This window comes from Oncorhynchus mykiss, chromosome 11 (genome assembly GCF_013265735.2).
Source record: "Oncorhynchus mykiss isolate Arlee chromosome 11, USDA_OmykA_1.1, whole genome shotgun sequence".
NCBI lineage: Eukaryota > Metazoa > Chordata > Actinopteri > Salmoniformes > Salmonidae > Oncorhynchus > Oncorhynchus mykiss.
Window position 1 is genome coordinate 56094621 of NC_048575.1, and position 144179 is coordinate 56238799.

The following is a 144179-nucleotide window of genomic DNA, read 5'->3' on the forward strand; positions in this document are numbered from 1 at the left end:
AACAAGTTAAACAAAATCTCTTTCTCTGAGCAATTGTGTTAGTATAAAATAAAATAATTTCCCAATATTTTTAGCATATAATGTAGCTCAGTATTTTAATTAGTTATTTTATACAGTCATTATTGCTCGTCTTTATCAAAGGTGTCAATAATTTCGGACCCAGCTGTACTTACACATGCAAATCACTTCAGATCAGTATAATCATATGCACATCCATGTAATTTATAGGCCTACTGGGCGAGAAAATTGGGAAAGAAGATGCAAAAGAGGTTATATGACTATTATACATTGGCAAAACAATGTCATGACCCTTGAGCTGCATGCAATCTGCTTCTTTGAAAGTATCAAGCAGTTTTTGTGTCTCTAGAAGGAAGTACTTAGACTCCCCAGATAAAAAGCCAAGAGTTCTGAATAATACTTTTTTTTACCTTTATTTAACTAGGCAAGTCAGTTAAGAACAAATTCTTATTTTCAATGACGGCCTAGGAACAGTGGGTTGACTACCTGTTCAGGGGCAGAACAACAGATTTGTACCTTGTCAGCTCGGGGATATGAACTTGCAACCTTTCGGTTACTAGTCCAACGCTCTAACCACTAGGCTACCCTGCCGCTTTGTTCAAGTATGTTTTCTGGCTAATATGCTTATATTTTCATCAGGGTGTCGATAGTTTTGCACTGATCCAACTTGATATATCTCTATCTTGTACTCTCTTTTTATTTTATTTTACAGGTGCTCTGTATAAACTGTATGAGATGCAGAATGCTTTTCTCTTTGTTATAAAGCTGTTTTAGTCCCAGCACTTATCCTGTCACTTCATAATATACACACACTATAAACAGTGCAATACATTGTTCCTTATGAAGGGTGTTATGCCTCTTGGTAAGACTGCATCTGCTTCTTCATCAATGTCAGATGTGTAGCTCTTTAACCATGTGTTGCCAGCCACTTGTGACATCAACTCTCTGTTTTGATATTTGTATTATAATTATTTTTTGTTTACATGAATTACTGTTTTGTATGTTTGAGCCTTTTTATGGCATATTGTTATTATCGTTTTGTCGCCAACCCCAGAGCTTGTAAAGTGTGTTGAACTAATAAATTATTTATTTGTTCAAATGTTCTTACCTGGAGCTTGAATACTCGTCATTTGATGTCCTTGATAGAAGATAAGCTCCATAAACTCTGTATGTGACATTTCAATCCCCTTTACAACACTGTAATTTATGTACTATATGAGAAAAATGTTCTGTACAGTACACCACACACATGCCTCTATGATACTAATGACAATGGCACTGAAGAAATTGATCAGATGTGGGTGGTGGGTGAGGGGATTTAAGGTGAGAATAAGGCACTTTGGTGAAAAGTACTTCATAAATGCCATACATTATTATTTCTATATTAAGATAAATCAAGTATCACTTTTCATCTCTCAGTGGTGCTCCTCTTCTTGACATGAAAATAATTAACACAGCAAGGTGTCAGTCAATCAGTGACCAAGCCTTTTCACATGTTCTGCCACGCCCACGCACTAGGTCCCCATAGGGAGGCTGGCCCAGCATGTGAGAATGTCATGCATATAGGTGTTAGTCCCCAAGAGGTCTAGGTTGACCTCACCACTCTGCTGTGCCACTCCCAACCATCTATGCTCTGACATCCAAAAAGTTATGGAGAGTAAATTAAACCACTGAATATCTGAGTATTATACATATCAGCATCAGTTGGTTAAATAGCCTATGCATGCCCATATGCGTAGTGCGTACTTTGACCACAGTCACATACTGTATTTTACCATGAAAAAGATGATGGTATTTGACTTTGTATTATGGCACCTTGCTTGTGTATCATAGTTCAAACTGTGTTATGTTAATTTCATGCTCCTTGTGCAGATAAAGGTCAGTGAGTTGTTCTATCGAGGGTGAGTAAGAACATAGCATGAAGAACAAGTGGGAAACTGTGAGTTGCGCTCTCAAATGTTGACTACCTGTTGCTATGGCAATGAGTTTGGATCCAGCAGGCTTTGGAACTCAGTCTTTGGCTATTCTAAATAAAGCTTTTCTCGCTGATCAGTGGATGAAGCTACAAGTACTCATGTTTGAAACGAATCAAAAGAAACCGTTTCTTATCAGCCTGTGGGCACCAGCCCTGTATAGTGAGTGATTCCTTTCCAGAAAAGAAAAACAGTACAACACTGATCATGATTTCATGTCAAAATATGCTACAACTATTTGATTAGTTTACATGTGTCATTTTTAAATATGGCTTAGGCTAATTAGTTTGGCTTTCAATAACGAGTCAACGGAAGTCTTGAATAGATAATTTCAGTTTGTAACTCTGTCATGGTCATGTTAGCATAGCCTGCTGTATGTGTCAGAACAAAATCTCAATACACAATTGTTTTCTTATTGTTATTTCTAAAAAAGTATATTTAATTTTAGTCAATTGATGTATTTTACCGTGTAAATTCAGTCAATTTATGTATTTTACCGTGTATATTCAGTCAATTGATGTATTTTACCGTGTATATTCAGTCAATTGATGTATTTTACCGTGTATATTCAGTCAATTGATGTATTTTACCGTGTATATTCAGACAATTGTCTCAGCTCTAAAAATGCACATTAAGTTGATATACATTGATTTACTGTTGATCATATTGCACAAAAAATAAAGACATTAAAATGTTATCTTGATTCTAGTTGGTGACGCAACTGAGCATATGCTTTGATGAAATGATCGAAGTAGGCACATACTGTACAGCGGTACTGTTAATTGAAGTATGCATTACACCTGTTGTTTACGAAGCATGTGACAAGTAACATTTGATTTGATTTGGTTTCACTTTTCTAAATAGGAAATTAGAACGTGATATATCGTACTGCACATTAAGCAGCTGATGATCTGCATCCACATAAATCTACTGCACTTATTTCTGACCAACCAAGCTAAACCATTAGCATCTAATCTAACTCTCCCTCTTTCCTCTGTCTCTGTGCCATAATCATATGTATACACTGCCACTATTAAGATACCAGTGCCACGGAGCTCAGGTCAGAGCCATTGGTCCTCCCATCCAGTATTTCTCGTATGTTGACGTTGATTGTCATGAGTCTTGTCCTGGAGGCAGAACTGAGCGATTTCCCCTTAGGTAGGCCAACTGCAAAGTTAAAATTGGCTACATTGTAAAAATTCCTGAAAACAAAAATGTGCTTTTTGGTTTTATTTTAGTTTAGGGTTAGGCATTAGGGTTAGCAGTGTGGTAAAGGTTAGCGTTAAGGTTGTGGTTAGGTTTAAAATCAGATTGTATGACTTTGTGGCTGTTCTAGCTAGTGACCACTCTGCCTCCAGAACAAGATTCATGATGAAAAATGCAAACCTGCATATTTCATAGGCTGCTGATCTGCAATCAGAGGGGTGCCCTGGCCCTGTCAGAGCAGGGTGGTGGAGCCCTCCCCTGATTGTCCTGGGTCCTCTGGTCAATGAAGCATGCAATCAGTGTGTGGGGAAGCAGGGTGGCTACGTGCTGTCTTCTGGCAACTACGTTACTGCGTCAAATGCTAAAAAGATCTACCCCCATGATGAAAAGAATAGTGGTTAAATAATGGTTAAATGGTTAAATAAATATATGGATATAGAAATTCAAGTCAGATTAGGTCATGAGTAAAACATGTCGCCTCAGGCTTTCCTGGTGTAGATATAGTATCATTCTTTGATATCTGAGAGAATAAATGCATTTGGCTAAAACATACACTTAAGATTTATAGTAACTTTAAGCCTTTTGTTTCGCAGTATGACTTTTTCTTTCAACAAGATTATTGAATACATTCATTTTCTCTTTTCTGTTGGCTGGCACAATGAAAATCAAAATGAGGAGGGATCCATGTTGTACACCAAAAAATAGTGTTATTTCTGAATATACATGCATGAATTATATGTCCACTGACATTGGGTGAGAACAGTGTGCTGTCTTTTAGTGTTATACCCTTAATACCCTGTGGGGGGAGCCTGTGTGTATTGAACAGTAGACAAGACAGAACAGGAGAGAATTGAAGCAAAACTTGAAGAGTATGATGGGGACTTCCATCCTCACCTCAAGTGGGTTTTAGCCACTTTCAGAAACAACATATTTACACCTATACCTCCCACACAAGCATGCAGCATTACAACAGTAAGAAACCTGGTTTATTAAGCAAGTATTCATTTAGTGCAATTTGCGGTAAATTGTCTGAACACGTGGTTCTTGAGGATATGGGAGGATAACCAGAAAAATATAGAACATACATGCTTATGTCAATAAATGCTCAGTTCATTTCAGTCTGAATGCACTCCGGTTTCTAGGCAACAAGAAGCTAATATACAATTAATAATATGGGAATTTGCTTTCCTGAAATCCAATCACAGGCTTAATTTGCCTGGGAATTGTCTTAGTATCCAGATATTAAATATTGCAGATCCCAAATGTAGTGTGCATTGACACATTTAAGCCCAGATCTAGTAAAGATAGGAGCCTGGTGAACAATTGAGTCTTAAATCCAGTTTCCTACAAGCTGGGATCTTCAGCCCTCTGGTGACAAATTATGGGCTTCTCACAATCACTCCCTTGGCCCTGCTGTTATAATGTAACCTTACATTCACCAAACCCCTTGTATCACATAGTCTAATGTGTAGTATTACCACCCCCAAGAAACTGACCATATCTCTCTTCCTGAACTCACATGGAAACGGACTGAAGAGAGGGGTTTTAAAGACAGAAAATTGCCTGGTAAGATTTTTTATATTACATTTTGATTGACTTCAAGTAGTCCTAATGTCTACTTATTGTAGAGCCATCATACAGTATGGCTAGCCACTATTGATTACCATATACAGTACTTGTTGTAATGCATTGCTTGTATTTCAAATCAATCCCCATTTACAGTATTATGATGTACAATGCAGAGGCAGTACAGTGGGGGTTCAGCCATGTGATGTTCTCCTAATCAGTAGTCTCTGCGCACCATGGCCTCAGTGTCCAATAAGATCACTTAGGTTAATGATGGGGCACGTAGCGAGCTGATGTGGTTGGTCAACCTGCTCAAGGCTGTCACTTGTCTTATCGTCCCCCCTCTCAACCCCCATCTTCCCCTCACTGGTCACATAGATGTTCACCCAGTCATTCCCTGCAATGCAAAGAAAGGGGGATACCTAGTCAGTTGTACAACTGAATGCCTGAATCAGAGAGATGGGGGGGCTGCCTTAATCAACATCTGTGTCTTCAGCACCCAGAGAACAGTGGGTTAACTGCCTTGCTCAGGGGGCAGAATAACAGATTTTTACATTGTCACCTCTGGGATTCAATCCAGCAACCTTTTAGTTACTGGTCCAACACTCCAACCACTAGGCTACCTAACAGAGCTCAACAGGCAATGCTTCAGACAGTTTCATTGTGAGCTTCAAAGACATGATATTATAGCCCATGGAAAAGAATGAAAGTGAAAGAAAAGGCAAATAATTTGTTGAGTTACTTCGAGCAAATACTTTTTATGCATACTAACAATTATTAAGAATAAAATCAAATCAAAGTTATTCATATAGCCCTTCGTACATCAGCTGATATCTCAAAGTGCTGTACAGAAACCCAGCCTAAAACCCCAAACAGCAAGCAATGCAGGTGTAGAAGCACGGAAGAAGAATGAAATGGGTGATAAATGGGTGATCATATGTCATCGTGTCTTCTATGTCATATTGTCTTCTACGTCATATTTTATCTGTCTTTGTCTATTTTTTTTTTAATCAAAAGTGATTCTTTATTTTCCTTCCCTCCCAACCCCCCAGAAATCTATGGTCTACATCGCTGCTGTTGGAGTAGCCGTCAGACATAACCCTCCCACTCACCAAAGAGGAGAAGTCCTCCCTAGGTAAACACTCCATTCACACTTGTTTTATCCTTCAATACTTCAGCTGCCCACTTTAGTAGTGTAATTCTGTATAATAACAACACTACTGGACAGACTATCAGGGCAATATGCATAACCCTGCCATTGCAGACCTTGTCTCTGTGTTCTCCATTCACTTATACTTTATAACTTCACGTCACTAAATATGTTAGTTCAAGTGACTGTACACCCCTGAGCTCCAAATTCCACCTTAAACATTTTGATCAAAACAACAATAACATTTTCCCTAGCCATTAAATGTTTTATCATGATTCTCTGCTGTTTTCTGCTCTGGGCTGTCTGCTGTCAAGGGTATAATAACTAGCTTCACAAATAAAAGTGAGCGCTCAATCAAAGCATTTTGAGCCAGTTTCCGAAGACTATTTTCTCAAAGTGCTTGAACTTAATAAGGAAAATGCTAATGAGGTTAGTGAGTCATTGTGTTGTAGCTAGTGCTGCTGCGGGGGTCAGGCTGAGTGCTGTGGGATCCCACGCACACCTGCATGCATTGGCTTCTGTCTTCTGCCCAGTCCTCCTCCTGACCAGCTCTCTAGCTATTGCCTCTCTCATCTCTGAGAGAGGCCATGCTGAAATGTTGGTAATACTGGTCATTTTGATAGTAAGGAATCTATAGTTTAGCCTACTCAATAATATGAATAGCTACAGTATTTTTGCAAGTGTAGCCTGTCTCCTTAGTACCATTGCTGTCTCTCAGTAGGCTTGTTGGGGGTAAACACTGCAGTTAATACTAATTATTTATTCAAGTATCTTTCAAAAAAGGCCATGAGTTGCTGCTGCCAGAAGAGCTTTGTTATTTGTATAAATTTTCATTCTTTTCTTATCAAAAAATGATTGCGCTTGGATACATCTCACAGGGGAGGGGGTGTGTCCAGCTGTCTGCTCTGCTCAGGGGCGCGCTGAGTGATTTGAGGAGAGATCAGGGTGGTTTGAGACTTCAAGGATGGCGGCCTGAATGAGCGGAGCATCCAGTCTGCTCTGTTTGAAGTCTTGACAGCTTTGTCAGCAAGCAATCACGACACTTTAGAGTGAAGCTTGTTTGATGTACAGTAGAACAGCAGGAAAAATTCTAAAAGTAGATGCACTTTTGAGCACTTTCTTTATTTAACTTGCATTTGGGGAGGTTGAGTTGAAAATCTTTCATATTATCAAGGTATTCACTGTGTCAATGAATTGTGATGAGTGGTTTGAATAATACTCTACTATTTAGAATATTTCAAGAAAATAACTGCATTTTTGTAACAATATAGTCAATACTAATGGCTAACAAAGGGTCATGGATAAGTGTTCATACGGTGAGAAATGCATAAGTAAAATAATTCCTTATTGTGATAACTAAAGAGTGATGAAGCTGGAGCTCTCTATTGTATTTGTATTTCTTTCAATGGAAGATGGAGCTCTGATTGATTTCTGTGAGTTGGCTCAATGTGATCGGGATAAGGTTTTCGTTACTAGCCAGTTGTAGTAGCTACCATTTCCCATGAACATACAACATTCAGTGATCCAATTCAGCGGTGAGACTGGATCCACCCATCATTAATCCCCATATGATTCTGATTCCCTCCAAGACATTTCCTCTCTGCAACTCTGCTCTCCTTCCAAAGGAAATGAAATTAGCGAATTAATGCTCCACTGTGATATGATCAAATATGTCATCTGAATGCACAGGGAAAACATGGCAGAAATATGAGCACATAATACACAGAGTATAAAAGTCTCATCTTCTAACAGTTGGCTAGAGTTGGCTGAATACTAGACATGGAATCACTATCTGCCTGTCTTTTCTCTAGGAAAGCCTACCTGACCTGTGGTGAGTATTATAGGCCTACAGTATAAACATGGATCATGAGGATGGTACTCCACACACAGACATGAGAAGCAGGGGGAATCCCATCTATCCCCTCCACCCCCGAGAAGTATGTTCTCCGATGATCGTCTGTCCTCACTCCATGTGGTATGACACAGAGAGCATTTCTCATAGCCCATGACATTAATTGATGTGATTTGTGGAGGGAAAACATTCAGCCGTGGGTGGGAGACTCCTAATGATCATTTTCCATTTCCAGTGTCTCAATCCTTGACTCAATTTCATTGCAAATCAGTTGTCATTTTGTTTTAATCTATGACTGCCACTTAAAGTAATAGGGGGCCTGAGTGGTAAAAGGTGAAGCAGATCTGGTCGTGAGGAACCACGGGAGTCTGCTGTGCCGCCTGTGTGTAGGTTAGGAAATGTGGGTCAGTCGATGGATTGAGACAGCTGGTTGTTACACAAGTAGCTGAGGGGGAATCGGCTCCTTGCACTAGACACAGGGGGCGTGATGCTGGGGAATCCCCATCTCTTTGGCTGTTCCTGTCTGAATGTTCCCTCATGCCAGGGGTTTCACAAACCAGGGGCGAGGGCAGGCGTGGGCAGACAGGGCCTGGTGTCACTTTGCAGCCAGTTGGCAAAGCCTCAACATGTTACTGTTCAAGACCAGTCTGTCAGTTTGGGGTGATACTATAACAATGCTGTAGAGGAAACTGGAGTGGACCTTTGAGGGGGGAATCATTGTCCACCGCTCTTTTCACTACCACAGAGACTTTCAACAGGAAAAGTGCTTTATCTTCCTGATTTTGTTTTGTACACTGTACAATTTTAATTTTACCAACACTTTTTCATATTTTATTGGTATTTTGACTTCAAATTCCTTTCAAATTTGATTATTGCCTTTTTTATATTTTTTGCTTACACTGTCTTCCCTCCTCCATCAGCGTTGTTTAATGAAGGAGTTGTGGCGGAGCATCACATTGTGTGAACGAGGGGTTCTCTGGTCTTCACAGAGCTGATGGATGGTGCATGATGGTTCTCATTCTCACTCCTAGTACTCCTCTTACTGCCAGCGCAGCACACTCCACAGTAATTGAAGCCATTTGCAACGTTGTAGTGTAGTAATGGGCAGATCTGTGTCTCCCACCCACCCACAGCCTCTGTCATTAATCAGAGCCCTGCAGTCAGGAGAGCCAGGGAGCTGAAGTTGCACCAGGCCTGAGCTGCTGGAGTCACGAATCTTCCCGTTTTCAGCTGCCTTGAGCTTGAGCATTGCGGTATCCATAGCAAGGTCCTTAACAAAACATAGCATTTAGAGACCATGCAGATGGCTAAGTGGGTGAATAGTTTTGAAACGAGGCCGGTCAGAGGCGCATGTGGATCGGCAATGTTTTGATGAGTAATGGCATTAACCACACAAGAAATCCCCTTTGAAGCTTCCTCTGTTAAATGCTGCGCTGCCTGTTCTCTGATGCAGGGTGCATGCTAGGTCATAGGGTTCAACACTTACTTTAAGAAGTTAACAAGGGCGCACCACCCACACTGCTACCTCTCTCAGTCTCCCTCTGGGCTGTAATTTGTATTTTTGTACTTGTTTCAACTAATTATTATTATTAAGTAACTGGTTCCACAACCTTTATTTAGTTTACTCAACTTTTCAATCAAAGTGTTACCTGAACTTAACAGGTTTAGTTGCCCAAACTTACTTCTAACTCGAGAAAACTTAAAATGATGTTCATTCAACTAGAAGTCATTTTTTGGACTTCAGAAAAAAAGAGCTGTGGAACACACAGTGCTTTTGACATAAAATGTATTAAACTCAGAAAATTGACACACATGATTCTATTGTACAGTAATTATTATTCAACGTTTTCTTACCTTGGATTTGAACTCACAATTTCTTGGTTGTCCGCAGACCGATCTTCCTGCTACGCCAACATGTCTGTGTCAATGACTGATTTCACTTGTATTGCTACACTTTGCACTCTAAAGTAAATCTTCTCATCTCTGTTAAAAGTACACTCAAGTGACAGATAAACATTTACTTGTAGGGAGAGGTGATAAAAAATAGGGGAGGGTTGTCAAACTTTTTTTTGCTTTTGGGGGGTGTCAGTGTTTTTTTCTTGAGCACAGGGGAGGGTTGTGCGTTTTTTCCCTGGTTTATGTTCACTCTTCTGCTCATATTTTCCCTGTAAACAATGGCTTGACAATGGCTTGACTTACTTTACCCTAATAAAGTTTACAAATGTTTGGGAAGGTTTGGTATGGAGTGGCTATAATTCATCTTTAGCTACTGCCTATAATATGAAGGTAGTGCACCCCGACGCGCCAACTGACTCCGACAGTTGAACTTGATGTGAGGAAGTTTGTTTCAGGCCTACCAGAGTTACTCTTGTAATCTAACAATACAATGCTTATCTTTATACACTGAACAAAAATATGAACTCAACATGTAAAGTGTTGGCCCCATGTTTCTTGAGCTGAAATAAAAGATCCCAGCGTATTTCTCTCAAATGTTGTGCACAAATTTGTTTACATCCCTGTTAGTGAGCATTTCTCCTTTTCTAAGATAATCCATCCACCTGACAGGTGTGGCATATCAAGAAGCTGATTAAACAGCATGATCATTACACAGGTGTACCTTGTGCTGGGAACAATAAAAGGCCACTCTCAAATGTGCAGTTTTTTCAAAGAACACAATGCCACAGATGTCTCAAGTTTTTAGGGAGTGTGGATTTGGCATGCTGACTGCAGGAATGTCCACCAGAACTGACTGCAGGAATGTTAATTTGTCTACCATCGTCGTTTTAGATCATTTGGCAGTACGTCCAACTGCAGACCACATGTATGGTGTCATGTAGGCGGGTGGTTTGCTGATGTCAACGTTGTGAACAGAGTGCCCCATGGTGGGGTTATGGTATGGGCAGGCCTAAGCTATGGACAATGAACAAAATTGAATTTTTTCAATGGCAGTATGAATGCATAGAGATACCTTAATGAGATCCTGAGCTCTATTGTCGTGACATTCATTCGCAGCCATCCCCTCATGTTTCAGCATGAAAATGCATGGCCCCATGTACACAATTCCTGGAAGTTAAAATTGTCCATGGCCTGCATACTCACCAGACATGTCACCCACTGAGCATGTTTGGGATGCTCTGGATTGACATGTACGACAGCGTGTTCCAGTTCCCGCCAATATCAAGCAACTTCGCGCAGCCATTGAAGAGGAGCCTGATTAACTCTATGCGAAGAAGCTGTGTTGCGCTGCATGAGGCAAATGGTGGTCACACCAGATACTGACTGGTTTTCTGATCCACACCCCTACCTTTTTTTTAAAGTATCTGTGACCAATCATTTGGTCATGTGAAATCCATAGATTAGGGCCTAATACATTTATTTCAATTGACTGATGTCCTTAAATGAACTGTAACTCAGTAAAATCATTGACATTGTTTCATGTTGCGTTCCAATTTTTGTTGATTATACAAAATATTCGGATTGAGAATTAACAAATTATCTGTATAGCAGACGCAGTAGCCATCTGACATAAAGAAATGCATGTCGGTGTCGTGCATGCCACAGCATATCGCTATCTCTCTCGATCTCTCTGGAGATAGGCTTTAAGCCACAAGCTACATATACAGTTGAAGTCGGAAGTTTACATACACCTTAGCAAAATACATTTAAACTCAGTTTTTCACAATTCCTGACATTTAATCCTAGTAAAAGTTCCCTGTCTTAGGTCAGTTAGGATCACCACTTTATTTTAAGAATGTCAGAATAATAGTAGAGAGAATGATTTATTTCAGCTTTTATTTCTGTCATCCCATTCCCAGTGGGAAGTTTACATACACTCAATTAGTATTTGGTAGTATTGCCTTTAAATGGTTTAACTTGGGTCAAATGTTTTGGGTAGCCTTCCACAAACTTCCCACAATAAATTGGGTGAATTTTGGCCCATTCCTCCTGACAGAGCTGGTGTAACTGAGTCAGGTTTGTAGGACTCCTTGCTCGCACACGCTTTTTCAGTTCTGCCCACACATTTTTCATAGGATTGAGGTCAGGGCTTTGTGATGGCCACTCCAATACCTTGACTTTGTTGTCCTTAAGCCATTTTGCCACAACTTTGGAAGTATGCTTGGGTTCATTGTCGATATGGAAGACCCATTTGCGACCAAGCTTTAACTTCCTGACTGATGTCTTGAGATGTTGCTTTAATATATCCACATCATTTTTCTTCCAAATTATGCCATCTATTTTGTGAAGTGCACCAGTCCCTCCTGCAGCAAAGCACCCCCACAACTTGATGCTGCCACCCCCCTGCTTCACGGTTGGGATGGTGTTCTTCGGCTTGCAAGCATCCCCCTTTCTCCTCCAAACATAACGATGGTCATTATGGCCAAACTGTTCTATTTTTGTTTCATCAGACCAGAGGACATTTCTCCAAAAAGTATGATCTTTGTCCCCATGTGCAGTTGCAAACCGTAGTCTGTTTTTTTATGGAGGGTTTGGAGCAGTGGCTTTTTCCTTGCTGAGCAACCTTTCAGGTTATGTTGATATAGGACTCGTTTTACTGTGGATATAGATACTTTTGTACCCGTTTCCTTCAGCATCTTCACAAGGTCCTTTGCTGTTGTTCTGGGATTGATTTGCACTTTTTGCACCAAAGTATGTTCATCTCTAGGAGAAAGAACGCGTCTCCTTCCTGAGCAGTATGATGGCTGCGTGGTACCCTGGTGTTTATACCTGCATACTATTGTTTGTACAGATTAACGTGGTACCTTCATGCGTTTGGAAATTGCTCCCAAGGATGAACCAGACTTGTGGAGGCCTTCAATTTTTTCCTGAGGTCTTGGCTGATTTCTTTTGATTTTCCCATGATGTCAAGCAAAGAGGCACTGGGTTTGAAGGTAGGCCTTGAAATACATCCACAGGTATACCTCCAATTTACTCAAATTATGTCAATTAACCTATCAGAAGCTTCTAAAACCACATCCACAGGTACACCTCCAATTGACTCAAATTATGTCAATTAGTCTATCAGTAGCTTCTAAAACCATGACATAATTTTCTGGAATTTTCCAAGCTGTTTAAAGGCACAGTCAACTAAGTGTATGTAAACTTCTCACCCACTGGAATTGTGATACAGTGAATTATTATTATTATTGTGATAAAGTGAAATAATCTGTCTGTAAACAATTGCTGGGAAAATGACTTGACAATGTAGATGTCCTAACCGACTTGCCAAAACTAAACTTTGTTAACAAGGGTATATCTACAAAGGCGTACAGCATCCTGGAGTCGCTCCAAAGCCGGAATGACTCTGGCAGCTCCTGACTGACGGGCGGCTCTGGCAGCTCAGGACAGATGGGCGGCTCTGGCAGCTCAGGACAGATGGGCGGCTCTGGCAGCTCAGGACAGACGGGCGGCTCTGGAAGCTCAGGACAGACGGGCGTGTCTGGCCTGGAGAGAGAACCTGGAGGGAGATGGAGAGACAGCCTGGTGTGTGGGGCTGCCACAGGACCCACCAGGCTGGGGAGACCTACAGGAGGCTTGGTGCGTGGAGGAGGCACCGGATGGACCGGGCTGTGGGGGAGCACTGGAGCTCTGGTGCGCAGCCTTGACACTACTCCTCCAGGCTGGATGACCACTTTAGCCCGGACCATCCAGAGTGCAGGCACAGGTTGAACCGAGCTGTGGGTGAGCACTGGAGATCTGGTGCATACTACTCGCACCTCGCCCTTAGGCTCAATGCCCACATTCACCCGGCACGGGCAGAGCACAGGCATAGGACACACTGCACCCTCCAAGCACCCCAGATACCCTGGGCCGAAACGGCGTACCGGAGACCAGACACGCTGAGCCGGCACAACACGCCCTGGCTGGATACCCACTCTCGCATGGTACTTGCGGGGGCTGGCCTATAGCGCCCTGGGCTATGAGCGCGTACCGGCGACACCGTGCGCTCCCCCGCATAACACGGTGCCTGACCAGTACAACGCTGCATTCGGTAAGCACGGGGAGTGGGCTCAGGTCTCCAACCCGACTCTGCCACACTCCCCGTGTGCCTCCTCCCCAAAACAATTTGGGGGCTGCCTCTCGTGCCTGTCGCGCTGCCGTGCTACCTCCTCATATCGCCGCTGCTCAGCTTTCGCTGCCTCCAGTTCTTCCTTGGGGCGGCTATATTCCCCAGCCTGTGCCCAGGGTCCCTTTCCATCCAAAATCTCCTCCCAAGTCCAGAAGTCCAGAACCCTGTGCTCCTGGTTACCACGCTGCTTGGTCCTTCTTTGGTGGGTGATTCTGTAACGCTTCTCGTTGGTGGAAGGAGAGGAGGACCAAGCGTGGTAAGTGTTCGTCATGTTTTAATTGAACAAACAGAACACTACACAAAATAATAACGAAGAGAAAACTAAACAGTTCTGCCAGGTGAACAGACACTAAACAGAAATTAATCACCCACAACCAAAATGGGGAAAACAGGCTACCCAAGTATGATTCTCAATCAGAGACAATGATCGACAGCTACCTGTGATTGAGAACCATACCAGGCCAAACACAGAAATACAACATAAATAAAAGAACATAGACTACCCACCCCAACTCACGCCCCTGACCAAACTAACACAAAGACATAAAAAAGTTTTCTCAAGTTGGAGCCAAGTTTGGGCCAACTAAAAGTTTTATGTTCAGGTAACACTGACTGAAAGTTTGAGTGAACTAAAAAAGGCTGTACTTAATAATAATTCGTTGAAACAACTAGAATGTGGCTAGCTCTCTGAAACCTTCTGCCACCCGACACAGCCCTGCACTTCCTGCATCACACAAACAAGATGGCCAGAAAGAGATTGAAGGGGGAGGGGGAAAACAGAGTAGCGTCACCCACAGGTCCTATCTGTCCTTTCCATGAGCAGGCAGATTGGGGAGGTGGAAAGATGTCGCTGCCCTGAAATGAGCAGAAACAGACACCAAACTATTTAAAGGTCATGTGTAAATTTGGGTGGTTAGCAGGAAGCCAACCCTGCCTGCATGACAACACAAGCTATTGTCATTTGTGTTTCATATCTGTGCCCAATGAAAGAATGAGGCACAGCTGTAGACAGTTCTGGCCTTGTAAAAAGGTAGACTTCACAAGCCCTACTTTATATTGATTCTCAAAATGTGATGTTCACACTGACATACAGTGTTTCTCAAGTCTCACTTCAATATACTCTTAAAACAAGAAAACACTGCCTCACCACATGGGAGCATCCTCTGTTTGACTTAGCAGAAGCGAGTGTGTTTTGTGCACAAAGAAAGGCTATGCCATACTACTAGACTTTGCTGTTAAAGTTACTTTATTCACCCATCACTTCCATCGTAGTATATAAAACCAACAGTTTATTTCTATTGCATATTCACTTTAAGTGTGTGGTTCCGTGGGGTGTGGGTCTGTGGGACTGGGTACAGGTCAGCTAGGCCAGGGTCGGGATCTGCAGAGGCGGCACATTATCTCCAGTGGTGCTTAGGCCATAGGGTCCGCTGGGCCCATGTCACATCATAACTGCAGGTCAGTTAACTCCTATTACCCTCACTCAATTACAGAGGCCCTGTTCCCATGCACAGAGTGGACCTGGAAAGACTCAGGGACTAATCCTGCCTCCAGTTATTATTCACCGTCTCCACCAGCTGAGCTCAGAAACTGTCATCATCCGACAGGGCCTCAGACACAGTGTCAGGCTTCCCTCCCTCAATGCCCGGAGACAGAAGGAACCACATCACAATACAGTAGGTGGATCAGATTTATTCACACCATTCTGTACTTTTACTTGTAGACTTGATAATTGATAATAACAGTTACACTCTATACTGGAGGTGTGTGGTGACCTGACGCAGGAACCAGTCGACAGAGAGAAAGTACAGCTCCAGTGTGAGAGGTCAGCAGGACTGATATTTGTATCTGAGCCCGGTTGTGTTGATCCATCCAGGTACAGTAAGACCCCTCAATGGGTAAAACTCTAAAAGCTTTCTCTCAACCGATTGGGAGAATTTGAATATTTGGCTCTAATTTCAAAAAATTGTTATTTCCCTATTTCTGTTATAGCAGCTGCTTAAGTTGCTATACTGTACAGTGAAATACCAGAGCATGGGAGGAAATGATTCAGCTTAACGATGAGCTGAACTACCTTTCATAGAATGAAGAGGTTGTGGTTGTTCTCAAGCTCTGTCTTTCAAACACACAAAGAAACGTGAGTACACATACAAATACACACATACAATACACACAACGATGCAAGCATGCATACACACACATGCACATCACTGCACATGCACGCACACACACTCTCACACACATACACACACAGCGGCTTTTTCCAGGATGTGGTGAGCTTTGCAACTTTGAAGCTGACAGGGTTTCCCTCCAATTGAAAACGCAGAGCTAGCTATCTCTATCTATTTACTTAGGCCTTATTTCTTCAAGATTATTTTCCTTTGTATCAAATATGTCAGGCCTACACAGATGATAGAAATAGAAATGATACAACTATAGAGTGTGTACTTTACCAGTGAAAGTAAAGGCTTCAATTACAATACACTGTCCATTAGAGCTATCTTATTCAGTTATTATTATAAATTTAGTACCCAGAGCTCTTATTAAAATACAGTTGAAGACGGAAGCTTGCATACACTTAGGTTGGAGTCATTAAAACTCGTTTTTTCAACCACTCCACAAATTTCTTGTTAACAAACTATAGTTTTGGAAAGTCGGTGAGGACATCTACTTTGTGCATGACACAAGTCATTTTTCCAACAATTGTTTACAGACAGATTATTTCACTTATAATTCACTTTATTACAATTCCAGTGGGTGAGAAGTTTACATACACTAAATTGACTGTGCCTTTAAACAGCTTGGAAAATTCCAGAAAATGATGTCATGGTTTTAGAAGCTTCTGATAGACTAATTGACATAATTTGAGTCAATTGGAGGTGTACCTGTGGATGTATTTCAAGGCCTACCTTCAAACTCAGTGCCTCTTTACTTGACATTGGAAAATCAAAAGAAATCAGCCAAGACCTCAGAAAAATATTTGTAGACCTCCACAAGCCTGGGTCATCCATAGGAGCAATTTCCAAACGCATGAAGGTACCACGTTAATCTGTACAAACAATAGTACGCAAGTATAAACCCCAGGGGACCATGCAGCCGTCATAATGCTCAGGAAGGAGACGCGTTCTGTCCCCTGGAGATGAACGTACTTTGGTGCAAAAAGGGCAAATCAATCCCAGAACAACAGCAAAGGACATTGTGAAGATGCTGGAGGATCTATACCACAGTAAAAAAGAGTCCTATATCGACATAACCTGAAAGGCAGCTCAGCCAGGAAGAAGCCACTGCTCCAAAACTGTCATAAAAAATGCCAGACTACGGTTTGCAACTGCACATGGGGACAAAGATCATACTGTTTGGAGAAATGTCCTCTGGTCTGATGAAACAAAAATAGAACTGTTTGGCCATAATGACCATCGTTATGTTTGGATGAGAAAGGGGGAGGCTTGCAAGCCGAAGAACACCATCCCAACCGTGAAGCACAGGGGTAGCAGCATCATGTTGTAGGGGTGCTTTGCTGCAGGAGGGACTGGTGCACTTCACAAAATAGATGGCATCATTTGGAAGAAAAATGATGTGGATATATTGAAGCAACATCTCAAGACATCAGTCAGGAAGTTAAAGCTTGGTCGCAAATGGGTCTTCCATATGGACAATGAACCCAAGCATACTTCCAAAGTTGTGGCAAAATGGCTTAAGGACAACAAAGTCAAGGTATTGGAGTGGTCATCACACAGCCCTGACCTCAATCCTATGGAAAACGTGTGGGCAGAACTGAAAAAGCGTGTGCGAGCAAGGAGGCCTACAAACCTGACTCAGTTACAACAGCTGTGTCAGGAGGAATGGGCCAAAATTCACCCAACTTATTGTGGGAAGCTTGTGGAAGGCTACCCAAAACATTTGACCAAGTTAAACCATTTAAAGACAAGACTACCAATTACTAATTGAGTGTATGTAAACTTCCCACTGGGAATGTGATGAAAGAAATAAAAGCTGAAATAAAGCATTCTCTCTACTATTACTCTGACATTTCACATTCTTAAAATAAAGTGGTGATCCTAACTGACCTAAGACAGGGAATTTTTACTAGTATTAAATGTCAGGAATTGTGAAAAACTGAGTTTAAATGTATTTTGCTAAGGTGTATGTAAACTTCGACTTCAACTGTATATGTAGCTTGTGGCTTAAAGCCTTTCTCCAGAGAGATCGAGAGAGATAGAGATATGCTGTGGCATGCACGACACCGACATGCATTTCTTTATGTCAGATGGCTACTGCGTCTGCTATACAGATAATTCATGCTAGGATTAAATGTCAGGAATTGTGAAAAACTGAGTTTAAATGTATTTGGATAAGGTGTATGTAAACTTCTGACTTCAACTGTAGCTGTCAATACAATCCAATCCCTTCATCAGACCCCAAAGCTTTGTTTGTTTAGAAAAAGTTCAACCAAGACTAAGGTTTAGATTCAGTCAGATCAAGCGTTAACCTGCCATAGCCGACACCCACATAGTTGGTGTTTTGGCGGTGTCGGAGATACAACTGCATTAGATATGTCAAATCGGTGAGCAGCTGCTCATGGTCCTTGTCACAAAACTACAGCCATCCCTGAGTTCTGAAAGGATTTCTCTCAGCCTAATCGAGGTGTAGATTAGGCTAGCCAAACATCCAATCAAACATGGAGGAATGATAGAATACCTTGCTACACTTTGAAATTATGGTGTCTTTTGTTGGGCAAATCAGATGTCAATGTAGCCTACATAAACCCAACCTCACTCTGAATTTACATTCACATACAGCTTGTGTAAGAAAAGTTAGAGAAGTTACTTTCAACTATTCAATGTTATTTACAGTGCCTTGCGAAAGTATTCGGCCCCCTTGAACTTTGCGACCTTTTGCCACATTTCAGGCTTCAAACATAAAGATATAAAACTGTATTTTTTTGTGAAGAATCAACAACAAGTGGGACACAATCATGAAGTGGAACGACATTTATTGGATATTTCAAACTTTTTTAACAAATCAAAAACTGAAAAATTGGGCGTGCAAAATTATTCAGCCCCCTTAAGTTAATACTTTGTAGCGCCACCTTTTGCTGCGATTACAGCTGTAAGTCGCTTGGGGTATGTCTCTATCAGTTTTGCACATCGAGAGACTGACATTTTTTCCCATTCCTCCTTGCAAAACAGCTCGAGCTCAGTGAGGTTGGATGGAGAGCATTTGTGAACAGCAGTTTTCAGTTCTTTCCACAGATTCTCGATTGGATTCAGGTCTGGACTTTGACTTGGCCATTCTAACACCTGGATATGTTTATTTTTGAACCATTCCATTGTAGATTTTGCTTTATGTTTTGGATCATTGTCTTGTTGGAAGACAAATCTCCGTCCCAGTCTCAGGTCTTTTGCAGACTCCATCAGGTTTTCTTCCAGAATGGTCCTGTATTTGGCTCCATCCATCTTCCCATCAATTTTAACCATCTTCCCTGTCCCTGCTGAAGAAAAGCAGGCCCAAACCATGATGCTGCCACCACCATGTTTGACAGTGGGGATGGTGTGATCAGCTGTGTTGCTTTTACGCCAAACATAACGTTTTGCATTGTTGCCAAAAAGTTACATTTTGGTTTCATCTGACCAGAGCACCTTCTTCCACATGTTTGGTGTGTCTCCCAGGTGGCTTGTGGCAAACTTTAAACTACACTTTTTATGGATATCTTTAAGAAATGGCTTTCTTCTTGCCACTCTTCCATAAAGGCCAGATTTGTGCAATATACGACTGATTGTTGTCCTATGGACAGAGTCTCCCACCTCAGCTGTAGATCTCTGCAGTTCATCCAGAGTGATCATGGGCCTCTTGGCTGCATCTCTGATCAGTCTTCTCCTTGTATGAGCTGAAAGTTTAGAGGGACGGCCAGGTCTTGGTAGATTTGCAGTGGTCTGATACTCCTTCCATTTCAATATTATCGCTTGCACAGTGTTCCTTGGGATGTTTAAAGCTTGGGAAATCTTTTTGTATCCAAATCCGGCTTTAAACTTCTTCACAACAGTATCTCGGACCTGCCTGGTGTGTTCCTTGTTCTTCATGATGCTCTCTGCGCTTTTAACGGACCTCTGAGACTATCACAGTGCAGGTGCATTTATACGGAGACATGATTACACACAGGTGGATTGTATTTATCATCATTAGTCATTTAGGTCAACATTGGATCATTCAGAGATCCTCACTGAACTTCTGGAGAGAGTTTGCTGCACTGAAAGTAAAGGGGCTGAATAATTTTGCATGCCCAATTTTTCAGTTTTTGATTTGTTAAAAAAGTTTGAAATATTCAATAAATGTCGTTCCACTTCATGATTGTGTCCCACTTGTTGTTGATTCTTCACAAAAAAATACAGTTTTATATCTTTATGTTTGAAGCCTGAAATGTGGCAAAAGGTCGCAAAGTTCAAGGGGGCCGAATACTTTCGCAAGGCACTGTAGGTAGTCTACACAAACGAGTATGGAAGCTAATCAATGTCCAAATGTGTTGGCGTGATAGCTCTGCTGAAATGAACACAGGACACATAGAGATAGGTATCTGGATTGTAGACTTGAGCTCACTGAAGTGCATTACCCCTCATATACCAGTAGGAGTCACTGTTCAGGCAGAAATCATTGGACTGTGTTTTCACATTTGATTTAAATATACTCTTTATTTATTTATTTAGGTTGATAGCATGACGTTGAAACACGGATGCTGTTCAAACAAACCATTTTACTATCAACACTGAAACAAGGTCATATACACTACAGGGCCAAAAGTATGTCGAAACCTGCTCGTCGAACATCTCATTCCAAAATCATGGGCATTAATATGGAGTTGGTCCCCCTTTTGCTGCTATAACAGCCATCCCTTTTCTGGGAAGGCTTTCCACTAGATGTTGGAACATTGCTGGGGAGACTTGCTTGAATTCAGCAACAAGAGCAGTTGGCGTTCCAATTCATTTGAAAGGTGTTCGATGGGGTTGAGGTCAAGTCTCTGTGCAGGCCAGTCAAGTTCTTCACACCGATCTCGAGAAACGATTCCTGTATAGACCTCACTTTCCACATGGGGGTAATGTCATGCTGAAACAGGAAAGGGCCTTCCCCAAACTGTTGCCACAACGTTGGAATCACAGAATCGTCTAGAATGTCATTGTATGCTGTAGCGTTAAGATTTTCAATCACTGGAGCTAAGGGGCATAGCCCGAACCATGAAAAACAGCCACAGACCATTATTCCGTCTCCACCGAACCTTACAGTTGGCACTATGCGTTCGGCAGGTAGCGTTCTCCTGGCATCTGCCAAACCCAGATTCGTCAGTCGGATTGCCAGATAGTGAAGCGTGATTCATCACTCCAGAGAACGCGTTTCCACTGCTCCAGACTCCAATGGCGGCAAGCTTTACACCAACTCAGCTGATGCTTGGCATTGCACATGATGATCTAAGGCTTGTGTGCTCGGCCATGGAAACCCATTTCATGAAGCTCCCAACGAACAGTTATTGTGCTGACGTTGCTTCCAGAAGCAGTTTGGAACTCAGTAGTGAGTGTTGCAACCAAGGACAAACTCGTTACGCATTTCAGCACTCACTCTGTGAGCTTGTGTGGCCTACCACTTCACGGCTGAGCCATTGTTGCTCCTAGGAGTTTCCACTTCACAATAACAGTGCTTACAGTTGCCCAGGGCAGCTCTTGCAGGGCAGAAATTTGACAAACTGACATGTTGGAAAAGTTGCATCCTATGACGGTGCCACATTGAAAGTCAATGAGCTCTTCCGTACAGGACATTCTGAAGCCAATGTTTGTTTATGGAGATTGCGTGACTGTGCGCTCGATTTTATACAACTGTCAGCAACGGGTGTGACTGAAATAGTAGAATCCACTCATTTGAAGGGTTGTCCACATACTTTTGGCCATGTAGTGTAAATCATGTCTAATCAAATCTACAATTCAGCATAATTTCAACCACCCAACTGAATATAGGATGAAAAATATTTTGTACATTTCTATGTTGAATTTTCAAATTTAACGTTTTCATAGTTCTGATGATTATGTTAAAATTAGATTGATGTAACTTGTTAGTCAGGTTAAGTCAATGTATTTAAATTGAAGTTTTCCCCTAATTTCAATGTTTACAACGCTGATTGAAATGAGATGAGAATAGGTACTGGTTGATGACTTTTTTCAAATCCAGCGTGTTTTACGTCCCAATTCGACGACAAATTACGTTGAAACAACGTTGATTTAACCAGTGTGTGCCCAGTGGGTTGCCCTTAAAGTAGAAACTGAGAGCAGTTCCTTGTCTTGGAATCCCGCTTTGTGTAGGGAGGCGGAGCTGGTGGGAATGAGGTGGTTGTCAAAATCCATGAAGTGATATTGTCATACCAGCCGGACTGCCGTCTGGTGTTTGTTTTAAAGGGGAGGGGAAAAACATATCAATCATATCTTCTTGCCAAAAAGTCCTTGCGTTCCCACCTCCAGCATTACAGCAACATGTTTTATTTTCAGCTGTGTTGTTCTCAGTGACTCACATCCCAGAGACAAGTGCTGCACTGTTAGAAAGTGGCCATTAAGGATGCACATTCTTGGAAACTACTCAAGTCAAGCTTTCGCTCTCTCACTCAGTGTACTAAATAAAGCCTTATTTGGTTGAAAGTACAGTATGTGATAGGTAGGCCATCTAATCAGTAATTAACATTTAATTACTTTACTTTGACAACGTTTACAGTTAATGCCATGAAGATTGTTTTCTATGATTTGATCTTTTGTTGTGGAACATATCTGATATGAAAGTGTTTTTTCTCCTATCATCTCTTGACCCAGGCAAATGGAACCATCCGGCTTTCATCAAACGATCTGGTCTGAGAAAGGGAAAGGGGATACCTAGTCAGTTGTACAACTGAATGGCTTCACCTGAAATGTGTCTTCCGCATTTAACCCAACCCCTCTGAATCAGAGAGGTGCGGAGGGCTGCCTTAGTCGACATCCACCGTGCCCAGGAAACAGTGGGTTAACTGCCTTGCTCAGGGTAAGAAAGACAGATTTTTACCTTGTCAACTCTGGGATTTGATCCAACGCTCTAGGCTACACGCTCTAACCACCACTAGGCTACCTGCCGCCCCAAGGCCTATGACTACAGTTCCTCACCCAAAACCACATGAACTAGAGTTAGACACAACCTGACTTTCCTCACCTTGCATCTTCTTGATCCATAAGGTGCATGTCACATGAAGAGTGGACTGTTTTACTAGAATGATTGATCATGAATTGTCTGCTTATGCATTAAGTACCTTCAAATTGCAATTTGAACGTACTTTATCCACTGACAAAATGCCATTTTATAATGTCAAAATGGCATACTGAATAACCATAGGTATAATTGAACAGTTAATATTGCTTTAAATAGAAATGTAATGTTAAAATTCTTGGAATGTAATAGGTTGCATCATTGATTTATAGGTACAGTAAATCTAATATCAAATTCCCCTTTGTGTGTGTTGCACTATATAAGCAGATGTTGATGCAGTCAGAGTTTTCTGTCACCCGATTTGGGGTTGAAGGAAGTTGGAAATTGAAGGAAATTGACTATCTGATGGGGCGTTTCATATTAGTTTCCAAACCCTGTTGAAAAGAGAGGGAAGACAACCTGATATCAGGACTGAGTGTGAAAACAGTGGAAAGAAAGATTCTAATTCAGGGGAGGAAATACGTCATGGCCAAAAAAGGAAGTGGGAGGTGAAACCGAGACCGCAACACAGCCGGAAGCCACAGTGGAACTTAAACCAAAATACTCTTCAGCACTATTTAGCCATGTAGCAGACATTGACAGAGTGACAGGACAGGGGAGGAGCTGCTGTTTTTTTCTGTTGTTTTGTGGTGAATGGAACATTCTGTTTGTGAATGTGTTTTTCATATTTCCATTGACCACTTATCACTCGTGTGAAAGATGCTGAGATAATATGCAGCAATTACCATCAGCTGGAAGACTATATAAAGGCCATGGTGCATTTTTATGTGTTCTTGAATTTAACTTTAAAATTGTGAACCCATTTTGAACTTTGAACAGGCCCACCTGGCATGTCTTTAGAGGACAGTGTGGATAAACTTTTCAACCCTTTGACTACTGAGCTACACTTTTCAGACTTCCACAGGTCTTTGTAGAGGGTGGGCCAGAGTACCCCCCGTAAGGAATATTGGCATCTGACCAGCACCCCTCCTCCAGGGATAGGGTTGTATTAATACCCCAGATGTCTGAAAAAGGGTGGATTTACATGAGGGACTTTGATGTTCTGATGATCAATGTTTTGTTGGTGGTTTCATTGACCCTATTTTGGTGTCTCATCAGTGGGCTAGGCTGAAGTAGGTAATAGAGGTTTTTGTTCCTTTGGTGGTTAAGCCAGCCTTGGTAAACCTCTATGTGCCCTCTCAATGAACTCTGGGAGATCATTGATCAATTGTCCGGTATTTGCTTTGTTTATCTCTCAGACTTAGTATTCAGAGCAGTCCAGTCCACAAACAACACAGCCAAAACAATGCAAAATGCACAAAGCACAGCACAATTCATTCTATATGATCTCAGTATACCTTGATCAATTGCAACCTTTTTTGTGTGTTATTCATGTTCATTAATACATTCACTGAGTGTACCAAACATTAGGGACACCTTCTTAATATTGAGTTGCACCCCACTCCCCTCCCCCTTTTGCCCTCAGAACAGTCTCAATTTGTCGGGGCATGGACTCTACAAGGTGTCGAAAGCAGTGGCGGTCAGTGCCGTTTAAGATGGGGGAGGACACATTTTTTTTATGAGCATGGCTTTATTTCTATTACAGCATATTGGATGACTCTCATTCATATTCCATTCACCCAGTTCAATGTAACAGCAAAAGGTTTAGACTACTACATGATACTTACATTTCCCCTATACACATCATAAGGTTGCTACAACCTAGCCTATTAATGAAAGTTTACAATATAGGTGCACACAGGTCGAGAGACAAATTTGTAATCAAGGTGACCGCCTTGCACACTCTTGCCTGCATCTAGCTTATATAGGGTGTAATCATTAGTCCAACAGTTGCAAACGAGAGTTTCTATTGGACAAATTCATGTACTGTACGTTTATCCCCGTTTGCCTCTGTTTAAGAAACGTTTTTCAACAGAATTGGCGGAATGAATACACTCCTGATCACACGTAAACAGAGTTCTCTTTCATAGCGGCAACGTTGTATTCCTTGTCTTCCTTTCGCTTGTGGACTTCAATGCACAACACATCAGTTGTACGTTACCAGGCGGAAAACCATTCCAAGCCAAACCATATCATAACCGCTACACACAGCCTGCATCGTTGTCACCATATTAGATCAAGTAACATCATAGTCAGCATAGCTAATTGAACTAACGCGTTAGGAAACCCGCTACAATCATGCAGTAACGTTAGTGTACAGGCAGTAAGCAGTTACACTGGCGGGCCCCGGTGGCAATAAATTAGTAATACCAAAAGCTTCCCTTGACTTGGAAGAGTTCCAGTGCTGTGTTGGAAAGTCATAGCCAGCTAGCTAACATAACATCCTTCTGTTTGAGCAGGGTGTTTTAGTAGGCTAAACTAGCTAGCTGCATTTTCTAGCTAAGTAAGTGAAACTGAAAGTTAAAAAAATGACCATCTCCTTATCTATTTCTCTCTTGCATCTCCTTCATTTTGGAAGAAAATAATTTGTTCAACTATTGTCTTTCTCTCTCTTTGAGTCAACTACTTACCACATGTTATACACTGCAGTGCTAGCTAGCTGTAGCTTATGCTTTCAGTACTAGATACATTCTCTGATCCTTTGATTGGGTGGAAAACATGTCAATTCATGCTGCAAGAGCTCTGATAGGCTGGAGGATGTCCTTTGGAAGTTGTCATAATTACTGTGTAAGGCTATGGAAGGGGGTGAGAATCATGAGCCTAGTAGGCTTTACATTGAAGTCAATGTACCCAGAAGAGGATGGAAGCTAGCTGTCCTCTGGCTACGCCATTGTGCTACCCTACAGAGTGCTGTTGAGGCCACTATAGACCTTATTTGCAAAATAGTGGGTTTTAATCAGTTACATTGGTAACTGATTAAAACATACTTGGCATTGTTGGTGACGTGATTATATTTAGTATAGTTTTATCTAAAAAATCAAACTTTTTAAATGTTTTACTATTTACATTTTTATGAAATTCATTGAGTAGGATGGTCCTCCCCTTCCTCCTCTGGGGAGCCTCGACTGGTTGAAAGCGTTCCACCGGGATGCTTGCCCATGTTGTCTCAAATGCTTCCCACAGTTGTGTCAAGTTGGCTGGATGTCCTTTGGGTGGTGGACCATTCTTGATACACACGGGAAACTGTTGAGCGTGAAAAACCCAGCAGCATCGCAGTTCTTGACACAAACCTGGTGCGCCTGGCACCTATTACCATACCCGGTTCAAAGGCACTTAAATCTTTTGTCTTGCCCATTCACCCTCTGAATGGCACACATACAGAATCCAAGTCTCAATTGTCTCAAGGCTTAAAAATTCTTCTTTAACCTGTCGCTCCCTTTCATCTACACTGATTGAAGTGGATTTAACAAGTGACATCAATAATGGATCATAGCTTTCATCTGGTGTTCTTAAATGTACTCAGTGTATGTGATTAAGCAATACAATATAATTCGCACAGCTCATAGGTTAAATATTCCACATACAGAGTTCTAACTTCTAATCATTATACGTCTAGTCTAGTCCAGTGTAAGGTGCAGTCTGATTACATGGAACAGCCATTTCTTCTACATTCAGCTTACAACTAAAAGCTGGATTCTGACACTCAGCTTCACTGTATGCCAACAAATATGTTTATTCAGCTCCAATTATCAGGAGGGTTAACATATTATGATTAAGAAAAAGTGACAGCTGTAGTTCGGTATCAGGATGTGCAATATATTGCATTTTCAGAAAAAAAAGCTCTCACATCCCTTGATAATATGGGAAAATAATTTAATAACTGCTTAATATATTCAAACTTACATTAATTAAAAGGAATTTGCATAATCAATTCAATTGCCTAACCGTAGCAAGTGATCTAATATGCATAATGATTTGAATGAGTCTCCATTTCTCTCTTCTTTTGGTAAACTGTGAGACCTGCAAAAGATTTCTCACTTGGGATTCTACTCCAGCTCATTACTTTATTGCTAAGGAGGAGTGGTAAGAATGTGAGATGCTGTACCATCTGTTTCACGTATGTCAAGAGTCAAGTCTTCTCAACTCTACACATTGACATGTCACCTTAGCAGGCTGGCCCAGTCCTCCAGCCCCATTGGACTATGAGAGGAGGCTTCTGTCTGTCTGTCTGTCCTCAGACAGATGGTTTGTGCTATTAACCTGGACATCTTCCAACTCATGTTAATTTAGAAGAGGGATTTACAGTGACACGTACTGTAGCCTACATGCTGTCACTGGCCATCTCTGGGATAAGTCAATAGTATTATTATGCTGTAGTCAAAAAAACACATTTAACATGTGACAATCACACATACTTTCTTTCTATGTGGGAAGAATATCATTTTTGACTCATCACAGAAACCTTGGGGCTGTAGGTGTGTGTATTTCAAGGCATGGCATTTCAGACTGCTTGCTGTGGTTATTGGTCATAACTATAAGTGACGAAAGTTTACAATAGATGTCAAACCTCTATCCTCTGATATCATATAGGGTTTCTTGTATCAAATCTAGCCATCCATCCTCACCATGGACTGTGAAATTAGATTAGGCCCAAAGTGGACATTGTTACACAACTTTTGAGGAACCTTGCTGTTTTGTTTTTACAAGGCTGTAGCCTTTTCCCTATGATTTATTTTTTATTTATTTTTATTTCACCTTTATTTAACCAGGTAGGCAAGTTGAGAACAAGTTCTCATTTACAATTGCTACCTGGCCAAGATAAAGCAAAGCAGTTCACCACATACAACAACACAGAGTTACACATAGAGTAAAACAAACATACAGTCAATAATACAGTAGAAAAAAAGTCTATATACGATGTGAGCAAATGAGGTGAGATAAGGGATGTAAAGGCAAAAAGAAGGCCATGGTGGCGAAGTAAATACAATATAGCAAGTAAAACACTGGAATGGTAGATTTGCAGTGGAAGAATGTGCAAAGTAGAAATAAAAATAATGGGGTGCAAAGGAGCAAAATAAATAAATAAATACAGTAGGGGAAGAGGTAGTTGTTTGGGCTAAATTATAGATGGGCAATGTACAGGTGCAGTAATCTGTGAGCTGCTCTGACAGCTGGTGCTTAAAGCTAGTGAGGGAGATGTGTTTCCAGTTTCCGAGATTTTTGTAGTTTGTTCCAGTCATTGGCAGCAGAGAACTGGAAGGAGAGGCGGCCAAAGGAAGAATTGGTTTTGTGGGTGACCAGAGAGATATACCTGCTGGAGCGCGTGCTACAAGTGGGTGCTGCTATAGTGATCAGCGAGCTGAGATAAGGGGGGACTTTACCTAGCAGGGTCTTGTAGATGACCTGGAGCCAGTGGGTTTGGCGACGAGTATGAAGCGAGGGCCAGCCAACGAGAGCGTACAGGTCGCAGTGGTGGGTAGTATATGGGGCTTTGTGATAGTTTATGTGGCACTGTGATAGACTGCATCCAATTTATTGAGTAAGGTATTGGAGGCTATTTTGTAAATGACATCGCCAAAGTCGAGGATCGGTAGGTTGGTCAATTTTAGAGTAGTGATGCTGGATGGGCGGGCAGGTGCAGGCAGCGATCGGTTGAATAGCATGCATTTAGTTTTACTTGGATTTAAGAGCAGTTGGAGGCTACGGAAGGAGAGTTGTAATGGCATTGAAGCTTGTCTTATGATACCAATGTATGCAAATCATATTATTTTAGCAATATGAGCTATCATACCCAGCAACACAATGTATACATGTCACTATTAGAACCCATATGATAAGATAAAGATATGGTATTTGGCAACTTTCATTGTTGTTTCATAACTTGTATAAATCATCTTCTTCTTGTAAGGGATAAGTAAGCTATACTGTTCATTGGATACAACGAGGAACAGACATTTGAATTGGCCCCCATGAAGATGGAAAAAAGTGAACTAATTAGATTATATATCCATAGTGGCACTGTATTCAAATGAGCTAGATAACCATCTTGGACAAGCCGGTGCTTCCACGGAATCCCCATATGCAAACCAGACAGGGAGCTTTGATCCAGGTGATGTAACGAATCACTTCCACCATGCATACTGCTTCCCTTACTGTGACACCTCATGTACCTGGACGTCTAGGAAATACAACAGGCAGCTATTTCCGGCCCAGTTTCCTCTCTCCACCCCATACAAAGGGTTCCCCAGAGGAAAGGCATTGGAGGCGCAAGGAGTCAGGACCTCTTGGTGTTCTAGTTCAAAGGGAATACCCTCACTGGTTTTTATCCATAAAATAACCGTCAAGGGTTAGTAATTAACTAGAGGGAGGTGCAATGACACTGCTTTCCACCTGCGTTATTACTGGACACTCCCACCTTGACTAGTAGACGCATACATCTTTGTGGGCCTCTGCTAAAGGCCTATGAACTATCAGCTGGGAGATTGCCTTTGGTAAATACAGTATTCAATCATATATTCCCATTCACATCTGGATTATAAAACACCTTTTGCCCGATTCATCTCCTTTCACATGAATTTTCAGACTCAGACTTTTTTCTCCAAGTTGAAGGAAAAGGAAATCCAAACACAGATAATAACCATAATATCCCTGATCTTACTGTATTTCCAGTACAGTGAGGACACTCTAAATAATGCACACAGAGCTGGTTCCAGGCATAAGCGACATAAGCGAAAGGAAATAGGAAATCAGTCAGGGTCTCAACTTACTGTTGCGATTTAGAATAGTAGAATATAGAAGGTGCCATTTCGAAATTTGGTTGTGCATCAGCAGTTTTTCCGCTTATGTCAGTCATTGTCAGTCCCTCAATTAACCCATGTCAGCAAAAATAATTATGTATATTGGTGAGTTATCACAGCTACCTAAACTTAGTAGTAATCATGGTCGAATTAGTGACTGGGCACACAGGGCACGTGCCCAGGCGCCCTGACATTCAGGGGACCCACATTGACTTTGTTAGTCACTCTCACTCAGATGTCATATTACAATGGCATAAATCGTGGCAAAATTAGTAGAATTGCATGAAATGAGTCATAAAACCACAACATTTTCTCTACAACACATGGCAAAATGTGTAGAATTGCATGAAATGAACTCTAAAACGTCAAATGTATCTCTCTGCCAACTAGAGGGTGGGCACCAAAATGTTTTGCCCTTAGGGTGGGGGGTCCCCCAACAAAATTTTACTTAGGACCCCCAAAAGGCTAGAGTCAGCCCTGAATCCACAGATGGGACCCACATTGACTTTGTTAGTCACTCTCACTCAGATGTCATATTACAATGGCATAAATCGTGGCAAAATTAGTAGAATTGCATGAAATGAGTCATAAAACCACAACATTTTCTCTACAACACATGGCAAAATGTGTAGAATTGCATGAAATGAACTCTAAAACGTCAAATGTATCTCTCTGCCAACTAGAGGGTGGGCACCAAAATGTTTTGCCCTTAGGGTGGGGGGTCCCCCAACAAAATTTTACTTAGGACCCCCAAAAGGCTAGAGTCAGCCCTGAATCCACAGATGGCAATTTGAACTCATCACCCTCATGGCTCACCTACACACTGACTGTTCCACATAGCCCTTAGAGGGATCAGACACAGGACTTCCTTGTGCGTTCTGTTAGTAAAAGCCCCCCAAACACTGAGTATGATTCAGACTTTCTCCCACACATCCTATTTTCCATTTATTAAGGGAGTCTGTGAGCTAATACTAGACTGTTTAATATCTCATTCTTAAATATTCAAGGCCAGAAATGGCATACTACATTTAAAAAATTCAAACGAATGTGATTATTTCTACCACTCAGAATTGTTTGAAAGTTTAGAATTATTTTCATATGAGCCCCATATTGCCACATATGGCCAGTTATGTTTGTGTGACCATATTGTTATCATCATTAGTGAATAGTGAGTGAGTGGTAGTATAGCGGTAATAGCTTGTAGTAGCTTAGTAATAACCTAACAGTCAGTGTCTTATAGTGGTGAGTTCACAAGCCTGCTAAGCCCACACTGCCATATGGACACTTCCTAAGAATCCTGACAGTTCTTTACAGTAGGCCATACACAACACTGTCGTCAAAGGAAGCACATCACAAACAAGGGAGGGTCTATTAATTGGGTAAGAAACACTTTTAAAAAATTCTCTCAGGTTCCTCAAATTGTTGAATTATGACCCATGACGTTGTGTCATCTGTGGTTCAGATCTCTTTTCCACTTACCAGTGGCTTCACCGGAACATTACTAACCAAATACAGACTTCGAGGGGCGGTGCCGGATCAATGCCTTATTTGGAGTTTCCACTTCAGTCAAAGCAAGCCTGTGGATTCACAGAGCGCTTGCAATATTTACAAGCGATTAACTCTGACAATTACTGTCTTTGTAAACCAATGTTGGTGCATGAAAAGGGTTTTAGAGTGTAGAAGGACAATTAAACCCCATGCGTTATGTTGTGCAAGTTAGTTGTTTCATGATGCACTGTGTGGGGATGATTATTTATTTTTTGCACATAAAGTGAGAACGAGTTCAAGCAGGACTACTCTACTGTATAGGCTACAGCTCAACGTCAAGAAGCCAGTGTGGTGCAACATTATGACAAGAGACACACAAGTTGGGGTCATTGAGCCCACTGTAATCAAAAGTCTGAATTGGAGTGCGCCTCCATAAAACTGTATTTGCCTCGTATGGATTTTGTAGGCTATAAAGCCATTATTTAACTACAATGTGTAATGATGCAATACATGCGTATAATACTGTACATGTACATACATTTAAGATGTGAATATAGTATTCATGACTTAAATCACGCTAAAACATTTTCAAGAGAAGAGTTGACATGCCTTCTTCAAAATGTTACGTACAGTTGTCTCCGGCGGGTATATTGTGTATGGATTCAACTGGTTCAGTAGGTAGGCTATAGCATAGCTTACCTTTACAATGTTCACTAGCCTATATGTTGAAAGCTGAAAACTGTCACCCATGCAAATGTGCAATAACCCGTTGTCTAGCCAAATTTGTATATTTTCATTTTTATATCACAACGAATAATTGCGATGATTTGGCAAAAGCAGCTTTACACATGAATGGATATGATGATTCTAATGGCATTTTGACCAGAATGATTATGATTTGTGGTTCAGTTGTCAGTGTTCCAATATGACAAAGGATAAAAGTGTAATGTGTTCTCAAGGACAACACGAATAGCTCGTATCAAACAACATGCTTCATTACCAAGCTATGCCAATTGGTTGAAAACTTTATAAAATGTGAGTTCGTCTACAGGTAGCACAGTATACCAAAACAGGCTTCGCTCCACGGAACTCATCCGTCGCTTGAAACTGTCTTACTGCAACAGACTCTAATGTTTCCACTATGAGGTGCTTCCATTGGTGACGTGTTATGTACGGTCTGGCTTTGTGTATCCATAAATGGTCATCTACGTCACATGAATGTTCCGTCCCCCTATTTAATACCAGCAAGCGCTGGAGTTCCCTTTACGAGCAATACAGATCAGCGCTACACTTGTGCAACCACCACGGTTTCATTGATTCACAGACTTTAAACTCCCAACAAGCAAAAAAACAGGAATCATTGTAGATTAGATTAATAACAATTGCCTGTGACTATTCAGTTCGACTGTATCTCAACGGAGAGATATCAACGCTGTCTCTGAAAGGAACTTGGATAGCCTACAACATCTAGGATTTTTTCCCTCCTCTCTCTAATCCTTATAGATCATCATCTACTGTGTTTTCTATTTGAAAACACTGTTCGTGATCTATTCGGACACCTGCACCTTGCCATTTATGTCAGACTAAATAACTGCTATGACAGGGAAACTAGCGGACAAGCTCCCTCTTACCATGAGCAGTTTAATAAACACGATTCCTGACAGTCTTTACCCAGAAGAGGACATTCCGACGTCTATGAACATTTTCACCAATACGGATTCTATAAACCACTACTCGCAAATGAATACAGGTAAGAATAGTTTACTTTGTTTGTGATGTGATTGGGTTCTGTTCTATCAAGGCTCTGTTTTAACTACAGCGCGTCTCAGCTGTGGAGAGCACGCAGGCACCGCAACAGTTGTCTTGGAGCTCGCGCGCAGCGAACATCTTCTAGGCACCTGTTTGCGCTTCGGGCTGTTACGCACTGACTCGATCTCATTTGAATCGAGTCTGATCTAGTTTTTGATAGCATATTTCAAAAAGGTTAGATACTACTATTTTGATGACATGTAAAACAAGTGCTGTTAGTGTTAACGATATGAGAGGCAAGCATTTATGCCAGAAATATGATGCGTAGTTTAACGATGTCCAAGCCTATGAGTTAACCGTCACGATTTCACAACCTGCAATTTACATGTAAGGTCAAACAGTAATTAATAGTATCATGAACTTATCTGCTCTGGTGAAAACTTACACAAAATGATTGGCATGCCTTTAAAGTGAAAGTAAGTATACAAACGTCCGAATTGGCGTAAGATTCATAGATAGATAAAGATTCATATATTAAAAAAAATCATACATCTAAGCCTATTCACCAAAACAAAAACATAAATTGACCTGGTATGAAAGGCCTAGATAGTTTTTGTTAAATTAAACTGAAGCCATCGTTTTGTTGATTGATCGACCATAAACAAATGTGCCACTGTAATCAAAACGACAGTTGCATACATTCATTATGTCTAGTCAACATTAAATTACTCAATTCATTAATAATTGTTTGTATATTTGTCGACAATTTAGATATTGTTTTTGGATTGGGCTAAGGTGGCATGGCCATCCCCTATATAGTGGGCGTTCGACCGGCGCTGCATTTCAAGCTTTCCCATGCCTAGCCTCCCGAGTATGCTAGGCTATAAGCCTTATAGCATTCTATACGACCATAATGATTAGGCTACATATACAAATGTATTTCTAGGTTCTCACTGGAATGCAAGTCTCCAGAGGACAGCAGCTTTCATTTTCAGAGATGTGTGACATAACATGATAATGTCTTCTGTTAAAATTGAATGCAAGTGTTTGTCAATTCTAAAGTGAAGTATAGAAGAACATGTTGGCCTACTTTAATGTGATAATTGAAACGAATCTTAATAGCAGCACATACATGTTTTCAGATCAAATATGCTTCAGACACACCAACATATTTTATTCAAATTTAGAGCCAGAAGTACCATATAGCACATTTCAATTGGACCTCGGAACTGTATATCAACACACGAGGAATTTTATGGTACCCTGTTGAAAGTGTGTCCCTCAAAAATGAAGGTATTTGACAATAAATAGGCCTAATTGTTGTTAGAGTTGTGGTTAGCCGCAAGCTAAAGATAAAGGCCTATACAGTCTTTAATAACTTAATTAAATATAATGCGTAGTGTAACTATTTCACTACAGAATTATATAGCCATCTGTAGTGTCAGTATTGTTTATAAGTTCATCAATGAATACTTACAATTGTCCAAATATAATCGATATTGATTATCAAATATCTATGGATATTTGTTATTTGTCAATATGTTAGACCTATTACTTTGCAAAGTAATTGTAGGCAAAATTGTAGATAACCTTTACAAATATATGACTGAAGACACAGCACCAACCACGTCTAATTCTAATATTGATATATGTTCTATCATTACCCGTCCCGGTGCCCTAGTACAGTAGCAAAATGACATTTGCTCTGATATAAGTAGGCTTATCACCTCTCGATACTCAGAGATACAGCATTGTTCTTAGAACTAATCGGAAATAAATACGATTTTTGAAAAGCGTAATGGAGATGAAACCCCTTTGACATGCCTCACACCTTAGGTTAGCCAAGAGTTTGCCAGGTAGCCATCGATGTATGATAATCTAACATGTTCATGTCAGATCATATCCGACTGGATATTTTCATTCAAATCACACACATTGTGATAGCTATTCCCTATGATGAGCAACATTTTGAAATACCTAGATCCAGGTGTTAGGTCCCTTGTGCAAGTGGTGTTCTCTCACAATATTTACCCCAAAGTTATAACACCAGCTCAATTTAGAGCAACATCTGTGACACTGCTTACATTTTATTTTAACTCAAACAAATCAAAATATTGAGGAAGATTACAGCAAGATAGTGTCTGCCTTGTATTCCAATAGCCTTCATGATGAAACACACTCCTAAGCATTGGCTATTTTTTTAGGCTTGTTTTCTTCTACTTCATCTCCACAACAATTCAAATATAACCTCATGTGTTGAATAGTTGTGCGAAATGTATGTAATTTTGGTTTTGTTTGCTTCATCATGCTTTGCCCTTAGCCAAATTCTGGTAAACAGACAGTAATTACTGGGACTGAATATATAAGCACCCCTGTGTATAATTTATTGTGACGTGAATGATTGGCTGATTTATCTCTGTTGATGTATGAATTCTGTTACATTTTCTGCACAAAACTGTGCAAAAACTGCATTCATTTGGATGTTTTCATTGCAAGTGTCTGATTTGATATTATATAATACCTAAGACAGACTACTACAGTACTAGTGAAAAACACACTGACAAAAGAGCAAGAAAGTTAGTGTGGACATAACATTTAGCTAGATGGCCAAATGTGCATTGCTATGACCAGATGTGCATAGCTGACCCAATGATCTGAGTAGGATGTATACTTTACAGTTGAATTTCCTCATTTTGAGTAGATATCTCATTCTGCTAAAACCCACGCAGCTACATTGAACATGCATGCATCTGTGAAAATGCTAGCAGTGGTGTCTGGCTTGCACCCTATTGTGTGGAAATCAGATCTTGCCATTCAGTGTGGCTGTCCTCCTGTGAGACATATAATGACTGGATCAAAGGGGGTGTTTAGGTCTTGATTTATGAGAGCTTGTGGGATCTGAGAGAGAGAACACTGTCTCAGATGCACAAGTCAGTGGATAAACTTGCAGGTCTGACAGCACCGCTCACTTTTTCCTATGAACTGTATTGGGCTGCTTTGTTTTATTATATTTTCTTGGCAGACTATATGCAGAGATATGCAGAGAAGCTGAATTTCGGACTAATCGAGGGCTCTGACTGAAATCAAGCAAGTTCATATTTAGAGTAGACTAGCGTAGTAGCTTCTAGACTTTATAAAAAGTTTTCTGCACTAGTTGTACTGCACAGTTTCATGTATGTTTTTTCTAACAGGTTCTGCTTTTAGTTGTATTTCATTTTCATGTTATAACAGCTGGGTGAACTATTCATTAAAATGTATTTCATTTGTTTCCCTGTCATCCAGATAATATCATGGATCTGGGGATGGGAAGTGATAAGGGAACTGCAGAGATCCAGTATGGCTCCAGCTTCCAGTCAAACCGCAGTGGGCAGACCGTCACCTATCTGGGGAAGTTTGCCTTCGACACTCCTCCGTCGGGTGGAATCGGGGGCTCCGGCTGGTGTTCAGACAACAATATCATTAGTTTAGTAAGTGCTGGCATCCTGGGTGTCTCCCCGTCGCCTGGCAATATCACCACACAGACGTCGTCCTCTGGGGCCAGCATGGGCGGCCAGTCCTCAGACATGGAGCAAGTGTACGGTCCACCACTGCCCGCCTATTCCACCTGCAGCGAGCTGTACCAGGACCAGGTCTCCTTCCACCACAGCCCTGCCACCAGCACTGCCCTCGGCTACCCCGGCAATGACTATCACACCACCTCCAAGCCCTCCATGGACGGGAGCCTTTTCTCCATGATCCCAGATTACAACCTCTTCCATCATCAGGGTGAGGTTGGTGTGATGGAGCACAAGCCCTTCCAGTCCATGGACCCAATTAGAGTCAACCCCCCACCTATCACACCACTTGAGACCATTCGAGCATTCAAAGACAAGCAGCAGATTCATCCAGGTTTCATTGGCGGGCAGCAGCTTGCTCCTCAACACCACCAGCCACCACAGACGCTAACACTCAAACCAATCCGACCACGGAAGTACCCAAACCGACCCAGCAAAACCCCTGTGCATGAGCGGCCACATGCCTGCCCAGCAGAAAACTGTGACAGACGCTTCTCCCGTTCAGATGAACTGACACGCCACCTCCGCATCCACACGGGTCACAAACCCTTCCAGTGCCGCATATGCATGCGCTCCTTCAGCCGAAGTGACCACCTGACCACCCACATCCGCACGCACACGGGCGAGAAGCCCTTCTCCTGTGAGTTCTGTGGACGCAAGTTTGCCCGGAGTGACGAGCGCAAGAGACATGCCAAAGTTCACCTCAAGCAGAAAGACAAGAAGCCGGCTGACAAGGGGAGTGGGGCAGCTGGCAGCCACAGCTCACCCCCCAGTTCCTGTGGTGGCAGTGGAGGGCCCAGCGGTGGCAACATCATGACTGTCACTACCTGTGCTTAGGATGGATCATCACCCTGCTCTAACATAAGACTGAGGAAAGGTCCTATCCACAATGAGACAAATAGATGACTCTTTCTCTCACTTTTTCTCTTACATTCTCCTAATTTTTAATTCCAGGTAATATTTCCCTCCTCTATTTGGAGATGGGCTTGTTTTGTTGTAAGAGTAGGGTAAGGAGAGGACATAGACTGGGCGGCCAACAACTGTGTGAATGCCAGCAAGCAGATGGGCATCATGGCACCGGCTGTCCAAGAGGACATGGCATATCATTGAGAATTCAATTCAAGTTTCTGAAGTCATATCATGTCTTGTGTTTTCTGAGAAATTCACCAAGAATCTTGACTGAGGAGGGATTCAAACATTTTTGTACAATTGGGTTGAGACTGAATTACAACTAGGCGTAGAATAAGGTGAGCTATGTTTGGGATGTATGCATTTATTTCATCTGGTTGTTAAAAGTGCAATTGGTTGTATTTGTGTACTGTTGTTGATACCTTATTTACTGCACTTTCGATTGCCTGTCTTTTTGTTGAAAAAGTATTTAATTATATTGTTTTTTTTATTGTTTCTCAACAGAATGTGCCAAACATATGGGGATAATAATGACAATGTTTGTTTTCTTAATTGTGCCTGTGATTAACCAAACATTACAAAGACATAAACTATGTTTCCGACATTGATTTTAGGCAGATTGGTAGCCGCAAAATACTCAAAAATAGTTTTGATTTTAGTAGCATTTTTTGCAATTATTTGCATCACAGTTACAGTTCAATGGTTCAAAGGTATTTTGCTATAAGCTCACAACATGAGCGTTAAAAAGCCCAGGGATCGTTGGCTTTGTCCATCCAAACATGATCCTGTGGTCAATGGACCAGTATTTGGTGGTAAACTATTGTGGTCTGATGTACACTCAGTGAACTGGATTGCAACATTAATGGTAAATAATCATGAACCAATGTGTCATTGAACCAATTACACATTTTCAACATGTTCACTACAAATTACACACATCCATGAAAGATAGCCTACTAAGATGTCCAAGATAAACATATATATATATATTTCTTTCTTTTTAAGTTAATATATATATTTTAAGTAAGAGTGTTTTATGTAGCTTTCGTCTATCTTCCGAAGACTCCTCTTGGTCATATTTAGAAGTGCATTTAAGACACATTCGACCAATCTTGAAATAAAATGTTGAGAGCGTAGAGAAAAAGACTGAAACATTGAAATGCCTGCCTCTGTAAGCTATTGCAAGCCGACGACACATCTGGATAAAAGCAGAGATGAATTAGAGGGTCTTTTATCTGCGCTTTCACTGACAGAGACCTGCCAGCTACATGCATGTAATTAGAGATATTGTCAAATGAAAGGGACGCAAATGTTTTGCATATTGTTACGATGAGCAACACCTGTAAGAACTACCATAGAATATACATGATATTTCCATGTTTACACCTCCTACTGTTTTGAGAGATTCTGAATTTAGAAATTAGGGATTTTTTTTTTTTCTACAGTGAGAGATGTATACAGGTATATTACTTAAACTTGTGTACTCAGATTGTGGAAACTTCAGTATTAAATTGTGCATTTGTGTGCAATTGTATTTAGATGTACACTATATAAAAATGCACACATTTCTAACTGATTGAATGCTTGTGCAGAAGGTGTCTTAAAATGCTCCCTCTAAAGTAATGATACTGCAGGATGTTCTGTGAAAACAAGTCATTGCTAAAGACTTTGGAGCATTGAGACAGTGCCAAATTGGGTGCCTTATCTTCCATTTCAAAACAATCTAATATTATTTGTACCTACTGTAGGGTTGTAAGTGGGGAGTGGTTTTAGGAAACACTAATGTGTTCTTAATAAGAGAAATAAACAAAAAAACATTTTTGAACAAAAATCGTGTGTATTTCAATTGCAAACAAACCTGTAATGTATTGGATTCCAAAGTTCAGTCAAATATATGAAAAAAGATAAGTATGCAAAACAAATCATCATTTTTATTTGATCAGTAAAGCAATATACAATTTTACAAATGCCAAGTCTGGCATTGACTGAAGGCTATACACTACTTGATTGGCTCTAGATTCAGAAAATGAATTTCTTAGGTCATACTGATTAAAAAATGTGCTCAAATGCGTCAAATCTATAAAAACCATTAAACAAGTAGTTTCACTAATTATAACACTGTATAGGTATAGCTAATAATGGATAATACAAGTCATTGCAGGGATGTGAATCCAAACTGTTTGGTAATTGATCCACTACATTAGATTGTTGTCTTCACTGTGCTCAATGCTCTTGTCAGCTGTGGTCTTGATGTTTTTCTAGGATGTCTTTCTCCTGAAAGGACAGTTATTTCCCCTCCTGTCCCATCAGGCCCTGTGTGAAATCATTTCTGCACCACAGTCGAATGTGTTCTCTGTGTGTTTGATATGGATTACTTATTGTCATAGATGTGCCTGATAGTAAACACTTTCAGAAATCTTGATTGAAAATGTCAACAATGAGAATTTACAAATGCATTGTTCTCAGAGAACACAAAATTCTCCGATGTGCTTCCAAGGCCATATTCCCTCTTTCCTGTACAAACCTGTTTTCATTGCTAGGCTTCCTGGCGAGTGTCCACTTATTTTCCAATTAATTTGGCCCCAGAGAGTCTTTCTCCAGTTCATCTACTGTAAATGGATAAATTAGCAGACTCCTTGCATTGTCTGAAAGTGTTGGCGAGTTCACACATACAGTATCATCTCACTTATTATGTAAATCAATGGCTTTATTGAAGTGCATTTTAGGACACTTGTATTCTTGGTGACAATTATTATTATTTCCTGGACTTTGCTTGAGCTAGTTCGATGTATGGAAGGAATTTAAAAAGGATTGATAACTGTTCATGAATAAAGTGGAAAAATAAAGGATATAGAAGTGGAATGTAGATGATTACAGTCTATCTATAATGACACTCAAATAACACTGATCTCTATTGAATCAAAACTGTATCAATTGAAGTGTGATTTTCCATAAGCTAAGTGAAGTCTAAAAAACTGTATGGATTGGAACCCTTGAATTTCTTCATTCAGTTCTTGCCTTTAATGTTGAAAGTGTGTACACAAGCAAGTGAACCGATCTTAACTTTTCTGGGTGATTGAGGGGATATAATTCTCAACAGCTGAGACAGGGTTGGCTCTCAGGTGGAAAGGGCAAACATAAGCTATATCAGTGAACACCGAACGTCTCCAAGGATTTGGTGTAGACATAATTTGGTGGTTTTAAATGTTGTTTAAGCATCTTGTGCTTAAGAATGATGTCTTCATTCTTTTAAGGGTACATGGTATGTAAAAACCATAGAGAATGAGCAAAATACCTTCTGAATTATTCTGTACTTTTTAATTCAGCCAGCATGGTTCAGCAAGAAAAGCCTTTCAGTAAGGGTAGAATAACAAAGACAGTTTTCACAGATCATATAGCAACCCTGTGGATTTGATGGTCGTCTCTGAAGGTTCAAATGTTGAGTTTCTGGCATTGGATGAGATTTGGTTTTAAAGAATACTGTGTTTATCTAGATCTCGGTGAGAAGAGTGGAAGTTGTGCTCGGAAGAGAGGAGAATACGCCAACATATTTCTATCTGTCACCCAAAGACATGTAATTACAACATTGTAAACTGGATGTCATCTGTCACATTTCTAATTAATGCAAATTGCACAGTGTAAAAGCATGGTCTATATTACATATAACAATTGAACATTTTTATTTCACATTACTGTTAAATATCAAACCACTGTCAAAAGATCTGAAAGTAAAAACTGTCCTCATGAATCATGATTCAATACTGCTTTGTTTGTCCCCCATGATCTGAACAAAGTACTTTCAGTAGTCGACATTACCATGTCAATTAGGGCTGAACTATTTCTAGACTGATTTCCTTTTTGTTTTTGTCTTGCTCTGGTATGATTTGAGAGGATACGTTAAGTGTGTAAGAGATTAAAATAAGAGAGCTCCCTTCATATCTTCTCCTCATCATCCTGATGGTTCTGGGCTCAGTCTTGGACCCAAGCCAACCTTAACAGTCATGTTTGTGCCAAATTAGGTTGCATGGTTGGGTGATTAGGAACAATATGCAATGAGAACTCCACAGAAGCAACAAACGTAAATGTGACCTCAGTCAGCTTACGGCTCAAGATGGCCCTGTGCTGATGTCTGTGTTTACTTACTTTTAATTCACTACAAAGCTGCCTTTGTGCAAGAATATTAAAGACTGAAAGTAAACGTTCCAAACAAAACCTCCATGGCCACTCTTGTACTAGGATAAATGACTGGCAGCGCTTCTCATCTTAATGACCCAAAAATGCTGCAACTGTTGAAGTTGATGATAGATTGCTATCCTAAACGCTTATTTTGAGGATGGTTCCAAAAATTGTCAATGTGGTCCATATTAAGTAGAGTAGGTTAACCTTTGGCAGATGGCACTCAAATGTTTTGGGGAAAATTGTATTTGTTATCTCCTGTTTCCTTTTCATTATATCTTCATGTTTGCATGTGCACGAAAAGGTTCCAAACATGTTTAGAGCGACCCTAAGGTTCTAAAGGTGGTGCTCAATTATTTTAATTTTATTCTGCATGGAAATAATTATTACAATAAAAACATTAAACGTTAGTAAAATGGGGCAAACTACGGAAATACAAATATGGACATTTTGGAAAATCACACCAGGATTTGAGAACTGTTTTTTGTTGGCTTCTTTTCAAAGAAAACAAGAGGTCTTGTTGAAAAATTTGTGGATGTTTTTACTTCATGTTTTTCTATTACCTTATAATAAGGTCTTAAAATAAATTCTGAATATTGTAATGACATGTATTATCCTTTTGTGGTGGGGAGATGTACTCCCCTCATTGTTAACTTGGCACTTCAGTTTGTTGTAACGCAATTGTTTTTGTTATTTCTATGTAAAGTACTTGAATAAAGAAAATGAAACTGTGTGCGTACCATTTTCAGTATTATATATATATATGTATATATATATATATTTTAAGATAACATTCTTATTTAAAACATTTCAGAATGTACACAGACTCAAATTATCTTTGATTTGGTGGAGGAATAGGCCTGAAACATTATTTTATATGCCTATCAACAGATGTAGACTACTATGGAATTACCATTTTGTTAGGCACACATGTTTTAAAGAACGTTGAAAATGGGATCTGCCTACATCCACTGGCATGGCATCATACTTCCATCCATATAGATATATTATCTCCATGCTTCCACATCTGGGCTGAAATCAACAGAGACCAGGACGAAATCCTCAAGGTCCAGGATCTCTTTTATTTCTGATCTTTCCTTGATATGAGCTAATCTATCAGAAGCATAATTTATTTTCTAAACTATAATATAACATTTAAAACTCAAAAAATGACATTCTGAAGAGACAATCCCACAGAAATAGTTTTATCTCGGTCGATCTCTATTTTATATCCATGGTACCCAGTGTGCCGTGCAGGCCTTTCTGCTTTCCGTAGTTAAAATCCCCTTGACCCCCACGTGAACACAAACTACCGTAGCCACTTCCTGATTACTTAATCTATTATTTTGTATGAAAGGGGATGAGGTTTGCTGAGAGAATAGCTGCCCATTGAAACTGGATTAGAAATTCAGACAAAATGAGCTGGTATGTATTTCGATAAAACAGCTATTTTAATGAAAGACGAATTCACCTTCAAGCTAACAGTTTGCCTCGACAAGTGACATTGTGGGGTTTAGCGACAGCTCAATTGTTAGCAACAAAAATAAAAATAAAAAAGCTAAATTGTTAGCCAGCGAATTTAGGCTGTGGCTTAGCTTTCAGTAAAGTAATATAGAACTGATCAATCTTTTTACAAATATATTATACAAATTAGCTATGTGGCTAATGTCGTAATAGATATAGCGAATAGTATTGGTCCAGTTGCCTTGCAAAATCGTCAACTCATTTTCAAACGCTAGCATAAGCGCACCTAGCTAGGGACCTAATGTTAGCTATCTATTTACATTAGCAATCTAGCTACCGTAGCAAGCTAGCTGTTGGCTTGCTTACTTCAGCTTGTTAGATTAAGTAAGCAGCCAACTAACTATTAAATAATTTAGCTAACCTACCATCTAGTTAGCAGATATCGTTTCGTGCAAGTACTAAGACACGTTAGCTAGCTAAGGAATTTAAATCCAATGTTTACATTGTCAACTTTGGAGTTACATTCTTAGCAAACGTTACCAGCTAGGCAGGAGGAACTTGCTTGACAGCCAACATTTCACCGTAGCCTAAATGTGTGGATACCCTTACAGGCTATACAGAACAGTACATTTTCCATACACATTAGCTAGCCCCCACCCCTTCAGACCTGTCTTTGATATATGTAGGGGACTTATTGGGTGGAGATCTTCGGTCGTTTCTTGTGCTTCTGTGACTGCCCCCCATTTGCATGGCTATAATGTGCCAGTGATGAAATAATCAAGATAGCGTCACACAGCTGAGGCTGAGGATCAATAGCTGGCAGGCCACGCTTCCATCAGACGGCACAGCCAAGCATAAGGTCCTGTCCAGTGAAAGAGTCCTTTATGGACTTTGCTGACTGATGCATTCCTGTCAGGCCCTCACTCCAGCTTCTATGACGTGAGTGATTTGACTCAGGGTTCATCAGAACAATCACACTCCTAATGTCCTCAACCAGTCTTCTGTACTCCTTGCAATAGCCCCAGTTAATTGTATCCCCTTGCCGATGGCGTACACATTTGTAGTTCCAACTTATTCATTTGTTCTAGCTGTAGCAGCATAATTTCTGTATTTGTATCATGCAGAGCCAATAGCTGTGATGGTAAATAAGACTGTTGTTTCCCTGGGCATGCATACGTCTAGACTAGACTAGAGTGACGTCTGTAAGGAAACAGCTTAGTCCTTGATTCTTGAAGAATATAATTTATAAATGCCTCATTAGCTTAGTTCAACTGTCCTACCACACCAGAATCCAAAATATAAGCTTGCTTTAATCCAATGTTTGTAAACAATGTAAACACTGTATAGAAACACACAGTTATAACTATAATTCTGATATCATGGTTGGGCAGTCCTTGCATCCGTAGCTCGGCCTAAATTTGAGTTGTTACGTTTCTCCAGCCCTATCCCTCAGCTTTTTACCAAAATAGTGGTGGGGTGCCTGCTTTATTGTTTCACCTGCAGTTTGCCCTTTTAAGCAAAAGGCCTACACCTAGCCAGGACAAACATATTATCACGATTTTACTAATCACAACATTTTAAAAAATCAGTCGTTTTTACCTGATAAAGTAGAATCCTTTTGGAAAATGTTAAGTACCGTTTATATTCCCAAAACATACATTGAGATTTATACTGTTGCTGCTTCCTGTTGTCATGGCCTTTTGATGTAAAACACTGGTTTTATATGTCCAAATACATAATAATGCTACACTAAGTGTATTTCTTCCTACTTTAACATGGAGAGAGTTAAAAAATGCTCCTAAGCAAAATATAACCAGGCACCCTAGACTAGACGGTCCATAGGGTCTGTGCAGCAGGCTGAACATTTGACATCCCTACTACACCATCAGCCATATTGTCGTGTGGACCATCGCAGAACTCTGGGAAAATTGGGACTATTGTGCTTCATTTTAAAATAAAAAGTTTGGGCTATAATTGTGTAAGGACATTTAGGCTAAATATAAAAAATGAAGGGCTAAGACTTTGTCTTTAAATTGGCCCTTGCCTACTCCTTGATTAATGAAGTGAAAGTATGCCGTATACGTTTATTGACCTATAGGCTAAGCACTGTATTGCTGTTTTGAATTCAAGTATTGGAACATGTCCAAAGATGATCATTTTTGACCTGATATTTATTCTATAGAATAATCCCCCGAAACATGCCATCTTATTTCTCAGTTGTTGAACCTGAAATCTAGGCCTAACCTATTGTAGTTTGAGCACAATGTTGTGCTGTTGTTGTGCTTGGCTTGCTGTAATCACTGTGCAGTGTTCACTTAGACTAATAAGCTGCAAGTCTGTTCATAAGAGAGAAGGTTGTGCTCTCTAGTTAGCCTACCTAATGTAGCTCTGTGCAAGCTGTGTCATTCCTGCCCTTTGAGTAGGTCATGGGATCAGGGCTTATTACTAACCAAAGTTTCTAAATGTACAGGCCTCTACTAAAATGGCACAGTGTGTGAAGAAACATAACAAACGATTCCCACAGCATACACCATCCTCCTTCCTCTACCCCTCTATATAGCCTCCCGTTCTCTGGATCGCTTTGGGAATTTGAGCAAATAAGGCAGTGTCCACATAGACTGCTGTTGTTAATAAGTATACTTAGCCTATGGCCTATTGTGTTACAGTGGGCTAGATTGCATGTTCTACTTGGCCAAGATCTTTTGTATTGAAGGGTTAAAGATATAGCCTAAGCTACAGTCATGGTGTTTTGCAAGAGCTCTAGCATGCCTTGTTGCCTTAATGATCTTCCCTTCTTTATTGGAAAGTTACTGCATGTTTAAACAAACAGTTGACATAGCATAATAGTCCTTGCAAAGTCTCCAGATTGTTGCTCAGATAGTTAGGCCTAGTTACTGCCATAGTGGACAGGTGATGCGTTGCATGTAGTAAGATGAGTCACCCTGTGGACCACAGGAATTTCAGTGGGTGACAACACCATGATGGTGTTGGCTCATCAGAAGTATGACATAGGTGAACGTATGTTTTCCTCCTGAAATCAGCCATTTCAACCTTAGAATTTGGACTTGATCTGATATGACACAGTGGTTTATGAATGGGATACATTCTTTTTTTCTTAACATTGCTTTACTCTGGCAGTCAGAAAGGGAATCAAAATCATCTTTCTCCTAGAGCTTTACCAGGGTTAGTTTGACAGGGACTTAATACTCCCTCCTGCCTCTTGGCTGTATTGGGATTTCTGATTGAGCCGTCATCTAAGGGAACTGCCACACACACATCAGTGGCGTTTCCTGGTTGCACAACGCTGCCCTACCTCACACCCTCTCCTTTCCATCTCATTAGTCTACACACCTTTCTTTTGATGCAGCTGCTGCCTCACTGAGCCTGTCAACGGCAACCGTCCATCTTGTGCCTTGGATGTTGTTAGTGTCACGTCAATGACATCCTACAGCCATGTGCAGTGGCTATATAAAGACAAAGTTTTCTTCCTCGTGGATTCTCCATCATTCTGGTGATTTAAGTAACAACTTATGTAGCGCGACATGGTTTAGAAAGTTGGTTTCAGGTGGATAAAAAACTAATGTCCTTAAGAAAAGATGCCGTTACCTATCAAAACTAGCATCAGATCAGATGCCTATTTTACGTATCAGCATTTCCCCTATGATTTTTTTCAGCAGTGGTGGCAAGGGTAGGGGGATGCATTAGAGGTTAACACGGGTGTGTGAAAAGCCGTTCCTGTCTCTTCTTATCCTGTCAAAATGTTTCCCTTACTTTTTCAAAAGTTATATAACCCCAGAACTTTCGGGTCCCATCCTGATAAAAATCATTCCCACCCGTGTTCATTTTTACGCACAGAAATCAGAAATAACTTCCTCCGTTAGCCGCTCGTCTCTGTCCCGCGCTCTGTGTGTGAGTAGCCATAGCAACTGCTCCATTTGGCAACTGCTCAACGCTCACGAGACAGTGCCTGCCCTACACACACAGCTGAGAACAACCACATTACGAGATTTTGGCAATGAAGGCAGACCTTATACTTACCCAGAGTCAGATGAACGCAATTCCTCTCTTGCAAGCTTCGTCAATCACTGACCTATGTTGGCATCTGAGATAAAGTAGTGACTGTGCAGTGATGTGTGAGCTGATGATAGGGAATGGGATAAATCACCATTATATATTTTATAAATTTTTATTAAGTAAACTATATTAGGGCTACATTATTTTTTAAATTTTCATCAAATTGTATTGGTCACATACACATATTAAGCAGATGTTATTGCGAGTGTAGTGAAATGCTTGTAAGAATAATAACTATTTATGTGCTGTTCGTTCCTGTGGACTGTCAATCTTGTCCCGTACTGTCCCGAACTTGACTCTAGAACTTGACTCCCATTCCTGCCGGAATCCCGTGGGATCTGCGGGAATCCCGTTCCCGTGTCAACCTCTAGTGTGCATTGCTATTAGTGTTAGCGCAATGACATGCTCACTGTTCCCATAGACTTCCAGTCATTTGAGCCAACGACTCCATATAAAAGCTTGTCTCGGACTTAAATATATATCAATATTTTTTAAATTACATAATTTTTTTGGCAGCAGTGGCAGGAATTTAATTAATATAGAGGAAAATTGCATATGGATGTAGCCTAATGCTTAATCTAACCACTACACCATTAATACAATTTGGGAATCTTGAAATCTTCTATCAAACGATGAGGAGGCTAACCTTGGATCTTGTCATCATACTGGCGTTTAAGTTTTTAATAAACCATAGGCTTAGGCTGTAGACTGACTGGGGGCTGTAAGGAGTGCAGAGTGATTCATTGTGAGCTGCCTCTGCAGTCTCAAATCACAGCAATCTGTAAGGCTATGCCCATTATCTCAAATCAAATCAAATCAATTGTGGGCCTGTGTTTGATGTGGGCCTGTGTTTGATTGATTGGTTGGGGGGGGGGGGGGGGGGGGGTGCAGGAAAGTCACTAGGAGCAGAGGGAACTGCAACTTCTAATTAGTGATATCCGCTAGCAATGGAAGCCAGATGTGGTGACAGGAAGTCAAGGCACAGGGCTCCTGAAACACACTCCACAAGGCCAGGGGTTAACAGAATTGCATTTGGCTGGCTGTGACTTAGCCATAGGATACACTTGTTCACTTGGTCCCACTTCACAACACATTATTACCTACCAGTCAGAGTACCTGCTGTGGTCTGCCAGCCCTTTAAAAATGCCTCTCATTTCAGTTAAATGTCTGTGTTTGGATGTGTTAGATTGTCTTTGTGATGTGCAGAATGTGGTTGTACATGTATGTGTCTGTCCCACCAATTGATCATTTTGTCTGCTTCTAGGATGCCCTTCAAGATTGGACAACCAAAAAAGCAGATTGTTTCCAAAACAGTAAGTGTTCAGTATTCTCTCTTCTCCCTGTCCCTAATTTACAAAAATGATCTAACATGCCAACATAAGAGCTTCCATTAGTGTTGCACCTTCAACACCAATGAAACCAGACAATAGATAATGAAATCATGTATAATTTCGCTAAACACTCGCTACCAGGCTTTATTTAGCTTGTTGTTGTATAGAGGCATACTGGGATCTTACAACAACTCTCTGTTTTACTGATGCGTGAGAGACTTTCAGACTGCAACAATCCAAGCTTGATATTTGTACCTCTTTAATGGGCTAAGGCTAGGCACTCTGGTCGAACCAATTAAAAATAGTCATTTGCATTTTGCTGTTAGAAATGTATGCTGTGTGTTTTAAATATGAGTGTCCTTCTGACGAAGACTGAAATGCCGTGGTGGCTCTGGAAGAGGATCAACATTTTCTTCTGTAAGACAAATTCAGGTTTAGCTTTTAAACTATGGGTTTAGCTTTGAGGGAGAGCACCCCTATCCACACACTGTACTGGGCAGTGAAGGAGTTAGGCTTAATTCGTGTCTATGTGGCCTGTGGAGTGACTCCATAAACCTCACACAATGTTTCAGGTCCCACAGAATTTAATGGAGATCAGTTACCCAGCTTCTTCTTCCAATTATTGATTCTCCAAAGGAGCCTATAATCAGCACATTCAGAAATTAAAATGTGTAGGAAACCCAAATAAAGTCCCTCATCCTGACCAACTACATTTTTCACTTGTTACCCTTGGATTTTCAGAAATATCTTGATATTGTATAAGGCATATGAGTCTAGGTTCACAAAATGAGCATAGTGTACTAGAGGTAACCATCAGCAAATTGTCAGACAAGTTCAATGAACCTGGGCAAGTGAGTCTGTGGGGTGTCAATTTGTCCAAGCCATATGATGGGGCTGAGGTTGCTGCCAGTGAGTGGGCACCCTCCTTAGGGGAAAACCACTTCCACAGTAATTTGTCTGACTGTGGCCCAGCAGCGGCAGACAGTAAGAACAGGCTCCTGGGCAGCTTCCTGTGACATCCCAGGCCAGACCCAGGGAGTGGGCTAGAGTACAGGGAGCCCTGTGGACAGCCCTCCCTCCGGTGACAGACGGGCAGCTGCCTGTTTATCCAGAAGCCCACAGAACCACAAAAAAGGAACCCCTGCTACCTCCATAATCAGCGCTGGCCTGTTCAATCAGTCTAGTCTGATCTGAGGCAGAGGAGGGTGTGGGCTTTCAACCAGACCTCTAGAACTAAAAACATGAAACAAATTAGAGGAACTGGAGTGACTTCTAATTGTCCAAGGACAAGGGGGAGCCAGTCTGCTCAGATTACGGGTTTATTGTTGGGCATTTCCATCGAAAAGGACCCATGAGCACAAGTTCCATATCAAATTGGGTGTCAAATGAAAGCCAAGAGTAGGGTTGCAAAGGGAGGGTATATTACTGGAAACCTTTGAAGTTTACCAGTAAACCACCACAATATTGGTGTCTTTCAAGGATTTTAAGGAATCTATCACAAGACATCTAGTGGCCCTTTTAGGTACTTCCGATTATCACAGGTGTCTGTAATTATCTCTGGCCCTCTGTGTGGCCTTATCACATATAACATGTCTGAAATAAATAAAATAAAATTGAATGAGAGCTGTAAAATATTATCCTAAATATAAACCATCAACTTAAATGAATACCATTGGTGTTTAAATTAGGGTTTCAGCAAATATCAAATATCCTTAATATTTGTTTTACAAACGTATTTATTTTACTATGTCTATGTATTTGTTGTCAATGTTTTGGCGTCAATCTCGTGGCAGTTGCGAAAAATGTCCAAAGTTGGAAGAGTTGCAGAGTTAATAGAAAATAATGCCATTGTTGATTTGGTGCTTTTTTTTCTCATTAATCAGGCTATTTTCTCTTGAATAATATGGTCTATATACTAGAAACTCATAGACAATATAAACACAGATTAAAAAAAAAGAATGCTCCTGTATATATTAATCATTTAAAAAAGCTATTCAAGTATAAATTACCAAAGTTACAGTAGATTGCCTTTCTGTTAATCACCAGAATTACTGAAGATTCCGGTAACTTTAGTAAATTACCACTAGCTTTTCAACCATAGCTAAGAGCCTATATTTTTGGGAAATTAAGGAATAGTATGCTCTGTGATTTCCAAACTTGCGGAACATGAGGAGATTGACTTTCATATACAGTACCAGTCAAAAGTTTGACACACCTTCTCATTCAAGGGTTTCTCTTTATTTTGACTATTTTCTACATTGTAGAATAATAGTGAAGACATCAAACTATGAATTAACATACATGGAATCATGTAGTAACCAAAAAAGTGTTAAACAAATCTAAATACATTTTATATTTGAGATTCTGAGTCAAAGCGTAATTCTGTTACTGTGTAATTGGCCTGGGATATTTAGTATTTGGTAAGCACGTGTTAGGACTATAATGGAACAACATTGACTGAACAGACATGAACACAAAGATGATAATGTTGCATCTAACAATGAGTTTCAATGTGTTTTTACAGGTTGAAAGAGACTTTGAACGAGAATATGACAAGCTCCAAAAGTAAGTTTGTTAAAGATTTAATTTGTGCTCTGTTTCCCATATGTATTGACTGTGCGTCAATATTGCAGCAAAAAAAACAACATTGCAGACGAACACTGAACTGACACAGACCACAAAGCATTATGACTGCTATTTTAAGTGCAAATATTCCATTGATTTGTGGAGGTGAACACACATGCGTGTTATCACAGGGTTTTTAGGCTTCCACATCAACATTTAAATAATTGTTTTCAACAGGAAAGACAATGTTAGACCCAATCTTTCACATCTCTCTTTTCAGACCCATGCAGAACTGAGTTGGGTTACACAATATAGATTGTTTGTGTGAAACCAAGTAGAGAAGTGTTCAAAGCATTCTGTTGTCCATGACCTTCCGTGAGCTAGCACATAGGAGGCCCTCCCCTGCTGTGTGTCTTAGGTTAAAGAGACTCCCCGATGGGCCTGCAGACTGAGTGGGAGCGCTTCAAGGTTTCGTTGAGTAGGAGACGTGGCACCACAATATACCTTACACATGATGAGTAAGAGGAGCAGGCACATACAGACGTCTTGGCACTCCCTTCAGATCCATATCAGAAACTCTTACTGAACGTAATTCTGCCATCTAGCTCTTTGATCTGTTGTTGAATTCAATATTTCTATTAATCTGACTGGAAATATAACCCGTGTCATTTTAAAGACCTCTCGGGGTCCAATTTGGCAAATTATTTTATCATCCAATGCCTTCCACGTTAAGTCTTGCATCTCTAATCCCAGAGCAGTATTTGTATTTTTTACCTGAGATCAGCTGCTTATTCCATACTCCTATGGCATTATACCATAGCAGCAGGGAGTGTAGAGAGGCTGGCTGTTGGCGGCAGTAGAGGGCAAACTGTTGGGGCACCAAGCAGTGAGTAGCAGCAGCTGCTTCAGCAGGCATCCATTAACACCTTGTAGGAACAGACCTCTGGCACACCTGGCCGAGATCCAGAAGAGCCCTCCTCAGCCTTCACACTCTCCTGCCTCCTGTCAGATAACACCGATTGGACAAGGAAATGGGAAAAGCGTTGTTGTTTTTTCAGTCCCCCTCCCTTAATGAATCCCTGAAAACTAATGTGACAGCAGTCTCCTGGGAGTTGCTAAACAGTCCCTCGTTTCCCTTAATTGATATAATGAACGACACACGATACAGCCTCCGTACTCTCATAATTGCTATTTTAACACCCATCATTTGAATGAATGTGGAGGGATGATTGAAGACATAAATGCTTATATGCCAGAATTTAGTTGACCGAAACATGGAGCAATCCTAGTATTTTTAATTAGCTAAAGGGATGTCATAATAGTGTGTTTTATATCAAATCAATGCAATTTGTAATCCTATTGAATGTCCCAGTTCATACAGTGCCTTCTGAAAGTATTCAGACCACTTGACTTTTTCTGAATTTTGTTACGTTACAGCTAGTGCTGCACCGATATTACATTTTTGGCCAATACCGATATCCAATATTTTCCTTGCCCAAAAAAACTAAACGGTACCGATAATCGATATAAAAAAAATTTGCAGCCTTTTAAGCATTCTAGTACAGTTAAATAATTAACACACTCACATGGACTCAGCGGTCTAAGGCTCTGTGCAAGATGCATCACTACAGTCCCTGGTTCAAATCCAGGCTATATCACATCCGGCCGTGATTGTGAGTCCCATAGAGCAGGGCACAATTGGCCCAGCGTCGTCCGGGTTTGGCCAGGATAGTCTGTCATTGTAAATAAGAATTTGTTCTTAACTGACTTGCCTAGTTAAATAAAGGTTACACAAACACATCACACGGACTAAAAAGTTATTTTGTCTGCAGTTACGTATGTCCCCATTACCAGTAAAACATAATCAAAACCTATTTCTTTCACTTGCTGTGTGGTTTCATTATTCAGTCATTTCATTCTCAACCTGGATTTCTATGGAACGCCGTTTGGGTCTTTGCGTGTCAAAAAAGAAAACAATGACCAGTAGATAACACCCTTTGACGTGTCAAATAAGCTTGTTGACCAATCAGGACCTGAATATGACTGCACGTCACATAATTTAACGTGTTCATACATTTTTTACATAGAGTAATCAATGTGTAATAACTATTACTTGTATTTCATGCCACAACGATTCATCAGTACGTATGCTACGATGCTGGTAAAGTTGTCTCTCGCACCTAGAGTGCTGGTCATTAAAAAAAAAGCTAGCTAGCTCATGTATGCAAACAATGTTCTTCCCCATAAACATAGCAAAGCAACAATCTGTTTCAGTAGCTATAGTTAGCTAGCTAACTATATAGCTAGGTGTCATCATCTAAAATAACCCTAATTTATAAGACCAGTTTTTATTTGATTAATGGTGGTCGGACCCATCTATGTGAAGCTAGCCACAATAGGGATTAGCCGCAATAGTGGACTTTGTGGTTAGCCTTCAAAATAAAAGTATGGCATAACTCTACTATTTGTATTAATTTGCATCTCTGTCAATGATTTTGAAGGCTAACCTCAAAGTCCACTATTGTGCCTAATCCTTATTGTGGCTAGTTTCACAACTGATAACCAAGTCCAGTCGAGACTCACTAGGCAGATGAAGCTAGCTGGCTGCTTATAATGTTAGCTTTGGGCAACACAGTTAAGTAGCTGGCTAGCTATTTATTTGAATGAACTGAAGTTCAATTTCAATAGGCGAACAACAAGTGGCAACCTAGCTAATACTTGCTCACAAGGATTCCTAAATCATTGCTAAGAATAATGAAAATGACTGCAGTTTCTACTGGTCATTGTTTTCAGGCTGGTTGTATTGGTGCTAGCTAGGTACCAAGCTAAAGCTAGCTAGCCCAGAAGTTGTGGTCAAACAAATGATGCTTTATTACCAACGCGGTATTGTAAACACATCGTTCGTGGCCTCTGTTTGCTTGTTTGCAGACTTTTTCTGTAAAGCTTTGACAGTGCTACTGTATCTTTTTTGACACGCAAAGACCCAAACAGCGTTCCATAGTATGTATGTCTTGAAGCTAACAGCAGTGACGCTATTACTGTGTAACTCCGCTAGGGCAACATCTGACAAATAGCGCACTTGGTAGTGTGTACCAGTGCTCGACCAGTTGGCGAAAGCCAACATCCCTCACGACAGAGAACGGTTGATTGTCAAGGGCAATGAATTCCATTATCTTGGCTTTAATGGATTTCGCCTTTTGAGTTCTCTCGCTGAAATTTTCTTACTCTTTCAAATGACTGCTCGACTTCTTGACTGCTCGATCCACACAGCAGATATTGTGAGCTAGGTAATGAATGCTGTGTTGCACGTGTAGCGCAAACTACGCTATATAGGTATGCACGTCAGCTTCAACATCGCCGTTAAACTAGACATCTAGTTCACCGATAAATCATGCATCCCTAGTTACAGCCTTATTCTAAAATGTATGAAATATTTTTTCCCCTCATCAATCTACACACACTATCCCCTAATGACAAAGTGAAAACAGGTTTTTAGAAATGCCTTATTTGAGCTCACGTGCATCCTGTTTTCATTGATCATCCTTGAGATGTTTCTTCAACTTGATTGAAGATAAATTCAATTGTTGGACATGATTTGGAAAGGCACACACCTGTCTATATAAGGTCCCATAGTTAACAGTTCATGTCAGTGCAAAAACCAAGCCATGAAGTCGAAGGAATTGAGCTCAGAGACAGGATTGTGTTGAGGCACAGATTTGGGGAAGGATACCAAAACATTTCTGCAGCATTGAAGGTCCCCAAGAACTCAGTGGCCTCCATAATTCTTAAATGGAAGAAGTTTGAAACCACCAAGACTCTTCCTAGAGCTGTCCGGCCGTCCAAACTGAGCAATCAGGGAGAAGGGCCTTGGTCAGGGAGGTGACCAAGAACTCGATGGGTCACTCTGACAGAGCTTCAGAGTTCCTCTGTGGAGATGGGATAACCACCTCTCCAGCACTCCACCAATCAGGCCTTTATGGTAGAGTGGCCAGATGGAAGCCACTCCTCAGTAAAAGGGGCATGACAGCCCGCTTGGAGTTTGCCAAAAGCCACCTAAGGAACTCTCAGACCATGAGAAACAAGATTCTCTGGTCTGATGAAACCAAGATTCAACTCTTTGGCCTGAATGTCAAGCGTCACGTCTGGAGGAAACCTGATACCATCCCTACGGTGAAGTAAGGTGGTGGCAGCATCAGGCTGTGGGGATGTTTTTCAGTGGCAGGGACTGGGAGATTAGTCAGGCTCGAGGGAAAGATGCCGGAGCAAAGTACAGCGAGATCCTTGATGAAAACTTGCTCAAGACCTCAGACTGATGTGAAGGTTCACCTTCCAACAGAACAATGACCCCTAAGCAACAGCAAAGACAACTCAGCTGTGGCTTCGGGACAAGACTCTGATTGTCCTTCAGTGGCCCAACCAGAGCCCGGACTTGAACCCAATCGACATCTCTGGAGAGACCTGAAAATAGCTGTGCAGCGACGCTCCCCATCCAACTCGACAGAGCTTGAGAGGATCTGCAGAGAAAAATTGGAGAAACTCCCCAAAAACAGGTGTGCTGAGCTTGTAGCGTCATACCCAAGTAGACTCAAGGCTATAATCGCTCCCAAAGGCGCTTCAACAAAGTATTGAATAAAGAGTCTGAATCCTTGTGTAAATGGGATATTTCAGTTTTTTATTTTTTTTTAATACAGTTGCAAAAGATTCTAAAAACCTGTTTTTGCTTTCTCATTATGGGGTATTCTGTATAGATTGATGAGAAAAAAAACAATTCAATCAGTTTTAGAATAAGGCTATAACGTAACATAATTTGGAAAAAGTCAAGGGGTCTGAATCATTTCCAAATGTATTGTAGGTTATTTTGTAGGTGTTTATTTGTGGCATTCTTGTTGGACTGAGATCCCAGTAAGACTGTCAGTGAGCTCTGTATAGGCATTAGTGATTTGATCAGGCTGCACACAGTGGACCCCTTTTCTGTACTGCCCTCTGCCTACCCTAGCTGCTTAATGCAAACACATGATCCTACTGTCAGTTTGCTCTGTAAGATGCTTAATTATACTTGGACTGATACTAACCAAATGTTATATGATGTATTATTGTGATATCCAAGAATCTGAACTGAAAAAACTACGTTTCCCTTATTTTACAGGTTGGAAGATCAGACAAAGAAGCTCCACAAAGACATGAAGAAAAGCACAGAGGCTGATATAGGTGTGTTGTTGACACAGTGTTCATATTTTGATCAGTCTCTGGAAAAAACATTCCCACTGATCATGTTTTCTTTCATGTACAAATCTTCTTTAAATCATTAGCTTTCTCTCATTCAATTAATCTCCTTCACACTCTCGGCATACATTTACTGACACCGTAATTGTTGTTGCCTGTCAGGGTTTTCAGGGACAATGTCTCTTGTGCAATTTTGGAAAATGAGGTTACCCTAATTTCAGTAGCCCTTAAAAATATGCAATGTTTCTCACACTCTTCCTACTCATAGCTTTCAGCTTACATTCTGTTTTACATTTCTACTACTAAGAAAGATATTTATTTTTTGTTGGAGCTTTTGGAAATGGAAATGGGTATCTTTGGGAGGAGCAGTAGCAGAAATTGCCCCTGGTAGCGTTCTACTCTGAGGGTGGAGAGGGGAAGGATGGGGGAGTGAGGGGCTTCTTCATTTCCTCTGCTTTGTGCTCTGGAATATGGGATGATACCTCATCAAAGTATCAGAGCTGTCAACATCTTGTTATAATTAATGGATTCCATCTGTTGCACAGGTCCTTTCTCCACCAACTGCCACCAAACAACAAAGAGTGGACCTGCCTGCACAGCACAGTGTGCTCCACACAACGTTTCATAATGGCAATCATTTGTCTAGTCTATTTAAAGTAAGACGATGAAATTGTGGGCTCTTCTGGGGCAAGTCCACAAGTCATTAGAGATGAATTTTTATAGAGTCAGGATATCACTGGCCACAAGCCATTTATACCATTGGCAACACAAATCTTTATTACCTAACTAAAAATAGAACACACAATGGAATTAAAATTGAACTGTCCAGTGAAAATCACACTTTTAAAAGTTCATATTCTCATACCTAAATAATGTTGCTGATTCATTCTATACTCGTATTTGTGGCCAAAGTATACATTGGAGAAAAAAACACTTAAAAAACCCACCTCAAACTTGTATCTCAAACAGACAATTAAAAAAAAAGCTTGCTATTTAAGCAATAAGGCACGGAGGGTGTTGTACATGGCCAATATACCACGGCTAAGGGCTGTTCATATGCGCAACGCAGAGTGCCTGGATGCAGCACTTAGCCGTGGTATATTGGCCATATATCACAAACCCCCGAGATGCCTTATTGCTATTATGAACTGGTTACCAAAGTAATTAGAGCAGTAAAAATAAATGTTTTGTCATACCAGTGGTATATGGTCTGATACACCACAGATGTCAGCCAAACCACCCAGTTTATAATTCCTTATAGAACATGATGTCATGTTGGCTCATTGGCTGAGTTTGCCAATCAGCAGTCTACTCACATGAATATTTCTAATGATCGGTGTGCGGCCACACCATTTTGTTGTTGAGGTACACAGAAAAGCTGCTTTTTTTAACATACTTAATTACATTTTTTTGTAATGTGTCTTTACCCGATCCTCAGAGCTCAGAGGCCTCAGTTGAGTTTGATGTGGGGTTTTCTATTTTACTTTACGTCTTATCAACTTCTCTGTATGTCCCCAGTGCAGCTAATTTATTTTGACAGTGATGCGGTGATCCGATATGTGCTCTGTGTCTAAGATAAAGTGTCAGGAGTGCAGATTAACTGTAATTGGCGTTGGCACTATAGAAACATTTGCACACATTCCCAGTGCTTTTGTGAATATTCATCACAGCAGCCAAGCCCACCACCCCCTCGACTCTCTCCAACTGATGCTGCTAATTCTCTATCCTACTTTTCCTTTTCGCTTATTTAACTTTTGTGTCTGTCAAATGCCCACAGTGTCAGTCCTGGCACGGGTACTCACCTCTGCTGCTAGCCATGCCCATCAAGCATGTCTGTGCCAAATAGCCAAACCAAGCCAAACATTAATAATACCGTTTGTACATGTAACTGCCAAAATAATGGAAACACTTGAGTAAGTTATATATTTGCAAAGTATATTGAAAGCAGGTGCTTTCACACAGGTGTGGTTCCATCCCATCATGCTCAGGGAAGGCTCATGTATAACATTTCTGCGCAGGCAATTATTTTGGCTACCATGGCTATAGGATTATACAATGCCCCCATCCACAGGGCATGAGTGGTCTCTGAATGGTTTGATGAGCATGAAAATGATGTAAACTAAATAACATGGCCATATCAGTCACTAGATCTCAACCCAGCGGAACACTTATGTGAGATTCTGGAGCGACGCATGAGACAGCTTTTATTACCACCATCAACAAAACACCAAATTATGGAATTTCTCATAGAAGAATGGTGTTGCATCCCTTCAATAGTTTCAGACACTTGTAGAATCTATGTCAAGGTGCATTGAAGCTGTTCCGGCTTGTGGTGACCCAATTACACTTTATTTAGTTGTTTCCTTTATTTTGGCAGTTACCTGTATGTTTCTCCATTCTCTATTCGGTTATGGCTTTTTTTCTTTCTCTCTATATCTCTCTCCTTCCCTCCCTTCCTATTTCCCTCTTTTTCAGGACCAGTTTTACCATTTGAATACTAATATTCTCTGCCTGTTTTATGTCTTTCAGCGATGTCCAAGGCAGCAGTGAAGATCTCAGGTGACCTGCTCAGTAACCCGCTGTGTGAACAGGACCAGGCCTTCCTGGAGTCCATGACGGCTCTGGACACAGCCATGAAGAGGATGGACTCCTTTAACCAGGAGAAGGTCAGTGTCAGGACCTGTCCGTGCTTCTCTCACACTGCCTCACACCACAGCCGAGTCATTCTCCTAGATTGTATTCTAAGTGGGGTGCATCGAAATTGTCTATTGAAACCAAAATAAACTATATACTCTTTTAGGCAGGGAGGCCTGTACAGTGGTAGAAGAAACCCTCCCCCAGCCTAGCTTTCACAGCTCTACCTATGGGCATTTTATTCAGTATTCTGACAGATATGCCTCATACGCTCCCCTCTCTTCAAACACTCAAAGGGCAGAAACCAAAAGGGTTTGATTGGCCTAAGTGTATTTTCATCATTGTCAATATTGCGTAACTGTGTGAACGAGAAAAAAATAATCTCACTCAAGATCTCTTCTCGTCTTTTGAAAGCGCCTCCAGCAGCACACTGGTCTATTAGCTGCTCATCTTTGTCAAATATCAGAGAGCTGTAGATCGGATGCATTTGTGACTCACTAGTGTTTAAAATAACTCGTACTATGGAATAGCTTCACTTGGGAATGTCACAGGCTGTTTTAATGGGATCTGTTCTCTGCATGATCTGTTCTCTGCATCCTTTTATTTGCTGGTGGCTTTACCTTGAGTGACCAATGTTCAGCTCTGTACATATTCTGAAGATCTCTGTGAATTCCTTTCAAGCGCTCAACAACAAGGCATTCTTCAAGAAAAGACTAGAGACATACACCACGTAAACTGTGCTCAGATGTAATCAAGATATACAGTAGCCATTTGAAATGACTGGACAAAGTTAAGTGTGGTGACTGCTTGAGGTTCACAGCTTGTGACCTATGGTGGGTTGCTTCTTAGTGGTCTGCCAAGAAGAACAGTCCTTCAATTTTGACTGTATTTAATATGGAATGTCTTCTGAAGATTGGAAATGAGTAACATTTTCATACATTTTAACATCAAAATCCTTTCAGCTCAAATTCTGGAATCTTTACAAAAGCAGAAGCATTGCCAATATTTTCTACCCACCTGTTATGAAATGTAGGCAATTAAGAGTATCCATTTTCAGTCTGCTTTTCTCTTTCCTTCTCCACTTCCCTCTTAGTTAAACAGTGTCAAGACCCTAAAGGGTAGTTAACATCTCTTACTGGTTTCCTCTGAGCCCTCTTCCCTTTGACTACGCTAATAACCTTCATCACCTTCACACAACCTGGGAGGCCAGCTTTGCACTACACAGCATTCATCTTGTTGGACTATTTGAGCTTTCCAAATCATCTCAAATTGGTTTTGAGCTACTTTGAGTCATACGGTCAGGAACAGCTAGATGTCAATGCGGTATTGTATTTTTTAAAATGTTTTAAATAAAAAAAATTTACATCCCAGGTCAATAACAAAAGGTGCAGGTTTGCTCTACAGTGTGTAGGAGTGGAGGCGTTGGCTGGCTCCATAGGGTGTAATTTCCTTCCTTGGCTTCATGGCCATGGTCTGCTGGACAGGGCTCCAGCCAGGCAGCATGGAGCCAAATACACCTTCTGACTTCTGGAGGCGAAGCAGTTAGAAAATAATACAAAATACATGATTCTCCATCATATCCAGCCTGCTTGTTTTTTTTCTTCGTGATTTTTAAGTGGCCTTCAGAGAGAGTTTTTGACATGCAACCCTTCTGTTATCACAAAATGGTACTTGAGTTTAGGGGCCTCCTTTTTCAGCCAGTCTCAGTCAGCAAGATGTTTAACGTGACCGTGTTCTGCTACGGTATGTTTCTCTGTGCCGCTTAGCTTGGCATTCGTTAAACTGGTTGAAACCTGACGGCAAAGTTTTTTTAGGCCCTTGGTTGGTCAGTTGGTTCAATATTTGGAATATCACCTCAGGAGTCCAGAGTTGTTAAAGCCCAGCGCAGCTCACCAGAATCATACTACACCAGCTCTCCCTCCAAGCTGGCTGTTCTTCCTTCTGACGGCACCGCCAACGACTCAACTGCTCAAGCAAAACAGACACCGAAGCAAACATTCTTTGCTCGCCTTGGTGTTGAGACGAGATGATTCGCCGCGGGGGCTGCGATTGAGCGAGCGGATAAAACGTGCAGGGATAATGAAGGCAGCAGTGGCCCAGGCCTGTGTGTTTATTTCTAGGGCTGAGGAGGGCGCGGAGCCCCCCCGGCATACTGCTGCTGAAGTCAAGCCCTAGTGAAAATGGCGGCTGAGCAGTAGCGGATGCTCCGTTTGGAGGGGTATTGATTTCCTCCGCGATCTGCATGTATTTTTGGGAGGCCTGTGTGCCGGGATGGCCTCTGCCCCGTGACTCACTCACAGAGACTGCTGCTAGAGCTCCGGCCTCAGGCACTGCTGGGCCTCAGCTGAATAGTCCTGCCCCCCTCTCTGTGGGAAAGGGCAGAGGGTAGAGGGCGCCAGCATGCTTAAGCAAATGTGCTGGTGTTGTTCTCCCCGCTTACTGCATGCACTCACCTCGGCAGCAGCGCAGCTCCAGCCTTTTCACTCTCCCAGGGAGGGGGTGATGGTGTGAATATGTAAAACAGAGGAAAATGTGAATTCCCATGTACTTATTTGTTATTGGTTCTCTCAAACTACATTCATTCGCATTATGTATTTGGAAAGATGCCTTGCGATTGTTTGTGTGTGGGTGTATATTCTCAGAGACTGTCAGGGCATTCACAAAGCTTTGCTGTTGTACAGTATTTGCTTCTTAAGTTCTGTGATTGACTATCCTTCCAATAACTAGTGAATGATTGATTAGTTGTACTAGGCTCATTGTTCTCATGGAGCTGTCACTTCATGGAGTTGTCTTGCCACTTTTATTCCTCATTGAAATGATTTGAACGATACTCTTCACTGGAGATGTTTGCCGGGTTAACTTAGCGTTCTGTCAGAGACGTAGATCTACGAGTCATTTTGAATCTGCAATGTAAATGACTTTGTAAACTTTCTTAAATGTTTGCCAACTTCTGCCGATGAGACTTTGGCACCCGGGCTGGAGGCCTCGAGATGAGATGTTCATTTACTTCCACTTAACAAAGCCCCTCCCCTGTCGGCTCCGAGAAGGAGAATGCAGGAAAATATAAACTGTTATTGTTAAAATGTTTGTTTGCAAAGAACTTTCATCTTGTAAGGCAGCCCACCCTCCGCAGGATTTGAAATCAGTGGGGCTTAGCTTTCATGTCCGTCCCCTGACAGTTGCATCCTTTTGTATTGTTCAGCTCTATGAATATTCAGGTGTTTCTCCTCGGGGCTTGTGTACAATAAAAGAGTCAACGTCACAAAAGTTTCTTGCAACCCGCCTCACCTCCCTCCCCTCTATTGTCTTGAGTGCTCTGTTTGAAAATACACAATTGTTGATATTTTTTTTATCATGCTGTTAATGTGTGGGACTATTTTGTATTTTGTTCAACTTAAAGTAATTAACTTTGACAACAAATTTCAAGTATTAAAGACATTCCCTTTCAATTTAAGAGAAGTACTGGACTTTTTAAATGAATGTTTGACCCGTGTTTGTTCGTCCATAGGTGAACCAGATCTCAAAGACGGTGATCGATCCTCTGAAAAAGTAAGTGTCTATCTGGACCTGCACCTCTCCTATTGTCTGCATATTTTTAATACATCACAAGCAGCAGCTGCTGTGTCTTAAAAGAGTGGGAAGGAGCACACACTTAAGGGGAGCTTAGCACTAGCTCCAGAAGGCTCTGTAATAAAGCATAGTTGATAGTAAAACTGGACTGGACTGGGGAGTGAATGGGGCTGCTGTGGTGGTGTGTCTGGAAGAAAGTTTACTTGGTTCCCCTTCCCTACTCTCGCCCCCGTCCGTCCAAGCACCACACTATACACACACACACTATACACACACACTATACACACACACACACACACACACACACACACACACACACACACACACACACACACACACACACACACACACACACACACACACACACACACAGTGCAGAGGCGGTAGAGGGAGTGGCCAGGCCGGGAGCAAGGATCCCACCCGTCTTCCGTAGTGCTTGTTAAGGTCCTACTTCCTCCTGCTGACCCCTCCCCGGAGGCTGTTTTTTGGAGCGGGGTGTGTGTGTGTGTGTTTGAAAAAGAGAGACTTGGTGCGCTTGCCAGTGAATTTGTGTGTTTAACTTTTGTTTATAACCACAAATCGGTCTGAAATCCCTGATCTTTTCATATCAAACCCTTCACAAAGTGAACTTTGATCGAACATAAGAATGCTATGAGTTAGTGTATGTGTGCGTGTGCTATTGGCCTCTTCCTCTTGTGTTCTGGTGCCGGAGCTGTGACAGGATGGAATGGTTCTAATTTCCTCTTCCTGGTGGGCGGCAGGCGGACGTGTGGGCAGGCCCTGAATATGGCAGAGGGCCCAGCTTCCTGGGCCAAGGGCAGGAGATTGGCTGGAGAGCAGGACTTGTCTCAGGACAGTACACACATACCGCATTGGACAAACACATTATGGGGAGTCACTGTACTAACAGGATGGGCTCTGAGGCCAGATGAAGTTAGCCTCTCACTTATATGAGATTGAAATAGGTCAGGAAGTAGTAGATTTAGTCCTGCATGCATAAACAATGTTTTAAGATGGGGAATACAAGCCGCCAGCCCTTTTGCTGTATATGGCGTTGAAGCACAGCATAATGTAATTAATCATCGAGGTATAGAGGACTGATCTATTAAGCCACCATACATTAAGCTTCCATTAGTCCACCAGTAACTGAATGTTGACCATTGTTTCTGAAGTCTCAGTACTCTTTTGATGTTTTTGTGTCGATCTGTAAGAACATGTGTGGAATCTTAAATGGAGCAGAGAATGGTCCGAGCCTGGAAAGTCTCTTAATGGAGGGTTTTATTTGTCCCTTCAATGGGCTGTGTGTGTACGTGCCGGCCGGTGTGTATTCACATTTAGGCCACACTTAGTTGGGTCATTAACACTCACTGTATTAACACATCCAGGAAATAATGAGCTCAGAAAGGTCAGTCTTTCTCCTCACCCCTCTCCCTTCCTCTCCCTTTCTCTCTCTCTCCCTTTCTCTCTCTCCCTCTCTTTATCTGTCTAACTCTCCCTTAGTCTCTCTCCCTTTATCTGTCTCTCTCCCTGTCTCCATACCTCTAACTCTTTCTCTCTCCCCGTTTTTCTTTCTCTGTCTCTCTCCATCCATTCAGCGGGATCAGTGAATGACATCAGTCTGTTTATGTGGAGGGAGGGGGAGTGTGTGGGCATGAGTCGTTGCTGTTATCTGGGCCTCCTAGCCGAACCCGTTCTGCTCCATTGCTCTTTTGGGTAAGACTGAAGGCAGCTCTGTCGTAAAGACGTGCTCTGGTCCAAGCAGTGGCAGGGCAAACCAGCACTGCTCCTTTAAGCTAGCAAGGCTGGGAAATGGACTTCCCCGACACTCTGGTTAAGTTAGCCTGCTTTGGGAGTTAAGGTGCTGTTGGATTTCTGTTGTTGTGAAATAGTAGCAATTAGATGTGTTTAAGGGGGTGACTCAAAATGACGTAGCCTATAAACTAGCCTACGTTTTAATCACAGAAAAGTTTTTTATTTGTATGTTTTTATGTTCAGTCTAGACTCAAGCCAACCCCCCCCCCCCCCCCCGCTGCCTTATCTGGGGGGTTTTCTGCTCTTGCCTTTTTATATCTGGTGGATCAGGTATCTAGCTTGCGTTAGTCCTCTCACTTTCCATTAACCGAGTCAAAGCATAAGGCATGTTGCGGCAGAGCAAACCTACCCTCTATAAAAACAGAGGTTCTGCTGGCACATATTCAACATACTCTGTCTTTACCCTTTTTACACTTAGCCTAGCCTACACAACAAACGGCAAAAACATAAACGCATGCAACAATTTCAAAGATTTTAATTCAAATCAAATGTTATTTGTCACATACACATGGTTAGTAGATGTTAATGCGAGTGTAGCGAAATGCTTGTGCTTCTAGTTCCGACAAGGCAGTAATAACCAACGAGTAATCTAACTTAACAATTTCACAACAGCCACAAGTTATGCCAGCAGCATACCACCCTGCATACCACTGCTGGCTTGCTTCTGAAGCTAAGCAGGGTTGGTCCTGGTCAGTTCCTGGATGGGAGACCAGATGCTGCTGGAAGTGGTGTTGGAGGGCCAGTAGGAGGCACTCTTTCCTCTGGTCTAAAAAAATATCCCAATGCCCCAGGGCAGTGATTGGGGACACTGCCCTGTGTAGGGTTAAATGGGTGTAGGGTTAAATGGGTGTCCTGACTCTCTGAGGTCATTAAAGATCCCATGGCACTTATCGCAAGAGTATGGGTGTTAACCCCGGTGTCCTGGCTAAATTCCCAATCTGGCCCTCAAACCATCACGGTCACCTAATAAACCCCAGTTTACAATTGGCTCATTCAACCCCCTCCTGTAACTATTCCCCAGGTTGTTGCTGCAAATGAGAACGTGTTCTTAGTCAACTTACCTGGTAAAATAACAGATAAATAAAATAAGTGTAAAGGGATGAAGAATATGTACATAAAGATATATGAATGAGTGATGGTACAGAACGGCATAGGCAAGATGCAGTAGATGGTATCGAGTACAGTATATACGAGATGAGTAATGTAGGTTATGTAAACATTATATTAAGTGGCATTGTTTAAAGTGGCTAGTGATACATTTTTTTACATGTATGGCAGCAGCCACTCAATGTTAGTGGTGGCTGTTTAACAGTCTGATGGCTTTGAGATAGAAGATGGGTTAGGGCCGTGTGCAGTGTGGTTGCGATTGTGGACCTGTTGGGGCAGTAAGCAAATTGGAATGGGTCTAGGGTGTCAGGTAGGGTGGAGGTGATATGGTCCTTGACGAGTCTCTCAAAGCGGCAGGGTAGCCTAGTGGTTAGAGTGTTGGGCTAGTAACCGGAAGGTTGCAAGTTCAAATCCCTGAGCTGACAAGGTACAAATCTGTCGTTCTGCCCCTGAACAGGCAGTTAACCCACTGTTCCTAGGCTGTCATTGAAAATAAGAATTTGTTCTTAACTGACTTGCCTAGTTAAATAAAGGTAAAATAAAAAGCACTTCATGATTACGGAAGTGAGGGCTACGGGGCGGTAGTCGTTTAGCTCAGTTACCTTAGCTTTCTTGGGAACAGGAACAATGGTGGCCCTCTTGAAGCATGTGGGAACAGCAGGCTTGATTGAATATGTCCGTAAACACACCAGCCAGTTGGTCTGCGCATGCTCTGAGGACGTGGCTGCGGATGCCGTCTGGGCCTGCAGCCTTGCAAGGGTTAACACGTTTAAATGTTTTTCTCACGTCGGCTGCAGTGAAGGAGAGGCCGCAGGTTTTGGTAGCTGGCTGTGTCAGTGGCACTGTATTGTCCTCAAAGCGAGCAAAGGAGAGGATGCAGGTTTTGGTAGCTGGCTGTGTCAGTGGCACTGTATTGTCCTCAAAGCGAGCAAGGAAGTTGTTTAGTCTGTCCGGGAGCAAGACATCCTGGTCCGCGACGGGGCTAGTTTTCATTTTGTAATCCGTGATAGACTGTAGACCCTGCCACAGTCTAGACACATCTCTTGTGTCTGAGCCGTTGAATTGCGACTCTACTTTGTCTCTATACTGACACTTAGCTTGTTTAATTGCCTTGCGGAGGGAATAGCTACACTGTTTGTATTCGGTCATGTTTCCGGTCAACTTGCCCTGGTTAAAAGCAGTGGTTTGCGCGAATTCTGCCATCAATCCACAGTTTCTGGTTTGGGAATGTTTTAATAGTTGCTGTGGGTATGACATCGCCAATGCACTTGCTAATGAACTCACCGAATCAGCGTATTCGTCAATGTTGTTGTTTGACGCAATGTGGAACATATCCCCCAATCCACGATGTGTCTAGACTGGGGGGGAATATATGTGGCTGTGATTATAATCGAAGAGAATTCTCTTGGTAGATAATGCGGTCGACATTTGATTGTGAGGAATTCCAAGTCAGGTGAACAGAAGGACCCCCCCGCCCCTCTTCTTACCAGAAAGATGTTTGTTTCTGTTGGCGCGATGCGTGAAGAAACCAGCTGGCTGTACCGACTCCGATAGCCTTTCTCAAGTGAGCCATGATGTCTCTCTGGAAGGCTACCCTTGCTCGGATTTCATCAACCTTGTTGTCAAGAGACTGGACATTGGCGAGTAGTATGCTCGGGAGCGGTGCGCGACCGGGAGCATTCAACCAGGTAAGGTTGGGCAGGCTCGGTGCTCAAGAGCTCCAGTGCGCCTGCACGGTCCGGTCTATCCAGTACCACCTCCACGCACCAGCCCTCCGGTGGCAGCTCCCCGCACCAGGCTTCCTGTGCGTGTCCTCGGCTCAGTACCACCAGTGCCAGCACCACGCACCAGGCCTACAGTGCACTTTGCCTGTCCAGTCTCCCGCCTGTCGAGCGCTGCCGGAGTCTCCCGCCTGTCCAGCGCTGCCGGAGTCTCCCGCCTGTCCAGCGCTGCCGGAGTCTCCCGCCTGTCCAGCGCTGCCGGAGTCTCCCGCCTCTCCGGCGCTGCCGGAGTCTCCCGCCTGTCCGGCGCTGCCAGAGCTGCCAGTCTGCAAGGAGCCGCCAGAGCTGCCAGTCTGCAAGGAGCCGCCAAAGCTGCCAGTCTGCAAGGAGCCGCCAGAGCTGCCAGTCTGCAAGGAGCCGCCAGAGCTGCCAGTCTGCAAGGAGCCGCCAGAGCTGCCAGTCTGCAAGGAGCCGCCAGTCTGCATGGAGCCGCCAGAGCCGCCAGTCAGCATGGAGCAGCCAGAGCCGCCAGTCAGCACGGAGCAGCCAGAGCCGCCAGTCAGCACGGAGCAGCCAGAGCCGCCAGTCAGCACGGAGCAGCCAGAGCCGCCAGTCAGCACGGAGCAGCCAGAGCCGCCAGTCAGCACGGAGCAGCCAGAGCCGCCAGTCAGCACGGAGCAGCCAGAGCCGCCAGTCAGCACGGAGCAGCCAGAGCCGCCAGTCAGCACGGAGCAGCCAGAGCCGCCAGTCAGCACGGAGCAGCCAGAGCCGCCAGTCAGCACGGAGCAGCCAGAGCCGCCAGTCAGCACGGAGCAGCCAGAGCCGCCAGTCAGCACGGAGCAGCCAGAGCCGCCAGTCAGCACGGAGCAGCAAGTGCCGCCAGTCAGCACGGAGCAGCCAGGATCCGCCAGTCAGCCAGGATCCGCCAGTCAGCCAGGATCCGCCAGTCAGCCAGGATCCGCCAGTCAGCCAGGATCTGCCAGAGCCGCCAGTCAGCCAGGATCTGCCAGAGCCGCCAGTCAGCCAGGATCTGCCAGAGCCGCCAGTCAGCCAGGATCTGCCAGAGCCGCCAGTCAGCCAGGATCTGCCAGAGCCGCCAGGATCTGCCAGAGCCGCCAGTCAGCCAGGATCTGCCAGAGCCATCAACCTGCCTGAGCTTCCTCTCAGTCCCGAGCTACCCCTCAGTCCCGAGCTACCCCTCAGTCCCGAGCTGTCCCTCAGTCCGGAGCTGTCCCTCAGTCCGGAGCTTCCCCTCAGTCCAGTGGGGCCCTTTGTTAGGGTTACTAGGCCAAGGTCGGCGGCGAGGGTCGCCAATCTAAGGACGCGATGCAAGCGGACTAAGACTATGTTGGAATGGGGTCCACGTCCCGCGCCGGAGCCGCCACCGTGGACAGACGCCCACCCGGACCCTCCCCTATGGGTTTAGGTGTGCGGCCGGGAGTCCGCACCTTGGGGGGTGGGGGGGGGGGTTCTGTCACGCCCTGGTCTTAGTATTTTGTGTTTTCTTTATTATTTTGGTCAGGCCAGGGTGTGACATGGGTTATTTATGTGGTGTGTTTTGTCTTGGGGTTTTTGTAGGTTATGGGATTGTGGTATAGTAGAGTAGTCTAGGAAAGTCTATGGTTGCCTGGAGTGGTTCTCAATCAGAGGCAGGTGTTTATCGTTGTCTCTGATTGGGAACCATATTTAGGCAGCCATATTCTTTGAGTGGGGCTGTTCCGGTTTTTCACGTTACGTTTAGTGTTTTTGTATTGTTCGGTATTATCTTCATTAAAGATGTATCAAGATAACCACGCTGCATTTTGGTCCTCCTTTCCTTCGACGGAAGAAAACCGCAACAGCGACACATCTCCTTTGCCTAGAGTTGATGCGGCTGTTGATTGTGGCCTGTGGAATGTTGTCCCACCCATCTTCAATGGCTGTGTAAAGTTGCTGGATATTGGCAAGAACTGGAATACGCTGTCATACACGTTAATACAGAGCATCCCTAACGTGCTCAATGGGTGACATGTCTGGTGAGTGCAGGCCATGGAAGAGCTTGGACATTTTTAGCTTCCAGGAATTGTGTACAGATGTGAGCATCTTCCCACTGAAGTCGGTTACATCGCCAAACTTCAGTCAAGTCAAGACTCTGGTGAGGACGACGAGCATGCAGATGAGTTTCCCTGAGAGAGTTTCTGGCAGTTTGTGCAGAAATTCTTCAGTTGTGCAAACCTACAGTTTCATCAGCAGTCCGGGTGACTGGTCTCAGACGATCCTGCAGGTGAATAAGCTGGATGTGGAGGTCCTGGGCATGCATGGTTATACGTGGTCTGCGGTTGTGAGGCCGGTTGGACGTACTGCCAAATTCCCTAAAACAACGTTGGAGGCGGCTTATGGTAGAGAAATTAACATTCAATTCTCTGGCAACGACTCTGGTGGATATTCCTGGAGTCAGCATGCCAATTGCACGCTCCCTCAACTTGAGACATCTGTTGCATTGTCTTTTATTGTCCCCAGCACAAGGTGCGCCTGTGTAATGATCATGCTGTTTAATCAGTTTCTTGATATGCCACACCAGTCAGGTGGATGTATTATCTTGGCAAAGGAGAAATTCTCACTAACAGGGATATAAACAAATTTGTACACAACATTTTAGAGAAATAAGCTTTTTGTACGTATGGAAAATATTTTATTTCAGTTCATGAAACATGGGGCCAACACTTTACATGTTGCATTTATATTTTTGTTCAGAATACTTTGTATTTTCATTACTCAATCACAAAATATGCATAATTTATGAGTAATCTTGGCTTTCAATGTTAGTCCCTCATTTCATAGTGAGATATGGGAGGTCAACATATTCTTAGAGATACCTTTTTGTTATTTTAGCAATGTGAAATTGACGGTGTTAAGTGGAGCGGTCAGTGAGCCTGCCAGACTAAGGTTCCTCCGAGGTCTCTGGTCAGCTCCAGCTGGGCTGGTTGGTCCAGACTGGGGCTTGGCTGACTGTCGGGTTGTGTCGGTCCAGCTATGGATCAGCTTGTCATAAACAATCTCTGTCGACCAGTTGCTATTTTCGTCCACCTGCTATTTTCAGCCAGCCACCACACCCTAAATGACCAGTCACACAGACGGTGGTAGTGCGCCCTTGGTCCAGCAGAGCCTGGGCTAGACACGGCTGGAGTAAATATAGGCTAGTCTGGAGCTGACCGGTCAGTATGTGGACGTCAGTCCAGAGACATCTAGGGAAATGTCCAAACCAGCCAGCGATCTAGCCCAAACTATCATTATGCAGCGTGTAAAGTGACCTTCAAACACAGCCACTGTCACTCCATTACATGTCTGAGTTACAGTTGAGTCAGACAGGCTCCCACAGAGCTCCTCTTTAGACAGTCTGAGCACAACACGGACACATTGGCATCCTCTCGGAGCACTACCTCTAGGTATAAAAGCATTGGGACAGTGAGGAGATCATTAGTGTGGAAGGACGGGATCAACTTCTTATATCGGTTCACACAGGTGTCAGTCACATCATTAAGAGGAAGGACTGACTGTCGCCACTACCAGATACCGCCTACCTACAATGTGATCATGTGTGAGGGTGACTAAGTGACCTAAATGCTGTCATTACTACTCTTTTGCGTTGCTGTAGTCATCAGACATCATGGCACCTCATGACACCATGCAGAGGTGGTGTGAGGTGATGTGCTCTGGTGGAGGAGAATGCGGTCAGCCTTTGTGCCTTTTTAGTGAGCCAGTGTGGTGTGTAATGTCATGGACCAATGGAATTTTTTCAGAGTGCACTCGTGCCTAGAGGGTGGTTGCATAATCCCCTGGCACTCGAAGTATGTGAACACTACACTGGAGCAAGAGGCAGATAGTAAACTACTAGAGGAAGGCATCCACTCTGCGCTGCCTGCTGTTAACTGAGCCAAAGGGATGTTTTATAAATGGAGGGAGAGCGTGGGCTGTGGGGCTGGGCTCTGTGACGTCGCCAAAACGATACAAGGCCGCTCCCTTCTCAACTTCCTGTGGGAAACAATCCACAGCTTGTCTGAGGCCCAGGTCACGTCACACTGCCCTCCTCCCAACGGCCCACCCCTTCACAGGGCTTACTCTACTCAGTGTTGAGGAAGACTGGATTTCACAACCTTTTGTCAGGTCCATTGTCAATTCACTTCACCTGTTGCATAGTAAGTAGTGGGAAAGGAAGATTGGCTCATTGTTTGAGGAAAAAGTGAATCACTGGCACACTTTACGCTAGTGAGAGTAGCATACCAAGGAACTACGCTATAGCTATCTGCAGCCTGTATGAAATCATCTCAGATGATTAATAGAAAATCAAAGCAATGTCATCAGGTTATGAAACTTGCATTAGACCTGTGTAATTAAACATGCATGGTGAATATGACACCTGTCTTACTGTGCCTATATATAATCACACAATATATTAAAGTGCTCTCAAATGTGTGACACTTGGTTAGATTTTCTGACTAAACAGGTTGGCAACCATTTTTGTTTTGTAGTTTGGAAAATGTTCATCTCTTCCAAATGAAGTGGCGTAGCTGCATTTCTGCACTGTATTTCCCAATAAAAGCAGAACGCACAGAACCAGTGTGTTGGAGCAAAGTAAGTCCCAGGATGAGGCACGGACTCCTGTTGCTAAGTTACAGATGAGTGTTTCCTATTTTTAGTACCTAAGACAAGGATTCTCTCTGAAAGAATGTATTTTCATTTTGAATAACCTAATTGAAACCGAATGAATTGTTTCATGCCATTTTGCACTAGAGTAATTCAATATTAACAACCAAGGACAGTGTCTCCAGTCTACACTAAGAGGACTCCTACTTGAGGGCGCTTTTCTGTGTTACATGCATATCGATCCAGGTGACCTCACACAAGCACACCTGTAAACCCCAATTCAAAAAGTTCTCAATGGTTCAGAAAAAGCATCGATTGTTTTCTTTTACAGTCTTTCAATCTTAAAGTGCAGTTTTCTATGCACATTTTTATTATTTCAAGACAACATTTAGGGTTCAGTTGGCATGATTGGTTTAGATGTATTAATCTGAATTGAGAGCACATTGCATTAAGTAGGAAGAATCAGTCAGATTGTTTGTTAATATGCAGTTGTTCCTCTGACAGGGCTCTTGCCTGTCTATGTTCACAGAGCAGTATCGTTTCTCGTTAGGCCTATGTCCACGTATATATCTCCGGTACAAAGCAGTGTCACTTTGTCTCCATGATGTGGTCCAGCAGTATCTCTGTCAGTCTCTGCGCCTAGATCCCATTCTCTGTGTCTCTGTGTGTCTCAGGTACAGCAGTGTGTTCCCCAGCCTCAACATGGCCGTGAAACGAAGGGAGCAAGCTCTACAGGACTACAAGAGGTTACAGTCCAAGGTAGAGAAGTATGAAGAGAAGGAGAAGACAGGTCCCATCATGGTCAAACTACACCAGGTACACTATATATGTAACAGAACTGTGCTAAAAGCGGCTGCTGGCACGTGTGTTGTCCACTTGAAATCTGTCTGTTGAGCAACCAAAGTCAGGCTTTAAGCTCTTGCCTTGCATGGTGTCAGTGTTTTGAATACAATCAATAAGTGAACAAGGTACAAATGCTGACTGGATATGAACAAACTGGACATGTGCACTCTTTTCACCCACACAAGCGACCAGGCTGTCAAGTATTGCCTTTTGAAAAGGCACTGCTGCACATAAACGGGCACGTCATTTAGTATTGTAGACACATTCGCTGAGACCTCTATGGCAGCATTCACAGATATCAATGCAGCGCTGCCTGGGCTCACACACCCTCACATGGGTGGCCACCCACACACATTGAGAAAAGCATTGTCAGTGGCACAAAGAGTCAAGAGGCCCCCTATGTCCCTGGCCTTTGAATCTCACAGCTCTTAGAGAAATGATCCTGACCAAACACTAACATGCCATTTAAAGACTCACAAAGGACAGACACACAGGGGAGTTACTTAAGATAAATATTACTTCACACAGGTGATTCTGTTCTACATATGTTATATCCCCTCTCGAGCACACACACATTGCGCACTCTATATCATTGCCTATTCATTGAGATATCATCTTTCTTAATGCCCACCAGACTACCCACTAATACATCACACACGTTCCTGATCAGCAGTGGCGTGGTCTGCACACAGCCAACTCTTCCCACATAACCCACTCCTCCTCACTTGTGATCGTGATTAGGCTTTTTCTTTTTTTCTCTGTTCTTCTCTGTGGGAAGACATTTTCATTCTCCTGTTGTTTTTCACTGTTGTTGACGGATTACATTTCTGAGAACGTAGCTGATATGTTATGGTTGAGCCCCAGTAGTGATTATGAGGTATGCATAGGGCTGTTACGGTGACCGTATTACCGCCACACGGGCGGTCACGAGTTATGACGGCAGTTAAATTCCACGTGACCGTTTAGTCACGGAAATTAGACTTCTCCAAGCTCTGATGCTGCTGATGATCATTAGTAGCCTACCAAACTTGCTAACTGCCTGGTACTCGGCCCTCTATTGTCCCTCTAATCACTCTGACATCAATGCAAATGTAATCGAAAATCTAATCAAACACTTCATGACAGTCCATGAGCTCATGTTGCGCAACATTTCTATATGCTATGTGCTTTTGCTGTTCGTTAGGCCTACTCATCTTGTTGGCTGCTGAAAAGTAAATGTGGACAGTTCTTCCAATACCTTAAACATGCACCTCGGATAAGGACGTGTGCAGTTGCGTCCCTGATGTGTCGGTCTTCACTTGTAGCCTGTGAGAAAGACTCAATCATGTGACGGGCGTTGGCTAATAAGAATGTAGCTATCTGATAGAACCGTGGAGGTGAGAGGTGCTTTGGAGCACACAGCCAGGAGAAGGGAATTATAATTATTATTTTCAGCCCAAGGGCACAACGGTCACTGGTCGCAAAAGACATGTACTTTTTTAGGGTGCATTATGGCCACGCAAAGGGGATGAGGCCGGGAAATTCAAGAAATTATCAAGTGCTTGTCAAATTGTGAATGAAAGACTGATGAAGTGTGTACAGCTTGTGCAAGAAACAAAGCAGAGCTCATGCAACTTTTTTCAAATCATCATTAGTCTCATCATATAGCCTTAGAATGTACAAAAAGATTTGCAAGATAGCCCAATGTTTGTATCGCAACTAAAGATGCATAAATAACTCTGAAAGAAGCATATAGGAGGACCTGTTTCTTTGTTAACCGCCCAACACAGAATAGCCGCATGTGTACACTCCCTCAAATCATTTGGAGAAAATATCCTTTCTATTTTTTTCAGCCATGTTCATTTGTATTCTTCATACAACAAAATAGGATAAAATAATGCCACGGAATTCTAAGCAAATCTTGTCTGCTAAATGAACTAGTGTAGCCAACAGCCATATTGCATAACCAGATCAGGGCCTAACATAAGGACAACTCAAGAGTATGCTATTCTGTTCTTCTGAAATAAACTCAATTTTCTTCATATCATATTTATTTAGACCAGTCTCTAAAACAAATAATGGATTTATTGTGATGGTGTGGGCTATATAACATGGATGGATTTATTAGACTTTTTAAAATAAAATAAAAACGTCCTCACTGTCAACTGCGTTTATTTTCAACAAACTTAACATATATAAATATTTGTATGAACATAAGACTCAACAACTGAGACATGAAACATTTTCACATAAATGGAATAATGTGTCCCTGAACAAAGGGGGAGGGTCAAAATAAAAAGTAACAGTCAGTATCTGGTGTGGCCACCAGCTGCATTAAGTACTGCAGTGCATCTCCTCCTCGTGGACTGCACCAGATTTGCCAGTTCTTGCTGTGAGATGTTACCCCACTCTTCCACCAAGGCACCTGCAAGTTCCCAGACATTTCTGGGGGGAATGGCCCTAGCCCTCACCCTCGGATCCAACACGTCCCAGACGTGCTCAATGGGTTTGAGATCCGGGCTCTTCGCTGGCCATGGCAGAACACTGACATTTCTGTCTTGCAGGAAATCACTCACAGAACGAACAGTATGGCTGGTGGCATTCTCATGCTGGAGGGTCATGTCAGGATAAGCCTGCAGGAAGAGTACCACATGAGGGAGGAGGATGTCTTCCCTGTAACACACAGTGTTGATTGCCTGCAATGACAACAAGCTCAGTCCAATGATGCTGTGACACACCGCCCCAGACCATGACGGACCCTCCACCTCCAAATCGGTCCCGCTCCAGAGTACAGGCCTCGGTGTAACCCTCATTCTTTCGACGTTAAACGTGAATACGACCATCACCCCTGGTGAGACAAAACTGTGACTTGTCAGTGAAGAGCACTTTTTGCCAGTCCTGTCTGGTCCAGCGACGGTGGGTTTGTGCCCATAGGCAACGTTGTTGCCGGTGATGTCTGGTGAGGACCTGCCTTACAACAGGCCTACAAGCCCTCAGTCCAGCCTCTGTCCGCAATAGGCTGAGAGACTGAGCACTGATGGAGGAATTGTGCATTCCTGGTGTAACTCAGGCAGTTGTTGTTGCCATCCTGTACCTGTTCCGCAGGTGTGATGTTCGGATGTACCGATTCTGTGCAGGTGTTGTTACATGTGGTCTGTCACTGCGACGATAAGCTGTCCGTCCTGTCTCCCTGTAGCGTTGTCTTAGGCGTCTCACAGTACGGACATTGCAATTTATTTCCCTGGCCACATCTGCAGTCCTCATGCCTCCTTGCAGCATGCCTAAGGCACGTTCACGCAGATGAGCAGGGACCCTGGGCATCTTTCTTTTGTTGTTTTTCAGAGTCAGTAGAAAGGCCTCTTTAGTGTCCTATGTTTTCATAACTGTGACCTTAATTGCCTACCGTCTTTAAGCTGTTAGTGTCTTAAGGACCGTTCCACTAGTGCATGTTCATTAATTGTTTATGGTTCATTGAACAAACATGGGAAACCGTGTTTAAACCCTTTACAATGAAGATATTTGGATTTTTACAAATTATCTTTGAAAGACAGGGTTCTGAAAAAGGGACGTTTCTTTTTTTGCTGAGTTTAGATGTTCCAAATGTCTACATCAGTGGCTTGTAGGCCATGTGTGCTAAATATGTTTGCCAATTACTGTGAGACCGACAGTTATTTGCTTGACAATCACCGGCTGACATGACCGCCACAGTCCTAGGTATGTATGCTAAAGCTTCAACTGGTCTTCTGTTTGCCCTAATCTGTCCAGGCCAGGGAGGAGCTGAGACCAGTCAGGGAGGACTTTGAATCCAAGAACAAGCAGCTGTTGGATGAGATGCCCAAGTTCTACCACAGCCGCATCGACTACTTTCAGCCCAGCTTTGAGGCACTCATCCGGGCACAGGTGAGCTATAGATAGTGTATGATTGGGTGCACACTTGTGACCGACCCAGTTTAACTCTGGTGAGCCATCTTTATAATGCATACATGCACAGTTATGAATTATAAGGCATTCAGTTGACACACAAAACCTGTTCACAACTTTCCAATCCCAGTTCAAATAGTTTCCAATGGGTTTTATTTGAGTCGTTTTAATAGATTGTTTATTTGGGTGTAGTGTTGCCCCTAGCTGTCTGTTGACCAGCATCAGAGCAAGAGAGAGTGGTAGTGTAGAAGAGAGTGTGTGTAATCCTCCCTGTCTCCCCACCCAGTCTTAATGTGATTAACCCCAGTGACGGCCCCACGCCTTCCTAATTAGCCCAGGTCTGTCTGTCTGTCCGTCTTGCTCCAGCCTCTTTCTAACCTAGGAGCCCGGTCAGCCCGCCTCGCTATAACCAGCCCAGCAGCTGAGTCGAGTGCCCGCCACAGTCGCCCACCCTCCGCACCCTACCCCCACCCCCCGCCATGTAATTTCCTCTTATGGTTAAAGACTGACACACGCCTAATCAGATTGAGAAGTGGCCACGTCACTAGGACAGGCTGGCACCCCGCCCCCAAAAACACTGGCAGACAGACAGATGCCTATCAGACTCAGCAGACATGTCAATGATACTGCCAGGCAAGCCCATAGGGGGTTCAAAGGATATGTCTGCCCTTTGATCAATCCAAAGTGATGTCTTCTGTGACACAGAGTTCTGTACGTTCCTCTGTGTTCCTATGATAGCAGAGCAGGTGGGTAGGTTTGTGTGTGATGACTGTTACTAGTAGACTAAGTGAATGGAGCCCTCCTGGGTATAACAGCAGCGTAGCCTAATCTTCACTGGACTTGGTAGCTGCCATTAGGTCTCTGGTAATCTTGTTAGCTGATCAGGATTATCTCCTTCATAGTAGCGCTGTAATTTAACAATGGACATCACTGTGTCATTATCTCTTCCTAGAATGGTGATTATACAAGCATAATCATTCCCTATAAGATTTGGATTTAATAGAGACTGGTTGTGGATGAAAATTAATGGGTACAGATTTTGGGCCTTCCCACTGTTACATTGTCCCTGTTTCAGTGCTCTGTCCTCTATGGACACTGGACAAGCCTGTACTACTCAGTCATTTGCAAACAGACTGACTCACTGCTGAAGCAGCTTCAAACAGGAATGAGGGCCCTCTGATGGAGGCAGAGCGCTGATGACTCGAACATGCTCAGATAGCTCATCTCTAACTCTAGCAGTGTGAATTAGTGGGGTTGGGTCAGAGGGACAGACTCCAGAGCTGGGCTGGCGTACACAGCCACTCCTCCAGTACAGCCGCTACTGGGTGGTCAGTCAGTCAGCACAGCACAGCAGCCCAGTGGACCTCGGGTCCGGGCCAGCCCCCCTCAGCTGGCCCTGCAAGCGCAGTCTGGACTCCCACTCCCCCTCTCTCTCCCCCGGACATGCTGCATGGCTCCCAGAGCACCCTCACAATGCCTCTCTTTGTTCTGAGGCTCGAACACCACTAGTTCCATAAAACGGCTGTGAATGGGAAGCAATGCTCTGCTCTGCTGTGATCGGATGTGCCTGTCCACCTGTACAGATGCTGGATAATTGAGCCATTGTCTGAGTGTGGATTCCCGGTGGTTGTTCTTGGTTACGGTGTTCTGTACTACCTGTACAAACTGAAAGAAATTATGTTCTTTTGACACACGCTACTGTCATAATGATTGAGTTATTTTGCACCTGAGCCCATTGATAGACTAGATTGATAGAGATGGGCTCATATTGGATGCCAAATTTCTATGACTTTTTCTCCATGAAATATTGATAGCGAAATAATCAAGAGTTGAGGTCTGATGAGCCGGTGTAGCTCTCTGTCTATATCAATATTTAGTCAATCGGGGCTAGGGTGAGGCCAAGGGTGTGTATTTGGGCGTTTGTTCAAAAATAAGTCACCGAGGTCATACAAATAATAGTCTGAATTTGGCTTCTTTTCATATGTGGTCCATGTAGACTTACTGGGATAATTGTAGAGACTGGATGACAAGAAGGATGTTCACGCCGGACCAGACACAGTGATCATGTGTGCATTATCACTGACATGTATTCCATAGCTTTTTCACCAAGCCACTTTTCAAATGAAAAATATCCACTTTACCCCCACATACACCGGCAACTTAATAATCATGGCCCACTGATGTGGTCTAGGTGGCAGAGTTCGCTATAAACACACAGAGGCCTTTCAAACCGGGTACCTCTTCCGGTTAGCCAACTAAAGAGCTTCTGTTAATATAACTTTTGCTGCCACTGGCACACACATCATGTGGATAAGACATTTGGACTGAATTAAATGTCCTTTGATCAGATGTAATTAGTTGAAAATGGCTACATATTGTCATTTCTCTAGCAGCATGCATCCTGTGACAAAGCTCTTATAGTAGCATGTGGTTAACAGTCTTCTCCCTCGTCTACCCAGGAAAGATCTTCATTTTCCTATCTGAAATGGCCTCTATTTATTTTCTGTTATGGCCTACAGCCCATCAACGCCCATAATCGGCCAGCAGCAGCTATTATTTTATTCCAACCTCTATATAGAACAGAACAAACGTGCACATTTGCAAATAAATCAGAAATGCCCCCTTAAGTGTACTGTAGCATATGCATCGCTGCATGAATAAATATTGAAATGTGTGTGGGTTTCAAGGGGTTGTATTTCCCAGTACTTTCATTCTCGGCCCACTCTTCTGGAGTCTTGTAATGTGATTAAAGTCTATTAATCATCAAAGTATCTCTCCTGGGATTCTGACTCATGAACTGGGGGAAGAAGCAGGGGTGGGATGTGTCAGGAAAGCTTTCAGTGAACACTCTCTATCTCATGTTGCGATTGGAAGAGAAAAGGCAGGGTCACTACCCGCTGAAGTTCTGGGGTTTGTTTTAGTTCTCCGGGCTCACTCCTTTACTTTGAATGGCTTTTCATTAGTGGAGGTGAAGGGCTGTAGGACCAGGACCAGCCTCTCTGCATGTTGTAAGTAAACTGTAAACGTAAGACCCTTTCCCTAACCATTCCATTCTTTATCTCTTTCAGGTGGTGTACTTCACAGAGATGCACAATATCTTCAGTGAGTTGACGGATCAGATCGACCAGGCAGGGCTGACTGATGAGCAGAGGGAGAGGGAGAACGAGGCCAAGCTGAATGAGCTGCGTGCTCTGTCCATTGTCGCTGATGACTGAGAGAACACCAAGAAGGGGAAGGGCTCCCTCTAAACCTCTGGCCTTGCCTCCTTTCACACCTCAGTGAATGGATTTATCTTTTTCAGGATCCTTCTGTGAAAATGGACCGCTTTGGTCATAGCCTAATCATTAATAGCTTTCTTGCACTAATCTCCTCTCCTGACATCGAAAGAAACAGAGCAACTCAAAGCATTTTAACTGCCACATTTACCAAGCCATCAGCCAATATGTATATATTTTTTGAATCATGTAATGAAACCGTTCTAAGAACTAACTTGTGGTTTACACCATAGAATTACAAATAGTACTATAGATTTAAGATCCCTGCGGGTCACACCTTTCTCAAAGCTCCATACTCAAGTTTGAATCTGTTTTCTAGTCATTTCCAAAACATGCATACCAGGAAATGTATTGAAACAAATTGGATAGTACTGTTAGCGAACTAGAAATGTGACTCAGGGTGGTGGGTCGAATCGCTCCATTTGTGTTATTCACACAGATCTAGCATGTGCATTGTGGACCGGGAACTTGAGGTAAAAATATTGAAAGTTGCCTGTAGTATTTAACTCCAGCTTCCTGACTGTCATTATTCTTCAGATCTGTGATGGTGTCAACATTTCTTTGGCTGTTGCCTAATTGTCCCCTGCTTCTGAAAGGCTAAGGAATAATCTAACATTGTCTTTGAGATGGTCCTTTTACCCTTCTTCGCATAGGTTGAGGACTTGCTTTCCATAACAAATGCCGTTGCTCCCTCTAGTGGCACTTAGTTCATTTGACCATATCTACGTTCTTTGTCATGTTGAGGGAAACCTCTGCCTTTGGACAGATGCATTTGCGTAGATTTTTTTCCAACTTCTGACAGGCCTGGACCAACATTACTTGACATGTAATCTATTAAGCGTGGGTTTTATTTTTGTTGAGCTATGTTACCATCTGTTTAGACATTGTTTCACTTTTTCTATGAACAATCATGCAATACATGGATTGGAAGGAGGGTTTCCTTCATTGTTCAACTAAATAAAACAGAAATACAACAATTTCTTTATTCAGGAAAACGTACAAGCATATTTCTACATTAGGCACACTGGCCATTTTCATCAGCATTCTGACTATCAAGGGTAACTTTAATCCCTCAACCTTGGATCAATGGTCTGATTTGGAATGAGCTACTGTAACTGAGAACACTAAACAGTCATATCTAGAATCAGAGTAAGTAATGTACACTTCAAAAGCAGCCTTGAGGTTTAGAGTCTATATTTATTAATCAGAATCAGGCCATTACCAGGCCCAGGTCATCTACTTGCCCGCTGCTCTCTAAAGTGGAGCTGTAGCTATTTCTATGGCTAGGTTTTCTGCGTGGACAACATTGGCGCATTTGTTCGGTCCCATTCAATGTTGTTCCTCTGTCTATGATATGTAAACAATGAAAATACATTTAACATACTGATGTACAAGAAGCAGCATGGTGTCAAACTGAAATTCCCTGAAACCGTACCAAACGTGTTTGATAGTATTTGAGCTAAGTACTGTAGGAATGTCTGTTGTCTTGGCTACATGCTCAGGTTTTAGTACTATAGACAGTGAGATCCCGTAAACGGCATATCTTTGTCTAGTGACAGGAAACATGTCAGTGGAATGAGTGTATTACATTGGATTGAGGTCTACTAGATGACTGTTGTGCTGTACATGTTTGTGATCTGTTCCTGGAAGACCCTGCGGATGTCCACTCGTCTGCTCTTCAGGGTGGGGGTGAGAAGGCCGTTGCTCACAGTGAACATCTCTGGATGCAGGTGCAGGTCCTTCAGCTGACAGTGAGGAAAGAGATGGCAAAACTATCAGTGTTGTATTCAGTTCTGTTAAGTAGAAAGTCGATGTATGAATGTATTCAGCTTCTACCCCCAAGCTATTAGACTGCTGAACAATTAACCAAACAGCCACTGGATTATTTTAATTGACAACACCCCCCCATTTAGTTTTTTTACACTACTCGCTGTTCGCTGTTTATTGCCTATGCATAGTCACGTCACCCCTACCTACATGTACAAATTACTTGACTAACCAGTACCCCCGCACATTGACTCGGTACTGCTACCCCTTGTATATAGCCTCGTTATTTTATATAGTGTTACTTTAGCTTATTTGGTAAATGTTTTATTAACTCTTTATTGAACTCTACTTTTGGTTAAGGGCTTGTAATTAACCATATACATGTTGTATTCGGCACGTAACAAATAGTTTGATTTGATTCCTCACCTGCTCAAAAGACTTCAGCCCAGCTTCCTTCCCCACAGCTGTCATGTCTTCTAACACTGCTTTCTTCACATCCTGTAGTGAGACAAGATTTCAATCAGTACCTGTTGAGTTGATACGAGCCAACAACGGCACACATTGTAAAGTTGCAGATGGCCTATTGTGTGAGCTATGGGGACGTCACATACTGGATGCTGGCAGAGCTCCTTGTAGGATCCAATGATTCCCCTCTCCTTAACCCAATCAATAAACACTTCTGGGTCTGGCACAACAATACCAATCAGGTGAGACTGGAAAAAAAAGAGTGTGAGAATGATGGTATGTCCCAAAAAAAAGGACTATCCTTTGATAGTGAATATAAGAGAACCCGTATCTCATACCTTTAAGCTGTCACCATGCACAAAGACCTGTAGCACAGGGACACAACGCATGTAGACGTTCTCAATCCTTTCAGGGGCGATGTACTCTCCCTGGGACAGCTTGAAGATATGCTTCTTCCTGTCTATGATGCGAAGTGTCCCGTTCTAACAGGAAAACATACGAACACACAAATGTATATGACCTGACTGACTGTAGTATCTAGTGATCATATTTTGTCCTATATTGTAACCCAGCTCACCAGTAACCACTGGCCCACATCGCCACTGTGCAGCCAGCCATCACTATCCAGGGCCTCTGCTGTTTTCTCCTCATCCTTCAGGTAACCCCGGAACACACTGTGGCCACGGATACAGATCTAACAAAGCATAAAGTTTGGAACAGTGTTAACCAATTTGTTCCCAAATGTCACAATGCAAATCTTATGCCATTAGTAACACTAACATTAATCCATATTTAAGTTTACATACACCTTATCCAAATACATTTAAACTCAGTTTCACAATTCCTGACAGTTAATCCTCGTAACAATTCCCCGTCTTAGGTCAGCTTGGATCACCACTTTATTTTAAGAATTTGATATGTCAGAATAGAGATTTATTTCAGCTTTTATTTCCTTCATCACATTCCCAGTGGGTCAGAAGATCACATACTCAGTGTTGGTAACATTGCCTTTCATTTGTTTAACTTGGGTCAAACGTTTCAGATAGCCTTCCACAATAATTTAGGTGAATTTGGGCCCGTTCCTCCTAACAGAGCTGGTGTAACCGAGTCAGGTTTGTAGGCCTCCTTGCTCGCACATGCTTTTTCAGTTCTGCCCACATTTTCCATAGGATTGAGATCAGAGCTTTGTGATGGCAAATCCAATACCTTCACTTTGTTGTACTCAAGCAATTTTGCCACAACTTTGGAAGTATGCGTGGAGTCATTGTCCATTCGGAAGACCCATTAGCAACCAAGCTTTAACTTCCTGACTGATGTCTTGAGATGTTGCTTCTATATATCAACATCATTTCCCTATAACTTGATGCCATCTATTTTGTGAAGTGCACCAGTCCCTCCTGCAGCAAAGCACCGCCACAACATGCTGCCACCCCCGTGGTGTTCTTCGGCTCGCAAGCCTCCCCCTTTCTCCTCCAAATATAACGATGGTCATTATGGCCAAACAGTTCTATTTTTGTTTCATCAGACCAGAGGACATTTCTCCAAACAGTACAATCTTTGTCCCCATGTGCAGTTGCAAAGCGTAGTCTGGCTTTTTTAATGGCGGTTTTGGAGCAGTGGCTTCTTCCTTGCTGAGTTGCCTTTCAGGTTATGTCAATATAGGACTCGTTTTACTGTGGATATAGATGCTTTTGTACCTTTCCTCCAGCATCTTCACAAGGTCCTTTTGCTGCTGTTCTGGGATTGATTTGCACTTTTCGAACCAAAGTACGTTCATCTCTAGGAGACAGAACGCTTCCTGAGCGGTGTGACGGCTGCGTGGTCCCATGGTGTTTATACTTGTGTACTATTGTTTGTACAGATGAAGGTGATACCTTCAGGCATTTGGAAATTGCTTCCAAGGATGAACCAGACTTGTGGAGGTCTACAAAAAAATGTGTCTTTGCTGATTTCTTTTGATTTTCCCATGTCATGGGAAAGGCACTGAGTTTGAAGGTAGGCCTTGAAATAAATCCACAGGTACACCTCCAATTGACTGAAATGTTGTCAATTAGCCTGTTAGAAGCTTCTAAAGCCATTACATTTTCAAGCTGTTTAAAGGCAGTCAACTTAGTGTATGTAAACTTCTGACCCACTGGAATTGTGAGTTATGAGTGAAATAATCTGTCTAAACAATTGTTGGAAAAATTACTTGTCGTGCACAAAGTAGACGTCCTAACCAACTTGCCAAAACTATAGTTTAACAAGAAATTTGTGGAGTGGTTGAAAGACGAGTTAATGACTACAGCCTAGGTGCATGTAAACTTCCCACTTCAACTGTACGTACATACAGTATCCGTCAAAAGTTTGGACACACCTACTCATTCAAGTGTTACTTTAAAAAAAAAAAATGTACACTAGATTCTAAGTAGCCACCCTTTGCCTTGATGACAGCTTTGCACACTCTTGGCATTCTCTCAACCAGCTTCATGAGGACTACCACAGGAAAGTAAGAACCAAAGTTACCTCTGCTGCAGGGGATACATTTATTAGAGTTACCTGCACCTCAGATTGCAGCCCAAATAAATGCTTCAAAGTTCACCACAACATCAACTGTTCAGAGGGTCGTATTGCTGAAAAGAAACCACTATTAAAGGACACCAATAAGAAGACTTTCTTGGGCCAAGAAACACGAGCAATGGACATTAGACCGGTTGAAATCTGTCCTTTGGTCTGATGAGTCCAAATTTGAGATTTTTGGTTCCAACCGACGTGTCTTTGTAAGACGCAGAATAGGTGAATGGATGATCTACGCATGTGTGGTTCCCATCATGGTGGAGGTGGTGCTTTGCTGGTGACACTGATTTATTTATAATACACGGCACACTTAACCAGCATGGCTGCCACAGCATCCCATCTGTTTTGCGCTTAGTGGGACTATCATTTTGTTTTTCAACAGGACAGGCTGTGTAAGGGCTATTTGACCAAGGAGTGTGATGAGTGCTGCATCAGATGACCTGTCCTCCACAATTACCAAACCTCAACCCAATTGAAATGGTTTGGGATGAGTTGGACCGCAGAGTGAAGGAAAGCAGCCAACAAGTGCTCAGCATATGTGGAAACTCCTTAACTGTTGGAAAAGCATTCCAGGTGAAGCTGGTTGACAGAATGCCAAGAGTGTGCTAAGCGGTCATCAAGGCAAAGGGTGGCTACTTTAAGAAGCTAAAATATACTAACATTTGGTTGGTTACTACATGATTCCATATGTGCTATTTCATAGTTTTGATGTCTTCACTATTATTCTACAATGTAGAAAACCCTTTTTTGCTTTGTCATTATGGGGTATTGTGTGTAGATTGATAAGGGGGATTTAAATAAAATAAAAAATGTACAAGACTTACTTAATGTGGAAAAATTGCATTTCCAAATGCACTGTATATAAAGTTAGAGCCACTATTTTCCCATTGGTCACAAATGTGACCGCTAAGATATTTTCATATGCCATGAGCATCATGGATTCACTATTGAAAATGAAGGCATAAATGTAAACTCAGCCCTTTAAAACATTACATTTACAAAGACCTTATTTTTTCAAACTGTTGAATACAGAATTCTGGTGTCAAATTCATCTGTAAAAGTATGCCTTGTAGATGTGGTCGTGACCATTTTGAGAAATCAGCCGAAACTTCTGAATCATACTAGACACCTCTATAATGCATAATGACTTTGTTGATAAATACAACTAACTTCTCTAGAGCCTGTAAATTACCCCTAACAAATCTCACTATTGTGACCAAATGGGTTTTAATATAACATACACAACAGCCAGGGGGATACATTTTTTCTGGGTAATTATCCCTGACTCACTATGTTGTAGAATAGCACCGTAATACCATTATGCTTTTTAACCACCTCACCTCTCCTTCTCCGTTCTTGGCATAGTAGTTCATATCAGGGATGTCAACCAACTTCACCATTGCACAGGGCAGGGGCGCGCCAACATGGCCTGAGACAGAGTTTCAGAGTATAACCAACACGCAGACATGGGTATCATGGACTAGTCGTCTCCAGATATACGTGGATAGTTTCCCCATTGTCAGAGAGTCCCCTTACCTGCACTCCAGTCTCCTGGCATGGAGAAGGTGCAGCCTGCTGTGCATTCAGTCTGCCCGTAACCCTCAAAGATCTGCACAGAGCAGCAGGAACATTCCACATCAAACCTCACATACCCACACTCCCATCAGAAATAAACACATACACACACTTAGTCTGAGCTCCAGGCAGGCATTCTCACCAGACACCCGAGGGTGGCCCTGAGGAAGGAGAGCACGGTGGGGGAGATGGGGGCCGAGGCAGTCAGGATGAACCTCAGATTACCTCCTAAATTAGCCTGAAACCCATGGAAAACAAATAGAATCCCATTACGTCTAACAAATAGAGTTTTAGAAAAGGGGAGACGTTGGGCCACGTTCATTGTGTTCAGTGACTGACCTGAATCCTGTTAAATACCAGCCTGTCCCACAGACTGTTGTTACGTACAACCCCACTGCTGAGCTCAGCCTGCTTCCTCTTCACTGCATAGTGCAGCACTGCCCGGCGCAATGGGGACGTCACAGAGCCTAAGATCTACACACAGACACGCATTCACACACAAGAGCATAGAAAATAAAAGGCTATATATTTTTTTTTAAAGTATGTTTGGTATCATAGGATTTGGACTGACCTTGTCGTAGATCCGGTTGAGTAGGCGAGGCACCACTGGGAAGAAAGTGGGTTTCAGAGTCTTAATATCGTCCATGAGTAGGGAGATATCCCCTTGGTAGAATCCTACCCTGGCCCCATGACAGAACATGGACACCTGAGACAGACGTAGGAGCATTTAAAGAATTGTCTGACATGCCCTGAGCCCAAGACAGACAAATACATTTACTTTTGTAATCAAAAGAGGGTGAGCTACCTGAATCATCCTCTCAAACATGTGAGCAAGAGGCAAGTAAGAGATTGACACGTCTTCTTGCCGAATAAAAAATGACCCCTGTGAAATGGAAAGAATTGATACGTAAAACGGTTACACAGTGGATAATAGAGGTGGCATACCAATTGAATATGCAATCTAGATTTTACAAAGGCAATTGGATGTGCAGTGTATGTTTTAGTAGGACAATAATGGGTCAACTATCTCTATTAAACATCCCATTTATCACAGGAACAGATTGAGAGATGGAACGAGAGATGTAGTGAGCTAAATGGGGCGAGCCATGAAACTCCTCCTGAACTTTAGACAGAGGGAGCCAGAACAGACCTCCAGGATCTTAATAACAGAGGAGGAGTTGGAGGCGATGTTGCCGTGGGTGATCATGGCTCCCTTCGGCTTTCCTGGCCAAATAAACAGAACACAGTTTAGTTTGGAGGAGGGCATTACTGCACGGCTCTGTGCAGCACAAGAATTCATCTCATAACATAATGAGAGGTTGTCAGTGGGCCCCCATGGGCACATCTCTAGTAGCGTGGGTAAATGCTTTAGTATATGATTAACATGCAGGGTAGTGGGGGTAGGCTACATGAGGACTCACACAGAGATCTATAAAAACTAATGGTACCTGTGGTTCCACTGGTGAAGCACACAACTGCCAGGTCCTGGGGTTTTGGTGGCTGCAACAAAAAGACATGAATGACAACAGGATCAACAGCAGTGAAGCAACAAAAACAGTCAATGAGACCTTATCAACATTCAGAAGAAAACTCACCATAGGATCTTTGAGGTTCTGTCGTCCAAGTACCTGCAATATGCAGGGTCATGTCACTGTGATAGTCTGTGGTAATCAAGATGTCTTCTAATCTAACCCCATGGAAAGGGACTTCTCTCTCAACTAAAGAAGCCGGCATCTATTCTAGCAATTCATCATCTTTACATTGTCTGCAGCTACCCTCTTCTCACCATGAGCTGTGTGAGTTCTAGGATCTCCACTCCACAGTTCTTGCCCCTCTCCACTATGGCATCACTGCAGTCATTAAAGAGCACCAGACAGGAGAGAGTGGGTGTTGCACCTTTCTCCTTATTCCCCAGAAGGGACTCTGCCTTCTCCTCCTTGTCACAGATCACCAGTGAGATCTCCGCTAGGAGGTGAAACAGCGACAAATCAACATGAATAGTTGTAGGCCAGTGGTATGGGAGTGTACTGATTTATATATACACATTTCATTTTGTAGCAGAGTATTCCAGCCTTACCCAGGTTGAGGATATGCACCATGGCCTCCTCTCCAAGTGTGTCATACAGGGGCACCACGGCCATAGAGAAAGTGTAGCAGGCCAGCTCTGAAATAATCCACTGCCACCAACAGAGGGAGACAGAGCAACACTATTAGAACGACAGATCCCAGACTCCTTCCTAACTGATGCTTGGTCACTACATTGCTGGAGTCTCTACAAGGACAGTGCTCTAACAGAGGGAAGCCTTAGGGTTAAACATCATGGAATTTCACTACATAAAAATAATAGGGAAGGAATGTGTAGCCTTCTGTACCTCTGGTCTGTTCTGGGCAAATATTCCAACGAACTGCTCAGGGTTTGGTTGGCAGCCTTTGCCCAAAAGCCCAGAGCCCAGCACCTGTGCCTGTTCAGCCACCTAAAACAGAACAATCAGACAAACAATAATACAATCCTTGAATAGAGCTTGAGCATATTTGTATGCTTGTATACTTGTATTCTCTCTGTAAATAGTAATAAAGACCAAAGATCCACAGACCTCAGTGTAGGAGATCCACTGGTAAGGTTCCCCAGGTTTCCTGAAGCCAAGGCATGGGCCATTCCCTGTGCATCAACACAAGCTCATCAGGTACACTCTGGCATGTCTGGTAAATAGCCCATGTCTGCTCCTAACTAGCCTGTTAGTCCACTGTGTCCGGCCAGCTCACCTGCCACCCTCAGTCCTCTCTGGAACATGTCATAGGCTGTCCTGGTGTCATCATAGTAGAACTCCAACAGGGCATCGTCCTTGAGCAAAGCTGAACGCCTCCAATTGGGCTCTCCCTGCAACACAGACTGTATAAAAACTCTCCCTATTCAGCTCTTTAGCCTTGTTTATACCGAGGGCTAACATGTGTCCTTTGTCCTGATCTTATTTATATTCTGATTGTGCCCACATTCTAGCCGTTGCACCTACACATGGCAGTAAAATGTCTCTTATCCAACCACTGTCCGCATTGTGACCGCATATCCTGCTCACTCCCTGTATGCAAATTAATTGACAATATACTGTCTAAATACTATTTATTTAATTATTTTAACACATATTGATGCCATAAGTCAATGGCATCACTTGTCAATGACTAGAGGGCGGGATAAAGATTTAAATGATTTCACTGTCCAGATCCATCTACACTTGCAAGGTATCCAGACAATGATGTAGGACTACCTCCAAGGGTGGTCAGGAAGATTTGATCACAATCCGATCAATGCGTCTTTTAATAATCTACACCTGTTTAAAAATGTTGGCAATTAGAATGTGGACAAAGGACACACGTTATAACCAGGTATAAACAGGGCTTGGGATGTAATCAATGTTAATTAGTTATTATAACTGAAATCCAAAACACTATGATGAATACAACTACTATCCATCACACAAACGAGCACTTGAGTGTTCTGGATAAATATAACTCCTAATCTTTCACTCAGCTTCTACTTAAAAGCTTCCAGAACATAATGCTCTCACCTGTACAGCGATAGACTGGGCATTGAGATCACAGGGGGGCTGCATGGGCCGACGGCGGGTCACCAGCCAGTATGCAGTGAGGGAGGCCAGAGCCCCTATACCCAGCAGAGAGGAGGGGGACCGAGAGAGGGAGGAAAGGGAGAAAGAGGATGACGAAGGGAGAGAGGGGAGAAGGCTCCAGAAGTCCTCCCTCACAGGTCCCCGAACCCCCCCACTGGAGTGAAGGGACTGTAACCACTCCTGAAAATGCATAGCTGTGAGAGATAAAGAGAGAAAGAAACACACAAGTGTGTTTGCCTGAATGAATGAGAGAAATGTAATGAGAGTGTAACACTGAAAGGGTGTCACGTTGTCTAATGACTGGAGCAGGAATACGTAATAGGGTGTTTAATTTTCTCCACCCAAACAAAGGAGCGATGTGTAAACCTCCAAATAATACACGGGACGAGACCCGCAAAACAAGTGCACAGCGAGGGACCACTTCGCATGGAAGCCGATACAACAGCACAGGTACTCAGGATCAACGGCCATTGTAACAGAGGGCACATATATAACATACTAATCAGGGAAAATGGGAACCAGATGTGCGTAATGAGACAAGATAGTCCGGGGTTGGTGGTAATGAATCCAGTTCAGTGACGCCTAGAAGGCCGGTGACGTAGGCCTCCGGAGCAGGTGAACGGAATGAGCATTAGTACCGGGGGATCCGTGTAGTTGAAGTAATTACATCCAGGAATTCTCAACAAACTTGTGAAAAGACGTCCACATAGGTGCTATTGTACTTTAGAAATAGAACATAAAGCATCTGCTGTAAGCAGGAAAGAGTAGCTAAACTCCCCTATACAATAGCATTCAACATGTCAGTTTCCGGGACAAGAGGGGCTGAGAGGGGTCAATCTTTATGGTACAAATAAGAATTCAAGTGACTGAAATCCTATACAGTACAAAATGAATACAACAAAATTACAACATACAAACTTGACCACTAAAACTAAATACTGCAACATCCCGTTTTGATCATTTAAAAAAGCCCATCTAAAGCACACTGGCCCTCTGGCTCAGCAGACAGACAGGGGTACTGAGGAGAGAATGAACGGCTGGGGAGTATAGGGGACAGGGACTCGGAAGTAATCATGATTGGCTAAACAAAAAGAGGCACTATTGAGGTTACTCTCAGTCATGCTGTGTCCACTGACAGAAATGGAGCTAGAGAGAGGAGAAAAGAGAGAGAGCGAGTGAGTGAGCGAGCGAGAGAATAGTTGCATACAGTAACAGAGTTTGGTGGCAAGATGGGGTGAGGGGGTGGGACAGTGGCCCGTAGGTCCACCCTCATGTTTCCCTGCCAGTCTGTAATTGCTCACAACCAAACCAGTGTGAGAGAAAAAAAACCTGGGCACAATACATTAACCCAAACAAATGTTTTTTTCACACCCTCCTGTCTTCTAAAATCTCTTATGTCACTCCAATATATGAGTTTGCCCACCGTTCCACTTCCTCTCCATCTGCACATGGAATTCACTTCACCAAATAAAACCCCCTCCTCCATACCCCTCAACCTCTCACCTACTTCCTCCCCCTTCTTCCAAAAGTAAAGGGGATAAAGAGTGATGTCACCCCCTCTCCTTCAGTCTTTAAACCAAGCCGACCATGTCCCAGTACACGCCCCTGGAGAATAAAATGACCATCATTCTTTTTCTCATTACTTTTTCATAAAGTTCTTAGAAAGTTCTAGGGCCTCTCCAAATGCACAATATCTAGCCAGAACATATCAAATGCTCAGATAAAATGCTTAGATTGCTCTGTCGCTATTGTCGCATAATTCATACTGTGCCCAGCATCCACAATAATAAATCATTTGAATGCTGTTAGCTGATAAAATAAAAAATAGGACAACAATTGGCCCAAGTGTTGCACTTCAATAGAAGCCAACACCTGCTGAAAAGTTGCAGATGGAGTTTGGAAGGTCCCCATGTCTCTTTTGACGTATACAAAGAGAAAATAAATGAGTTTTCATATGACACATGAAGAAAAATGGTTTGTTGAGAGGAGCATACTCCCCTATGTTCCTGTCTTTCTCTCTTTATCTAGACTTTAGTATTCTCTCCTTTCCTCCTGCAGTCCCATTTATAATGGCTATTGTCAGAGCCAGACAGAGACTATTATGCTTCCCTGGCACTTACTCCCAAACAGAAATGAGAACAGAAATGAGAGAAAGGGAATAATGGAGACATGTCAAACAGTTACTAAGCATATTATATATCTAAGAGGGATTAAATACACCCATTGTAGGCCTCTAACATGTATATCTGCTGTATTGTAACGTATAGATATAACACTACAATCTGGAATGAATCACCTATACTGCTCAGTAAGGTACGCATTAAAAGCTGCCGTAAGGCACCAGCTTAGTTTCAAAAGGAAGTAACAAATACTTAAGACACCCAAGGGCAGTTTGCATGTCTGTGCATATTCACTCTTGCTGGCTGGCAGAGATAGACCAAATTGAGCAACAGTAAGACAAAAACAGAAACCATATCATTTGTAAATAAGAATATTTGATGATGCAACACTTGTCTGTGGAAAGTATTGCATCCACTATCGCTATCCTCATTGTCTTTGCACTAAAATAACATAGGGGCCTGTTTAACGACACACCTGGGGCTCCGTTCCACAGGAGAGAGGTGCACGGGGGAATGTGGTTGGTAAGGGACTTCCTCATCAAGCAGAGAGATTAAGCAGTGTTTTCCAGATTTCCAGTGATCAAAAGCCACCACAAAACAATACTAACGTGAGATTAGTGAATGAGAGAGTAAGGGGAGAGAGAGAGAGTGAAATGCACTGGTGTTTTCTGGCTGTGATTCCCAAATGAAGTGTGAAAAACACAGTCACAATGAAGGTTTTGGGAAGGGGAAGGCGATGGAGAGGAAGAAAGGAGGCAAGCTATGCGTCACGATTTAGGGCTGCTGGGATGATCAACTGTCCAGGAGCAGACAGAGCAGAGACCCCCTTCTAGTCAACACACACTCAAAGAACACAGGAGGCCTTTGCAGCACTCCTACCACCATCATTAGACTTCCATGGTGTATTGATTAAAAGAAGGACCTATCTGAAATAAGGTTAAACATATATAATAGAGCTGGGCAATATGGACATAAAATCCAAAAGGGGGCGCAATGATGTATGCAGTTTATTGTTGTAGATCACATATGTCAGAGTCAAGGCCCGCGGGCCACATCCGGCCCGCAAGAAGGTTTTTTACGGCCCCTGGGATGATCTTGATTTATTATTAGAACCGGCCCGCAGCAAGCCGGCAGCCCGCAGATCTTTTACACGCACCAATACTACATTTCCCACAATGCAAAGGTGACGCAACGAGCAGTAGGCTGCTTCATTTCAATATTTATTGGCACAGCAGTCATCAGCATTACATTAAAATTAATTTTCAGATACCCATCAAAAATGGCAAAACGGAAGGTGGATACTGAGAACCGGGGGTTTCAAACAAGGTGGGAGTCGGAGTATATGTTCACGAAGGTAGCTGGAAAACCTGTGTGTCTTCTGTGTGGAGAAAGTGTGGCGGTACTGAAAGAGTATAATCTGAGACGACATTATGAAACGAAACACGCGGACAAAAACAAGAATATGGACATGGAACAAAGGCTACAAAAGGCAGAGGAATTAAAACGAGGCCTCAAATCTCGACAGGCTCTGTTCAAAAAAGCCAAATCACAAGGCCAGGCTGCTGTCAAGGCCAGTTTTATTTTGGCAGAAGAGATCGCTAAATCAGCCCGGCCATTTACGGAGGGGGATTTCATCAAAAACTGCATGATTAAAGTTTGTGACGAAGTTTGCCCAGAAAAAAGGCAACTCTTTTTAAATGTGAGTCTGAGCAGAAACACCATTGCCGAGAGAGTAGACCAGTTGTCCATCAATCTAAAAGAGCAGCTTGTGAAAAAGGGAAAAGATTTTATTGCATATTCCTTGGCTGTGGATGAGAGCACCGACATTTCTGACATTGCCCAGTTGTCAATTTTCATCCGCGGAGTGGACTCCAACCTAAGCGTGACAGAGGAGTTTTTGGCTTTACGTCCTATGCATGGCACAACTACGGGGCATGATTTGTATGAAGAGGTGTCAAGATGTGTAAATGAGATGGAGCTGCCTTGGGAAAAACTCGTGGGTTTGACAACCGACGGAGCACCTGCGATGTGTGGACACAGGAGCGGACTGGTGGCGAAGATACGGGAAAAGATGCAAGAGGAAAACGCGACAGGTGAGCTGACAGCTTATCATTGTATCATACACCAGGAAGCGTTGTGCGGTAAAGCCTTGAAAATGGAGCATGTAATGAGCATCATCACGCGCACAGTTAACTTTATCAGAGCCAAAGGTTTGAATCACCGCCAGTTCAAGGCATTTCTGACGGAGTTAGAAACGGAGCATGGTGATTTGCCTTATCACACAGAGGTGCGATGGCTAAGCCAGGGAAAGGTGCTTCAAAGATGTTTCGAGCTTCGTGAGGAGATTTGTCTGTTCTTGGACAGCAAAGGGAAAGACACAACACAACTCCGAGACGAAATGTTTCTGTGTGAAATGGCTTTTCTGTGTGACATTACGAGTCATCTGAATGCAATAAACTTGCAGCTGCAGGGTCGGGATCGTGTCATCTCTGATATGTACAGTACAGTGAAGGCATTTAAAACCAAACTGACTCTGTGGGAGACGCAGATGCGGAAAGAAAATTTGAGCCACTTTCCCAGCTGCCAGACCATGAAAGAGAAGCTCTCTACCAGTGCGTTCCCGAGCACACAGTTGGCTGATAAAATAGGTATGCTTGCCGCTGACTTTCGACGCCGATTTGCTGACTTTGAAGCACAAAAAAGCAGGTTGGAACTGCTCGGTAACCCATTTGCTGTTGACGTGGAAAGCTCACCACCAAACCTCCAAATGGAGTTGATTGACCTCCAATGCAATGATGCACTGAGGGCAAAATATGCGGCAGTGGGTGCTGCGGAGTTCGCCCGTTTCCTCCCCGGCACAATGCCCCAGCTGCGCATCCAGGCTGCTCAAACGTTGTCTATGTTTGGCAGCACATACCTGTGTGAACAACTGTTTTCTTTGATGAACCTGAACAAAACATCACACAGAAGTCGACTTACTGCTGAACACCTCCACTCAATTCTGAGGATTTCTTCAGCTCAGAGCCTTACCCCGAACATTGATGAACTTGTGGAAAAGATGGGACACCACCAAGTATCACCCTCAACCTCAAACAAGTGAACATTACTGTGCAATCACATATTTAGAGTTTTTACTCAGTTCAAGTTTAAAAGTTAAAATTTAATATTTGTTTTCACTGCATGTTACTTCTCCTTAAACAAAGTGTTGTTTTTGATTAATAGATTTTTGCACTTTATTTTTTTGTATTTCAATCCAATTATATTTTAAAAATATTTCAGTTGAGTGGATGATAGAAAATTGCTATTATTGTTTTTTCTTTGAAGTAAATTTAGCCCACTTTTGCTAAAATAGAAAATATAGTCTACTGATGGTGCCTTGAATACCGGTTTCTTTCATTTAATGTTCATGTTATGGGGATATTTATATAAAGGAAATTTGTCTTTTGTGTCTGTTGAAAATTAAAGATTACTGACAGAGCCATAAGAAAATATTGCTTTATTTATCTGATCATATTGTAATATATTTGTTAGGTTTTCAGTAGGTTCAATTAGGTTCACTAGACTATATGCGTCATTTAAAAATTTTTCAATGAACATTCGAACAGTCCGGCCCTCGTCTTGTAGCTGATTTTTTTATTTGGCCCTCCGTCCATTTGACTTTGACACCCCTGTTGTAGATCATCAGGGCCAGGTTTTTTTTTTTTTACATCAATTGCTTTCAGGATCTACGCACCTCAGACAAGAGAAGGGCGAGAAGGAGTGCTCGGGAGTGTTAGGTAATTACACAGGGGACTCATGTTGATCTTTAACCCTATCAAATAATCTACCTGCATCAAGAACATTTTGATTTAAAAGAGTTCAGAATAGAGGTCAACCAGCAGTTGTTAAGGGAGCTGTACATTTTTTTGTTGCATTCTAAACCTTTCACTACTTATATTATCAGCAGTAGATTTGAGTTAGAGGTCTGCTTTCAGTTTTTGTCATAGCCACACCTTAATTCCGAAAGCGTTTAAACCCCATCCAATCATCAGCTGAATCAGACCATCTTGCTTTAGCCCAAATAGCATTCCGTTTCCTTATGATTTCAGATAGATCATCTGAGAACCAAGGGTTATCTCTGCCCTTAATTCTGTATTGTTGGAAAGGGGCATGCTTGTTGTATATATCCTGGAATGCTTTATGGAAGTAAGAAAAGGCTAATTCATCAGGGCTGAATTCAACTCTATTCCAGGCTATGTTAAAAACCCTGAGTATTAAACTTCTTCCAGTTCATTTTCATGATGATACGTGGAGGTAGTTTAGGAATTTTACCATCCCTTACAAAGGCAACAGCCCGGTGATCACTTATAAAATGTGTAAAAACACCAGAAGCATCCTGGAGTGTTGGTTAAAATATGATCAATCAAAGAGGATTTTAGAGGACACTTTACATTCAACCTTGTTACATTGTTACACAGATACTTGAGTTGATCAGAGTTGGATGTCAACCAGTGTAGGTTCAGGACACCCTTGCCTAAACATCAGACTATTATCATGGTTACACCACAGCTCTGACACACACACTTATCCCACCCGACATGCCACCAGGGGTCTTTTCCCCAAATCCAGAACAAATTTAAGAAAACGTACACTATTATATAGAGCCCTTATTGCATGGAACTTCCTTCCATCTCATATTGCTCAAATAAACAACAAACCTGGTTTAAAAAAACAGATAAAGCAACACCTCGTGGCACAACGCCACTCCCCTATTTGACCTAGATAGTTTGTGTGTATGCATTGATATGTAGGCTACGTATCTACGTGTGCCTTTTTAAAAATGTATGTTGTTCTGTCAATGAGCTGTTCTTGTCTAATGATGTTCTGTATTATGTCATTCTGTATTGTTTCATGTTTTGTGTGGACCCACTGCTTTTGCAACAGCTAATGGAGATCTTAATAAAATACCAAATACCATGGATATCAGTCAGAAAGAAGTCACTGGAAAAAAATACGCAATAGTCTCTACAAGGCAGAATGTTGAATAAAATTATATTTACACTTATTTTACATGTTGGTACTGTTGGCAGGTAGGAGGTGGTGATAATGTGTCCACAAGAAAGTGTTGTTTACCTGACATTTTGCAGCGCCAGTAAGTTCTGTCTGTTGTATTTTTTATCTGTTGACGCATTGCACGTGATGCGCAATATGTAAACTGTAACCGAATGTAGTCGTCTGAAGCAGTTTCCTTGCAATCAGCTGGAAGTGTTTGCTGTTCGCTTAGGCTCGGCCACATTGTGCAAGTGTTTGTCGTGCGAATTGCATCAGTATTGAAAATAAAAACTGGAAATGCAAATGATATGCAGACCAGTGTACTGAAGGTCGGGTTGATAACACTTCCCTGTGGATATTTTGTGTCAGATTACCTCCGACATCGGGACGAAATCGGCAGAGAACAAGTAAAGTCATTTGAAATTAAATTTGTTCAAAATTCTGACTTGTAATTCAAAACTACAATCCAGAGAGCCAGCAATAGCAGATGGGAGTTTATAACAACAGGAGCCAAAAAGAATCAAGGAGGTGCAGAGATTTATTTTTAAAGACAGATGATCAAATTGCTTGGGTTTGGTAAGTCAGAATGGTCGCCGAAAACATGTATTTTATGTATTCAAGCAACACCACCACCTTTACATTTGCAATCTGACCCAAAAATATTGTAGCCATCAATGCCAAAGTCTTTGTCAGTGATAGTGGGGCAAGTGCATGATTTCTCCCAGAACGCAACATGGAATAAACACTCAAAGTTCTCTGCATTTAAGGGGTATGGGTAGAGCTGTTGCGGTGACCGTATTACCGCCACACCGGCTGAGTCATGAAGGCAGTCAAATTCCACGTGACCATTTAGTTACCGTAATTAGGCTTCTCCAAGCTCTGATGCTGTTGATGGTCATTAGTAGCCTACCAAACTTGCTAACTGCCTGGTACTCGGCACTCTATTGTCCCTCTAATCACTCTGACATCAATGCAAATGTAATAGAAAATGTAATCAAACACTTCGTGAGAGCCCATGAGCTCATGTTGCACTACATTTCTATAGGCTATGAAATTGCGCGAGAAAACAGAGTGATGGCCTCTATTAAAAAGATAGATGCCATCAGCTTTCTATAGGCTAGGCCTACTATACAGTGCCTTGCGAAAGTATTCGGCCCCCTTGAACTTTGCGACATTTTGCCACATTTCAGGCTTCAAACATAAAGATATAAAACTGTATTTTTTTGTGAAGAATCTACAACAAGTGGGACACAATCATGAAGTGGAACGACATTTATTGGATATTTCAAACTTTTTTAACAAATCAAAAACTGAAAAATTGGGCGTGCAAAATTATTCAGCCCCTTTACTTTCAGTGCAGCAAACTCTCTCCAGAAGTTCAGTGAGGATCTAAGAATGATCCAATGTTGACCTAAATGACTAATGATGATAAATACAATCCACCTGTGTGTAATCAAGACTCCGTATAAATGCACCTACACTGTGATAGTCTCAGAGGTCCGTCAAAAGCGCAGAGAGCATCATGAAGAACAAGGAACACACCAGGCAGGTCCGAGATACTGTTGTGAAGAAGTTTAAAGCCGGATTTGGATACAAAAAGATTTCCCAAGCTTTAAACATCCCAAGGAGCACTGTGCAAGCGATAATATTGAAATGGAAGGAGTATCAGACCACTGCAAATCTACCAAGACCTGGCCGTCCCTCTAAACTTTCAGCTCATACAAGGAGAAGACTGATCAGAGATGCAGCCAAGAGGCCCATGATCACTCTGGATGAACTGCAGAGATCTACAGCTGAGGTGGGAGACTCTGTCCATAGGACAACAATCAGTCGTATATTGCACAAATCTGGCCTTTATGGAAGAGTGGCAAGAAGAAAGCCATTTCTTAAAGATATCCATAAAAAGTGTCGTTTAAAGTTTGCCACAAGCCACCTGGGAGACACACCAAACATGTGGAAGAAGGTGCTCTGGTCAGATGAAACCAAAATGTAACTTTTTGGCAACAATGCAAAACGTTATGTTTGGCGTAAAAGCAACACAGCTGAACACACCATCCCCACTGTCAAACATGGTGGTGGCAGCATCATGGTTTGGGCCTGCTTTTCTTCAGCAGGGACAGGGAAGGTGGTTAAAATTGATGGGAAGATGAATGGAGCCAAATACAGGACCATTCTGGAAGAAAACCTGATGGAGTCTGCAAAAGACCTGAGACTGGGACGGAGATTTGTCTTCCAACAAGACAATGATCCAAAACATAAAGCAAAATCTACAATGGAATGGTTCAAAAATAAACATATCCAGGTGTTAGAATGGCCAAGTCAAAGTCCAGACCTGAATCCAATCGAGAATCTGTGGAAAGAACTGAAAACTGCTGTTCACAAATGCTCTCCATCCAACCTCACTGAGCTCGAGCTGTTTTGCAAGGAGGAATGGGAAAAAATGTCTCTCGATGTGCAAAACTGATAGAGACATACCCCAAGCGACTTACAGCTGTAATCGCAGCAAAAGGTGGCGCTACAAAGTATTAACTTAAGGGGGCTGAATAATTTTGCACACCCAATTTTTCAGTTTTTGATTTGTTAAAAAAGTTTGAAATATCCAATAATGTCGTTCCACTTCATGATTGTGTCCCACTTGTTGTTGATTCTTCACAAAAAAATACAGTTTTATATCTTTATGTTTGAAGCCTGAAATGTGGCAAAGGCCAGATTTGTGCAATATACGACTGATTGTTGTCCTATGGACAGAGTCTCCCACTTCAGCTGTAGATCTCTGCAGTTCATCCAGAGTGATCATGGGCCTCTTGGCTGCATCTCTGATCAGTCTTCTCCTTGTATGAGCTGAACGTTTAGAGGGACGGCCAGGTCTTGGTAGATTTGCAGTGGTCTGATACTCCTTCCATTTCAATATTATCGCTTGCACAGTGCTCCTTGGGATGTTTAAAGCTTGGGAAATCTTTTTGTATCCAAATCCGGCTTTAAACTTCTTCACAACAGTATCTCGGACCTGCCTGGTGTGTTCCTTGTTCTTCATGATGCTCTCTGCGCTTTTAACGGACCTCTGAGACTATCACAGTGCAGGTGCATTTATACGGAGACTTGATTACACACAGGTGGATTGTATTTATCATCATTAGTCATTTAGGTCAACATTGGATCATTCAGAGATCCTCACTGAACTTCTGGAGAGAGTTTGCTGCACTGAAAGTAAAGGGGCTGAATAATTTTGCACGCCCAATTTTTCAGTTTTTGATTTGTTAAAAAAGTTTGAAATATCCAATAAATGTTGTTCCACTTCATGATTGTGTCCCACGTGTTGTTGATTCTTCACAAAAAAATACAGTTTTATATCTTTATGTTTGAAGCCTGAAATGTGGCAAAAGGTTGCAAAGTTCAAGGGGGCCGAATACTTTCGCAAGGCACTGTAAGTAAATGTTATTTCAATATCTTCAATATGCACCTTGGAATTGGATAAGGACACGCGCAGTTTCATCCTGCATGTGTCTGTCTTCATTTGTAGCCTGTGAGAAAGACCAGATCATGTGGTGCATTTTTTAGGGTGCATTATGGCCACACAAATGGGATGCCGCTGTGAAATTATAGGCATTATCAAGTGCTTATGAAATTGTGAATGAGAGACTATTGGAGTGTGTACAGTCTGCGCAAAAAAAAACAAGCAGAGCTCATGCCTTTCAAGCAACTTTTTTCAAATCATCATTTAGAGTCGCATCATGCAGCCTTCCAATGTATTAAAAATCTAAACATACAGCCCAACGTTTCTAGAACAACTGAATGTCATGTACTGTCATGTTGTCTTGTCTCTGTCCTTTCCCTTCACCCTGTCTCCCTCTGCTGGTCGTGTTAGGTTACCTTTTCTCCCCCGCTTTCCCCCAGCTGTCCCTTGTCTCCTCTAACTACCCATTCACCCCGTTCCCCACCTGTTCCCTTTTTTCCCTCTGATTAGGTCCCAATATCTCTCTCTGTTTCTGCTCCTGTCCTTGTCGGATTCTTGTTTGTTTGTGTCATTCATGCCTGAACCAGACTGTCGTCATGTTTGCTGTAACCTTGTCCTGTCCTGTCGGAATCTGCCGGTCCATCTGAGCCTACCTATGTTTGGTAATTAAAGAAGCTCTGTTTAAGTTGATTCGCTTTTGGGTCCTCATTCACGCACCGTATCAGAAGAATCCGACCAAGAATGGACCCAGCGACTTCGGATCCTCTCCACTCAGCCGTCGAGATCCAGGGAGCGATGCTAGGCAGACACAAGCAGGAATTGTCTGCTGCTCGACATGCCGTTGAGACCCTGGCCACCCAAGTCTCCAACCTCACAGAACAGGTTCACCATCTCCGCCTCGATCCACCGGCCACTTCCAGGGCTTTCGAATCTCCGGAGCCCAGAATCAATAACCCGCCGTGTTACTCTGGGGAGCCCACTGAATGCCGCTCGTTCCTCACCCAGTGTGATATTGTGTTTTCTCTCCAGCCCAACACTTACTCCAGGAGCACTGCTCGTGTCGCCTACGTCATATCTCTCCTTATTGGACGGGCTCGTGAGTGGGGCACGGCAATCTGGGAGGCAAGGGCTGAGTGTACTAACCAGTATCAAGACTTTAAGGAGGAGATGATACGGGTTTTTGATCGATCTGTTTTTGGGGAGGAGGCTTCCAGGGCCCTGTCTTCCCTATGTCAAGGCAATCGATCCATAACAGACTACTCTATTGAGTTTCGCACTCTTGCTGTCTCCAGTGGCTGGAACGAGCCGGCCTTGCTCGCTCGTCTTCTGGAGGGTTTCCGCGCAGAGGTAAAGGATGAGATTCTCTCCCGGGAGGTTCCTTCCAGCGTGGATTCCTTGATTGAACTCGCTATTCGCATTGAGCGACGGGTTGATCTTCGTCACCGAGCTCGTGGAAAGGAGCTCGCGCTCTCCGTCGCCTCCCTCTCCGCATCACTACCATCTTCCTCTGCCGGCTCGGGTGCTGAGCCCATGCAGCTGGGAGGTATCCGCATCTCGACTGAGGAGAGGGAATGGAGAATCACCAACCGCCTCTGTCTCTATTGCGGTTCCGCTGGTCATTTTGTCACTTCATGTCCAGTAAAAGGCCAGAGCTCGTCAGTAAGCGGAGGGCTACTGGTGAGCGCTACTACTCCTGTCTCTCCTTCAAGATCCTGCACTACCTTGTCGGTCCATCTACGCTGGACCGGTTCGTCAGCTTCCTGCAGTGCCTTAATAGACTCTGGGGCGGAGGGCTGTTTTATGGACGAGACCTGGGCTCGGGAACATGACATTCCTCTCAGACAGTTAAAGGAGCCCACGGCCTTGTTCGCCCTGGATGGTAGTCCTCTCCCCAGGATTCAGCGTGAGACGCTACCTTTAACCCTCACTGTTTCTGGTAATCATAGTGAAACCATTTCTTTTTTAATTTTTCGTTCACCTTTTACACCTGTTGTTTTGGGCCATCCCTGGCTAGTTTGTCATAATCCTTCCATTAATTGGTCTAGTAATTCTATCCTCTCCTGGAACGTCTCTTGTCATGTGAAATGTTTAATGTCTGCTATCCCTCCTGTTTCCTCTGTCTCTTCTTCACAGGAGGAGCCTGGTGATTTGACAGGGGTGCCGGAGGAATATCACGATCTGCGCACGGTGTTCAGTCGGTCCAGGGCCACCTCTCTTCCTCCACACCGGTCGTATGATTGTAGTATTGATCTCCTTCCGGGAACCACCCCCCCCCCGGGGTAGACTATACTCTCTGTCGGCTCCCGAACGTAAGGCTCTCGAAGATTATTTGTCTGTAGCTCTTGACGCCGGTACCATAGTCCCCTCCTCCTCTCCCGCCGGAGCGGGGTTTTTTTTTGTCAAGAAGAAGGACGGGTCTCTGCGCCCCTGCATAGATTATCGAGGGCTGAATGACATAACAGTGAAGAATCGTTATCCGCTTCCTCTTATGTCTTCAGCCTTCGAGATCCTGCAGGGAGCCAGGTTTTTCACTAAGTTGGACCTTCGTAACGCTTACCATCTCGTGCGCATCAGGGAGGGGGACGAGTGGAAGACGGCGTTTAACACTCCGTTAGGGCACTTTGAATACCGGGTTCTTCCTTTCGGCCTCGCTAACGCTCCAGCTGTTTTTCAGGCATTAGTCAATGATGTCCTGAGAGACATGCTGAACATCTTTGTCTTCGTTTACCTTGACGATATCCTGATTTTTTCACCGTCACTCCAGATTCATGTTCAGCACGTTCGACGTGTCCTCCAGCGCCTTTTAGAGAATTGTCTTTTTGTGAAGGCTGAGAAGTGCACTTTTCATGCCTCCTCCGTCACATTTCTCGGTTCTGTTATTTCCGCTGAAGGCATTAAGATGGATCCCGCTAAGGTCCAAGCTGTCATTGATTGGCCCGTCCCTAAGTCACGCGTCGAGCTGCAGCGCTTTCTCGGCTTCGCGAACTTCTATCGTCGTTTCATCCGTAATTTCGGTCAGGTGGCAGCTCCTCTCACAGCCCTTACTTCTGTCAAGACGTGCTTTAAGTGGTCCGTTTCCGCCCAGGGAGCTTTTGATCTCCTCAAGAATCGTTTTACATCCGCTCCTATCCTTGTTACACCTGACGTCTCTAGACAGTTCGTTGTCGAGGTTGACGCGTCAGAGGTGGGAGTGGGAGCCATCCTTTCTCAGCGCTCCCTCTCTGACGACAAGGTCCACCCATGCGCGTATTTTTCTCATCGCCTGTCGCCGTCGGAACGTAACTATGATGTGGGTAACCGCGAACTGCTCGCCATCCGGTTAGCCCTAGGCGAATGGCGACAGTGGTTGGAGGGGGCGACCGTTCCTTTTGTCGTTTGGACTGACCATAGGAACCTTGAGTACATCCGTTCTGCCAAACGACTTAATGCGCGTCAGGCGCGTTGGGCGCTGTTTTTCGCTCGTTTCGAGTTCGTGATTTCTTATCGTCCGGGCTCTAAGAACACCAAGCCTGATGCTTTGTCTCGTCTCTTCAGTTCTTCAGTAGCCTCCACTGACCCCGAGGGGATTCTCCCTGAGGGGCGTGTTGTCGGGTTGACTGTCTGGGGAATTGAGAGGCAGGTAAAGCAAGCACTCACTCAAACTCCGTCGCCGCGCGCTTGTCCTAGGAACCTTCTTTTCGTTCCCGTTCCTACTCGTCTGGCCGTTCTTCAGTGGGCTCACTCTGCCAAGTTAGCCGGCCACCCTGGCGTTCGGGGTACGCTTGCTTCCATTCGCCAGCGTTTCTGGTGGCCCACCCGGGAGCATGACACGCGTCGTTTCGTGGCTGCTTGTTCGGTCTGCGCGCAGACTAAGTCCGGTAACTCTCCTCCTGCCGGCCGTCTCAGGCCGCTTCCTATTCCCTCTCGACCGTGGTCTCACATCGCCTTAGATTTTGTCACCGGACTGCCTTCGTCAGCGGGGAAGACTGTTATTCTTACGGTTGTCGATAGGTTCTCTAAGGCGGCTCATTTCATTCCCCTTGCTAAGCTTCCTTCTGCTAAAGAGACGGCACAAATCATCATCGAGAATGTTTTCAGAATTCATGGCCTTCCGTCAGACGTCGTTTCGGACAGAGGTCCGCAATTCACGTCTCAATTTTGGAGGGAGTTTTGCCGTTTGATTGGGGCTTCCGTCAGTCTCTCTTCCGGCTTTCACCCCCAGTCTAACGGTCAAGCAGAACGGGCCAATCAGACTATTGGTCGCATCTTACGCAGTCTTTCTTTTCGCAACCCTGCGTCTTGGTCAGAACAGCTCCCCTGGGCAGAATACGCCCACAACTCGCTTCCTTCGTCTGCGACCGGGCTATCTCCTTTTCAGAGTAGCCTCGGGTACCAGCCTCCGTTGTTCTCATCTCAGTTCGCCGAGTCCAGCGTCCCCTCCGCTCAGGCTTTTGTCCAACGTTGCGAGCGCACCTGGAAGAGGGTCAGGTCTGCACTTTGCCGTTATAGGGCGCAGACTGTGAGAGCTGCTAATAAGCGTAGAACTAAGAGCCCTAGATATTGTCGCGGTCAGAGAGTTTGGCTCTCCACTCAGAACCTTCCCCTTAAGACGGCTTCTCGCAAGTTGACCCCGCGGTTCATTGGTCCATTCCGTATCTCTCAGGTCATTAATCCTGTCGCAGTGCGACTTCTTCTTCCGCGATATCTTCGTCGCGTCCACCCGGTCTTCCATGTCTCCTGTGTTAAGCCCGTTCTTCGCGCCCCCGCTCGTCTTCCCCCCCCCCCCCCCATCCTTGTCGAGGGCGCACCTATCTACAGGGTCCGTAAAATCTTGGACATGCGTCCTCGGGGCCGTGGTCATCAGTACCTAGTTGACTGGGAGGGGTACGGTCCTGAGGAGAGGAGTTGGGTTCCCTCTCGGGACGTGCTGGACCGTGCGCTGATTGATGATTTCCTCCGTTGCCGCCAGGTTTCCTCCTCGAGTGCGCCAGGAGGCGCTCGGTGAGTGGGGGGGTACTGTCATGTACTGTCATGTTGTCTTGTCTCTGTCCTTTCCCTTCACCCTGTCTCCCTCTGCTGGTCGTGTTAGGTTACCTTTTCTCCCCCGCTTTCCCCCAGCTGTCCCTTGTCTCCTCTAACTACCCATTCACCCCGTTCCCCACCTGTTCCCTTTTTTCCCTCTGATTAGGTCCCAATATCTCTCTCTGTTTCTGCTCCTGTCCTTGTCGGATTCTTGTTTGTTTGTGTCATTCATGCCTGAACCAGACTGTCGTCATGTTTGCTGTCGGAATCTGCCGGTCCATCTGAGCCTACCTATGTTTGGTAATTAAAGAAGCTCTGTTTAAGTTGATTCGCTTTTGGGTCCTCATTCACGCACCGTAACACTGAAGTTACAGTAATAACTCTAAATTAAGCATATAGGAGACACCTATTTCTTTGTTCACTGCTCAACACAGAATACCCGGATGTGTGCACTCCCTCATCGTTTAGAGAAAATATCAATTTTATTTTATTCAGCTTTGTTCAATTGTATTCTTCATTCTACAAAATAATATAAAATAACCGGCTGACAACATTTTGTGACCGCCACAGGCCTAGTATCGGGCCCTAAATGCATCATCCTCAGTGTAAGAGTCAAGGTAGACAACAGAAACAGCAACATGTTTGTTTGTAGCCTATCGATCAACGTGAGAAATAACCAATAGTTTTGTAAGAATCCGGTCTATAGGACTAGGAGGTTGCACACAAATCACAAATAGGCCTAAGCTACAAGAAATAAGCTACAATAAAATAACAATAAAGGCCAAGTAATAAAAATCTAAATGCATACAAGTTCCAGAGTAAAAGTCCACACAAGTTCACAGGCTAAGAATACAATTCAAATCAGAGACCGCAGTGTGTGCATGGAAGTGGGTGCTGGAGTGGTGAGCGAAGCTCGGGGGGGAAGGGGGCAAGTGGCAGGGGTACCTGTACCAGACAGGGGGAGCAGGCCTGGGTAGTCGGGAGCAGACTGAAAGGTGGGGTCCAGACAGTTGGGAGAGGCTTGTGTCGGGAGGCAGGGTGGGAGAGAAGGCTTTCAACCAGACAAGTGCGTGGTGGAGGAGCTTTCAGCAATGGAGCTTTTCAGTGATTAATATATTTTTGCTTTCTCCAATAAGGATATTTTATATAGCCAAGTAACTTGCTGACTATATCAAAACATTACTGCAGTATTTGGAATGATATTAACAAGAAACACTTGCAAACAGACACTCAGAAGCACACAAGACACACAGGTTCAGCTGTGAGGGCTGTGGCTGTCTGACATGATTGACAGGCACATTTTCGGTTTATCGTCCAAGCTCTAATCTTTAATTAGATTTGACTCCTGTTGACTTCATGTTTTTCCTCTGGTCAGTAAATAAAACAAACATAACATGACAAGTCAGTGACCATTTCAAATCACCTGTGTTTTCATCTGACAAGTGTCCAAGAGTCTTACTCCAAAGTAACCTGTTCTCTGAAACAAACAAGCACTCTGACAGACCCTGTGTGTTTGTGTACTAAAGCAGCACAGCCCACTCTGCATGAATGGAAACTAGACTTAAGCTGTCCACAGTGTTACCTTACAGATGTAGGATCTTAATTTGATCACCCTGTTACAGGAGAACTTTCCTGCAATGCAGGAAATGTAAAAATGTTTGTATATCTGAGGTTTAAAAAGGCTTCTGAAGTTTGTAATTAGACATTTCTGACTATATTATCCCTTGTGAAAAATGTAGCAACCTCAACAAAAATGTTATAATAATGAATTATAATCAACATAATAATTCAAGTGTCCTGCATTAGTGCGGGATTATTTTCCTGCTGTAGCAAACTGACTCAAATTAAGATCCTACAGCTGTGCCTCCCCTGTCTGTACCAGAGAGAGAGACAGGACAGTGTGTGATGGGCATTCCGAGTCTTATCGGTGAGCCAGATATTTTGGCTCCATTCACCTAAAAGAGCCGTTCATTTGCCTCGCAAACGGCTCTTTGTTTAGTGCTTGATTAAAAATTGTATGAAAAAACATGAAAAATAGAACATATCTAATGTAAAGGCTAAAAGGTTGGCTACTATTATGCCAGACCGTGAAATATGAGTTCAAATACATTTTTTAAATTAAATTAAACCACTTCCAAAAAAAGTGAAGTATTTTTAACACATTGAAAAAATTTGCGTGGACCAGAATGAGGATTTCTCCTCTAGCAACCTGGTCTCAGAGCATTTTGGATTATTCTATACGTAAAACTAAAACACTATATTTAGTATGATATGTTATTTTTCGTATGGTTTGTATTAATTTGTGGATGTCCATCACCCATTTTGAATGATGTGTAACGAATTACAATTCATACTGTATGGGACAAATTTGCAAAACGTACAATATGTTACAAATTTTCAAAAAGTAAAATATGGTATGAATTTTCTAAATGTACCATATGGTATTTGAATTTGCAATACGTATGATATCTTATGAATTCCAGCTAGGTGGCTAACGTTAGCTAGCTCACTAATGTTAGCTAAACTAGGGGTTAGGGTTAAGGTTAGGAGTTAGGTTAAAGGGTGGTTAGCTTCACCTGGAATGCTTTTCCAACGGTCTTCAAGGAGTTCCCACATATGCTGAGCACTTGTTGGCTACTTTTCCTTCACTCTGCAGTCCAACTCATCCCAAACCATCTCAACTGGGTTGAGGTCGGGTGATTGTGGAGGCCAGGTCATCTGATGCAGTCAAGGACATTCAGAGACTTATTGTGAAGCCACTCCTGCGTTGTCTTGGCTGTGTGCTTAGGGTCATTTTCCTGTTGGAAGGTGAACCTTGGCCCCAGTCTGAGGTCCTGAGCGCTCTGGAACATGTTTTCATCAAGGAACTCTCTGTACATTGCTCCGTTCATCTTTCCCTCGACACTAACTAGTCTCCCAGTCCCTGCCGCGGAAAAACATCCCCACAGCATGATGTTACCACCACCATGCTTCACCGTAGGAATGGTGGCAGGTTTCTTCCAGACGTGACACTTGGCATTCAGGCCAAAGAGTTCAATCTTGATTTCATCAGACCAGAGAATCTTGTTTCTCATTATCTCAAAGTCCTTTAGCTGCCTTTTGGCAAACTCCAAGCGGGCTGTCATGTGCCTTTTACTGAGGAGTGGCTTCTGTCTGGCCACTCTACCAGAAAGGCCCGATTGGTGGAGTGCTGCAGAGATGGTTGTCCTTCTGGAAGGTTCTCCCATCTCCACCGAGGAACTCTGGAACTCTGTCAGAGTGACCATCGGGTTCTTGGTCACCTCCCTGACCAAGATCCTTCTCCTCCGATTTCTCAGTTTGGCTGGGCAGCTAGCTCTAGGAAGAGTCTTGGTGGTTTCAAATTTCTTCCATTTAAGAATGATGATGGCCACTGTGTTCTTGGGGACTTTCAGTGCTGCAAAAGTTTTTTGGTGCCCTTCCCCAGATCTGTGCCTCGACACAATCCTGTCTCGGAGCTCTACGGACAATTCCTTCGACCTCATGGCTTGGTTTTTGCTCTGACATGCACTGTCAACTGTGGGACCTTATAAAGACAGGTGGGTGCCTTTCCAAATCTTGTCCAATCAATTGAATTTACCACAGGTGGACTCCAATCAAGTTGTAGAAACATTTTAAGGATGATCAATGGAAACAGGATGTACCTGAGCTCAATTTCGAGTCTCATAGCAAAGGGTCTGAATAATTATGTAAATAAGTTATTTGTATTTGTATTTATTTTTTGCAAACATTTCTAAAAACCTGTTTCGCTTTGTCATTATGGGGTATTGTGTGTCGATTGATGAGGATTTTTTATTTTTATGCATTTTAGAATAAGGCTGTAATGTAAAGAAATGTGGAAAATGGGAAGGGCTTCAAATACATTCAGATTGCACTGTATATATCAGGCCATGTATAGTGAACACATTGTAAATATGAAAATAGAATAGAGTCGTGTATGTCAATATCAGACTACAAACATGACCAATGGCATAACATCTCATCTATATGTAAATTCAACCAAGCAATAGGAATACATAAACATCGAATGCACATTTATGCATTGGCAAATGGATCCATAACCAACCCTGTTGCATAGTAATGTGAATAACTGATGATTAATAAGGGAAGCAGTCATGGACAGTCACTACCATCATGGGAATTGTATTAATTGTTTTATTCTGTGTTGCTACTGCATTCATCCCACATAATGCATAGTGCATTTAATGTTTTAAAAAAAATCGAAACAGAAAATCTTTATTATTTTTTAATAATTGAACCCGAAACGACCTCTAAAAGCATTAATCGCTCAGCACTACTCTCCTCACCACCTGTTCTTGCAGTGAGGAATTGCCATCTTCAGATAATGTTTTTTGTAACTTATCTAAAAAAATAATAGCTGTCTGGAGCACAAAAAGCATCAGTAGCAGTTTGCAAATCAGGGAGTTAAATGAACGGCTCTGTCACAGATACAATTTCGTTCCCGATGTTCACCAAAAAGATCCGTTCGAAAACAGCAGTTCGTTCGCGAACGAACCATCACTACCAGTGTGCCAACTCAGCCCTGCCCAGGCTGTACATTCCAACAACATGGGACAACTTTCAACACGTTGCCCGTGGTTTCCATAGACAGACATAGACTTCAAGATTACGGCAAAGCAGACACATAGGGACATTTAGCCAGACATGATTTATAGTGACTGTACAGCATGAACTGCAAAATGAGGAATTCCAAAGAACTCAAGCTATACATGGGTTTGGTCCAGCCTTTGTTTGGGGGAAAAGAACGACCACATAATTGTGCAGTTTTTTTCACACCATAAACTACAATTAAAAGTACAGAGACGTGCTGAAGTACATGTATATCCTTCCTTGAAACTGACTTCTTTTGACCATGCATTGTAAAGTTTAGAATATTGTGTTTTATAGTTACTGTGTGGATATTGGAGTTTTGCCCAATGCTGTAGCTAGCAAAACAAAAGGGCACAATGTTACAACTAAAACCATTTTGGTGAGGTCGGAGAGGTGAGGTCGAAAATCGTATTTCTGTCCTATCCATGCCAAATATATAAATCAACATGCATCATCTTCAGAACCGACACCTCTGTCTCTCTATCTCCATTGACATAAAATGCAGCAGGACAATTCAAAATTGTCAAAACATTTCAATGCATGTATCGAATGGAAATGATGAACAGGTTAAAACAGTGTATTGCACTTAAGCCACGATGGGTAGGCTACTTTGTATCCAATAATAGTGTCACTACTAGTGCGTTACAATTACATACTGTAGCTTATTTCTAGCGAGTACAGAACTTTCCCCATGCCTTTAAAGAAATCGTTTTACAAGTTTCGAGTTACCGCCTCTTACCTGAGTAAAATGTAGATCACCAATGTTCTTCAAATTGTGTTCCCCTACTTCAGCATGAGAAGCGAAATACTCACCCGCCACCACATGCCAAAGTGTTACCCCATGCTACACCCTAACCACCCCTCTTCTTTGACTGACGTCAGCTTGAAAAAAAGTATCGTGAGAGAAAAAGCTATTGAACGAGTAAAGCGCGTTACACTGTAACTAAATAAATGCTGGAGGTAATGACATTTTTCTTTTAATTGAAGTTGAAGAAAACATCCTATGATTTAACAACCAGATGTTGAATGCATTCACATGATGAAGCTCAGATTATGTATTTGTCTATTTACAAATAATCAGATATTGTGCCTTTGTGAAGTCCTTCCCAGTTGAAACCTTCAAATCACCTGAAAGAAAGAACAAGATAACAAACCTGCTGCTACATAGATGACAGTGCCACAGTCTGATGTTTCCATCTTTTTTTTAACTAGGCAAATCAGTTGAGAACAAACTCATATTTACAATGAAGACCTACCACAGCCAAACCCAGACGACGCCAATTGTGCTCCGCCCTATGGGACTCCCAATCACAGCCAGATGTGATGCAGCTAGGATTTGAACCAGGGACTGCAGTGACGTCTCTTGCACTGAAATGTAGTGCCTTAGACCGCTGCACCACTCAGGAACCCATTTCAGCCATCTTACTTGTGCTTCTTGTTGTCCTTGGACCCATTTCTATGATTCCCAAGTCTCTACGGGGTTGTTCCTGAGAGGCCTGGACAGAGAGACATCATGACACACAACAGTATGCAGTCATTGTTATATGGCTTAGCTGTGTTACACCTGCAGAGCTTCTTGATCAGATTTGAGGCACTCTTACTGATGGTTTTAGGGAATTCAACCAGATCAATCCCACGGATGGTAGCTGTGAACGTATTCATAGGATCAGGGCCACAGAATGGGAGACTGGAAAGGTAAAGATTGAGAGGGGACATGAAGTAGAATGACTTAGAGATGACAGAGAACAAAAAATGGGAAATAAACTATAGACTATTTAATAATATTACCTTCCACTCAGCAGCTCAAATACGAAGACAACCAGAGACCAGAGATCTACAGATACACTGTGGCCCTTGTTTAGGATTATCTCAGGGGCAACATAGCCAGGTGTGCCACAGAACGTCCTCGTTTTCTTACCCAAGCCCACTTTCTTAGCAGAACCATACCCCACCTGTAACAACTCTCCTCTTTGTCTGATGATGATGAATAGGAATCATCGGACCAACACCCAGCGTGGTTCATCATACATTTAATGAAATGGACTGAACACTGAATGACAAAAACAACAAAAGAGAATGAACGAGACCGAAACAGTTCTGTCTGGTACAGAATATAAAGACAGAAAACAACTACCCACAAACACAGGCGGGAACAGGCTACCTAAGTATGGTTCTCAATCAGAGACAACAATAGACAGCTGCCTCTGATTGGGAACCATACCAGGCCAAACACATAGAAGTACAAAACATAGAATGCCCACCCCAACTCACGCCCTGCCCAAACCAAAATAGAGACATAAAAAAGGAACTCAGGTCAGGACCCCACCCCCCCAAAGGTGCGGACTCTGGCCTCAAAACCTGAACCAATAGGGGAGGGTCTGGGTGGGCATTTCGCCGCGGTGACGGCTCTGGTGCGGGACGTAGACCCCACTCCACCTTAGTCTTGGCCCACTTAGGTGGCGCCCCTGGAGTGGCGACCCTCGGACAGGCGGGAGACTCTGGCGGCGCCAGGCAGGCGGGCGGCTCTGGCGGCTCCGGAGTGACGGGCTGCTCTGGCGGTTCCGGACAGACGGGCGGCTCTGGCGGCTCCGGACAGACGGGCGGCTCTGGCGGCACCGGACAGACGGGCGGCTCTGGCTGCTCCGGACAGACGGGCAGCTCAGGACTTACCAGGCTGGGGAGACATACAGGCGGCCTCTTCCTTGGCCGAGGAACCGGATGCACTGGGCCGAGCAACGAGCTTGAACAACCCTTCCTGGCTGGATAGCCCCTGTAGCCAGGTATGTGCGGAGAGTTGGAACAGGCCGCACTGGGCTGTGCTTGCGAAACGGGGACACCGCACGTAGGGCTGGTGCCATATAACCCGGGCCGAGGAGACGCACTGGAGACCAGATGCACTGAGCCGGCTTCATCCCTCCTGGCTCGATGCCCACTCTAGCCCGGCCGATTCGAGGAGCTGCGATGTAACGTACCGGGCTGTGAATGTGCACTGGAGACACCGTGCACGCCACCGCATAACACGGTGCCTGACCAGTACGACGCCCCACCCGGTAAGCACGGGGAGTTGGCTCAGGTCTCCTACCTGACTCCGCCAATCTCCCCGTGTGCCTCCCCCCAAACAATTCTGGGGCTGCCTCTCGTGCACTTTTCCTCGAGCCAACTCCTCGTAGCGTCGCCGCTCCACTTTGGCTGTCTCCAGCTCCTCTTTAGGACGACAATACTCTCCCGGCTGTGCCCATGGTCCCTTGCCGTCCAGGATTTCCTCCCATGTCCAGGAGTCCATTCTTCCACGCTGCTTGGTCCTTTGGTGGTGGGTAGTTCTGTAACGACTCTCCTCTTCGTCTGATGATGAGGAATAGGAATCATCGGACCAACATGCAGCGTGGTAAGTGTTCATCGTAAATTTTATGAAATTAACTGAACACTGAATGACAAAAACAACAAAAGAGAATGAACGAGACCGAAACAGTTCTGTCTGGTACAGAATACAAAGACAGAAAACAACTACCCACAAACACAGGTGGGAACAGGCTACCTACCAGGCCAAACACATACCAGGCCAAAGACATAGAAGTACAAAACATAGAACAAAACATAGAATGCCCACCCCAACTCAAGCCCTGACCAAAACAAAATAGAGACAAAAAAGGAACTAAGGTCAGGACGTGACACAACCTAAGGCAAAGCACAATCAAGTTATGAATATTGTCACACCCTGATCTGTTTCACCTGTCTTTGTGATTGACTCCACCCCCCCTCCAGGTGTCACCCATTATCTTCCCCATTATCCCCTGTGTATTTATACCTGTGTTCTCTGTTTGTCTGTTGCCAGTTCGTTTTGTTTCGTCAAGCCTACCAGCGTGGCTTTCGTCAAGCCTACCTACAGGCGGCCTCTTCCTTGGCCGAGGAACCGGATGCACTGGGCCGAGCAACGAGCTTGAACAACCCTTCCTGGCTGGATAGCCCCTGTAGCCAGGTATGTGCGGAGAGTTGGAACAGGCCGCACTGGGCTGTGCTTGCGAAACGGGGACACCGCACGTAGGGCTGGTGCCATATAACCCGGGCCGAGGAGACGCACTGGAGACCAGATGCACTGAGCCGGCTTCATCCCTCCTGGCTCGATGCCCACTCTAGCCCGGCCGATTTGAGGAGCTGCGATGTAACGTACCGGGCTGTGAATGTGCACTGGAGACACCGTGCACGCCACCGCATAACACGGTGCCTGACCAGTACGACGCCCCACCCGGTAAGCACGGGGAGTTGGCTCAGGTCTCCTACCTGACTCCGCCAATCTCCCCGTGTGCCTCCCCCCAAACAATTCTGGGGCTGCCTCTCGTGCACTTTTCCTCGAGCCAACTCCTCGTAGCGTCGCCGCTCCACTTTGGCTGTCTCCAGCTCCTCTTTAGGACGACAATACTCTCCCGGCTGTGCCCATGGTCCCTTGCCGTCCAGGATTTCCTCCCATGTCCAGGAGTCCATTCTTCCACGCTGCTTGGTCCTTTGGTGGTGGGTAGTTCTGTAACGACTCTCCTCTTCGTCTGATGATGAGGAATAGGAATCATCGGACCAACACGCAGCGTGGTAAGTGTTCATCGTAAATTTTATGAAATTAACTGAACACTGAATGACAAAAACAACAAAAGAGAATGAACGAGACCGAAACAGTTCTGTCTGGTACAGAATACAAAGACAGAAAACAACTACCCACAAACACAGGTGGGAACAGGCTACCTACCAGGCCAAACACATACCAGGCCAAAGACATAGAAGTACAAAACATAGAACAAAACATAGAATGCCCACCCCAACTCAAGCCCTGACCAAAACAAAATAGAGACAAAAAAGGAACTAAGGTCAGGACGTGACACAACCTAAGGCAAAGCACAATCAAGTTATGAATATTGTCACACCCTGATCTGTTTCACCTGTCTTTGTGATTGACTCCACCCCCCCTCCAGGTGTCACCCATTATCTTCCCCATTATCCCCTGTGTATTTATACCTGTGTTCTCTGTTTGTCTGTTGCCAGTTCGTTTTGTTTCGTCAAGCCTACCAGCGTTTTTCCCTCTGTGCCTGTCTCTCGATTATTCCTGTTTTCTAGTTTTTCCGGTTTTGACCTTTTCTGCCTGCCCTGACCCTGAGCCTGCCTGCCATCCTGTACCTTTGCCCCACCTATCTGGATTACTGACCTCTGCCTACCCTGAGCCTGCCTCCCGTCCTGTACCTTTGTCCCACCTTTCTGGATTACTGACCCCTGCCTGCCCTTGACCTGTCTTTTGCACGCCCTGTTGGATTAATAAACTGTTATTCATTCAAAGTTGTCTGCATCTGGGACTTACCTGAAACGTGATAAATATGGATTTTCGGTATCTCAATGGATCTATAACATAGATTTTCCAAAGTGAAACAGTTCTATGTATGATAATATAACTGTAACCTTTGGACGTACTGTATTTGTTTGTGTAGCCATGTACGAAATTGACAATTGCTATATTATTATAAGGATGCCACCTTTCTTCATCTTGTGTGGATTAAAAATGCATCAGATGGAGCTGTAGTCTTTAAGTTACCACTTTGGCTTATCCGCACTGGTCCAGAACTACATTTTCAGGCTTCAGGTCCCTGTAGATGATATTGTTGTGGTGCAAGAAGGTGAGGGCCTCAACAACACAGGCAGTGTAAAAACATGTGCTTCTGTCATCAAACGAGCCTCTGAAATGTAGAAGCAAGAGCACAATAGTGATCAGAAAGTTTCATGGGATATTCCGATGTTGTTCCCTAGGAGAAGTATTCAAATCCTATCAATTCAGTTATAAAATCCATACTGTAAAATATACAAACATAATATGAAAACAGTACTGCCGTTAGCAGTACCTGTTATTCAGTAGACTCCAGAGCTCACCACCTAGACAAGCTTCGGCCAGCATGTACAAGCACTTCGCCTCTTCGAAGGTACGGTGTAGCCTAGCAGTGGCAAAGAAGACACAGGTATTGTCCAGTTGATAAGCATATAGTGAGTTCACCAGTCTTAAATAAGGGCAGGGATTCAATCGAGTCGTGGGTTATAGACATTGTGGTTTTTAAAGTCAATTTCCGATTGAGCCGATATACGCAGCATTTCCCGTAATTGGGATCTCTGCGAACGCGGGAACATTGCCTAAGCTACAATGCCTATAAAAGTTCCAAGATGGCGTAGCAGTCAGACGTATTTGTCCTTCGTCTTGTCGTGTCCCATGTATGTGTATTTTGATACATTTTTCTTCGCATATCTTTTTATATCTTTCTAAACCCTTACTTCAAAATACTCTCCTGCAACCCGCCTCACCCAATGTGGGGTGGACCTGCTTTTTCTCTAAAGTATTTTTCTTTGCCTCTATTACTGGAATCTTTCCATAAACTAGCCAGCTAACTAGCCAGCTAACGGTCATCAGCTAACCTCTAGTTCGGAAAGCTCCCGCCAGTTTGTACAACGCGATTCAACCAGAGCATACCGGACCTATTTTTCTCTCCATATCCCCGGATTCCTATCGCAAGCTCTGAACCTTCTCACCTTCGACCTTCGCAGCTAACGTCCCCTGAATGCTAGCTGTCTAGAGCACAACGGACTGTTGGCTTACGAGACCCATCGAATACATTCCGAAGCCACTAGCTAGCAGTCAGCTATCTTTTCCTAGCGGTCATCAGCTACCTTTATCCCGGACAACTCTCGCCAGTCTGTACAGCGCGACTCAAACCAGAGCTAGTCGGACTTATTCTTCTCCATATCTCAGGATTCCTACCGCAAGTTCTGAACCTATTTTTTTTTTTTTTAAATGTACATTTTTATTATGATTTTTTTTAAATCCACCTGGAATGATAGCAGCTAACAACCCCTGAACGCACAGCCGCTAATCTGCGGCCTGCTAGCTATCTAAAGCACATTGGACTGCTGGCTTAAGAGGCCCTTCGGACATATTTCTTCGGCCACTATACATATTTTGCCAATTGGCCTGGTTTACCACACGGAACCTTGCTGATCCGTCCGCTGATGTAACTACACGAGGGGGCCACAACAGACTTTCCTCCGTCGCGTCATCCCTCTAAGGCCTTTCTGTTAGCCTGCTAGCCCCGTGCTGCTAGCTGCCTGAAGCCACGCACTGGACTTGTATGATCACCCGGCTACGCATGCCTTTTCCTAACGTCACCATGCCGTGTCGATTGCTGTTCTGGTGTGTAACTATGGTTTTATTTCACTGTAGAGCCTCTAGCACTGCTCAACACGCCTCGGCTAACAATTTAGTTCCACCTCCCATACACGCAGTGACATCACCTGGTTTAAATGCTATTTCTAGAGACAATATCTCTTTCATTATCACTATATGCACAGGTTTACCCCTACTGTACTCACATCCTACTATACCTTTGTCTGTACATTATGCCTTGAATATATTCTAACCGAGCCCAGAAATCTGCTCCTTTTACTCTCTGTTCTGAACGTACTAGGCGTCCAGTTCTATTAGCCTTTAGCCGTACCCTTATCCTACTCCTCCTCTGTTCCTCTGGTGATGTAGAGGTTAATCCAGGCCCTGCAGTGTCTACCTCCACTCCCATCCCCCAGGCTCTCTCATTTGTTGACTTCTGCAACCGTAAAAGCCTTGGTTTCATACATGTTAACATTAGAAGCCTCCTCCCTAAGTTTGTTTTATTCACTGCCCTAGCAGACTCCACCAATCCGGATGTCCTAGCCTTGTCTGAATCCTGGTTTAGGAAGACCACCAAAAACCTTGAAATTTCCATTCCTAACTATAACATTTTCCGACAAGATAAAAGTGCCAAAGGGGGCGGTGTTGCAATTTACCTCAAAGATAACCTGCAGAGTTCTGTCTTACTATCCAGGTCTGTACCCAAACAATTTGAGCTTCTACTTCTAAAAATTTACCTTTCCAGAAACACGTCTCTCTTTGCCGCTTGCTATAGACCACCCTCTGCCCCCAGATGTGCCCTCGACACCATATGTGATTTGATTGCCCCCCATCTATCTTCTGAGCTCGTGCTGCTAGGTGACCCAAACTGGGACATGCTTAACACCCCGGCTATCCTACAATCTAAGTTTGATGCCCTCAATCTCACACAATTTATCAATGAACCTACCAGATATAACCCCAAATCCGTAAACACGGGCACCCTCATAGATATCATCCTAACTAACTCACCCTTAAAAATACACCTCTGCTGTTTTCAACCAAGAACTCAGCGATCACTGCCTCATTGCCTTTATCCGTAATGGGTCTGCGAGCAAACGACCACCCCTCATCACTGTCAAACGCTCCCTAAAACACTTCTGCGAGCAGGCCTTTCTAATCGACCTGGCCGGGGTATCCTGGAATGACATTGACCTCATCCCGACAGTAGAGATTGCCTGATTATTCTTTAAAAGTGCCTTCCTCACCATCTTAAATAGGCATGCCCCATTCAAAAAATGTAGAACCAGGAATAGATATAGCCCTTGGTTCACTCCAGACCTGTCTGCCCTTGACCAGCACAAAAACATCCTATGGCGTTCTGCATTAGCATCGAATAGCCCCCGTGATATGCAACTTTTCTGGGAAGTTAGGAACCAATATACACAGGCAGTTAGGAAAGCCAAGGCTAGCTTTTTTAAACAGAAATTTGCATCCGGCAGAACAAACTCAAAAAAGGTTCTGGGACACTGTAAAGTCCATGGAGAGTAAGAGCACCTCCTCCCAGCTACGCACTGCTCTGAGGCTAGGAAACACTGTTACAACCGACAAATCCACTATAATTGAGAATTTCCATAAGCATTTCAGTACGGCTGGCATTGCTTTCCACCTGGCTAGCCCTACCCCGGTCAACTGCCCGGCACCCTCCACAGCAACCTGCCCAAGCCCCCACCATTTCTCCACCCATATCCAGATAGCTGATGTTCTGAAAGAGCTGCAAAATCTGGACCCCTACAAATCAGCCGGGCTAGACAATCTGGACCCTCTCTTTCTAAAATGATCTGCCGAAATTGTTGCAACCCCTATTACTAGCCTGTTCAACCTCTCTTTCGTATCGTCTGAGATTCCCAAAGATTGGAAAGCTGCCGCGGTCATCCCCCTCTTCAAAGGGGGATACACTCTAGACCCAAACTGCTACAGACCTAAATCTATCCTACCCTGTTTTTCTAAGGTCTTCGAAAGCCAAGTTAACAAACAGATTACTGACCATTTTGAATCACATCGTACCTTCGCCGCAATCTAGTTTCCGAGGTGGTCATGGGTGCACCTCAGCCACGCTCAAGGTCCTTAACGATATCATAACCGCCATAAGAGACATTACTGTGCAGCTGTATTCATCGACCTGGCCAAGGCTTTCGACTCTGTCAATCACCACATTCTTATTGGCAGACTCAACAGCCTTGGTTTCTCAAATGATTGCCTTGCCTGGTTCACCAACTACTTCTCTGATAGAGCTCAGTGTGTCAAATCGGATGGCCTGTTGTCCGGACCTCTGGCAGTCTCTATGGGGGTGCCACAGGGTTCAATTCTGGGACCGACTCTCTTCTCTGTATACATCAATGATGTCGCTCTTGCTGCTGGTGATTCTCTGATCCACCTCTACGCAGACAACACCATTCTGTATACTTCTGGCCTTTCTTTGGACACTGTGTTAACTAACCTCCAGACGAGCTTCAATGCCATACAACTCTCCTTCCGTGGCCTCCAACTGCTCTTAAATGCAAATAAAACTAAATGCATGCTTTTCAACCGATCATTGCCCGCACCTGCCCGCCCATCCAGCATCACTACTCTGGACGGCTCTGACTTAGAATACGTGGATAACTACAAATACCTAGGTGTCTGGCTAGACTGTAAACTCTCCTTCTAGACTCACATTAAGCATCTCCAATCAAAAATGTAATCTAGAATCGGCTTCCTATTTCGCAACAAAGCTTCCTTCACTCATGCTGCCAAACATACCCTCGTAAAACTGACCCTCCTACCGATCCTTGACTTCGGCGATGTCATCTATAAAATAGCCTCCAATACTCAGCAAACTGGATGTAGTCTATCACAGTGCCATCCGTTTTGCCACCAAAGCCCCACACACTACTCACCACTGCGACCTATACGCTCTCGTTGCCTGGCCCTCGCTTCATACTCGTCGTCAAACCCACTGGCTACAGGTTATCTACAAGTCTCTGTTAGGTAAAGCCCCGCCTTATCTCAGCTCTCTGGTCACCATAGCAGCACCCACTTGTAGCACGTGCTCCAGCAGGTATATCTCACTGGTCACCCCCAAAGCCAATTCCTCCTTTGGTCGTATTTCCTTTCAGTTCTCTGCTGCTACTGACTGGAACGAACTACAAAAAAAAATCACTGAAGCTGGAGATTCCCATCTCCCTTACTAGCTTTAAGAACCAGCTGTCAGAGCAGCTCACAGATCACTGCACCTGTTCATAGCCCATCTATCTACCTCATCCCCATACTGTATTTATTTATTTTGTTCCTTTTGCACTACAGTATCTCTACTTGCACATCCATAATTTGCACATCTACCATTCCTGTGTTTAATTGCCATATTGTAATTACTTCGCCACCATGGCCTATTTATTGCCTTAACTCCCTTATTTGACCTAATTTGCACTCACTGTGTATAGACTTTGTTTTCTTTTTTTCTACTGTATTATTGACTGTATGTTTTGTTCATTCCATGTGTAACTCTGTGTTGTTGTATGTGTCGAACTGCTATGCTTTATCTTGGCCAGGTCGCAGTTGCAAATGAGAACTTGTTCTCAACTGGCTTACCTGGTTAAATAAAGGTGAATAAATAAATACAAAAATAAACCGTGATCATATTGAGGTATGTTAGGCTGGTGGGTGCATACCTGAGGCTGGTGGGTGCATACCTGACAATGAATGGACTATGTGCTACCATGAGGATGTGTCTTTCCCTGAGGATGCGCTCCTGTTGACCAGTGCTAAGGATCTGATGCTTCCTCAACACCCTCATGGTGAAAAGGCAGTTAATGTTGGTCCTAAGCTGTATCTGAGAAAAGTATAAAAACATAAACTACAACGTCAACATGTGGGCCTATCCATTAAAATAAATGTTGGAAACTAGACAAAAACAATGCAATGGGATTTACTGACACATTTTCAAGCCTGACCCACTACTTCCTCCCAACTCACCAGCTCAGAATGACCGATTTCCCCCTCTACTAGATGCATATGACCTGGAAATCCCGAAGAGACACGTTGAAGAGGAGAGCTGCATCTTCCTCTGACCAGCTGTCATGGAAAAGAAGAGTTACCCATGTTGCTTTACTGGTTCTAAATAAAGGTTAAATTCATCGGAATGATTCATTTGGATCATGGCTCATTAAAATACAAACAGAGAGATAGAGAAAGAAAACATATTATAAGCCTTATGATAAGACATAATAAAGGTTCATATAAGCTTATAACAAGCACTAACACAATATACAGTGCATTCGGCTAGTATTCAGACCCTTTCCCCTTTTCCACATTATGTCATGTTATAGCCTTATTCTAAAAATGATTAAACCAATTGTTTTCCCCATCAATCTACACACAATACCCCAAAATGACAAAGCGAAAACAGTTTTTTTAGCCATTTTTGCACCTAAAAAATAAAATGAAATGAAATACCTTATTTACATAAGTTTACAGACCCTTTGCTATGAAACCCGGCTCGAAATTGAGCTCAGGTGCATCCTGTTTCATTGATCATCCTTGAGATGTTCTACAACTTAGAGTCCACCTGTGGTAAATTGATTGGACGTGATTTGGAAAAGACACACACCTGTCTATATAAGGTCCCACAGTTGACAGGGCAAATCAGAGCAAAAACCAAGCCATGAGATCAAAGGAATTGTCCGCAGAGCACCGAGAAAGGATTGTGTCTAGGGACAGATCTGGGGAAGGGTACCAAAACATTTCTGCAGCAATGAAGGTCCTCAAGAACACAGCGGTCTGTATCAATTTTAAATGGAAGAAGTTTGGAACCACCAAGACTCTTCCTAGAGCTGGCCGCCTGGCCAAACTGAGCAATCGGGGGAGAAAGGCATTGGTCAGGGAGGTGACCAAGAACCCGATGGTGACTCTGACAGAGCTTCATAGTTCCTCTGTGGAGGTGGGAGACAGACGGAAGCCGCTCCTTAGTAAAAGGCACATCACATCCCGCTTGGAGTTTGCCAAAGGACACCTAAAGATTCTCAGACCATGATAAACAAGATTCTCTGGTCTGATGAAACCAAGATTGAACTCTTTGGCCTACCTATAATCCAAGCGTCACACCTGGAGGAAACCTGGCACCACCCCTACAGTGAAGCATGGTGGTGGCAGCATCATGCTTTGGGGATGTTTTTCAGCGTCAGGGACTGGGAGACTAGTCAGGATCGAAAGAAAGATACAGAGAGATCCTTGATTAAAACCTGCTCAGACTGGGGCTAAGGTTCACCTTCCAACACTACAATGACCCTAAGCACACAGCCAAGACAACGCAGGAGTGGCTTCAGGACAAGTCTCTGAATGTCCTTGAGTGGCCCGGCCGGAGCCCGGACTTGAACCCAATCTAACATCTCTGGAGAGACCTAAAAAAAGCTGTGCAGCGACCCTCCCCATCCAACTTGACAAAGCTTGAGAGGATCTGCAGAGAAGAATGGGAGTGTCATACCCAAGAAGACTTAAGACTTAAGGTGCTTCAACAAAGTACTGAGTAAAGGGTCTGAGTAAACTCCCCATAGCACTCACGTCAGTAGCCATGAAGTGCTTAGAAAGGCTGGTCATGGCTCATATCAACACCATCATGCCAGAAACACTAGACCCACTCCAATTCGCATACCGCCCCAACAGATCCACAGATGACGTAATCTCAATCGCACTCCATACTGCCTGTTGCCTCCTGGACAAAAGGAACACCTATGTGAGAATGCTGCTCATTGACTACAGCTCAGCATTCAACACCATAGTGCCCACAAAGCTCATCACTAAGCTAAGGACCCTGGGACTAGACACCTTCCTCTGCAACTGGATCCTGGACTTCCTGACGGGCCTCCCCCTGGTGGTAAGGGAAGGCAAAAACACGTCTGCCATGCTGATCCTCAACACTGGGGCCCCTCAGGGGTGCATGCTCAGTCCCCTCCTTTACTCCCTGTTCACCCATGAGTGTGTGGCCAAACACAACTCCAACACCATCATTAAGTTTGCTGACGACACAACAGTGGTAGGCCTGATCACTGACAACGATGAGGAGGAGGTCAGAGATCTGGTAGTGTGGTGCCAGGACAACAATCTCTCCCTCAATGTGAGCAAGACAAAGGTGCTGATTGTGGACTACAGGAAAAGGCGGGCCGAACAGCCCCCCTTTAACATGACGGGCCTGTTGTGGAGTGGGTCGAGAGTTTCAAGTTCCTTGGTGTCTACATTGCCAATGAACTATCATGGTCCAAATACACCAAGACAGTCGTGAAGAGGGCACGACAACTCCCTTTTCCCTTCAAGAAGCTGAAAATATTTGGCTTGGGCCCTCAGATTCTCAAAAAGTTATACAGATACACCATCGAGAGCATCCTGACCGGTTACATCACCGACTGGTATGGCAACTGCTCGGCATCTGACCGTAAGGCGCTACAGAGGGTAGTGCGTACGGCCCAGTACCTCACTGGGGCCAAGCTTCCTGCCGTCCAGGACCTATTGTATATACTGCGCGGTGTCAAAGGAAAGTCCCAAAATTTGTCAGACTCCAGTCATGCAAGTCAGACTGTTCTCTCTGCTACCGCACGGCAAGCGGTACCAGAGCGCCAAGTCTAGGACCAAAAGGCTCCTTAAAACCTCTTAAGGATCATCCCCTTTTTTCCCAATTTTTGCCAAGATGGACATACCCAAATCTAACTGCCTGTAGCTCAGGCATTGATGTAAGGATATGCATATTCTTGATAGCATTTGAAAGGAAACACTTTGAAGTTTGAGGAAATGTGAAATGAATGTAGGGGAATATAACACATTAGATCTGGTAAAATAAATTTAAAAGAAAAAAACAACTGTATTTTATTTGTACCATCATCTTTGAAATGCAAGAGAAAGGTCACACAGGTAATGTAGATGGAGTCCACAAGAGGGCAACAGTGTATGTACAAAGTTTCAGACTGATAAATTCAAGAATGAGCAAGCTACATGACATTTAGTATGAAGTCACCTAGGTGTCCTTCACGATTTGCCCAAATGTACCCAAGTGGGCGAATTGGTAAATTGATCCATTTTCAAGAATATAAATATATAGAAAACATAAAAAATGCTATGCTAATAAAAAAACAAGTTTACACACTCCCAGGAATGTCATACATTATGGATCATTAGCTTCCCTCCATAAAATGTACTAACAAGAGATGCAACAAGAATGCTGATCCAATGTCTCCAAACACAGAAGGGAAATATTTAAGAAAAGGGCCAAGTTAGCAGCCAACACTGATCTAATGTCATAAGAAAACACATCACAAACCACACAAAGTAAAACATTTGGTGGTTGGGTATTGGTTGGGTATTCACACCTCTAGATGGCCCGGGCGGGGGTTTGTTGTGGAGCCAGAGAGAGCAGCAATCAGACAAAGTGGGGGATGGAGGACTTGAATGTGTTCTCTTTGTAGTCAGTTTTTATTGTTTTTATTGAACCTTTATTTTGGCAATACATCAAATAAACAACAACACATCTATAATCATATATTATATAGACTGGGAAACTCTATAGTGAAGTGTGTGAACCAATATATTTTTTTAATTAACCTTTATTTAAGCTACATATGTTAACATGGGCTATTTTTAGCACCTTTCTGGGATGCTTGATTGTTTTCATTGCTTTGCTGGGAAGCTTAGCAGAAGTAGACATGCTCATGTTATTTATGTTAGAGCAGGGTGAGCTGCACAAAGTAGACTTCCTACTAAGGCACACAGCCTCAATGCTAACAGTATAACTCTGGTTCATAGGCACATGATTACAGCATACAATAGCTGTAGGATCAGTGGAGACATTCAGGGCAGTTAGAGGAACATTTATTAGGTTACTTACATTGTGTCTTCCAATGCCCCTGGGATAATGTACATTTTCTGAAGCATCATGACAACTCAGCGACACAATGGTAAGGATTAACTGAGCTGGGCTTGGGTCAATGATAAGTCATTGTCTCAACTGTGGCAGGTAGCCTAGTGGTTAGAGTGTTGGACTAGTAACTGAAAGGTTGCAAGATCAAGGTAGTTAACCCACTGTTCCTAGGTCATCATTGAAAATAAAAATGTGTTTTTAACTGACTTGCCTAGATAAATAAAGGTCAAATACATATATATTTTTTAAACACAGCCTTATAATGCTGTGAAATTATCCAGGGGACTTATATATAGTAAGGATCGCTACAGTATATTTGAGTTTAAAACCTGAATGTCAACTGACACCTAATAGAGCATTCTAAGATATTTGTCTAACCCTTTTATGTCATGCTCTCTGCCATTTCTGGGAAGAACATCCTGTGCAACCATGAACTCCTTTTTTCACTAGAACCTCTTGCAGTCACAGTGAGTCAGACCACAGGAGAGGAAGCTTTATTGATGTTCTCTGGTGGCAACAAAGGGAAAAAGTCATTTCAAGTCAGCCAGGAGAACAAGGCCAGTGCCAAGCCAGGGAAAGGAATGGGTGGAGTGGATATGGAAGAAAGAACTGCTGAACTGTTGCTGTGAGAACGGTTATACAGAGAGAGGGAATTGGAGAGGGATTGACTGAAAGATAAAGGTGCTATACAATTAATCAGGAAAGCATCATTGCACTGAAAGAGAAAATGCACAGAGGAAAGTGTATAGGAAACACTGTGAGGGAAAAAAAACATTTTTCAATTCGCACTGATTCTTTCCATTTCATCAACCTATTTCTTCGTGAAAGCAAGTCAGATGTGAGCAGCAGAGGCTGAGCACAGACAGTGTAGCAAGACTATAGCACACATTTAATTTTCCAGTTAAAACATTTGTGGTGAAATTGATCAAACAATGTATAACCAAATAAAATGTGTTGATATACCATTTTACATATTAGCATACAGTAATTTCCAATTTCCACCGGGTATAAATAGTGGGAGCTCTGAGACAGGAGATGAGTTAAGCCATTTATGAGACAAAGCTAGACGTGTTTTGTATTCCCCACATCTCAGAGAGGAGCGTGTGAAGCTGTGATGTTGTTTGAAAAATATATTTTGATTAGAAATTCTAGAGTACTTCCCTCTGCACCAGATCTACTCAGCTGTGAATAGGCTGGTCTGTGATTGTTCTGCTCTCTTGAACAATAATTATTATGAAAAATCTATCCAAACACAGGAAAATTGTGAAAGGATTTCTGGATGACATTTTGTATTCACTTCAGCTGTTATTACAATAGAATAAAACAACCACGCAACACAGCACTCCATGCACAACGCTCCAATACCTGTTATAGTGTAGGTGTGTGTGCAGTTGAACAGGAGTGCCAATTCCCCAAACATCCTTCGTCACCTCCATATTCCCTTCTATTAAACACACATTTAAACATAAAGACACTTTTGCAGCATTATTTAGCGTGTGTGTACGCATGTGTGTCTTTACCTTTGTGCATGTTTACATTTTGTATGTGCGTGTTTACATCTTTTTTTTTTTATCACTCTGGTGCAATTTTCACAAGTACAGTACTAGTCAAAAGTTTGGACACACCTACTCATTCAAGGGTTTTTCTTAATTTTTACTATTTTCTACATTGTATAATAATAGTGAAGACATCAAAACTGTGAAATAGCATATATGGAATCATGTAGAAACCAAAAAAAGTGTTAAACAAATCAAAATATGTTATACTCTTCAAAGAAGCCACCCTTTACCTTGATGACAGCTTTGAACACTCTTGGCATTCTCTCAACCAGCTTCATGAGGTATGCTTTTCCAACAGTCTTGAAGGAGTTCCCACATATGCTGAGCACTTGTTGGTTACTTTTCCTCCACTCTGCGGTCCAACTCATCCCAAACCATCTCAATTGGGTTGAGGTCGGGTCATTGTGAAGGCCAGGTCATCTGATGCAGTCTCCATCACTCTCCTTGGTCAAGTAGCCTTACACAGTCTGGAGGTATGTTTTGGGTCATTCTCCTGTTGAAAACAAATGATAGTCCCACTGTGCAAACCAGATGGGATGACGTATCACTGCAGAATGTAGTGGTAGCCATGCTGGTTAAGTGGGCCTTCAATTATAAATAAATCACAGAAAGTGTCACCAGCAAAGCAACCCCACACCATCACCTCCTCCTCCATGCTTCACTATGGGAACCACACATGCAGAGATCATCTGTTCACCTACTCTACGTCTCACAAAGACACAGCAGTTGGAACCAAAAATCTCAAATTTGGACTCATCAGACCAAAGGACAGATTTCCACCGGTCTAATGTCCATTGCTCGTGTTTCTTGGCCCAAGCAAGTCTCTTGTTCTTATTGGTGTCCTTTAGTAGTGGTTTCTTTGCAGCAATTCGACCACGAAGGTCTGACTAATGCAGTCTCCTCTGGGCTGCAATTTCTGAGGCTGGTAACTTTAATGAACTTATCCTCTGCAGCAGAGGTAACTCTGGGGGTCTTCCTTTCCTGTTGGGGTCCTCATGACAGCCAGTTTCATCATAGCGCTTGATGGTTTTTGGGACTGCACCTGAAGAAACTTTCAAAGTTCTTGAAAAGTTCTGGATTGACTGACCTTCATGTCTTAAAGTAATGATGGACTGTTGTTTCTCTTTGCCGATTTTAGCTGTTCTTGCTTGGTCTACCGAATTTGGATATCTTCTGTATACCACCCAAACCTTGTCACAATACAACTGATTGGCTCAAATACATTAAGAAGGAAAGAAATTCCACAAATGAACTTTTAACAAGGCACACCTGTTAATTGAAATGCATTCAAGGTGACTACCTAATGCAGATGGTTGAGATAATGCCAAGAGTGTGCAAACCTGCCATCAAGGCAAAGAGTGGCTACTTTGAAGAATATCAAATATAAAATATAATTTGATTTGTTTAACACTTTTTTGGTTGCTCCATATGTGTTATTTCATAGTTGCGATGTCTTCACTATTATTCTACAGAAAGTTGTGTGTGTGTGTGGGGGGGGGAGGGGCTGTGGGATTATTTGTGCCAGAACAGAGAAGAGGGAGGGCAAAGAGACCGAAGGTGGAAGAACAGAGTGCAGAACAGAGAACAGAGGGTTTGAGTACGGCGCGATGGTGAAGCCAGTGGAGTGTGCAGAGGAGCGGGGTGACATGGGAGACCTTGGGAAGGTTGAACACCAAGCTGTCTCACTGCTTGGGTTTGATGGCACAAGTGGGGAGCCCAGACAACAGAAACTTGCAGTTGTCCAGACAGGAGATGACAAGTGCCTGGATTAAGACCTGTGCCGCTTTCTGTGTGAGGTAGGATCGTACTCTATGGACGTAGTAGAGCATGAACCTGCAGGAGCGAGTTACTGCTTTGATGTTTTCAGAGAATGACAGGGTATTGTCCAGGGTCACGGTAAGGTTCTTTGCACTCTGGGAGGGGGACACCAGGCTACATCACATCCGGCCGTGATTGGATGTCCCATAGGGCGACGCACAACTGGCCCAACGTCGCCCGGGTTTGGCCAGGGTAGTCCGTCATTGTAAATAAAAATTTGTTCTTAACTGACTTGCCTAGTTAAAACTTCTTATGGGCAGGTGGGATGGTAGCGTCCCACCTAGCCAACATCCGGTGAAATACCAAATTCAAATATTTAACATTCTTGAAAATATATGTGTTATACATCAAAATAAAGCTTAACTTCTTGTTAATCCAGACGCTGTGTCAGATTTCAAAAAGGCTTTAAGGCAAAAGCAAACCATGCGATTATCTGAGGACAGCGTCCCACGTACAAACACATGAAAATCATATTTCAACCAGGCAGGTGCGCCACAAAAGTCAGAAATAGAGATATAATTAATGCCTTACCTTTGAAGATATTCTTCTGTTGGCACTCCAAAATGTCCCAGAAATATCACAAATGGTCCTTTTGTTCGATAATGTCCTTCTTTATGTCCCAAAAATGTCAATTTATTTGGCGCGTTTGAATCAAAAATACACCGGTTTCAACTCGCCCAACATGCCTACAAAGTTTCTAATAAGTTACCTGTAAACTTGGTCCAAACATTTCAAACAATGTTCCTAATCCAACCTCAGGTACCCTATAACGTAAATAATCGTTCAAATTTAAGACGGAATAAACTGTTTCTAATACCGGATAAAAACAACGGGAAGCGCGCTCCAGTTCACGCGCACCAAAAAAGTTGAGTCCACCTGGAGTGACACTTACAATGCATAGAACTACTTCATTTCTCAAAAGAAAAACATCTAACAATTTCTAAAGACTGTTGCCATCTAGTGGAAGCCATAGGAACTGCAACCAGGTTCCTATTAATAAGGGTATCCCATAGAAAACAATTGAAAAATAACATGACCTAAAAAAAATTCCCCCTGGATGATTTGTCCTCGGGGTTTTGCCTGCCATATCAGTTATGTTATACTCACAGACATTATTAGAGAGAGAGAGAGAGAGAGAGAGAGAGAGAGAGAGAGAGAGAGAGAGAGAGAGAGAGAGAGAGAGAGAGAGAGAGAGAGAGAGAGAGAGAGAGAGAGAGAGAGAGAGAGAGAAAGAAAAGAGAAAATCTGTACTTAGGAGAAATGAGTATCCCTGTGCCACCACTGCGATGACCAGATGCTTTATCAGATGAAGAGAGAGCAGCTGGAGTAGCATTGTTCTCTGGGGTGATTTATGTCTCCGTTAGGACCAAAAAGTCGAGGGACTGAAGGGCAGTATGGGCTTAGCTGAACTCGCCGTTCTTCATCTGAAAATAACTAGGTAAGATACTCAAATGAGAGAGGGATGTGGAGCCTTCCTCACATTCCTTCCAGAAAGACTCACAGAGGTAATCGCTGCCAAAGGTGATTCTAACATGTATTGACTTAGGGAGTTGAATACTTATCTATTAAAGATATATTAGTGTTTAATCTACAATAAATGCTTGAATTTTTCTTCCACTTTGACATTACAGACATTACATTACAGAGTACATTACAGAGTATTTTCTGTGGATCGTTGACACAAAATGACAATTAAATGAAATTTAATCCCAATTTGTAACACAACAAAATGTGGGAAAATGAACAGTTTCTAAAGGCACTGTACATCATCATTCTCCATCAGCCAGTGTGCTTCAATAGGAAAAAGTGGAAAGAGTCACTCTATGTGCTACCATTTGGAATTATAGAGTAGTGTACTGCTGAAATACTCAAATAATGTTTGAGTTGTATTTAACAATATATTCCACTCATTATCTGAATTTCATTGATACAGTGTAAGCTAATGGATTTGAAGCAGAGAGATAGGCGATACTGTATCAGTTGACAAGTCACATAAAAAATAAGGTGATCTTGTACAGGGTTGCATTGGGCAGAATTGGCGCACTGTGCTACATTTTTACATTGTCCAACTGCTTTACAATACCCCAATTTCTGATGATTTATCCTAAGCATGTACTGTATAACGATAATGAAACTGTAAGACTGACATATTTCTCAACATGCTCACAACCTGCCATTGGATGCTAATTTTTTTTTTTTAAATGGTGCATGTCAAGTTATAGTCAAATACTGTATGGAAAATGTACCATCTACTATTATTTTTATTTAGCATTTCAAAAATAACTGTTTTGAAAGGTGTATCTTGTGTTTTTTGCTATTGGATTAAATGGTATCTGATGTATTGGTAACTAAACAAAATGTTATCATGGTATTTCACGGAAAACTTGATTTGGCATGAATGACTCAGGGGTGAAAAATGTGAAACCCCAATTAATGCACAATCAAAGGTTCTGAACACAAGATAGGGGGCATTGCTATCAGCTTAGAGTTTATACCACATACATCTGAAACATTTGCGAAAGTGATTGAAAAAAAACTCTATGATGTTGGCATGGGCATGTGTGTGTGTGTGTGTGTGTGTGTGTGTGTGTGTGTGTGTGTGTGTGTGTGTGTGTGTGTGTGTGTGTGTGTGTGTGTGTGTGTGTGTATATGACAGTGCAGCTTCTGTTTGAGCTCCTTCAGAGGAGGATGATAAAAGGATGATGATGGCAGTCTGTAGCATCCCCCACGACAGCAGGGTGGCAGCTGAAGAGGTGTGACCACACATTAGCTCAGTCCTCCTTACTCAGCTCCCAGCTGCAGGTGATTGACAGGGAGTGTGTCTGACACACCATCAGATAAACACAGCTGACTGAGATATGCCATGTGACAGGTAGAGTCACTCTAATCTACAACACCACAGCAGAATCAGACAAAGTCTAGGCCTCAGGTAACAAGAAAAGCAAATTGGACAGCCGTGGCCCATTGCCTGTCACATCAGATATGAGGGTAGTCTGAGAAATGCCTGAGCGCCATTATCAATGAGCATTGCATGCCAGGGCTGAGTTGGACCTCTTGCCCTGTCCCTGCCTGACATTTCATCACAAAACATGATGTATGCCGCTTATTGTCATGCATACCACCACCTTCTCTCATTCTCTCCTTCCAGAAACAGATCATTCTAACATTTCCCCTCATTGTGCTATAAAGCAGTGCCGGCACTAACAGAGAATACCAACTCAACATTTTTTTTGTTACCTTTATTTAACTAGGCAGGTCAGTTAAAAACACATTCTTATTTTCAATGATGGCCTAGGAACAGTAGGATAAGTGCCTTGTTCAGGGGCAGAGTTTTACCTTGTCAGCTTGGGGATTTGATCTTGCAACCATTTTGGTTACTAGTCCAATGCTCAACCACTAGGCCACCTGATGCCCCGAATTGCAATTCGTACAAATTGCAATTGGCACATGGAGGAAATGAGGAGGGGCAGCTGTTGAGTAACATTCACTGGGCCATCTCTGAGCAAACATAAAAGACTAATAAGCCGCATACATTAAAGACCATGAGTTGACTGCGCTTCGATTGTGGAGACCAAGTGCTTGATGAATAATTCACCAAAATGTCTCAAGCAATTACTATACATTGGGGACTATGGTTTTTGAGAGTAGGGCTATGCATGAAAATTCAAGAAAACAGTGGTTGGGACCTTGAAGGACCTTGAAGTGGCTGTATTCCCAATCCCCACTTTACTCACCACCTATAAACAACTGTTGATTTAACTTTTTACCTTTTAGAATATAGGCAAGACTTCCACTATCTCCCTCTTGAATGACGCAGCAGCCTTGGTTGACCGTGGTGGGGTACATACAGTCCATTATAGCCAGGATTTGCATACTTTCCAGGTTCTGTAGAAAGTAATTCTCTAAAAAGGAGGTCTTAATCAGCTCATGTGACCTGAAGTAGTAAACCGTGTGGGAGGCAATCAATAAGTAATGTCATTGTGGCTAGGGTTTGATAACAAAGGCACTAAAGCCTTGAGCCAATTGTCATACAGTGTGTATAAAACAATCATTATTGACTTATTGTCTGTGCAGGAAGCACTTTATCATCCTTAAAGGCCTTTAAGAGAACATTTCCAACCCGGACTCAGGAGTAGACATAACATAGTAAAGGTAAATCGTATGATATGTAACGATTTTACAATTCACATGGTATGTTACAAATTACAATTCGTACAATATGTTACGAATTGCAATTCGTTCGATAGGTCACGAATCAGCAATATGTATGATATGTTACGAACTCCAATTTGGTGTGCTATCATCATCTAGGTGGCTAACACTAATGTTAGCTAGGTTTAAAAACAAAATCTTATTTAACCTATATTTAACTAGATAAGCCAGTTAAGAACACATTTTTATTTACCATTTCAGCCTACCCCAGACAATGCTGGACCAATTGTGAGCCACCCTATGGAACTCCCAATCACAGCTGGGGTCCGACAGCTAGTCTTACTGGGGTCCAACACGTAACGAAAAAGACATTACAGACATAATACTTTACAATTTACATACATTTAAAAACGTTAACATGTAGTTTGTGTGCATTTATCAGTTACACATACTATACATGACAGTACATACTGTACACACAAAATTAGGTTACATGGGGGAGAGCCATTGTACTGTGAGGTGTTGCTTTATTTGTTTTTTGAAACCAGGTTTGATATTACTTGCGCTATATGAGATGGAAGGGAGTTCTATGCAATCATGGTTCTGTATAATACAGTACGTTTCCTTGAATTTTTCTGGACCTGAGGACTATGAAAAGACCCCTGGTGGCATGTCTGGTAAGTGTGTGTGTCAGTCCTGTGTGTAAGTTGACGATGCAAACAATTTGGAATTTTCAACACATTAATGTAATAACAAGGTAATAACAAGGTCCTTCTTATCAGCACTTGATTACAGAGGGTTGCCAGTAGACGTACAGTGCCTTGCAAAAGTATTCACCCCCATTGATGTTTTTCATATTTTTAAATCGATTTTTATTTGGATTTCATGTAATGGACATACACAAAATAGTCCAAATGGGTGAAGTGAAATGAAAAATTGAAGAAAATACAAATGAAAATAAATAAACAGAAAAGTGGTGGGTGCGTATGTATTCACCACCTTTGGTATGAAACCCCTAAATAAGATCTGGTGCAACCAATTACCTTCAGAAGTCACATAATGAATTAAATAAAGTCCACCGGTGTGCAATCGAAGTGTCACATGAGCTGTAACATTATCTCAGTACATATTCACCAGTTCTGAAAGGCCCCAGAATCTGCAACACCACTAAGCAAGGGGCACCACCAAGCAAGCGGCACCATGAAGACCAAGGAGTTCTCCAAACAGGTCAGGGACAAAGTTGTGGAGAGGTACAGATCAGGGTTGGGTTATAAAAAAATATCAGAAACTTTGAACATCCCACGGAGCACCATTAAATCCATTATTAAAAAATGGAAAGAATGTGTCACCACAACAAACCTGCCAAGAGACGGCTGCCCACCAAAACTCACAGACCAGGCAAGGAGGGCGTTAATCAGAGAGACAACAAAGAGACCAAAGAAAACCCTGAAGGAGATGCAAAGCTCCACAGCGGATTGTATCTGTCTATAGGACCACTTTAAGCCGTACACTCCACAGAGCTGGGCTTTACTGAAGAGTGGCCAGAAAAAAAGCCATTAAAGAAACAAAGAAACGAAACAAATAGGAAACTTAAAGAAACAAATAAGCAAACTCGTTTGGTGTTCGCCAAAAGGTATGTGGGAGACTCCCCAAACATATGGAAGAAGGTACTCTGGTAAGGTGAGCCTAAACTTGAGCTTTTTGGCCATCAAGGAAAACACTATGTCTGGCACAAACTCAACACCTCTCATCACCCCGAGAACCGCATCATGCTGTGGGGATGTTTTTCATCGGCAGGGACTGGGAAACTGGTCAGAATCGAAGGAAGGATGGATGGCGCTAAATACAGGGAAATTCTTGAGGGAAACCTGTTTCAGTCTTCCAGAGATTTGAGACTGGGACGGAAGTTCACCTTCCAGCAGGACAAGGACCCTAAGCATACTGCTAAAGCAACACTTGAGTGGTTTAAGGGGAAACATTTAAATGTCTTGGAATGGCGTAGTCAAAGCCCAGACCTCAATCCAATTGAGAATCTATGGTATGACTTAAAGATTGCTGTACAACAGCAGGAACCCATCCAACTTGAAGGAGCTGGAGCAGCTTTACCTTGAAGAATGGGCAAAAATCCCAGTGGCTAGATGTGCCAAGCTTATAGAGACATATCCCAAGAGACTTACAGCTGTAATTTCTGCAAAAGGTGGCTCTACAAACTATTGACTTGGGGGGGTGAATAGTTATGCATGCTCAAGTTTTCTGTTTTTTTGTGTAATTTTCTGTTTGTTTCACAATAAAAATATATTTTTAATCTTCAAAGTGGTAGGCATGTTGTGTAAATCAAATGATACAAACCCACCAAAAATCTATTTTAATTCCAGGTTGTAAGTTAACAAAATATGAAAAATGCCAAGGGGGGTGAATACTTTTGCTCGGCACTGTATGATGGCTTTTAGCGGCCATGTTGGAAGACCACCGCATCAATTCTTTCGACAACAACAGCTGAGCGGCTGTATGATAACAGTGCCTAAAACTAGTTTATTCATTACCATGGTCAATTTCTGTGCAGTATTTGGCTTCTCTAACAAGGCAGGAAAGACAACTGGAATAAAAAAAAACAGATTACCTGCAATCAGGAGATGAGACAAGAACTGTCAGAAAAATCCCCAAAAACTTTTTGAACGTCAAAACCTGAACCCAGACAGTCGTCAGTACGTCTACTCCAATCATTTCATCACTGGTAAGTCTGGTCGGTTTCAAGTTAAGTTTGGCTGTTATGCTAACCAAGTGTTAACAACAAGACTGAGTTAGCCAACATTAGCTAGCTAGATAGTTTGTAGTCTAGCAATTAGCATGTGTCGTGTGAGTTTCAAGTTATGGGTAAGTAATTTTGTTCACCATAAACATGAACCTTTATAATGTCATGTCTTTGGCATCATTAAAGTGAAGACTGTTATTTTATCAAATCAATTCTCTGTAATTATTATTACGTGATTAAACTAATCATGCAAATGTAATTAACTAGGAAGTTGGGGCACCAAGGAAAATTTTCAGATTACAAAGTTATAATTTTCCTAATATACAGTGCCTTGCGAAAGTATTCGGCCTCCTTGAACTTTGCGACCTTTTGCCACATTTCAGGCTTCAAACATAAAGATATAAAACTGTATTTTTTTGTGAAGAATCAACAACAAGTGGGACACAATCATGAAGTGGAACGAAATTTATTGGATATTTAAAACTTTTTTAACAAATCAAAAACTGAAAAATTGGGCGTGCAAAATTATTCAGCCCCCTTAAGTTAATACTTTGTAGCGCCACCTTTTGCTGCGATTACAGCTGTAAGTCGCCTGGGGTATGTCTCTATCAGTTTTGCACATCGAGAGACTGACATTTTTTCCCATTCCTCCTTGCAAAGCAGCTCGAGCTCAGTGAGGTTGGATGGAGAGCATTTGTGAACAGCAGTTTTCAGTTCTTTCCACATATTCTCGATTGGATTCAGGTCTGGACTTTGACTTGGCCATTCTAACACCTGGATATGTTTATTTTTGAACCATTCCATTGTAGATTTTGCTTTATGTTTTGGATCATTGTCTTGTTGGAAGACAAATCTCTGTCCCAGTCTCAGGTCTTTTGCAGACTCCATCAGGTTTTCTTCCAGAATGGTCCTGTATTTGGCTCCATCCATCTTCCCATCAATTTTAACCATCTTCCCTGTCCCTGCTGAAGAAAAGCAGGCCCAAACCATGATGCTGCCACCACCATGTTTGACAGTGTTCAGGGTGATGAGCTGTGTTGCTTTTACGCCAAACATAACGTTTTGCATTGTTGCCAAAAAGTTCAATTTTGGTTTCATCTGACCAGAGCACCTTATTCCACATGTTTGGTGTGTCTCCCAGGTGGCTTGTGGCAAACTTTAAACAACACTTTTTATGGATATCTTTAAGAAATGGCTTTCTTCTTGCCACTCTTCCATAAAGGCCAGATTTGTGCAATATACGACTGATTGTTGTCCTATGGACAGAGTCTCCCACCTCAGCTGTAGATCTCTGCAGTTCATCCAGAGTGATCATGGGCCTCTTGGCTGCATCTCTGATCAGTCTTCTCCTTGTATGAGCTGAAAGTTTAGAGGGACGGCCAGGTCTTGGTAGATTTGCAGTGGTCTGATACTCCTTCCATTTCAATATTATCGCTTGCACAGTGCTCCTTGGGATGTTTAAAGCTTGGGAAATCTTTTTGTATCCAAATCCGGCTTTAAACTTCTTCACAACATTATCTCGGACCTGCCTGGTGTGTTCCTTGTTCTTCATGATGCTCTCTGCGCTTTTAACGGACCTCTGAGACTATCACAGTGCAGGTGCATTTATACAGAGACTTGATTACACACAGGTGGATTGTATTTATCATCATTAGTCATTTAGGTCAACATTGGATCATTCAGAGATCCTCACTGAACTTCTGGAGAGAGTTTGCTGCACTGAAAGTAAAGGGGCTGAATAATTTTGCACGCCCAATTTTTCAGTTTTTGATTTGTTAAAAAAGTTTGAAATATCCAATAAATGTCGTTCCACTTCATGATTGTGTCCCACTTGTTGTTGATTCTTCACAAAAAAATACAGTTTTATATCTTTATGTTTGAAGCCTGAAATGTGGCAAAAGGTCGCAAAGTTCAAGGGGGCCGAATACTTTCGCAAGGCACTGTATGGTTACAAGGAAATGATAGGGGAGGTTCCCTGGTGAGCTAAGCCGATATCACGGCTTGTCGGACAAAGGGAAGTGGGTGTGGACTGAGAAGGGAGGGAACAACAAAAAGAGTCACTACACAGTTGATAATTATATTAATTGAAATGCTAATCCTTTGCACATGAATGCTCACTCATTCAGGAATAATTGCAATCAATATATATTTACGCCCAGTGTGTCGTCGTGATCTCTGTTGGAATCATCAGTCCTTCTGTTGGAAAGTTCATCCGAGTGTTTCTCTCTCTCTGCTTCCCTGAAGTCTTTCGTTAGAATGGATACTTCAGAGTACCATTAAGAGATGTTCTAATGCAGGGGTGTCAAACTCAAATACCCAGTGGGCCAAAATGTAAAACCTGAACAAAGTCACGGGCCAACATTGAACAAATTAACCTTTTAATATGGACCCAAACAAGTTTTGCTTTAACATTGAATATGGAACAAGCATCGCTTATTACCATACAATATATAATTTAATAGTGGAGACATGCAAAATCGAATTTCAAATGAAAAAACACATCAATGGCATTCATTTATTAAATAAATACAATTTAAATAAAAATTGTATGCCTCTTTTCTATTTGCAGCCTTCTGATTTAAATACCAGAATAAACTTTTTCCACTGGCTAATAATTTTACAAATAAAATGATAATAAATCAATCAACCATTCAAGCCCATGCCTTGTAGCAAGAAAAAGTGCATAAAGAAAACGTTAATTATTGCACACTGGTCTAATCTGATGTGCCCAAGCCAGATACCTGGCATCTCTTCTTGGATGCTAGTTCATCAATGTCTGGGCTCAAGCTCTGAGCTGAAGAAATCCTCAGTATCGAGCGAAGATGTTCATCAGTCAGACGTCTCCTGTGAGTTGTTTTGGTCATCTTCATCGAGGAGAAAAGTTGCTCGCATAGATAAGTGCTGCCAAACATGGAGAGCTTCTGAGCAGCTTGGGTGCAGAGCTGAGGCATTGTGTCAGGGATGAACCGTGGAAACTGTGCGGCGCCCACAGCATCATACTTTGACTTCAGCGTGTCGTTGCACTGGAGTTAAATCAGCTCCATTTGGATGTTGGTTGGTGCATTTTCCACATCAACTGCGAAGGGATTACTAAGCAGTTCAAACTTGCATTTCTGGGCATCGAAGTCGGCAAATCGCCGGCTAAACTCAGCTGCGAGAACACTGAGTTTTTCAGCAAACTGTGCCCATGGGAACACGGCGGTAGAGATCTGCGCTTTTATGGATTGGCAGCAGGGAAAATGGCAAGGGTTTCCTTGCAGCATCTGATTCTCCCACAGGCACAGTTTAGTTTTGAAGGCCCTCACTGCAGCGTACATGTCTGTGATGATGCGCCCCCGCCCCTGAAGCTGCAGGTTCAGCGCATCGAGATGGCTCGAGATGTCACAGAGAAAGGCCAGCTCACACAGGAACTTTTGCTCCCGGAGCTCTGCTGTATCCTTCCCTTTGGTTTCCAGGAATTGACATATTTCCTCACGCAGCTCGAAACATCTGTTCAGTACTTTTCCTCTGCTTAGCCATCTCACCTCTGTGTGATACGGCACGTCTGCGTATTCCGAACCACACTCCTCCAGAAAAGATTTAAACTGGCGGTGATTTAGACCTTTGGCTCTTATAAAGTTAACTACCTGTGTTACTGTGGTCATAACATGTTCCATCTTTAGGGCTTTGGCACACAGTGCTTCCTGATGTATGATGCAGTGGTAAACAGTTAGCTCACCTGCACAGTTCTCTTCCCGCATCTTCTCCCGAACCATGCCCACCAGTCCACTCTTTTTACCGCACATCGCTGGCACACCATCTGTCGTTAATCCAACGAGTTTATCCCACGGCAGCTTTATTTCAGTTACACATTTGGAAACCTCCTCAAAGATTTCCTTTCCTGTGGTTGTGCCATGCATTGATTTGAATTCTAATAGCTCCTCCGTAACACACAGATTTGAGTCCACTCCACGGATGAAGACTGACAGCTGAGCAGTATCAGATGCGTCGCAGCTCTCATCCACAGCGAGGGAGAACGCAACAAAATCTTTTCCCTTTTCCATCAGCTGGTCATACAGATTGGTGGCAAGATCACATGTGCGATCAGCTACTGTGTTCCTGCTCAGGCTCACGTTTGAAAATGCTTGTTTTTTCTCTGGGCATACGAGGTCACAAACCTTCATCATGCACTTTTTCATGAACTCTCCCTCATTAAAGGGCCGGGCTGATTTTGCGATCTCTGCTGCCACTATATAACTAGCCTTTACAGCAGCCTCGCTTTGTGATGTGGCTTTTTTAAACATATTCTGTTGTGAAACCAAACTTCTTTTCATCTCCTCTACTTTCTGGCTCATTTGAGTCATGTCCAGGTCCTTGTATTTGTCATGGTGTTTCGTTTCATAGTGTCGTCTAATGTTGTACTCCTTACTTACAGCCACGTTGACTCCACAAACAAGACAAACAGGTTTGTCTTTTACATATGTAAACAGATATTCTGCCTCCCACTTGTCCAGAAAGCTCCTGTTTTCTGCCTTTCTTTTCGCCATTTTTGGGAAGGGTTAGCTCGCTGACAGTTGTAGCGTCTATGTTGCTGTGACTACTGTCACAGAGGAGAGAGCGTTTCTGGGTCCTGTCCTGATTGGCGCGCGAAAACAGCAGAGCATTATGGGATTCGTAGTATTAGTGGTGAATGCGCTGTATAATACCGGCGGGCCAGCTCTAGTAGTAATTTGGTATTGTCTCGCGGGCCAAATATAATTACCCCGCGGGCCAAATTTGGCCCACGGGCCAGAGTTTGACACCCATGTTCTAATGGAATAGTTGTTTCGGCAGTTGTCGGTCTTCACATCCCAGGTTGACATAATTTCTAGCTGCAGACTAGTAATTAGTATCTAAGATTTGCTCTCATTCTGTCGGGATTGATAGTCTCATAGTTTAACCATTTCCTGCCGTGTAGTCAATGCTCCACGTGGTATGGTTAGGAATTCATTACAACCTTAGCTTATACTGAGGTTTTTGTGGTCTGAACTGTGCCCCCTCGGTGTCCATCGAGGTACGTGTAACCGATGTGAAATGGCTAACTAGTTAGCGGGGTGCGTGCTAATAGCGTTTCAATCGGTGACGTCACTCGCTCTGAGACCTTGAAGTTGTTGTTCCCCTTGCAAGGGCCGTGGCTTTTGTGGAACGAGTGGTGACGATGCTTTGTGGAAGGCAGTTGTTGATGTGTGCAGAGGGTCCCTGGTTTGAGCCCAGGTAGGGGCGAGGAGAGGGACAGAAGCTAAACTGTTACATTGATGCTGTTGATCCGGATCACTGGTTACTGCAGAAAAGGGGGTGAGTGTAACCGATGTGAAATGGCTAGCTAGTTAGCGGGGTGTGCGCTAACAGCGTTTCAATTGGTGACGTCACTCGCTCTGAGAGCTTGAAGTTGTTGTTCTCCTTGCTCTGCAAGGGACGTGGCTTTTGTGGATCGATGGGAAACGATGCTTCGAGGGTGGCTGTTGTCGATGTGTGCAGAGGGTCCCTGGTTCGAGCCCAGGTAGGGGCACACAAACGTCTGGTCTGAAGAGGATTTCTTCAGGAGGGGTTTTTATTCGTAACAGTAGAAAAGGGCTGTTCCATGATGCTAGATCATGTCTGTGCTCACGGGGGCGGGCCAATGACTTAGTTAAACTTTAAAGGGAATACAGATTCCTGCACATCTAAAAGGGTTGGCCTGCTCCAGTTGTAATAGGTATTTAAAGGTTATGTGTGACTTTTAAACTGTATTTTTGTTTACAAAATGTGCTAACATACGTTAGTTACACATATAATCCATGGTATACAAAGATGCACCCGTATGCTCTTGGGACATTCATTGGGACCTCTTCAGCTGCAGACATAGTTTCTCTTCATCTGCAGACAGGGTTTCCCAGCTCTCTGTATCTGACAACAGAAAACAGCACAAAGAAACAGGCTGTATTATACTCAAATTAGACAGCACTGAATATTATGTTGCTATATCTCTCTGTCGTCATAGTTTTTCTCGCTAGGGACAGGAACTGGAGAATCTTTATATAATATCCTCCCATAAAGGTAACTAACTACCCTATCCCTTCTCTAAGAGCTGGAACTGCTACTTAATCCTTTCACCCTTTAACCTTTATTTAGCTATCTAGCTACCTAGATACAAATGTATTTAGTGTTGCAATAATGAATACATCAAGATAGCTAGCTAACTAGCTAATATGAAGATATCTAGCTGGTGATATTTCATTAACTTGGCTGGCTATACAGTATGTAAAGTTAGCTAGCTAGCTAACATTAGTTAGCTGTTCATTTCAGTGAGCCTGCACACAAAGTTTTTGGAGAAACTAGCTAGCTAGCTAGGTAATAATAGCTATTGTTTTTATCATTTTCTAAATATATGTACTTACTTGAATATGTTCTCTCACTGCCTCCATTGTTTGGTTCCTTCGAAAAATGAAATAATCTCCCCAAAGTTTCCAGTGGTAGCAAAACAGCCAGCCATTTGGACGATTGGAGGACTACCACCAGACTGACTCTAGTCTTCCAACGTGGTGCCCGGTGTGGTTGCTAGGTGATTTGCAATTAACTAACATACTAAGTCGTTGCAAAGTAGCTCAAAAGTAGTAAGTAGTTGCAAAGTTGCTAATTTGTCTAAAGTTGTCCAGAATGTGTTTCGAACACGCAACTTTTGGGTTGCTAAACGTTTGCTTTATACGCCTACCCATTCACCACAACCAACCACCACGAGATGCTAGTTTTTCCCTCAATAACCTTCTGTCTTACAGTATGTAACCATACCAAAGGCAACATATCATTCTAATTTGAGGGTCCCGGACTTACGTTTAGTAAGTTACGTCTATTCTATGAGACCAGGCTGACATTTCTCAAGCAAAACAGGTCAAAGGGAACATGTCCTTGGTGTGTTCTCTCACTGTTGGTTTTTGTTGTAGGTTTTTAGGCTGACCAGAGCAAGTTGCCTTGGATTCAGGGTCACGGGCTCTGACAATATGGTCTTTCTTTGAACCACATGATACAATGTAGCCTACATGTTATAGATAATATGTATAATAGCATAAAAGAAAAACATTGCTTGAAATTTGGTTGTACTTTCTGCAGAAAATCCTACCTGCACTTACTCCAGAAATCAAATAAAATCAAATTGATTTATATAGCCCTTCTTACATCAGCTGATATCTCAAAGTGCTGTACAGAAACCCAGCCTAAAACCCCAAACAGCAAGCAATGCAGGTGTAGAAGCACGGTGGCTAGGAAAAACTCCCTAGAAAGGCCAAAACCTAGAAAGAAACCTGGAGAGGAACCAGGCTATGAGGGGTGGCCAGTCCTCTTCTGGCTGTGCCGGGTGGAGATTATAACAGAACATGGCCAAGATGTTCAAATGTTCATAAATGACCAGCATGGTCAAATAATAATAATCACCGTAGTTGTCGAGGATGCAACAGGTCAGCACCTCAGGAGTAAATGTCAGTTGGCTTTTCATAGCCGATCATTGAGAGTATCTTTACCGCTCCTGCTGTCCCCAGAAGACCCTGGGGATGTGATGATGGCCATGTAGGGGTCCAGTCCATGAATCAAGTCATCCTTGGCATCCAACTCCAGCTCTAGCTCATCAATGAGTGTTTCCCTCTGGCAAGGGAAACGTGTGTGTGTGTGTGTGTGTGTGTGTGTGTGTGTGTGTGTGTGTGTGTGTGTGTGTGTGTGTTTGTGTGTGTGTTAGTTACATTGTTACGTATTGCATTCTGAACATTCTAATTAAATTATCTTTGATTGAAAAGACAGCTTAGAAACTCCATTCCCACCGAGGCTGCAGTTGATTAAATAATAGGCATAGCATGCAACAAAATATGGCAATTTGTTAGATTATGCATGCATTCAGTTATGCAACTTTAATTGCACATTGCACAAAATTATAAATCACAAAGTAAAATCACTTACAGTAAGTAGCCTACCTGTCTAAGCAGAAGAACATCAGCAAGAAAGTTCAGAGAATTGAAATGCCTGACTGTTTAAAACGGAAATGCTTTTACTTTTAAACAGTTGTGTCACATCTGCCTCTGACTGATATTTTAATTTGTGTGAGAGGACTTCTCTGTTTTCGCTCGGTGTAAAAGCATGGACAGGTGCAGCACAGGTACGCCTCGCAATACTGTCAGTGAAGAATGAATGGTTTGTCGCTACGGAAAGACTCAGGTGGATGATTCATGAAGCCTGTCACCAATAAGCTTTGCTCTCAGATTTTTGGAAAGCCAAAAGGTTCAAATCGTCTCACCCTGACGACTAGTTTTACTATAATGCCGTCCTAAGCAAATGTATTGGTGTAACCTGATATCTCACTATACACACGTTTAAAACGTCTTAGAACATTCAAATTAAATTATCTTTGATTGAAAAGACAGCTAAGAAACTCCATTCCCACTGAGGATGCAGTTGAATAAATAATTGGCATAGCATGCAACAAAATATGTAAAATTGATAGATTATGCATGCATTCAGCTATGCAACTTTAATTGCACATTGCACAAAATTATAAATCACAAAGCAACCGTGATTAAACACTGTTAGAAATTTTGAAAAGGGGATAATGTTTGCTAACTTCACTAGGTAGGCCTAGATTGGAGAAAAAGTACATTATGTTAACTTTCCACTATGTTTATCCAACTGAACAAAGTTTCTACTGGTAGCTTGCAAAGTAAACATTAGCTAACAGTAGCCTACATCAGCAAATGCATGGTTCTGCTGCTTTACGCTGCTGCCTGGTCTGAGAACATTTTGTATTATTCTG

General features: G+C 42.9%; 3 protein-coding genes and 1 pseudogene across 7 annotated transcripts; 2 read left to right on the forward strand and 2 right to left on the reverse strand.

Annotated features, from left to right (window-relative positions):
• Positions 1–32531: 32531 nt before the first annotated feature.
• On the forward strand, positions 32532–42379 carry egr3 (early growth response 3). The gene is made up of 2 exons (XM_021621480.2): positions 32532–33008; positions 36290–42379. The coding sequence occupies exons 1-2, from the start codon at positions 32855–32857 to the stop codon at positions 37396–37398; spliced, it is 1263 nt and encodes a 420-aa protein (XP_021477155.1). The 5' UTR covers positions 32532–32854; the 3' UTR covers positions 37399–42379.
• Positions 42380–42926: 547 nt separating this feature from the next.
• bin3 (bridging integrator 3) lies at positions 42927–80783 on the forward strand. The gene is made up of 9 exons (XM_021621485.2): positions 42927–43071; positions 48449–48497; positions 51040–51080; positions 56227–56288; positions 58833–58969; positions 62446–62486; positions 72445–72586; positions 76358–76492; positions 79582–80783. Exons 1-9 carry the CDS (start codon positions 43064–43066, stop codon positions 79726–79728), a joined length of 762 nt encoding a protein of 253 aa, XP_021477160.1. The 5' UTR covers positions 42927–43063; the 3' UTR covers positions 79729–80783.
• On the reverse strand, positions 80758–110883 carry acsl2 (acyl-CoA synthetase long chain family member 2). Of its 5 annotated transcripts, none has more exons than XM_021621483.2 (21): positions 110749–110883; positions 89715–89968; positions 88915–89029; positions 88746–88810; positions 88524–88625; positions 88229–88328; positions 87938–88116; positions 87747–87779; positions 87600–87651; positions 87302–87375; positions 86957–87034; positions 86723–86857; positions 86491–86625; positions 86294–86389; positions 86113–86185; positions 85917–86005; positions 82598–82714; positions 82359–82502; positions 82167–82268; positions 81982–82053; positions 80758–81533 (listed from the first exon to the last, which is right to left on the reverse strand). In XM_021621483.2, the coding sequence occupies exons 2-21, from the start codon at positions 89964–89966 to the stop codon at positions 81393–81395; spliced, it is 2154 nt and encodes a 717-aa protein (XP_021477158.2). In that variant the 5' UTR covers positions 89967–89968; positions 110749–110883; the 3' UTR covers positions 80758–81392. The 5 variants fall into 5 exon arrangements, with proteins under 5 accessions (XP_021477158.2, XP_036791739.1, XP_036791738.1 ...); XM_036935844.1 differs by having other exon boundaries at positions 88915–89041; positions 110749–110874; XM_036935843.1 differs by lacking the exon at positions 110749–110883 and adding an exon at positions 90166–90246 and having other exon boundaries at positions 87747–87764; positions 88915–89041.
• LOC110535067 lies at positions 106081–121003 on the reverse strand (annotated as a pseudogene).
• Between the last annotated feature and the right edge of the window lie 23176 nt (positions 121004–144179).

What these genes read in the sequence shown, in the direction of transcription:
- egr3 (XM_021621480.2), top strand. Translation starts at nt 32,855, where the DNA reads ATGACAGGGAAACTAGCGGACAAGCTCCCTCTTACCATGAGCAGTTTA. An exon ending in CTACTCGCAAATGAATACAG is followed by an intron (nt 33,009 to 36,289) that starts GTAAGAATAGTT and finishes CCTGTCATCCAG; the next exon opens with ATAATATCATGGATCTGGGG.
- bin3 (XM_021621485.2), top strand. An exon ending in GAATATGACAAGCTCCAAAA is followed by an intron (nt 51,081 to 56,226) that starts GTAAGTTTGTTA and finishes CTTATTTTACAG; the next exon opens with GTTGGAAGATCAGACAAAGA. An exon ending in GTGATCGATCCTCTGAAAAA is followed by an intron (nt 62,487 to 72,444) that starts GTAAGTGTCTAT and finishes TGTGTGTCTCAG; the next exon opens with GTACAGCAGTGTGTTCCCCA.
- acsl2 (XM_036935842.1), bottom strand. Translation starts at nt 90,202, where the DNA reads ATGCGAAGTGGTCCCTCGCTGTGCACTTGTTTTGCGG. An exon ending in GGTGCATATCCTCAACCTGG is followed by an intron (nt 88,117 to 88,228) that starts GTAAGGCTGGAA and finishes TTCACCTCCTAG; the next exon opens with CGGAGATCTCACTGGTGATC. An exon ending in TAGAACTCACACAGCTCATG is followed by an intron (nt 87,780 to 87,937) that starts GTGAGAAGAGGG and finishes TGCATATTGCAG; the next exon opens with GTACTTGGACGACAGAACCT.